This window comes from Lytechinus variegatus, chromosome 1 (genome assembly GCF_018143015.1).
Source record: "Lytechinus variegatus isolate NC3 chromosome 1, Lvar_3.0, whole genome shotgun sequence".
In the NCBI taxonomy this organism is placed as follows: Eukaryota; Metazoa; Echinodermata; class Echinoidea; order Temnopleuroida; family Toxopneustidae; genus Lytechinus; species Lytechinus variegatus.
The window spans coordinates 61745475-61867370 of NC_054740.1; the positions used below are offsets into that span (position 1 = coordinate 61745475).

At 36.8% G+C, this 121896-nt stretch overlaps 6 protein-coding genes and 1 long non-coding RNA gene across 10 annotated transcripts; 3 read left to right on the forward strand and 4 right to left on the reverse strand.

Annotated features, from left to right (window-relative positions):
- Positions 1 to 6595: 6595 nt before the first annotated feature.
- LOC121431379 lies at positions 6596 to 30372 on the reverse strand. The gene is made up of 4 exons (XM_041628928.1): positions 30160 to 30372; positions 7945 to 8002; positions 7036 to 7134; positions 6596 to 6775 (listed from the first exon to the last, which is right to left on the reverse strand). The coding sequence occupies exons 1-4, from the start codon at positions 30369 to 30371 to the stop codon at positions 6596 to 6598; spliced, it is 549 nt and encodes a 182-aa protein (XP_041484862.1). The 5' UTR covers position 30372.
- A 5415-nt stretch (positions 30373 to 35787) lies between these two features.
- On the reverse strand, positions 35788 to 43398 carry LOC121418920 (coiled-coil domain-containing protein 43-like). The gene is made up of 5 exons (XM_041613125.1): positions 43167 to 43398; positions 40684 to 40774; positions 39910 to 40063; positions 39420 to 39496; positions 35788 to 36086 (listed from the first exon to the last, which is right to left on the reverse strand). The coding sequence occupies exons 1-5, from the start codon at positions 43383 to 43385 to the stop codon at positions 35902 to 35904; spliced, it is 726 nt and encodes a 241-aa protein (XP_041469059.1). The 5' UTR covers positions 43386 to 43398; the 3' UTR covers positions 35788 to 35901.
- Positions 43399 to 43669: 271 nt separating this feature from the next.
- On the forward strand, positions 43670 to 48183 carry LOC121418925 (60S ribosomal protein L19-like). Its single transcript, XM_041613137.1, has 5 exons — positions 43670 to 43732; positions 45410 to 45639; positions 45852 to 45972; positions 46747 to 46857; positions 47706 to 48183. Exons 1-5 carry the CDS (start codon positions 43728 to 43730, stop codon positions 47833 to 47835), a joined length of 597 nt encoding a protein of 198 aa, XP_041469071.1. The 5' UTR covers positions 43670 to 43727; the 3' UTR covers positions 47836 to 48183.
- A 2762-nt stretch (positions 48184 to 50945) lies between these two features.
- LOC121418952 lies at positions 50946 to 57893 on the forward strand. The gene is made up of 2 exons (XR_005970532.1): positions 50946 to 54821; positions 54876 to 57893. It is a non-coding gene; the product is annotated as an uncharacterized LOC121418952 (long non-coding RNA).
- On the reverse strand, positions 56918 to 99276 carry LOC121418932 (protein argonaute-2-like). 4 transcript variants are annotated; one of them, XM_041613161.1, is made up of 22 exons: positions 99093 to 99276; positions 88756 to 89170; positions 86068 to 86188; positions 85051 to 85238; positions 84636 to 84772; positions 83753 to 83887; positions 82988 to 83075; positions 82364 to 82447; positions 80885 to 80948; positions 80360 to 80431; positions 79264 to 79311; positions 78804 to 78926; positions 78203 to 78342; positions 77589 to 77773; positions 76924 to 77083; positions 76188 to 76278; positions 73532 to 73726; positions 72298 to 72432; positions 71950 to 72051; positions 70178 to 70392; positions 68043 to 68066; positions 56918 to 60945 (listed from the first exon to the last, which is right to left on the reverse strand). In XM_041613161.1, exons 1-22 carry the CDS (start codon positions 99130 to 99132, stop codon positions 60834 to 60836), a joined length of 2874 nt encoding a protein of 957 aa, XP_041469095.1. In that variant the 5' UTR covers positions 99133 to 99276; the 3' UTR covers positions 56918 to 60833. The 4 variants fall into 4 exon arrangements, with proteins under 4 accessions (XP_041469095.1, XP_041469103.1, XP_041469086.1 ...); XM_041613169.1 differs by lacking the exon at positions 76188 to 76278 and adding an exon at positions 75991 to 76081 and having other exon boundaries at positions 85051 to 85235; positions 99093 to 99275; XM_041613152.1 differs by lacking the exon at positions 76188 to 76278 and adding an exon at positions 75991 to 76081 and having other exon boundaries at positions 99093 to 99275.
- A 10939-nt stretch (positions 99277 to 110215) lies between these two features.
- Positions 110216 to 118104, reverse strand: LOC121418956 (centromere protein O-like). The gene is made up of 6 exons (XM_041613197.1): positions 118013 to 118104; positions 115027 to 115196; positions 113487 to 113649; positions 112617 to 112885; positions 111629 to 111791; positions 110216 to 110464 (listed from the first exon to the last, which is right to left on the reverse strand). Exons 1-6 carry the CDS (start codon positions 118041 to 118043, stop codon positions 110373 to 110375), a joined length of 888 nt encoding a protein of 295 aa, XP_041469131.1. The 5' UTR covers positions 118044 to 118104; the 3' UTR covers positions 110216 to 110372.
- A 222-nt stretch (positions 118105 to 118326) lies between these two features.
- On the forward strand, positions 118327 to 121643 carry LOC121418964 (putative peptidyl-tRNA hydrolase PTRHD1). Its single transcript, XM_041613210.1, has 3 exons — positions 118327 to 118445; positions 120282 to 120383; positions 121087 to 121643. Exons 1-3 carry the CDS (start codon positions 118359 to 118361, stop codon positions 121255 to 121257), a joined length of 360 nt encoding a protein of 119 aa, XP_041469144.1. The 5' UTR covers positions 118327 to 118358; the 3' UTR covers positions 121258 to 121643.
- Positions 121644 to 121896: the final 253 nt, after the last annotated feature.

Genomic DNA, 121896 nt, shown 5'->3' on the forward strand with positions numbered 1-121896 from the left:
AAATTTGACACTAATCATACCCTACCCCCCCCCCCCCTCCCTCCTCCCCTGGGCCCCATTGCATAAAATGTACTATTATAGTAATTTTAGTGTAGGTGGTTTCACAGCACACCATGTATCATTCTTGGGCAAGTTTTTGTCCTGAAAAGGACCACAGAAAAAGAGACACATGGTGTACAGTGAAACTGTTTTTTTTTGCCACAGAAATTACTTTAATAGTACACAAATTATACACCTCAAGGGCATAACTAATAATTTCACACACACAAGGTACCTTTGTCAAACTGAATGTGTGTAATTATTCCAATACCCAATCAAAATGTGTAATTTTGCTATATGAGATAGTGATGTGGATCTCAAAACCTTGACTGGTCACATGATAAATTTCAGCCAATCATTTGATTAGGATCCATATCACTATTTCATATTAGCTTTTATGCAAAAGAGGGCCCAGGACTGGTTCCAGGTGGCCACTTAATTGCATTGCTTTACACGCAAGTGACCACAGCTCTTATAAAACCACTCTAGGCAAGTTTTATCCATTGGTCAAATAATTAATATATACCCTATTCAAAACCATTCCCTTTTTGCCAGATTTACCTTTTTGACATCCTCAAAGTGTGTGATAAGTAACCTTTTTATGGATTTTGTTTGTCATGCATGTGTACAGCAATACAGTTGAGTAGCCCCAGGTGACTGGTATTTTGAATATCATGTTATCTCAACAACCCCATTATCAGGTTATGGTGTTCATTGGTGGCTGGTCTTTTTTTTTGGGGGGGGGGGATTGTTTACCTTTAAAAAATGAATCTAAAATTCTAATGAATTGAAAAATCAGTTATGCTCATTTCTGCACATCTTTATACTGTGAAAATTTGTTCAGACTTGCTTGCACTTTGTCTTGTCATTTATGCAGTATAAAGCAAATATAAATAACATTTTTTTAAATATGACATTTGACACAAAGGGGTCATGCTAAAGATAACACGAGTTTCAGTACACCGGCCAGCATTTATGTTGCAGAATGTGCAGAAGGTAAACCAAATATAGAAGGCAAATATTCATTTCCCAGGCATCTTTTCCAAAATTTGGGGCCAGTCGGCCGAGATATTTTAATCAATGCTTTACTGACCGATTTGGTGACCAGTATCAATAGAAAGCAGGGGATATCCTTTTTTTCATTGACTGACCCTCACTATTTGTATTACCATTTTCTGCACTTCAGAATCGTATCCTTTTTGTAATGTACAACATCCCCCCCCCCCTTAGTCATAGTTAATTGTTGCAGAGTGGATTGAAATTGATGGCAAACTGTTCCTCCTTTCAAAAAAATGATTTATGATATTACAGCGAATACTGCTTTAACCTTTTGTTTTGAGAAGTAATTAAGTATCCATGCATCCAAAATGAAAGTAAGCTTGGTAAAAAAAAAAGATTTTTCACAATCCAAAAGAAAACTCGTAGAAAGTCAATTGTGAATACCTCAATGACAAAGTACTTTGCAACAGTCCGGGTGAAATCGTGATAGAAAATAGGGGATCGTCTTGTTTTAAAAGAGCGAACTTCACTACATGAAAATAATTTGTCAGAAATATTTTGAATCGTACAATGTACTGTTTATTTTGTCATATTTGGTTTTTATTCTGTGATATTAATCAGTGCATTTAGAGACATGAATAAAATATATGGAATAAACCAAGCAAGAATAATTATTTCAAATTTTAAATGCGAAAAGTTATTCTTCTGCGATAGGATAAAGTTAAATGTTTAACGTCTATCACGAGGTTTGGGATCTAAGGATAACTGAAAGTTTGCTAAATTCGTTTTCAAGTGATTATTGGATCAGGGTTGTTAATGTGGGCATGCAATTCATGAAGTTCACTCTATTTTCCGTGTGAAAAAAGGGTAGAGAGGATGTACATAAAGGGACTTTCAAAAATTGGTCGCTCGACCGCTTTTGAGAATGGCTATTTGGTTTTTGTTATTCTGTGCAACATATATTGTAACCAAAATGGTCGCACTACCAAGTGTAAAAGTCCCTTCAGAGGTAGATCATCATCTTTGCTAATGTGCAGAAAAGAATGGCAGAGAGAGAGGAGAGAGGGCTAGAGAGACAACGGAAGGAAGAGATGGAGGGACAGAAGAAGAGTAAGAGATGGCGGAGTGGGGGAAGAGTTCTTTACGAGAATAAATACAAGTAGACAAAAGTAGGTTAACCATAGGCGGCGATTTCATGAGAATTTTGGTCCATCTTGGGGGACGAGACCACCCCCCCCCCTCCCCCTAAATCACTGAACATAATTTGATATCGATAGGAGGGGACATGTTTTCCCGTCCCCTGAGATCGCCGCCAGTGGGTTATAACATATTCATTTAATGATCAATCATCGTAGCAAAATTAAAAATAGTAAAATTTAGCTGCATGTCATATGTAGAGGAAACTTCTATTTCTAGGTCTTGTCTGACAAAGAGTTACGATGAATCAAATCAATCTCAACTGTATGGAAATCCATCCATACCATATTTTTCTATACAGGATATGTGCACAATCTCCTGTGTAAACAAAGAGAATCACTCCGAATCTTCAAGAGAACGATGAATGTTTGAATATACATCACATCTATGAAAATATTTTGAACAGATTTGCATTTTAGATGTTGACGTTGCTGGCCATCCGTAGTTGTGGTTGATCGGATCGATCGTAACTCTTTGTAAGACAGGCCCCAGATTTATCAAGTGTACTTTAGAAAAGAGGCCTACCATAATTTATTCTTAACTAAAGTTCTGTGAGATACCAGCAATTGCAAGTATTAAGTAAAACTTTTTTTTTAATAGACAGACAAACAAGAAATACAGGCAAAGTTGACTAAATCAATTCATTACGAGTAGATTTCAGGGCCCTGTCTTACAAAGAGTTACGATTGATCCAATCAATTGTAACTATGGAAATCCATCAGTGTCATATTTTTTTCTGCATGAAGTTTGCAAAATGTCCTTTGTAAACAAAGAAGAACAAACCAAATTGTCAAGAAATCAATGAATTTATGGGTATACATTCATATCTAGATTTTTTTTTTTTACAAACATGCATTTTATATGTTGACTTTGCTGGCTTTCCACTCTTTGTAAGACGGGCCCTTGAAATCTGAATGTGCCTCTGAAAGGGGGATAGGCCTACAAAATAATATTCTACACTTCTGCATTTAACATGTGAAAACCATGTAAAAAGGCTTCGTGAATGAAGATAATAACCCTCAAATAGTTATAACATCAAGGCACTATTAGCAATTAATTCAATTTTCAACATAGGCCTATATCAGAAAACGTGTATTCGTCCACGTTAGCCATCTATTCTCTTTGCCTTTATTAATTAATTAAATTAATGTACATAATTAGTCAATGAATGAATGATGCATACATGAATCAATAAGTGAATTAATGAATCAGTACAATCATTCATTTATTCATCCATGCGTTCATTTTTCGTTCACTCATTCAACATGTTCAAGTGGGGTTTTGTTATGATCAGGGTAATCTCAAATATTCTATGGCAACGTATTGGCACTGGTAATTGTTAGAAAACGAGAAAAATATTGAGATTCACGTTTACTTCTCAAAATGGACCATATCTAGCCTTTTAGGGCCAAATTTACTGTCGCATTTTCTTAAATTTCGTCTCAGGCATCTTTATTATTATCCATCATTAAGCATTGTATTACCAATCACTGAACTTATTTTTGAAACCCCAGAAACTACAGATTTAATATTTTTTTATCGAATGTTGTAAAATCATTTTTCGTCAAAAAGTGCCCTTTTCCGAAGAATCATCATTTGACAAAACACATAACCAAAATGTACAATTAGACATTAAAACACAAAATCGGTTGTGACATCATGCCTCACAGCTTAAAAGAAATATTATTGGGTTGATTGGGTCCAATGCCAATTCGTCTAAATGCCAACTCGTCTACTACCATTTGGTCTATCATCAATTCGTCCCCTATACACATGGTCTAATTGCCATTTCCTTCTATCACCATTTTGTCCAATTGGGCGAAGTGAATGAAAAGAAAACGGGTATTAGACCAACTTTTTATTAGACGAAATGTTCATAGACGAACTGGTGATTAGATGAAGTGAATATTGGACTAAATGGTGTTAGACAAAATGTTGATAGACGGAATGGCATTAGACTAAACGAAGGTAGAGCATGTGATGAGTGGACGAGTTGGCAATAGACAAATTGGCAATCTGCCTATTATTTCACCTTGATTTTCGCCATAAAAAAGGTGAGGAATACAAAACAGCTTTTTTTTGTTCAATGAGATAGACTGGTGTACCCTGATTGTAAACCAAACCTCATTTGATTTCAGTAAGTTTTAACTTTAACAGATTACACGAGATATTCGTGACTCAAGCAACAGTAATAATAACAGGAAAGAACAGTGGAAAATATTCACCTTGTCAAATACAATTGCAAATATAATAAACAACATTTAGAGGCATAATTAAAAAAGTTAGCTATTGCCACATGCATCCAGTAAAGGAGGATAAAAAAAATCATGAAAAATATAAGGAGTACAATCAACAATATAGTGGCATTCAAATAGTTAAGACCTACATTTTAGCAAAGCGGGAGCAAGGCTTTAATGCCGTAAAATTCTGAAAGGAAAAAAAAACACTTGGTGAGGAAGCAAAACCGACTGAGCTCTAAGAAAAATGTGGAATTCAAATACTTTCTGCATTATAAAGATTTTAATTTATATTTTCTCTCCATTTCTGTTTAATGCGCCCACAAGAAGCATTTCTTTTAGATTAATTTAAATTTGTTTAAACTTGTTTAAAGGAATGTTGCAAACACTGAGCCTCAATTATGCCTATGAGGAAGCTAATAGGGGCGTGAAATTATTCCAATTTTGAGGAATTATGCGAGAAAATGAAGCGACCGAGCTTTACAAAACATTGTGGGATTCATCTTTAACAAAATTAGCATTCCTTACGGGATCACCACTAAAATCATCATGACTATGTTGTGTTTTTACCGAAATCTAAAACAAGACTTAAGCAAATTTGGAGAACAAACTAATCAACTAAATAAAGCCTCTTCCTTTAAACTATTACTAGTAGATGCTTTACATTACAGCGTTGGAATGTCCCAGAGAACACGACCTATTGCTAAAAAAAAAATCCCCGCATGCGTGGAAGTTGAACTGGTGAACCGATTTGGTTAACCTGTTTTGCGCCAACCAATCTTATTGTATAGCAATTCACGTCCTCTGGAAAATTAAAGAAAAGGTCCTCTGGCTTGGGAAGGCGGAAAACCAACTGGATCCTAGATCAATCACACACTCACCATGACGAGACTGCATTGGGTGAACTTTCAAACCATGGTATCCACATGGTACACCATCCTTCAAAAGTTTCGGAACACCTGTATTGATATAAACAAGCGGGAGATTTAAATTTATTTACCGGTATTTCCTTCCATATAATCATAAAAGTGGGTCTAAATGAAACCACGTAGGAGAATTGTTAACAAGACTGCATCAAAATTTTGCTCGTATTATCGATACGACCTTTCACCTCCAGACCTGAAAAGGTCCCAAAAGGTTTGTCAGAGGATATCCAAAGAGTTCAAAATGACAGGCCATGTATTGTTACGAGAACCCACCATGAGAGAAAAATCGCCAAAGAATTGTTTTATGAATCTATTTACAGATTATACTCCTGTTAGAGTCCTTGTTGGGGGTGAAGGAGAAAAGATGTAGCAATGATTTTTACTGTTTCAAGTATAACAAAACGGTACACTCTAAAAACAAATCAATTAAATAAGACTAATTATATTAGGTTCAGCTGGGTACAACTGTTATTCTAGTCGTATTTAATTATTTTCTAGTCGTATTTTAGTAGAATTTAGTTATTTCTGACTAGAATATATGTCAGAAATGTAACTAGACTATCATTTACACCCATGCAGCTGACTACTTGTCTAGTCAATTTGACTGATTTGTTTTAAGAGTGAAGTGTTTCCTTGAAGAACCTTTCACATCTATAACGTTCCACTTTAAATGATGCGACGTTTAATTCTCAAAACGAAAGAAAAAGTGAGTGAGGGACATCATCAATTCTCTTATTTGCATGGAACTGAAATGTGCCTTATCGGGTGAAAAATTAGCGAAACTTAAAAATTTCAAAACTTTTTTATTTGTCATCCAATTTGGATGAAATTTTCAGTGCGTTATGCTTGTGTGATTTTTCTCTATTGATTCAAATCAACTTTTTTTTTCTGGGGTCTACTTAACCTTAAACAATTACATCAGATATCATCTCACCACAAGGTAATGTAACCACATGCGGGATGCCTTTAGCAACGCCTCCGAATTAATCCACCTGATCCACCATCGCCTCCGATGAAAACCTGCTCCAGGGAAGTGGAAGTTCCTCGCCTGCTCCAGGGAAGTGGGAGTTCCTCGCCTGCTCCAGGGAAGTGGGAGTTCCTCGCCTGCTCCAGGGAAGTAGGAGTTCCTCGCCTGCTCCGATTCCGCGCCTGCTTTAGGGAAGTGGGAGTTCCGCGCCTGCTTTAGGTAAGTGGGTGTTAATTCCTCGTCTGCTCCAAGGAAGTGGGAGTTCCTCGCCTGCTCCAGGGAAGTGGGAGTTCCTCGTCTGCTCCAGGGCAGTGGGAGTTCCTCGTCTGCTCCAGGGCAGTGGGAGTTCCTCGTCTGCTCCAGGACAGTGGGAGTTCCTCGCCTGCTCCCGGACAGTGGGAGTTCCTCGCCTGCTCCAGGGAAGTGGAAGTTCCTCGCCTGCTCCAGGGAAGTGGGAGTTCCCCGCCTGTTCCTCTATTCATGACCAGGCCGCGTGGATGGGAATATGCACCGTAGGCGTTTCATCAACATTTTTGTCCGACAGGTTGTCAGACTCGACAACTTTCCTTGACTTGATTGTTACTATGGTAATTGTGGGATAAAACAGGACTTGTCAGATAAAACATCCGACAAGTCTTGTCATGAAACGCTCCCCATGTCTATTCCAAGCCAATGATTCTGAGGTGATATGATATTCATCCACGAGGCGGTAATTGATCGCATCCAATATGGGGTAGAACTCTGAGTCGACAACAGATTCATTCTTGAGCTGATGGGAAAAGCAACATAAGTGAAATAGATTTACAGACAACTTCCATTTTTCTTCTATATAGCCTCGTTCAGATTCTATTATGTATGGATTAAATTCCAATATAATAGAGTAACTCTGAAAAGGATAAACAGAAAAAGGGAGTGAGAGGGAAATGAGAAGGAGGTATGAATAAATGGAGACGAGAAAAGAATGGAAAGGGAGGGGGAATAAAGAAGAAAAGGATTTCAAGGGAAAAGGGGGAAGGAAGCGGGGAAGAAGAGATGGGTAAAAAAATAACTGAGAATAGAAAAGATTCGTAAGCTAAAGAGGAAATAACGGAAGGTGGAAAAGAAAGAGAGAAGAGAATGAAAGGGAAGTGCAAAAAGAGAGAAAAAATAAGGTATTTGGAAAAGGAAGGAAAGAGGGAGAGATGGAGGAAAGACGGAGAAAAAGAGAAGGGAAAGGGAAGAGGAATGAAGAAATGTAAAAGAGAGAGAAAGAAATGCATGGGGATTATTTATTCAAAGATGTTGTTATCCTGTAATATTCATTAATTTAAACGACGTTTGAAATTTCCCTTTCTAGTGGGTGTTTCATAACGCTGTAAGTTAGGAGAGACTTTAAAACCGACTGGTGATTCTTTTTTGTAGTGATTTTCACCATTAAATGTTCATTGGCGAGTAATTAGCACGTAAGAAAGGTTCACCAGTCGATCTTAAAGTCGCTTTTAACTTATAAAAAACTTTATGAAACACTCACCTAGAGGACTCAGTAGATCAAAAACAAAATTAACTCGCGCTTCGCATTCTCATTATTGGATATACTTACAATAGCTGCTCTGATTATTTCTCGATGACCAGACGGCATGAATGGTGTACGGTGTACACTGTGGAAAAAAATATTTGGTTAAATTTTTACCACCACGAGGGTAATTATGTGTCCAACCAATCTGGGGTAGTACTTTACACAGTTCGTGTAGCATATTGTCCAGTAAGATCAAAAAATAATCAGCAGTTACCTTAGAATGGGTAAATATTTCATCACACTGGATAAATAAAATGCCGAAAAGAAATGCCCAATGTTGGTTGTACACAATAATTATATTCATGGAGCACTTTTACCGAATAATTTTAGAGTTAATTCGAGCATCGTCCACTTCCAATTGTCGCTCAGGGTGTACTTGCACTATCCCCAATGGGGTAGATGTGTTGGTCGACGTCAATATATATTTGCGCTGATGGAAAAAAAATAGAAAAGAAATAATCTAGTTGCATCTTTCGTTTCTCTTTAATATCGTCATAAAACAGACACAGAGCCCGTTCACACAGCGCCGTTTTTCAGCTATTTCAATTGGAAAAAAAAATGTTACCTTGTGGTTGCCCCCTCCCCCATCAAAGTAGCGTATCAACGCCCCTTAAGTCAAATACTACCAGATACTTGTTTGGAACACAAAATCTAGAGGTTAAAAATGTTTTACTCTTTCACAAGCATTAATTGGCGCTTCTTTAATATAAGATGTGTACTCGAGTTACGTTTCGAGAGAACTTCTTTATCCGTCGTAGTATAATCATTTTAAAAGTTTGCATTATTTTGGTGATAACAGAAACAGATCTATGTAGATCTTCATGAATACGAACTGATGATGTCATATCCCCACTTGTTCTTTAGTATTCTATTATGTTTTTTCAAATTCTTTCCTCAAAAACTAAACAGATTGGATTAAAGATTGATTTAACGCATTAGATATTCATTGTTGCAACATTATTCACTCAAGTATGAAAATATGAAATAATTATGATTCATATAATAACATAAGAAAAGGAAAGTGGGGATGTGACATCATCAGCCCACCTAATGAATATTCATGACGACGCGGATTTATGTTTCCCAAAATATTGCTTAACTTTAAAATTAATTAAATGCGTTATTTTTTCAGATTTTGATGATATTTTCATAATTTTGCTCGGTGAATTTTACTCTATGTAATTAATTAGATATGATTATTATCAATCCGGAGTACCCCTTTAATGTTACAAAAGATCGAAATGGGACACAGTCCTAGGTTAATGCCACATGAAATTTGGAACATGTTATGTATTTTATGACTTTATACCTACGTTATATATGGCATACTTAGGTGAAAACACAAATTCTTACAGCAGTTGGTACGTATCACTATTTCAACAGTATTCCTAAAGGACTTAACTAAATCACAAAGGAAAAATACATGCATTAAATTTTGGTCACAGTAATTACAAACATCAGGCCCTTTTAATTTCCAAATAATTTGGATGGTACTGGCAATATATCATACCTAAACTTAAGATTGAATTGAATGAGTGCATTATCACAAACATATTTTGATTTGTATATCCATAGCTATTTGAACTGCCTTGAACTTGATGAATTTATATCATTTTGTAACTATAAAACAATTTTTAAAAATGGGATCTTATTTCGCACAAGACTTGGTCTGATTTGATGTTACACATTTTTTGTTAAATACTTCATACTACATTATGATTGTTCAAGACGTATTATATCTTCTAACCTTTATAGTTACATTCCATCTGCCATGAGCTAAAGTTGATACCAAACATGGTCTGCGGGGGTGGTCTTATTATTATACCATAAAGTGCTTAAAATGACAATTTTTAAGGTCGGAATGTCAAGAAAATTTGCTCGCGCTTCGCTATTGATATATATGCCATTTTCATGGGTAACTGTAAGCAGTCCTGAACAGGTCCCTTTTCGATAATGCTTGAACAGTTAATACAAAATTCTGCTCGTGCTTATTTAGCGTTCGCATTACCCATCTAGTTACTACGAATCTTGTTCAAGATCACACTTAACATTGCCCAGATTGTTTAATTTTCAGGACAAAATACATGAAATTAAAAAAAAATCGCTCGCTCTTCGCGGTCGCACTTTTTATAAGGCTTATGAGATTATTTAATGTTTATGTTGTTTTATAAGAATAAAACTAAGTAGTGACTGATCAGGGAAAGTATAGGTGAAGATAATTTTGGGCCCCGTCCCTTATTGGCGAAAGTCGGATCCGCCCTTGTGACACATACACACACACCGGAAAAAATGGCCGGTGCCCCCCCCCCCTCTAAAAAAGCAAGGATAGACCCCCGGTGCCCCCCAGAAAAAAATCCTAGCTACACCACTGGGCTGAATTGATGTTCTACCTAGCGGGGCGCCGAATTAACGTTCTACCAAGAGGCAAAGAATCGATGTTAGATACAGTCGGGAGCCGAATTAATCACCGACCAAGGGAAGGCGGGCACCGAATACTATTTCACTTAGGGGCGCCGAATTGATGCTCAACCTAGGGGCTGCCAAGTTAATGTTTGACACAGTGGGGAGCCGAGTTAATGTCCGACCAAGGGAAGGGGGCGCCGGATTGATGCTCGAAATATGGGGGGGGAGCCGAATTGATGTTCAACCTTGGGACTGCCGAATTGATGTTTGACACAGTGGGAAGCCGAATTAATGTTTAATCTAGTGGTGGGGCTGGATTGATTTTCAACCTAGTTCAGCGCCGAATTAATGTTTGACCTTGTGGCGCCGAATAGATGTTCAACACGGGCGCACCAATTTGATGTTTGTCCTGGGGAGCGATAATCATGTTCAACATAGGGGCACCGAAATTATTTTAAACTTGGGGCGCTTTGTTCCCCCTATGACCCACCTTGAGGGCGCCGAATCGATTTTCAGCCTTAAGGGGGGGGGGTTGAATTGATTTTCCAACATGGTGGCGTTAAATTGATGTTCGACATAGGGGCGCCGCACTTATCTTTAACCTCTGAGGGGGCACCGAATTGTTCTACCTAGTGGCGCCGAATTGATGTTCGACATAGGGGACGCCAAATGGTTTTTAACATTCAACAGAAATTGTCTCATACTTTCTAGATTGGACAATAATTTTCGACCTGAAGGCGACGAATTGATGTTCAACCTAGGGGCGCCGAATTGATGTTAGACATAGGGGTGAGCCGAATTTATGTCCGACCTAAGTAGGCGCCGAATTCATATTTCACTTAATGGCGCCGAATTCATATTTCACTTAATGGCGCCGAATTGATATGGGACATGGGGTGCCTAATTTACGTTCGTCTTAGGGAAGGGGGCGCCGAATTGGTGTTTGACCTAAGGGGGCGCCGAGCTGATGTTCGACCTAGAGGCGCCGAATTGATATGGGACATGGGGGTGCCTAATTTATGTTCGTCTTAGGGAAGGGGGCGCCGAATTGGTGTTTGACCTAAGGGGGCGCCGAGCTGATGTTCGACCTAGAGGCACAAAATTGATGTTCGACATAGAGACACCGAATTCATGTTCAACCTGGGGCTGAATTGATGTTCCATCGAGCGGGAACCAAAATGAGGTCCGACAGAGGGGCGCCGAATTGATCACCAACCTAAGATGGGGGCGCAGAATTAAAGCTCTACCCAGTGGCGCCGAATTGATGTTCGACATAGGGAGAGCCGAATAAATGTCCGACCAAGGGGGGGGGGGGGTGGCGCCGAAATCATATTTCACTTAGAGGAGCCAAATCGATGTTCGCAGACAATACCACATTATATGTTCACAGTACGTCTGCACAAGATATTCAATCTAAGCTTCAAGATGATATGAATTCTTTAAAACAAATTTAATAGGGACACCGCAAAAGATTCAACCTGGTGGGGTGAATTGATGTTCCACCAAGGGGGGGGGGCGCCAAAGGGGCATCGAATTGATCTTAAACCTAGATGGACTGGGGCGCCGAACGGACGTTCTACCTCGTTGCGCTAAATTGTCGTTCGACGTGGGGGGCGCCGAATAAATTTTCGACCCTTGGGCGCCGAATTAATTTTCGACCCTTGGGCGCCAAATTGATGTTCGACATAGGGGGGCGAATTGACCACAAACCGGGGGGGGGGCGAATTTACCATAAACCTGGGAGGGCGAAGGAACGTTCTACCTATTGGCGCCGAATTGATGTTTGATTTTATTTGATTTATTTATTTACTTTTCTTCTACATATCAAATCATTATAACATAAATATAGCAAATATATATATTTTTGCAATATACAGTGCGTATCAAAAAAAAGTTTACACTTAGAAAAGATCCTGTAAAATTATATATTTGTAATATCCTGACGATTTTTCCACATTTTAGCATTGGTACAGATCCATTTAAGCAAATGACGATATAACTGTCGACAAATATTTCCGCTTGAGTGAGCACCACTTACTTTTGAAAAGTTGGTGAAAAATGATTTGCGCAGAACTTTGAAATAGTTATGCGAATAAAAGTAGACCTTAATCATGAAGAACACGTGGAAATTAGCAAGTAAAATTGATATGAAGATATCTTTTACCTTTTTAAACTTGTTTCCTTGCCCAAAACACTTCGAAGAGTGCATTGCGCCCCATCTCACTCCCCCACACACCGAGTCCATCGTGACGATATTTGCTTTACACTGAGCTGTGATTTACATGAAATGGCCTAGGCTTGATTTTCATTTTGTTAATCATTGCCAAGCTTGGGAAAAGTGTGGAGAAACAAGTATTAAATGAAAATGAAATGTAAACCAACTTTAAATGATAAAACATTAGTGGAAAATGCTGGAGATGTCTGATATAAACTTTTGTTCAGATTCAGTTATGTCCTCAGATCCAGCTGGCACAAAAAGGGTAAAGGTTGTGCTTACTAAGTGTTGAAATTTCAAATTTGGGAGGCAAAATTGTTACAAAATGCTTGAATGTATCCGTTTTATTTCAATTGGCTAAAAGTGCTAGGGAAATTTATTAGAAATGCTTCGCAGGGTAAGTTTGATTTCGCCCTTTCCCCTTGACACAGCATGAAAACAAGCATTTCTGCGCAAACAGATTTCTGCGAGCTTTACAAAAATGGACAGTGCTCACTCAAGTGTAACATTCTGTCAAAACTTTTACCTTCATTGGATAGATGAGACCCAAACCCATAATTATTTGTGAAAAAATTACCCACATGTTGTATATTTATTAATTCCCAGGGCTTTTTCAAAGTGTAAACTTTTTTTGATACGCACTGTATAAGGCATATATCATTGAAACATAAATTCAGTAGCAGAAGATGATTTGCCATTGTAAGCATAAAAAATGCTTAAAAATATGACAATTCGAAACATCTATCAATTATATAACCAAATTATGAGCATAATGGCTGATAACGAATTATTAAAATTGTTAATTGTATAATGGTGGTAGTGATTGTGGTGGTGGTGATGATGATAATGGTGGTGGAAATAATGATGATAGTGATGGAGAAGGAATAGGAAACTATGACACATCAAATTTATCTTGCATATTCCGATAGTAAGATGACCTTAACTTTAGCTTTAATGAGTGTAGGGGGCAAGTAGATTTAATTGATTCTGGGAGAGGATTTCAAACGTCGGAACCATGATATCTTACAGATCTCTGGACAAGAAGTAGATTTGGATTGAGTTATTGTAAATTAGGATTAAAGGTGGGGTAGTCATGAATGGTATTATTCAAAGCATAAAAATTTCGAAATGATGGTGACAGCATCGCATTTAAATACTCAAATATAACAATAAACTTTGTAGTCAAATACTGTAAGAGTTTTTAATTAGTAAAATAATGTTCGACATAAGGGGACGCCAAATTGATGTTCAGCCTACCTAGAGGTGCCGAATCGATGTTCGACCTAAGGGGGCGCAAAATTGATGTTCGACACAGGGGCGCCGAATGTTTGACACGTTGGCTCCGAATTGATCTTAAACCTAGGGGAGGGGGGCGCCGAATTGATGTTCGACTAAGAGGTACCACATTGATGTTCGACATATGGGCGTCGAATTAATCTTAAACCTAGGGGAGGGGCGCCGAATTGATGTTCAGCATGGGGGGTGGGGCTGAATTGATATTGCAACAAGGGGGCGTCAAATCGATTTCGACATAGGGGCGTCGAATTGATCTTAAATCCTAGGGGAGGGGCGGAGAATTAATGTTCAACCTAGGGAGGAGGGAGGCACAATTGATGTTTGACATAAGGGCGCCGATTTGATGTTCAATCATGGGGGAGATATTTGATGATGCACCTAGGCGGGTGCCAAATTGATGTTTGACATAGGTGCGTCGAAATGATTTCAAACCTCGGGGAGGGGGCGCCGAACTGATGTTCAACCTGGGGGTTGAATTGATGTTGCACCAAGGGGGGCGCCAAATCGATATTCCATCTGGAGGTGCCGAATTGATATTCGACAAATGGGGAGCCGGGCGCCGAAGTATATTTTACTCAGGGGCGCCGAATCGATGTTCGACATAGGAGGGCGCCGACTTTATGTCCGACCTAGGGGTGCGCCGAGTTGATGTTTGATCTAGGGACGCCAAATTGATGTTCAACAGATTGGCGCCGAATATATGTTCAACCTGGTTGGGGGACTGAATTGATGTTCCACCATGTGGGGGGGGGGGTGCGAAATTGATGTTCGACAAAGGGGAACCGAATTTATCATAAACCTGGGTGGACGGGTCGCCGAACTGACTTTCGTCATGGTGGGGGGTGTTAAATTGTTGTTCAAGCGAGAGGGATGAAGTGCCGAATCGATGTTCGACAGAGGCAGAGGGGGCACCGCGAATTCATGTTTGACATTCGGGCGCCAATTTGACGTTTGTTTTGGGGCGCCAAATAGATTGATAGATTGACACGTAGGCTCCGAATTGATCTTAAACCTAGTAGGGGGGGCGCCAAATATTATGTTCAACCTCGGGGGCTGAATTTATGTTGCACCAAGGGGGGGGGGGTGCACCGAATAGATGTTCGACATAAGGTTGCCGATTTAGTGTTAAACCTAGGGGGCACCGAACTGATGTTCCACCTAGGTGAGCACCGAATTAATGTTCGACCTAGGGGCGCCCAATTGATGTTTCACATAGACATGATAGAGGAGCCCATTTGACGTTCGTCTTGGGGCGACAAATGGATGTTAGACATGCGGGCTCCAATGGTTTTAAACCTAGGGGAGGGGCACCGAACTGATGTTCTACCTAAGGGGTTGAATTTATGTTGAACCAAGGGGGAGGGGGCGCCAAATTGATGTTCGATTTAGAGGTGCCGAATTGATGTTCGAATGGGGGGCGCCGATTTGATGTTCGACCTAGGGGGTTGCAGAATTGATGTTCAACCTAGAGGGGGGGCTGAATTGATGTTGCAAAAAGGGGGCGCCAAATTGATGTTCGACATAGGGCCGCCAAACTGATATTCGACCTAGGTAGAGCCGAATTAATGTCCGACCTAAGTGGGCGCCGAATTCATATTTTACTCAGGGGCTCCGAATGAATGTTCGAGCTAGGGGCGCCGAAATGATGTTCGACAAACGAGCGCCAAATTGATGTTCGACATAAGGTTGCCGATTTAGTGTTAAACCAAGGGGGCACCGAATTGATGTTCCACCTAGGGGCGCCAAATCGATGTTTGACATAGGGGGCCAATTTGATGTTTGTTTTGGGGCGCCAAATTGATGTTCGACATAGGGGCGTCGAATTGATGTTCGACAAAGGGGAGGGGGCGAATTAATAACCGACCTAGGTGGGCGCCCAATTTCATGTCCAATCTAAGTGGGCGCCGAAATCATATTTTGCTCAGGAGTGCCGAATTGATGTTCGACATAGGATGGTGTCGAATTTATGTTCAACAAGGGGCGCCAAATTGATGTTCGACATAAGGTTGCCGATTTAGTGTTAAACCTAGGGGGCACCGAATTGATGTTCCACCTAGGGGAGCACCGAATTAATGTTCGACCTAGGGGCGCCCAATTGATGTTTGACACATGGGCTCCGAATTGATCTTATTCTTAGGGGGGGGTGCCGAATTGATGTTCAACCTTGGTGGGCTGAATTTATCTTGCACCAATGGGGGGGGGGGCGCCAAATCGATGTTTGACCTAGAGGTGCCGAATTGATGTTCGACCTCGGGGGGGGGGGCTGAATTGAAGTTGCACAAAGGGGGCGCCAAATTGATGTTCGACCTAGGTAGAGCCGAATTAATGACCGACCTAGGTGGGCGCCGAATTAATGTCCGATCTAAGTGGGCGCCGAATTCATATTTTGCTCAGGGGTGTCGAATTTATGTTCGACATAGGGGCGCCAAATTGATGTTCGACATAAGGTTGCTGATTTAGTGTTAAACCTGGGGGGCACCGAATTAATGTTCCACCTAGGGGTGCCAAATCGATGTTTGACATAGGGGGCCAATTTGATGTTTGTTTTGGTGAGCCAAATTGATGTTCGACATAGGGGCGTCGAATTGATATTCGACAAAGGGGGGGGGGGGCGAATTAATAACCGACCTAGGTGGGCGCCGAATTAATGTCCAATCTAAGTGGGCGCCGAATTCATATTTTGCTCAGGGGTGCCGAATTGATGTTCGACATAGGAGGGTGTCGAATTTATGTTCGACATAGGGGCGCCAAATTGATGTTCGACATGAGGTTGCCGATTTAGTGTTAAACCTGGGGGGCACCGAATTGATGTTCCACCTAGGGGAGCACCGAATTAATGTTCGACCTAGGGGCGCCCAATTGATGTTTAACACATGGGCTCCGAATTGATCTTATTCTTAGGGGGGGGTGCCGAATTGATGTTCAACCTTGGTGGGCTGAATTTATGTTGCACCAATGGGGGGAGGGCGCCAAATCGATGTTTGACCTAGAGGTGCCGAATTGATGTTCGACCTCGGGGGGGGGGGGCTGAATTGAAGTTGCACAAAGGGGGCGCCAAATTGATGTTCGACCTAGGTAGAGCCGAATTAATGTCCGACCTAGGTGACCGCGGAATTAATGTCCGATCTAAGTGGCCGCCGAATTCATATTTTGCTCAGGGGTGCCGAATTGATGTTCGACATAGGAGGGTGTCGAATTTATGTTCGACATAGGGGCGCCAAATTGATGTTCGACATAAGGTTGCTGATTTAGTGTTAAACCTGGGGGGCACCGAATTAATGTTCCACCTAGGGGTGCCAAATCGATGTTTGACATAGGGGGCCAATTTGATGTTTGTTTTGGGGAGCCAAATTGATGTTCGACATAGGGGCGTCGAATTGATGTTCGACAAAGGGGGGGGGGGGGGCGAATTAATAACCGACCTAGGTGGGCGCCGAATTAATGTCCAATCTAAGTGGGCGCCGAATTCATATTTTGCTCAGGGGTGCCGAATTGATGTTCGACATAGGAGGGTGTCGAATTTATGTTCGACATAGGGGCGGCGATTTAGTGTTAAACCTAGAGGGCACCGAATTGATGTTCCACCTAGGGGAGCACCGAATTAATGTTCGACCTAGGGGCGCCCAATTGATGTTTGACACATGGGCTCCGAATTGATCTTATTCCTAGGGGGGGGATGCCGAATTGATGTTCAACCTTGGTGGGCTGAATTTATGTTACACCAACGGGGGGGGCGCCAAATCGATGTTTGACCTAGAGGTGCCGAATTGATGTTCGACATAGGAGGGTGTCGAATTTATGTTCGACATAGGGGCGCCAAATTGATGTTCGACACAAGGTTGCCGATTTAGTGTTAAACCTAGGGGGCACCGAATTGATGTTCCACCTAGGGGGTTGCAGAATTGATGTTCAACCTAGAGGGGGGGGCTGAATTTATGTTGCAAAAAGGGGGCGCCCAATTGATGTTTGACGTAGGGGAGCCAATTTGACGTTTGTCTTGGGACGCCAAATGGATGTTAGACACATGGGCTCCGAATTGATCTTATTCCTAGGGAGGGGGGGGGGTGCCGAATTGATGTTCAACCTTTGTGGGCCGAATTTATGTTGCACTAATGGGGGGGGCGCCAAATCGATGTTTGACCTAGAGGTGCCGAATTGATGTTCGACTTAGGCTGGTTGTGCCGAATTGATGTTCGACCTCGGGGGGGGGGGGGGCTGAATTGATGTTGCACAAAGGGGGCGCCAAATTGATGTCCGACCTAGGTGGGGGCCGAATCAATGTCCGACCTAAGTTGGCGCCGAATTCATATTTTACTCAGTGGCGCCGAATTGATGTTCGAGCTAGAGGCGCCGAAGTGATGTTTGACAAACGAGTGCCAAATTGATGTTCGATATAAGATTGCCGATTTAGTGTTAAACCAAGGGGGGCACCGAATTGATGTTCCACCTAGGTGACCACCAAATTAATGTTCGACCTAGGGGCACCCAACTGATGTTCGACATAGAGGATCCAATTTGACGTTCGTCTTGGGGCGACAAATGGATGTTAGACACGTGGTCTTAAACTTAGGGTGAATATATGTTGCACGAAGGGGGAGGGGCGCCAAATCGATGTTCGACCTAGGGGTGGGGGGCGCAGAATTGATGTTCGACATAGGGGTGCCAATCTGATGTTCAACCAGGGTAATAGGGTAATTCCAGCCAAGCAAAAGTGGACATTTTCCAAAAATTTATATTGATTCTATTTCAGATCTGGATCACATTTTTATATTAAAACTCATATGGGATTCATGAATACAAAAGGGGAACATAATTAGCCACATTTTGTTTTCTTATGCATCTCCTTTTAGGAGAATCAAAACCATACAAAAAAATTCTATACATGGGACAACATGTTTTTTACTTAATTTTTTAATTTAACAAAAAACTATTGCTTGTTTTGTAAAATTTTATTTTGGATAATCTGAAGGTCATCATTTTACATCATATCAAAAGAAAATATTAAAATGTTGCCTGTGTGTGAAGATTTTAGATGTCACTCCGTAACCGGGTATGGGTTTATGTTTTTAGTTGTAATTAATGAAAAAAGAAATACACAAATTTTGAAATATTATGCAGCATTTTAAAGCTAGAACAACATAAATTCTTATCAATAACTCAACATTATGATAGCCATTTAAAGTTCACAGAGTTTGAGCAATATGTTTTCTCCTCAAATATGCATGTCCATTTTACGTCACTCCGTAACCATGATGATGAATATTCATATCTCATTAATTCAGTGGATCAAAATAACAAATATAATTCTGAAAAGTGGGTTTCAGCAACTTCAGTCAGGTACCGTTTCTTTGCAACTATTTACATATGGGTGATATCTTTGTTTGAATGCTAAAAACTTGTTTGTGAATGTCACTCCGTAACTGCCCAATAGATGAATATGAATTATTAAAATGATAGTTAAGTATCAAAAAGATAATCAAAGAAAACAAACATTTACTACATAACATAGTCAAGAATAAAAAAACAATGATGGTTAAAATGAAGATGATGAGGATGATAATGATGGAAAAAAAATCACGGGTGGGGTAATTATGAATGGTTCTATTAAAAGTATAACAATTTTGAAATTATGGTGGGAGCATCCCATTTAAATACTTGAATATGATCAATAAATTTTATAGTGTATTAATGTCGAATACTGTCAGAGTTTTTAATAGTTAAATAATGTTCGACATAAGGGGCGCCAAATTGATGTTCAACCGAGGCGAGGGTCCGCGACTTGAATTTCGACATAGGAAGTCGTTGACTGGATGTGCGACATAGGAGGGCGCCAAATTTATGTTCAACTTGATTAGGGGCTGAATTGATGTTCCACCATGGGGGCGCAAAACTGATGTCCAACAAGAGGGCACCGAATTGATCTTAAACCTAGGTGGAAGGGGCGCCGAACTGACGTTCTACTTAGTGGCGCTTAATGACGTTCGACGTTAGGGGGGGGGGGTGAGGCGCGAAATTGATGTACGACAGAGGGGGCGCCGAATTTATGTTCAAGCTAGGGGCGCCGAATTTATGTTCGACCTAGGGGGCGCAGAATATATTTTCAACGGAGAAGGGGGGCTGATTTGATGTTGCACCAAGGGGGGCGCCGAATTGATGTTGGACATAGGAGGGTGCCGAATTTATGTTCGACCTAGGGGTGCGCCCGAGTTAATGTTCAATCTAGGGGCGCCAAATTGATGTTCGACAAAGGGCATCGAATTGATCTTAAACCTAGGCGGATGAGGCACCGTATCGATATACAAAAGAGGAGGTGCCGAATTTATGTTCAGCTAGGGGCGCGCCGAATTGATGTTCGACATAAGGCTGCCGATTTAGTTTTAAACCTAGGGGGCACCGAATTGATGTTCCATCTACTAGGGGGCGCCAAACTGATGTTTGACATAAGGCTGCCGATTTAGTTTAAACCTAGGGGGCACCGAATTGACGTTCCACCTACTAGGAGGAGGGGCGCAAAATAGATGTTCGACCTAGGGACGCCAAATTGGTCTTCAACAGAGGGGCGCCATTTGACGTTTGTCTTGGGGCGCAAAATTGATGTTTGACACTTGAGCTCCGAATCATTGTTCAAAGGGGGGGGGGGACCTGAATTGATATTCTACCAAAGGGGGCGCAAAATTGATGTTCGACATAGGGGCGCCGAACTGGTGTCCAACCAGGGGGGGGGGGGCTGAATTGATGTTCAACCTGGACGGGGCGCCGAACTGACGCTCTAAATATTGGCGTTGAATGGACGTTCGACGTTGTGGGGGGGGGGGCTGAATTGATGTTGCACCAAGGGGGGCACCCAATTGATATTCGATCTAGAGGCGCCGACATGACAAAGGGGGAGCCGAATTCATATTTTACTCAGGGGTGCCGAAATGATGTTCGACATAAGAGGGTGCCGAATTTATGTTCGACCTCTGGGTGCGCCGAGTTGATGTTCGATCTAGGGGCGCCAAATTGATGTTAAACAAAGGTGCATCGAATTGATCTTATACCTAGGTGGACGGGGGCTCCGAACTGATGTTCTACCTATAGTGGCGCGGAATTGACGTTTGACAAGGGGGGGAGCGCCAATTCGATGTTCAACCGAGGGGGTGAGGTGCCTTATCGATATTCGACAGAGGTGGCGCCGAATTTATGTTCGAGCTAGGGGCGCCAAATTGATGTTCGACATAGGGGCGCCGAATTGATGTTCCACCTAGGGGCGCCAAATTGATATGTGACATAGGGAAGCCAATTTGACGTTTGTCTTGGGACGCCAAATGGATGTTTGACACATGGGCTTCGAATTGATATTTAACCTGTGGGAGGGAGGCGCCGAATTGATGTTCAACCTTGGTGGGCTGAATTTATGTTTCACGAAGTGGGGGGGGGGGGCAGAATTGATGTTAGACCTAGGGGGCGCAGAGTTAATGTTCAACCTGGGGGCTGAATTGATGTTGCACAAAGGGGGTCGCCAAGAGATGTTCGACATTGGGACGCCGAATTGATCCCAAATCTAGGGAGAGAGGGCGCCGAATCGATGTTCGACGGAGGGGGGGGGTTGGATTGATGTTGCACCAAGCACCAAGGGGGCGCCAAAAAATGATGTTATACCTAGAGGTGCCGAATTGATGTTCGACCTAGAGGGGGGGGGGCGCTGAATTGATGTTCAACGGAGGGAGGGGGGCTGGATTGATGTTGCACCGGGGGGGCGTCAAAGTGATGTTCGACATTGGGCGCGGAATTGATCTTAAACCTAGGGGAGTGGGCGCCGAATTGATATTCAACCTGGGGAGGGGGCTGAATTGATGTTGTACCAAGGGGCGCCAAACTGATATTCGACCTAGAGGCGCCGAATCTATGGTCGACAAAAGGGAAGCCGAATTAATGTCCGACCTAGGTGGGGCGCCGAATCAATGTCCGACCTAAGTGGGTGCCGAATTCATATTTTACTCAGGGGCGCCGAATTGATGTTCGACATAGGAGGGTGCCGAATTTGTGTTCGACCAAGGGGTACGCTGAGTTGATGTTCGATTTAGGGGCGTCAAATTGACAAAGGGGCATCGAATTGATCTATTGCCTATAGGTGGACTGGGGCGCCGAAATGACGTTCTATTTAGTGGCGCTGAATTGACGATCGGCATAGGGGGCAGGCGCCAAATAGATGTTCAACCGAGGTTGATTTGGCGCCGTATTAATATTCGACAGAGGGGGCGTCGAAGTGATGTTCAACATAGGAGCGCTGAATTTATGTTCGACCTACGGCTGTTGGTTTCGTTTAATCCTAGGGGCGCCGATTCGATGTTCACCTAGGGGGGCACCGAATTAGCGTTCGACCTAGGGGCGCCAAATTTATGTTCGACGTATGGGCTGCCAATTTGTTTGACGTTTGTCTTGAGGTGCCAAATTGATGTTTGACACTAGGCTCCGAATCGATGTTCAACGGGGAGGGGGGGGACCTAAATTGATGTTCCACAAAGGGAGCGAAAAATTGATGTTCGACATAGGGGCGCCAAATTGATCTCAAACATAGGGGAGGGGGCACCGAATTGACGTTCTACCTAGTGGCGCGGAATTTATATAAACAAATATATTTTGACAATATATTATGAAGATATCATTGAACATAAAATCAGTAGCAGAAGAAGGATCGCCATTGTGAGCAAAACAATGCTTGAAAATATGACAAACCGAAACATTTATTTATTATACAGTGTGTATCAAAAAAAGTTTACACTTTGAAAAAGCCCTGGGGATTAAGAATTATACAACATGTGGGTAATTTTTTAACATACAATCTTGGGTTTGGGTCTCATCTATCCAATGAAAGTAAAAGTTTTGACAGAATGTTACACTTAAGTGAGCACTGTCCTATTTTGTAAAGCTCGCAGAAATCTGTTTGCGCAGAAATGCTCGTTTTCACACTTTGTCAACGAGAAAGGGCGAAATCAAACTTACCCTGCATAGCATTTCTCATACATTTCCCTTGCAAGTTTAGTCAACTGTAATAAAACGGATACATTCAAGCATTTTGTAACAATTTTGCCACCCAAATTGAAATTTCAACACTTAGTAAGCACAACCTTCACCCTTTTTGTGCCAGCTAGATCCGAGGATATAACTGAATCTGAACAAAAGTTCATATATCGGACATCACCATTTTTTCACTATGGTTTTATCATCTAAAGTGGGTTTAAATTTTATTTCTCATTTAATACATGTTTCTCCACACTTTTTCCAAGCTTGACAATGATTAACAAAATGAAAATTTAAGCCTAAGCCATTTCATGTAAATCAGAGCTCAGTGTAAAGCAAATATCGTCACGATGGCCTCGTTGTGTGGGGGAGTGGGGTGGGGCGCAATGCACTCTTCGAACTGTTTTTGGCAAGGAAACAAGTGAAAATAGGTTAAAATTATCTTCAAATCAATTTTACTAGCTAAATTCCATGTGTTCTTCATGATTATGGTCTACTTTTATTCGCAGAACTATAACAAAGTTCTGCGCAAATCATTTTTTCACTAACTTTTCAAAAGTAAGTGGTGCTCACTCAAGCGGAAATATTTTTTGACAGTTATATCGTCATTTGCTTTAATGGATCTGTACCAATGTTAAAGTGTGGAAAAATCTTCAGAATATGACAAATGTATGATTTTACAGGATTTTTTTCTAAGTGTAAACCTTTTTTTTGATACACACTGTATAATCATATCATGAGCAGAATGGATGAATTCGAATTATTAAAGCATCAGTTAAGTATCTAAAAGAAAATAAAAGAAAGCCAACTTTTGCTATGTAATATATATAGTCAAGAAAAAAAACGATGATGGTAAAAATGAAGATGATGATGAGGATGAGGATGATGATGATGGTAATGATGATGATGATTGATGATGATTAAGAATTATGGTGGGGTAATTATGAATGGTTCTATTAAAAGTATAACAATTTTGAAATTATGGTGGGAGCATCCCATTTAAATACTTGAATATGATCAATAAATTTTATAGTGTATTAATGTCGAATACTGTCAGAGTTTTTAATAGTTAAATAATGTTCGACATAAGGGGCGCCAAATTGATGTTCAACCGAGGCGAGGGTCCGCGACTTGAATTTCGACATAGGAAGTCGTTGACTGGATGTGCGACATAGGAGGGCGCCAAATTTATGTTCAACTTGATTAGGGGCTGAATTGATGTTCCACCATGGGGGCGCAAAACTGATGTCCAACAAGAGGGCACCGAATTGATCTTAAACCTAGGTGGAAGGGGCGCCGAACTGACGTTCTACTTAGTGGCGCTTAATGACGTTCGACGTAGGGGGGGGGGTGAGGCGCGAAATTGATGTACGACAGAGGGGGGCGCCGAATTTATGTTCAAGCTAGGGGCGCCGAATTTATGTTCGACCTAGGGGGCGCAGAATATATTTTCAACGGAGAAGGGGGGCTGATTTGATGTTGCACCAAGGGGGGCCCGAATTGATGTTGGACATAGGAGGGTGCCGAATTTATGTTCGACCTAGGGGTGCGCGAGTTAATGTTCAATCTAGGGGCGCCAAATTGATGTTCGACAAGGGCATCGAATTGATCTTAAACCTAGGCGGATGAGGCACCGTATCGATATTCAAAAGAGGAGGCGCCGAATTTATGTTCCAGCTAGGGGCGCGCCGAATTGATGTTCGACATAAGGCTGCCGATTTAGTTTTAAACCTAGGGGGCACCGAATTGATGTTCCATCTACTAGGGGGCGCCAAACTGATGTTCGACATAAGGCTGCCGATTTAGTTTTAAACCTAGGGGGCACCGAATTGACGTTCCACCTACTAGGAGGAGGGGCGCAAAATAGATGTTCGACCTAGGGACGCCAAATTGCTCTTCAACAGAGGGGCGCCAATTTGACGTTTGTCTTGGGGCGCAAAATTGATGTTTGACACTTGAGCTCCGAATTATTGTTCAACAGGGGGGGGGGGACTGAATTGATATTCTACCAAAGGGGGCGCAAAATTGATGTTCGACATAGGGGCGCCGAACTGGTGTCCAACCAGGGGGGGGGGGCTGAATTGATGTTCAACCTGGACGGGGCGCCGAACTGACGCTCTAAATATTGGCGTTGAATGGACGTTCGACGTTGGGGGGGGGGGCTGAATTGATGTTGCACCAAGGGGGGCACCCAATTGATATTCGATCTAGAGGCGCCGACATGACAAAGGGGAGCCGAATTGATATTTTACTCAGGGGTGCCGAAATGATGTTCGACATAAGAGGGTGCCGAATTTATGTTCGACCTCTGGGTGCGCCGAGTTGATGTTCGATCTAGGGGCGCCAAATTGATGTTAAACAAAGGTGCATCGAATTGATCTTATACCTAGGTGGACGGGGGCTCCGAACTGATGTTCTACCTATAGTGGCGCGGAATTGACGTTTGACAAGGGGGGGAGCGCCAATTCGATGTTCAACCGAGGGGGTGAGGTGCCTTATCGATATTCGACAGAGGTGGCGCCGAATTTATGTTCGAGCTAGGGGCGCCAAATTGATGATCGACATAGGGGCGCCGAATTGATGTTCCACCTAGGGGCGCCAAATTGATATGTGACATAGGGAAGCCAATTTGACGTTTGTCTTGGGACGCCAAATGGATGTTTGACACAATGGCTTCGAATTGATATTTAACCTGTGGGGGGGAGGCGCCGAATTGATGTTCAACCTTGGTGGGCTGAATTTATGTTTCACGAAGTGGGGGGGGGGCGCAGAATTGATGTTAGACTAGGGGGCGCAGAGTTAATGTTCAACCTGGGGGCTGAATTGATGTTGCACAAAGGGGGTCGCCAAAGAGATGTTCGACATTGGGACGCCGAATTGATCCCAAATCTAGGAGAGAGGGCGCCGAATCGATGTTCGACGGAGGGGGGGGGGGGGTGGATTGATGTTGCACCAAGCACCAAGGGGGCGCCAAAAATGATGTTATACCTAGAGGTGCCGAATTGATGTTCGACCTAGAGGGGGGGGGGCGCTGAATTGATGTTCAACGGAGGGAGGGGGGCTGGATTGATGTTGCACCGGGGGGGCGTCAAAGTGATGTTCGACATTGGGCGCGGAATTGATCTTAAACCTAGGGGAGTGGGCGCCGAATTGATATTCAACCTGGGGAGGGGGCTGAATTGATGTTGTACCAAGGGGCGCCAAACTGATATTCGACCTAGAGGCGCCGAATCTATGGTCGACAAAAGGGAAGCCGAATTAATGTCCGACCTAGGTGGGCGCCGAATCAATGTCCGACCTAAGTGGGTGCCGAATTCATATTTTACTCAGGGGCGCCGAATTGATGTTCGACATAGGAGGGTGCCGAATTTGTGTTCGACCAAGGGGTACGCTGAGTTGATGTTCGATTTAGGGGCGTCAAATTGACAAAGGGGCATCGAATTGATCTATTGCCTATAGGTGGACTGGGGCGCCGAAATGACGTTCTATTTAGTGGCGCTGAATTGACGATCGGCATAGGGGGCAGGCGCCAAATAAATGTTCAACCGAGGTTGATTTGGCGCTGTATTAATATTCGACAGAGGGGGCGCCGAAGTGATGTCCGACATAGAAGCGCTAAATTGATGTTCGACCTACGGCTGCTGATTTAGTGTTAATCCTAGGGGCGCCGATTTGATGTTCCACCTAGGGGGGCACCGAATTAGCGTTCGACCTAGGGGCGCCAAATTTATGTTAAACATATGGGCTGCCAATTTGTTTGACGTTTGTCTTGAGGCGCCAAATTGATGTTTGACACTAGGGCTCCGAACTGATGTTCAACGGGGAGGGGGGGGGACCTAAATTGATGTTCCACCAAAGGGAGCGAAAAATTGATGTTCGACATAGGGGCGCCAAATTGATCTCAAACATAGGGGAGGGGGCACCGAATTGACGTTCTACCTAGTGGCGCGGAATTTATATAAACAAATATATTTTGACAATATATTATGAAGATATCATTGAACATAAAATCAGTAGCAGAAGAAGGATCGCCATTGTGAGCAAAACAATGCTTGAAAATATGACAAACCGAAACATTTATTTATTATACAGTGTGTATCAAAAAAAGTTTACACTTTGAAAAAGCCCTGGGGATTAAGAATTATACAACATGTGGGTAATTTTTTAACATACAATCTTGGGTTTGGGTCTCATCTATCCAATGAAAGTAAAAGTTTTGACAGAATGTTACACTTAAGTGAGCACTGTCCTATTTTGTAAAGCTCGCAGAAATCTGTTTGCGCAGAAATGCTCGTTTTCACACTTTGTCAACGAGAAAGGGCGAAATCAAACTTACCCTGCATAGCATTTCTCATACATTTCCCTTGCAAGTTTAGTCAACTGTAATAAAACGGATACATTCAAGCATTTTGTAACAATTTTGCCACCCAAATTGAAATTTCAACACTTAGTAAGCACAACCTTCACCCTTTTTGTGCCAGCTAGATCCGAGGATATAACTGAATCTGAACAAAAGTTCATATATCGGACATCACCATTTTTTCACTATGGTTTTATCATCTAAAGTGGGTTTAAATTTTATTTCTCATTTAATACATGTTTCTCCACACTTTTTCCAAGCTTGACAATGATTAACAAAATGAAAATTTAAGCCTAAGCCATTTCATGTAAATCAGAGCTCAGTGTAAAGCAAATATCGTCACGATGGCCTCGTTGTGTGGGGGAGTGGGGTGGGGCGCAATGCACTCTTCGAACTGTTTTTGGCAAGGAAACAAGTGAAAATAGGTTAAAATTATCTTCAAATCAATTTTACTAGCTAAATTCCATGTGTTCTTCATAATTATGGTCTACTTTTATTCGCAGAACTATAACAAAGTTCTGCGCAAATCATTTTTTCACTAACTTTTCAAAAGTAAGTGGTGCTCACTCAAGCGGAAATATTTTTTGACAGTTATATCGTCATTTGCTTTAATGGATCTGTACCAATGTTAAAGTGTGGAAAAATCTTCAGAATATGACAAATGTATGATTTTACAGGATTTTTTTCTAAGTGTAAACTTTTTTTTGATACACACTGTATAATCATATCATGAGCAGAATGGATGAATTCGAATTATTAAAGCATCAGTTAAGTATCTAAAAGAAAATAAAAGAAAGCCAACTTTTGCTATGTAATATATATAGTCAAGAAAAAAAACGATGATGGTAAAAATGAAGATGATGATGAGGATGGTGATGATGGTAATGATGATGATGATTGATGATGATTAAGAATTATGGGTGGGGTAATCACGAATGGTTCTATTTAAAGTATATGAAATTATGGTAGTAGCATCCCATTTAAATACTTAAATATGATCAATAAACTTCATAGTGTAATAATGTCAAATACTTTCAGAGTTTTTAATAAGTAAAATAATGTTCGACGCAAATTGATGTGTAACCGGGGGGGGGGCGACTTGATGTTCGACAAAGAAGTGAGTCCGACCTAAGTGAGTGCTGAATTCATATTTCACTGAGGGGTGCCAAATTGATGTTCGACATAGGAGCCGAATTAATGCCAGACCTAGGGGGCAACGAATTCATATTTTTCTCAGGGGAACCGAAGTTATGTTCGACACAGGGGCGCAGAATTTATGTTTGACCAGGGAGGGGGGGGGGTTCAACAGAGGACGGAGGTCGCCGAATTGATATTCCACCCAGAGGGGCGCCAAATTGATGTTCGACAGTGAGGTTTCGAATTGATGTTCAACCTGGGGGCGCTGACTTGATGTTTAACCTATAGATTTCCTGCTCGCGTGGAATGCTTAGCTAGATGCCTATCCTCTTCATGATGACCGAAAATACTTAGAATCTCCAAATATTAGTAAAAAAAAATCAATTTTCAGCTCGCGCTACGTGCTAGCACAATTGGTAAGATAGATAGATACCCATCCTGTTTGTGATTGCCAGTAGTGCTTAGAATGTCCAAATTTTAGGTCAGAATATCAAAAATTCTCAGTTCGTGCTTCGCGCTCGCATCTATTATTTAGATAGATATCCATCCTGCATGTTCATGGTTACAATGAGAGCTCAAAATGTCTAGTTTTGGATCAGAAATTAATAAAAAAAAAAATCAGCTCGCTCTTCGCGCTTGCATAAAATCTTGCGATAGATATTCATCCTGTTCTGGATTAAAGGTGAAAGTGCTTATAAATATTTTCAAACTAAGTCAGTATATATTTTTTTTCAGCTCGCATTTCGCGCTCGCTTTAGTTGTGGAGATATGTTCACCATTACACAACGTGCTTAGAATGTCCCTTCGGGAAATAAATAGAATTTTTCCGCCCCCCCCCCCCGTATTGGCGAAAGTTGGATACGGCCCTTGATAAAGAAATTGCAGTTCCCGCTCACTTAATTTTGTAGGGCCCCCAAAGTACTTAAAATTATATGCTTTCTGGTCGCAATTATTATTTTCAAAAAGTGGTATTACAACACATTCATGAACATAAAAAATTGGTCTTCGGTTGCCTCTTTTTCACCTGATTTTGCAATAAGATAATTTTAGGTCGGGACACCGGGGTGCAAATTCCTGGATACGCACCTGGGAATAAGGATACAAAACATGTTTTACTTTATGAAGAAGTTATTTCAAGAATATAATTTCAGTGATAAAAAGGGAAAGAAACTATTTTTTTCTTTTTTAACTGTCATGGATGTACATATATCATTTGAATTTTTTTTTATTAGTTGTTCTCTTGAAAAGTCCTTTTTATTGTTCTATGAACGTAAACACGACATAAGAAACATATTTCATGATTGATAGCTGACAAATAAATCCCAATTTACAAAGGAAGAACTTTATATGAACAAAAAAAAGTCACTGATCATATGTACATCTTCAGTTTTGGTAGAAGAGGTTGATTTAATGATCATTTCTATTTTATTATTTTTGATTAGATTAGAAGAAATGGCTGATTTCTAGTTGATTTACACTTTTATTGGCGTTTTTCAATAATCTATACTTAAAAGAATCATGTTGATTTAAATCAACTATCCCTGATGCCGTAGCAAATTGTCATCATGTCACATTAGCATAATCTTGTGACAGTAAAAAATAACTTGCAATCTTGTGAGGTTCCCATACTAGCTGTTCGCATAATAAGTGACATACTATTAATTAATCTTTGTAGACACATATACATGAATACTTCTTCTTTAATATTCTTTACGCGTCGACAGACTGGTCCATGTTCAGATACTTCTCTATGCTTTGTCTTTGATCCGTTTTAAAAAACGTTCCCCAGAATACATTTGAATATCTAGATAATAATTTCACTTACCTGTTTATCACCAAACTAATGTTTACAGTCACTTCCTGAAGTTTCCATTCTTTCCTTTCATAGGCAGTAATATCAGGAAAAGAAAATCTGTCGGATGTACGTCCTGTTACTGTGCGTGGTCCGCTGTTTAAATTCATGGCGCCATTTTTGCTGTATACATTCGATTCACTCATTCGCGACTGCCGGATGCCCCATTCAAAATTTCTTGCCATTGTGAACGCTTTCTTCGCCCCATTGCACATTTACCTTGGATTGACATTTGCCTTTTTGTTAAGGGATTCAATAGCGATTGTCTCCGTCAATGTCTTTTCAGAAGGGAATTTTCGCATCGCGACGCAATTCAAATTCAAGAACATAGAAAATGTATTGAAAAATGAATTGACAAAGAAGCGGTTTGGGTCGAAAATGGGTAAATCAAAAAGTTAAAAACAGCAGCTTCGTCGTTGGCACTACGTAAAGCCTATTTGCAATTTCACGTCAGCTCCTATAAACTTAGGACGAAACTATGTTCCGGTTCACCAAGTTTTGACAATAGACCTCCCAGCTGTTCTCTGTCATCTGACGCGCATATTCAGTACATTTACTGTGATCTTGAATCCGTTCTGCGTCTCGGTGCAAAAATTCTCTATTCATATTCGATGCACGTACGAAAAGCGTAGTGTTATGCAGAAACGGAAGAAATGAAGGTAGGGAGGGGGGGGGGTAGAAATAGAGATTGAAAAAAAAGAAGCTAAAGATTAGAAGAAAAGAAGAACTACAAAGAGAAGGAAAAGAAATGAAGGAGAGGGGAAAAGGGAAGGAGGGAGAAAGAAAAGAAGGATGGAGAGGGGAAACACAGAGAAGGGAAAAGAGAGAGGAGATAGAGAGAGAAGGGGAAAGAAAAAAATTAAAGGAAAGGGAGATATGAACGGAACAGAATAAAGGAGAAAGAGAAAAGAGAAGGGAGGTGGAGAGAGGGGTGAAATAGTAGTCACCATCACTGTTATCACCATCAGTTTAATATCATTGTCATCATCACCAACATCTTCATCATTACCATCATCATCACCATCATCATCATCGCCATCATCAACACCATCACCATCATCATCAATCATCAGTAGCAGCATCATCACCACCACCATTCTTGTCACCGCCACCACCATCACTATCACCACAGTGGCGTAGCTACGGGGGGCCTGGGGGGGGCACGTGCCCCCTTAGATTTGGTGTGCCCCCCCCAGAAAAAAATTGGCAGAGCAAAAAAAAGAAAAGAAAAAAGGGAGAAAGAAGAAAGAAAAAGGAGAGGAAAGACAGAAGAAAAAAGAAGAGGAAAATAAGAGGAGGAAGACGAGTGAATGAAATAATGTGAGGGGAAGTCTTGCAATAAAAAAAATCTTTTCATGTTACTATATAAAATTTTTGCTGGCGCTTCGCGCCATAATTACCTGTTCGATGGGATTCATATCTTGCTCAATAGGCTGATGTGGAGCAAGTTTTGAAGTCAATATGCAAAACATATTTTAGCTCGGACATCGAGCTTTCATTATTTTTTTTCTGTAAAATGTCCGTTTTATGGTCTACATATCAGCATTTTAAGCTCACGCTGCGTGGTCACATTGTTTGATTTGCCAAGTTCATATTGTCTACGTGTATTCCATGTTCCATTAAACAAATGTATTCAGAATGCCCAGATTTTAGGTCTAAATATAAAACATGCGCGATAGCCTGCATGTTCTTTATTTACATCAGAATATCAATAATTGTCTGCTCACGCTTCACGATCGCATTATTAATGATACCCAATTGACTATATCCTATTTATGACTTACAAAATAATAATAGAGTGTCCCGCTTTTAGGTCTAAAATCTCAATTTTCTTCCTCTCGCGCTTCGCGCTCGCATCAATTGTTTAGTTACATACCTATCCCATTAATTAATACAAAAAGTGCTTAGAATGACCATTTTTTTAGGTCGGAATGTCAAAAACTTTGCTCGCGCTTCGCGCTCGCATTATTGAAATATATACCGTCTTCGTGGGTAACTGTAAGCAGTCCTTAACAGGTCCCTTTTCGATAATGCTAGAACAGTTGATACAAATTTCTGTTTGCGCTTGGGGGTACATACGAATCTTGTTCAGGATCACACATAAAATTGCCCAGAAAATTAAATTTTCAGGAAAAAATACATTAAAGTAAAAAAAAAATCGCTCGGCTTCGCGCTCGCACTTTTTATAAGGCTTAAGAGATTATATTATGTTTATGTTGTTTTATAAGAATAAAACTAAGAAGTGACTGATATAGGTGAAGATAATTTCGGGCCCGTCCCCTACATTGGGGAAAGTCGGATCCGCCCTTGTGGACACATACACACACACCGGAAAAATGGCCGGTGCCCCCCCCCCCGGAAAAAAATCCTAGCTACGCCACTGTATCACCATCATCATCACCACTATGGCTATCCTACATACCATCACCTAGTCTGCTTGCACAGACCCTGATTGAAAAATTTGATCAAGTGGGTCTTCACAACACAAAACTAGCACATATAAACTTGCTGTTTTAATAATCAGGAGCGAGAGGGCCTACATTACACAAGTCTTTGTAGGCTGCACATTCAGACCCCATAACTAAAGTGAAGGGTTTGTACTGCAGACTGTCACCATCCTCAACATCAATACCAACATCATTTCTTTCCTACCAATATCCTCATTTTAATAATCACACTCATCATAAAAAATATCATCATTTATTACATCATCAACCCCCTTATCACTATCATCATCACCATCACATCAATAACACCATCATCATCATCATCATCGTCATCATCTTCATCATCTTCCATCATCATCACATCATCACTACGGCTAACCTACATATCATCATAGAATCACTATCAAGACTATATATTCATTGTCTGTCAAAATACTGGTGGAAAACAAAGAACTTGTGTTTCAGCTGTATTTAATGGAAGATCATTGCATTCAAATATTCTGAAAATTGCAATTCTAATTGAGCATTAGCAATCCAGCTTACTAAATAATATCCATGTAATAAATACACATTATTATAAAGGGGATAAGGCTTCATTGTGCTACGTCAATTAAAACACGCATTAAGGGTGCATTGAGAATAAACAAAGGAAATCTAAATGTTACAGCTCACATAAGATGCATAACATGTTGGCTTGTATTTATTAATTTTTTTTTTGCATCACCAAAGCTTTTCTCTTAAATTCATATTGATGGACACTCAAAGATGAGAACACTGATAAATAGATCAATATCAGTACTACTTTATTTTGAGTTGTGTGAAGGAGGGGAATATCAGTGTCGGTTCAACCTTGCATAACAGATAACGGTATGACAATCATTCTTTCAACCTCACATATGATCTAAACAATTAGACGAAAGAACACTTTAAAGGGATAGTCCACTCCAACAAAAAAAATAAAATGAGAAATATCAAACAAACTTCAAGCTGAAAATTTCATCAAAATTCTCTTTCTTTACAAATGAACTCTTTAGTGGAGTAGACTTAGATTTCAATGATTGAGGAAAGAGATATATAATATACAAACCATACATACGTACTTGTATGATGGGTGAAGTGGATCTACATGTAGGCATCAAGTCCTACATGGGGCCTGTTTCATAAGTATGGTAACTTTGCCAATATTGTGACTATTCATGGAAAGTTTAATTGTGATTGGCTGCTTAGCTTTGTTACCATGGTAGTCATCAGAATTACAAATTAACAATAGTAGTAAGTCCCCATGAAACAGGGCCCTAGATCGATGAATCTTTACCCCCCCCCCCCCCCCCCGACCCCATGGATTGAGGTGCTTTCATCCATGGAGGGGCCACTGTCATTACAAGGTGGACACCACAGAATCCCAAAAGCACATAAATCACAAAAAAATATTCATAACTGGAAAAATAACTAGCCACAAATCGGTATTGGGTCCACCAAAGTTGCAATATTGCTTTTAAGATGGCTTAGAGTACAGAATATAAGACTGAATACTCTAACAGAGAAATATCTCAAGATTGGCAACAAAATTCTACATGTATTGTAGGGATATGATAAGTGGGAGCTGTGTGATAGGTCTAATCCCATTAGAAGACCACACGTCCACATCTCCTTTTCAAAGACACCTGCAAATTTGACATGAAATTCCCTGGCATTGACACTAACAACATTGGGGAAGCTGGTCGTCATCTGTGAAGAGTTACTATTAATGTAGGTGACAAAACGGCAGAGATTATATGAAATGCTCAACTGGTAGACAAAACAGCTTAGAAAAAGAAGGCGAGGTCAGCATCAATATCAGTATCTGATTCAGCGCCAACCTCTTCCATCTGTACAAATTGCTCTAGAGATGGCCACTCTAGAATGGGACTCTGCAGCCACTCTAGAAAATATAACACCTATTAAATATTGGCAATAATGCCAACGAGGACTAAGACTGAATAAGTGTAAGATTGCTAGGCAGAGAGGGTAGTAGTGTAATTAACTGATTTTAAACAAAAGACACATCATAATTGTACAACAAGGCCCATATTCTGAAGTCAGGTTTAACTTAGACCATGGTCTAACTCTGTGCTAAAATTATGGGAAGCCAAAAGTGTCAAAATTTTTAAGTTGCATGTTTCTTATGTTTACTGTGCTCTTTCCTGATTCATCAATGGTGAAGACAATCATCTATTTACACTTCCTAGACAATTATGAATGATTAGAGAGCCAAATGAGCTGAAATATGATCTACTGTTAGTGATTTATGTAACAATTGGCTAGCAATACTTAAACCACAACTTTAAACCTGAGTTTCAGCTAAACCCGACTTCAGAATACGGGCCAATGTGATTTAAGTGTCTGCAGAAGCCATCAGAGGAAGAAAATACATGTACTAACTTTTGTGTTATTTTATAAATATCAAAATAATTTTTCAATGGCCGTGTGAAGTTGGCTAAGCTTGTGCATGTCATTCAAAATGAAAAGGGTGAAGACAAAGAGAGAGGTAGAGAACTGAGGAGTGACAGAGAGATGGGGGGGGGGGGAGATTGGGGCAGAAGAATCTTCACTTCAATAATACATTGAATATTCAATATGATTAATACAAGACTGACATTCAATCTACAAGTGTCTACTTTTGTTTATAGCACAGGCATTGCAGGACTTAGTATTCGCTGTATGTGATCATAGAATGGAAGCACTGCTGATAAACATAGAATGAGATGTGTTACATGATAAGTGAAAATATAATAAGGAATAAAAAAAAGAGTTCAAAGTATCATAATAGGGAGACATAACATACATAAGTTTGCAGTGTTTACAGGATTATTGTCAAAATATTATGAATGACATGTTCTGGTGCATATTACATTCCTAGAATTCATATGAATTACAAAGGGATTCACAGTTAAGACAATAAATAGATATCAACATGCACAATGTACACATCACACTGTACATCATAAAGTAGTATAATTCATGTGTGAAAATGCCCTGAAAAATTCTTGATATAAAATTACATTAATTATTAACATGAAAATGTAAATTTCTTTTTCAAGTTACTGTCAAAATATGGACAAAAACACATCCAAATGTGGGAAATGGCTACGGTCTTCATTTGGTAGTCACATGAAGATTTGAAATAATTGGCAAATCGGCAACTGCATCAGAGAATATATATGGTCAAAAAAATAAATACTATAAAACTGCATTAATTAACAAAATATCCATGACAAATTGAGGGATGCTACCTCCGTCTCTCTTGCTTCTGAGTTCGCTTCTTTTCTTTCTCTTTCCTGTCTTGTGCCTTCTGCTTCTGTTGTTCTCTCTGCAGTTTGTCCTGTTCCTTCTTCTTTGCGCTCTCCAGCTTGGCTTTCTCGCGTTTCTCCTTCTCGTGCCTATCAACGTCGACCTTGTTTGTATTGGTAAAGACTGGTTCAAGAATGTGTGGTTAAGGGAAGTTAAAGCTAAAGGAATGTAGTTACAGCAAAAAAAAAAAATTTTTTTATAATGAGAAAGTCTTTAAAATCAGTGTTTAATTGGCACTTTATCATGGTAGATTTACAGGTAGTTCTAGTACATTCCAACCGTAACCAAATTCTGTAAAATCATGAAATCTAAGCTGGAAAATAATCACAATGAAGATCACTTACACAGATAAGCATAAGTGAGATGATAGGATTCATTGATTGGGGAAATAATGAAACACAATGCGCCTCGGAATAGATTATTTCTAGACAGATGGCGCTATATTAATACCTATTATTATTATTGATTGAAAAAACACCAGACATATGGTTGGAATGGCATGATAAGTTTGCTCTTTTCTCTGCAATTAATCAATTTCTATCAGGAACATTTGGTACATATTTTGTTATGTATATAAACAAACACATTAGTAATTTTATTGGAATCTGTACAAACTCATTTTGAGACTGTTACACAACTGTTGTTTATCTTTAACATTATAAAATGTTCATGGTTTCTTTTGGATAATATGGATGAAGGCAGTATTTTACTGAGAAGGGGCTATTCAAAGGACAAGTTCACCTCAACAAAAGATTTATTTGAATAAAAAGAGAAAAATCCAACAAGCATTACACTGAAAATTTAATAAAAATAGGATGAAAAGTAAGTTATGACATTTTAAAGTTGTATTTAATTTCATAAAACAGTTATATGCACATCCTAGTCAGTAGGCAAATGAGGAGACAGATGTCATCATCCACTCGCTATTTTCATTTGTATCTTATTATATGAAAAATGGCATATTCTAATCTTCTCCTCATTGTCAAGTGAAACAACAATTAATTACTCCCTGAATATGTGGCATTAGCATTGTTTGAAACTATATGGTTCAGTCAAGTTGGTCCTTATTGTTAAATCTATCAAAAAATGAAATATTGTATAATTAAAACAATAAAAACAAAAGAAATAGTGAGTGAAGGACATCACTGACTGTCTCATTTGCATGTCACTGATTTGTACATATCACTGTTTTGTGAAAAGCGAGACTTTAAAGGGGAATCCAACCCAAATAAAAACTTGTTTTTATAAGAAAAAGAAAAATCAGACAAGTTGATAGGTGAAAGTTTGAACAATATTGGACAAACAACAAGAAAGTTATGAATTTTTAAAAGTTGTAAATATTGGTAATCACTATACTCATGGAGACTTCAAATTGGCCGCATATGGGATGTAATTGTGATGTAAGGCAAGGACTACTCTTTCATGTACTCCATTACATATTATGGCTAAAATGTCATTTTTCCCAAAAGTTTTATTTCAAATTATATTTTTCTTTCATGAGGACATTAAACAATATACTACCTGGCTTATATTTGGATTACTGCCCCAGGGGAGTAGGTACTTAGGAGAAAACCACAAATCCCTGATAATAAAGTACATGGCCTATGGGAAAGTTGTCCTTGCCCCTTGTCATAATTTTCTTACCCAGTTGCCAATTTGGAATCTACATACTATTAGTGATCCCAATTTTTAAGCAGCTATAACTTTCTTAATGCTTGTCCGATTTCTTTCAAATTTTCACCATTATGTTTGATTTATTTTTCTCCTTCCCCACACAACATTTTATGGCCAAGGCTGGATTCCCCTTTAAAATGTCATTACTTTCTTATTTTGCATCCGATTCTGATGAAATTTTCAGCGTCATACTAGTTTGATTTTTCTCTATTTATTCAAATCAACATTTTTCTGGGTTGGACTTATCCTTGTGCGCAAATTGCAATTTCGGATGAACTATGAAGTAAAATTTGATTTTTTTTTCTCTGGTATTCTTTAGTACTTAGCTGTCTGCTATCTTAATTGTTCAGTAACAATCTGCAGTTGCAATGTTATTCATTATGACAGAGTGTCAAAAAAAGAGAGGGGGGTTGAATAAATTTGCTTCCAACTGTACATGCTTCCAACTGTACATGTGAGTTTGGTAATAGCGTGCCAAGGGGGAAAGCAGACATGACCCTCAATTAGGCAAACCTAACTCAGGCATATATATATATATATATATATATATATTGAGAAAAAAAAATAATGAATGCACGCTTTTGCCACAGGGTGCTAACTTGACACTTGTTATCAAGTCCTGTATTCATAATAAGCCCATTGTTTGTGTAAATTACATCAATAACTGTATTGGCACAAGAACAGGTGGGTGTTTTATGAAGTTGTTGGTAAGTTGCAAATAACTTTATGCACGACTGGTGACCCTTTCTTTGCTTAATGATGTTATCCCTATACAGTGCGTCCCAGAATAAAAGAAACCGAGATTTAGCGATCATTTATCATAACTTAATCATAAATATAATAGACAAATGACCTACCAATTTAAAGCTTAGAATCTCCTCTTTCATCTGATATTACTTAGGTTATTTCTTATTCACGCATGAGTGAGCAAAAACAATTTGAAGAAAGGATACCAAAACCTCATTTGGCGGGGAGTATCTGGGTTTCAAAATGAAAACGACATTTCCGAAAAGTTCAATATCTGCTCTTTAATTTGGTACCTCAATTACAGAAAATGGTCAAGAAATAAAAAAGTTCTGGTCATTTGAAATAAGGCTTGTATTTCCATAATTTCATGAGATAAACGTGTTTTCACCGGTTTCCCACAGAAGTTTTCGCATGGTGAACAAAAGATTTAATGCATGGCTGATCGTCAACAAAACGGAGTGTCAAGTGAGTTTGAACGCTAGCCTGGAGAATCTCTTCATTTTATGAAATTGTTGAAATTCAAGCCTTATTTCAAAGGACCAGAACTTTGTTATTTCTTGACCATTTTCTGTCATTTAGGTATCAAATTAAAGAGGAGATATTGAATTTTTCAGAAATGTGGTTTTCTTTTTGAAACCCAGATACCCCCCGCCAAATGAGTTTTTGATATACTTTCTTCAAATTGTATTTGCTCACTCATGCGTGAATGAGAAATAATCTAAGTAATATCAGATGAAAGAGGAGATTCTAAGCTTTAAATTGGTAGGTCATTTGTCTATTTTATTTATGATTAAGTAATGATAAATGATCGCTAAATCTCGGTTTCGTTTTTTCTGGGACGCACTGTATAGCTGACTCGGCACCTGAGAACACATTCAGTCATGCATAAAGTGTTTGCAAGTTTATCAATAGCTTTATGAAACATCCATCAAGAAATCAGTGATGCGAAAAAGTTATGTGTAGCTTACAATCAGTTATTCCAACACACCACTGATCTATCCGCAAAATGCAACAATGTATGATAAGAAAGGATACACAGGTCATCCAAACCTCCTCCTCCTGCTGCACCGCCTCCTTTACCACCATCATAGTCAGGTTCGTAATCCTCATCTGTGCATTGCAGCAGTCAAGGAAAAATCATCCTTACTTTTCTAGATTTCAAAGTAAAATATAAACATAACACAAACAGCCCCATCTTAAAAAAAAAAAAATAAACTTCTTTTTTGTCTGATTTCATTTTTACACGGCCAAGAGTTTTAACTGTTTACACTAATTCAGATGTAATAGTAATAACAACAATAACAATAAATTTATAATTCTAATAATAATAACGATCATAATAATATTCAATACTAATAATACTACTACTAATAATAATAACAATAGTAATAATAATAATAAAATAATAATAATTTGATTTATATAGCACCTGTTCCTGCAAGGTTATAAGTGCTGTTTGAGACATGAAATGAGTTACGCTTTTCATCAGATGCATGCATTGCTTAGTGCATAAAATAAAGGATATTCATCTCCATCAGAAACTTCTGCAAATCGGGCCAAGAGGGCAGCTTTCTGTTTCGAGTCTGTTGGTGATTTGGTTACCTTGGTAACCTGGGTGGCAGCGTGGCGCTCCATGATGGCTGCCATCTTATCTTCAGAACTCTCTGTTAGGTGAGCATCTAAATATACAAAATGATATATTCAAGGATTTGTTAGAAAAGTCCTTATAAATACAGAGAAATACAAGTTATTATATCGAGCTTTAAAATGAGAGGCACCGGTAACAGAAGAGCGATAGAAACAAGAGGCAATTAAAGTAATGAAATTTAAGATTAATAGATCAATAGATCTTAGACTGGCAATTATCTAACATTAATTATCAATCCTGTTTCTTATTTCTTCAGTAATGGTCAAAAAGGCCAAATTTCAAGTAAATTTGATGACTACATTCAGTTGTATCTCCATCATTAATACAAAACTTAAAATCATTCTTAACAAATTAACATCATGAAAATATATTTTTAATTCATGAAGCAAAGAGAAAATGGCAAGAAGGGGGAGGGGGTTAGAAGACAATATTTTACATAATATCGTATAATCACACCTTAAATGATAAATAACTTTATAGTTTTTCTGCTCCACAATGATATTCCACTAATTAAAGATTAATCTATTAATGTGACACAAACAAGATGACTGATAAACAAGTCACACAGTGACACATCTTAATGACTGATGAAGAGGATAAATAAAAATGTGAAGTCTCTGGCTACCGGTAATTAAAAGGAGAATCTCATACCTCCATTGACTTGCTTTTCATCAGAGGCTGAATGGCTAATTTGTTTCCATTTCTGCAAGATTTCATGGCAAGTCTCCTCGACAGCATCCTCCTAATGACACACAAAGGGAAAATATAGAGTGAATACTTGTCTCTTGCTGGTGCCTGGGCTACCATGAACACCTGACAGCCCATTGCAAATAAAGCATCAGAATAAATACAGCCAGGCATCATGAGGTCGCCCACCAAAACAGGTGGTGCTGTTATATATTTTGGTTAATTTATTTTTCAAAACCAGGGGCTATTTCCAACAATCTTGGTATCACTTTAAAGTTGAACTCATTAGCTTATAGACCCTAATATAGTATTTGTGGTATTCATGGCTGAGCAGTCTATAGAATTTGAATCACGTATTCTCAATGCTCAAAGACAGAGCACAAGGGTTGGTGCCGGAAGCGGTAACGCCTGCACCTGTACAAAGTCAATGGGATTAGAGAGTCTCTATATTTTGTGCTCTTTGGGGTTAAACATTACAGAAGTCAACCCCTACAAAAAGAAGATTGAATAAAAGGGGGAAAAGCCAACAAGCAGTCACTCAAAAATGAAAATGTCATCAAAATTTGGATGTAAAATATGAAAGATTCTGATATTCTATAGTTACAACTAATTTCACAAAAACAGTTATATATATGTACATTTTGGTCTGTATGGAAATGAGGGGACTGATGACATAACCCACTCACAATTTTTTTTTGAAATTTTACTACTGAGAAATGTTTTAATTTTCTCCACATTGACATGTGAAGCAAAGATTTATTTCCCCTGAACATGTGGAATTACAACTATTTTAACATTTTGTGGTTCTGTCAAGTTGGTCACTGACAAATCTGTAATGAAATATCACATAATTCAAACAATAAAAAAAAAACAGTGAGGGACATAAATGATCAATCATCATCAACTCTCTCATTTGCATGTCACAGACTTGTAATACAACTGTTTTTTGAAAAATAAGCAAACCTTTAAAATGACAGACCTTTCTTATTTTACAACTGACTTTCATGAGAATTTCAGCGTTATGCTCATTTGATTTGTCTCTATTGATTCAAATCAACATTTTTCTTGAGTGACTTGACCTTGATATCATAACTTGTCTTGTCTTGGTTAAGTCAGCATATGCAGGCCTGTTGTACTCTGCAAACTTGTTGAAAAAGTGAGGTCACAGGGCAAGCAGGTTACTTACCTACAAGTTACAAGGCTTTTGGGTGATTTTTATTTTGAAGAAGTCGAGTGATCTCCACTATATTAACATTATTCTTTACTGTCAAATGATTGATGAATACTTTTGGCAATGCATTGGCATGTGAATATGAAACAAAAGGTCAAACCTTTCTAGGGGGCATTGGGACCCCAATCAGATCGATAAAAGCTTGTGTCGTGTAACGTTGGGGAAGAATAGGAAACAAGATGGCGCGTGAACATCGGGCAAGTCTCTTCCGTGACTCTTTTCATGCTATTTTTCTCATTTTTTTGATGAATTCTTGTTTAAAAATAAAATCAATAGCGTAGAAATGTCGGAAATGAAGTTGTTTCCATGTACATGATCTAGGGCTAGATCTTTTAGAAAGAAAGTAGAAATCTCGGGGCCGAAAGTTTCAGGGTTTTTTTGTGGTACACACAAAATGACAAATGAATACAAAGACCTGGCTTCGTACGAGAGTAACCTTACGTTAGTAAATGATTTTTACTCTCTAGAAGCCTCCTGGCTAGGTGGGTCAAAAACATGAATTCAGTTAGATACGATCCAGAAGCTTTTTTTTTTATTTTCTGCTTTTCAGTTCACATTTCTTCCATTATCAGTAGAGGCGCTGGTCCAAAAATTGGGATTGTCCCAGAAAACAAGGATATCCTCATAAACCAAGACAAATCATGTCTTGATAAATTGAGACTGTCCTTGTTTATGGGGACATTTTTTTTTCACTTCCCCCTACGGGACAAAGACAGCAATTACGGAAATTGAGAGTGCTAAAAATAGATTCAGTGACCTCAATTCCCCCCAGTTCACCGTCTATTTTTTATGACTTACCGTCTTCCAATAATCTTGTTATGAAACCTGATATGTTTACATTGACTAGCACACTTGATTGGTGTCGGCACTTGACAGGTGAATGAACATTCCTAGATTTCTTGTGTGAAGAAATCCTTATAAACTGAGACAGTCCCTGTAAACTGGGACGATCCCAATTTTCTGACCAGCGCCTCTACTGATTATTGCATTAATTTGAACTTTCAACAGTCATGACAGTTGTAACACTTTATAAATGTTTCCTTTATATGATTATCAATAAATCTACTCTATATTTGGCCAAAATAATGTGAGGAATTTGGCACTTTTACTCGACAGTTTACAAGACATTCACTTTTCAACATGAGTAACACAGAATCAGAATCTGCATGTATAATTCATAACATTATTTGATGTGCATGGGACTGAGATTAAATACCAATATTCCGCCAAGGATTCCACTTAAGGCTTCTGACTTCTCCTCCTCGTTCGAATCATCAGTTTCTACAATGCTACTTATGTAGCTTCCAAACACATCCTGATCGATTTTGAGTTGGTCTAGTTTGATGGAGAGCCATTCTCCAAAATTTTGACAAATAGCAGCCTCTGCCATCTGAAATAGTTTCCAGCAGATGGTGCAAGTATTCGCCGATCCCATTAAATTGTCGAGTCGAGTCTGTCGCTTATATATTGCATGCTCGCGGCATACGGCCATGCAGACCAGTAGCAGCGAATTTGAACAATTTGCCTCACCACGATTCAACTTTTACAAAATTAGTGCGCATTCATCATAATATGCTATTTTGAAAAAAATCCTGATAACGCATCATATTTTTTTACATTTTAAACAATAAGAATATCTCAATACACACTAGGAATTGAGATTTCAATTTCTTTTTTGAAATATTAAAAGGCAAATAATGTAATTCCGCGCAGTAACATATCATATCGAGTTGTGCATTGTTTCTCCCTTTTCCTCGTGTGATCTACGTAGGCCAAAATGAGGTACAAGACTGCCACGAAAATATGCATAAAAATCCTTAAAAGAGTATTTTCTTTCCAATTGTGTTATAGTGTCCGATTTATGAATTCCTTATAATCATTCTGATTGTCGTATTTTTGTTGTAGGCGAATGAATTCATTACTATTAAGGGTTGGGTTATCGGTGTTATTGCCAAACGAATGACTGAGCGCACGACACTAACGACTGGGTGCTACATCATGGGTAGGGGATCCGTAGGCTTAGCGCGGCACTGGCAGCCCCTCCGTCCGCCGTCGCGTTGGGGGTCGAACGTCCGGTGGAACAGGAACGGGGATCTCATTCCTTTTGGTAGGATAGGGTTCTGATGTTAAACAGTTGAAATATTCATCTTATGCTCAGGATTTTCTCAAAAGTCATGCATAAATTGCTAAAATAATTGTGAATATTTGCCACTTTTCTTTTGACTTGCTAATGTAATGGCAAATGCTACGACACTGATTCATTGCGCACATCGTAAAAAACATGAAAAAGTTAAAAAGATCTGAATGTAAATATCTTTATAAGTGTCAGGACTAGGGGTGGATCCAGGATTTTTCGCAAAGGAAGGGGGGGCACATTTTTCTTGTAGGAAAAATTTGACAGTAAAAAAAAAGGGTTTCAACCAAAAATTAAGAGAATTTGACTACCAAAAAAAGAAGGGTCTTCACTTTCGAAGGGGGGGGGGCATGCTTCTGTTTTAATGGCATTTTTACATTACAAATTTTAATTGTGCCTCTCAAAAGAGGGATGGCATGGGCGGCTGTGCCCACTCCCTTGGATCTGCCAGTGGTGAGGACTCTCCCCTTTCCAATCCTACACATTAAATGCCTGCTATTCAAATATATTTTCTGCCTTTTTGAGATGGGATATTGAAAACTTTTGCATGCTTAATTGTGGAGTTGAATATAGAAACCTACAAAAACTGGATATAGATCTATATTCTGCTGGAGTTGCATGGAGAGTAATTCGTTCAAGTGAGATTTACTCTATTAAACATCTTGGTACTGTTTTGTAATTGCGCAAATCGCACATCACCACCAACAGGTTACAAGTATAAACATGTTTTTGAAAGCCATTTCTGCCAGCAGATGGTAGATTTTTAAAAATATGATTTAGCAGGCCAAATGATCCAACATGTTTTGAAAAAAATATTGAAATCTGACTTTTCTAAATGCTAACTCAAAAAATATTTTAAAGGAATCACAAGGGAAAAAAAATTGCCGATTACCTTCTCATCTTAACTTTTGTCATTGAAAACAATTTTCATATGTGCAACCATTGGGCCAATCGCAACCAGAAACCAGGCGATGTTTTTATTGCTGAATGATCAGACCGTGATATTACATTACAGAATGGATATTGTTTTTATCTCTATTGTCGATGATCACATAGTGCCTCTGTAATGATGTGAAAGAGATTAACCCAGTCAGTTTCAGGTTGGAGCCTAACTGAAGATGTTACAAAGGGCAATCATTTTGAGCAAAATGAACAATCTACATGTCGTTTAAAGTTCATTTTCAGTAATGTTACCAATTACCATCATTTTTTTTTTAAAACATGTAGCCGTGATCCTGTTGAAACAAAGTGTATAAACTTGAGAGAATTTCATGATACTTCGTAATAGCTTTGTTTGCAAATATCTTTTCCTTTTCAAATTTCAGTAACCTACGGTTGCAGAAGCGCTTGGCCGCAAGCGTGATGAGCTGCGGCAAGAACAAGGTCTGGCTTGACCCTAATGAAATCAATGAGATCGCCAACGCTAACTCGAGGCAGAACATCCGCAAGTTGATCAAGGATGGTCTGATCATCCGCAAGCCTGTTGCTGTACATTCCAGGGCCCGTGTTCGCAAGGATGCAGAAGCCCGTAGGAAGGGACGTCACAGTGGACGTGGTAGGTGATCATACTTATGCCTATATTCTTTCTCATGGTTTAATCATCTTTATAGCTTTTTAAAAAAATATTTGTCATTCATAGAAGAGGAGCACATGTAATTTTTTATATGAACATAACTGGATTATCATCATGAAAAATTTATCTTAAAAAGCAGATAGTGAAATTATCAACATGATTTAAAGAATGATTTCCCCCTGTTATTTATCCAGGTAAGCGTAAGGGTACAGCCAATGCCCGTATGCCGTCAAAGGTGATTTGGATCAGGCGGATGCGAGTCTTGAGGAGGCTACTCAAGAAGTACAGGGAGAACAAGAAGATTGACAGGCATCTGTAAGTAGATTCAAGATTTCCCATTATTAGAGGAGAAAAAATTTTTTTACATGAGTCGGTTTGTTTATTTAAAAAAAATGTATTTGGGGAAGGGGGAGGAAATAATCTTGGTTCTCAAACTTGATTTGCCTTTTTTCTTGTAAAATAAAAGCTTTCAAATATGATTTGTACAGTCTGTAAAAAGAGAAATTACTGCACAGAAGATATTTGAGTATTCCTAAAATAATGAGCAAATTGTGATTTGATACCAGGAAAATTAGTCCCTTCCACTTTTTCATCTTCGATATGAGCCTGCTGTCCAAAATTTTATTTTGGACAGCAGGTAAGTATTTTTATTTGGTCATCAACAACCAACACAATGAAAAATATTCCCCTCGGACTGTCTTGACTACGAAAGATGAATCTCTGGAATTTCAGTTGGTGTATTTCCACTAACAAGGTGGGACAGGATCACATTTTGGGTTAATCCAATTGAAATGGCCTTGACTTACCGTAAGTTGAGCTGTTGTATTCAAGCTTCTGAGCTTGAATTTTGCAATATTTCAATCTTCTTGTATTGTGCAACTCCAAGTATCATCTAACTAGAAAAACAGTTCAGTCATTACATGTTCTCCCATTTTCAAATGTAAACAGATGAAACCAAGTCTTTTATTATTTAAATTTGTAATGTACTCCCTTTTAAGTGTTGCCTAAGCTCTTTCCCAAGTTATTGTCTCGAATCTACCTAAATAAGTTCGAGATATATTATTGATTTTGTGTGTTTCTTTGTTTCAGGTACCACTCACTATACATGAAGGTCAAGGGTAATGTCTTCAAGAACAAGCGAGTCCTCATGGAGTACATCCACAAGAAGAAGGCAGAAAACCAACGTGGCAAAATGCTTGCGTAAGTCATTTGTTACAGGGGACCTATATTGTCTAATCTGGGCCTCAGTCATCCTTTTTTTTTTGACTGGTGAAATGCTAACATAAATCAATATTTCCTATGCATATATTTTTAAAGGAAAATTCAAAATTTGTTATGATTTCCATGTAGCATAGGAAAATGCCACATTTGGTGGACACCGAGTAGCATGGTGACAATTTCTGAATTTTCTTTTAAAAAATAGGACTACGCAAAGGAACTATGAGGTTTTAGCTCCCTGACTTTACAAGTAAATGTGCATATGGTATCAAGTGTTGGTCAACCTAATTGCCATAATTTTACTTACAAGAACAAAGGAAAATATCCCGATGCTACTTGGACACCATTTCCCTGTAACAGCATCATACTGTTGTGCTCAATAACTCTCAAGAAATTAGTGTAAATAGCCCCAAATTTCAAGTAAATGTATGGTCTAAATTCAAATTTAAAGCCTTCAAATAATGTGTAGTATAATTAGTATTGAGTTATGCGAAAATGTCACAATGTGTGTCCCAACTTCATCAGTAATTCTCACATTGATTATAGACCAAACACGAATAGTGCAGTTGTGAAAAATGCATCGCTTTACTCGTTAGCAGTTTTTAAAGATGTAGTGCATCTTTCATAGCAGCTTTCCTGCATTCCCCATTGTTATGTCTATGTGACCTGTGAAAATCAGAGATAAAAATTAAAAGGACACTTGCAGGATTACTATTAGGGAAAGAACAGCCCAGACTTTTGGTTTGGGTGCCTTCGTTGAAATTGTGTATATATTATGAGTCTTCACCTACAAATTCACATTCCATCGATTGCATTTTCTTTTTGTGCAGTGAGCAAGCTGAGGCCAGGCGGACAAGGACCAAGGAGGCCCGCAAGCGCCGTGAAGAACGTATCGCTCAGAAACGCCAGGATTTACTCAAAAGCTTCAGCCGTGAAGACGAGGAGGCCCCACAAAAATAGATCCATGATTTGTAAATGACTAAAGAAAAAATGAAAATTCCGCAAGGATACAATGCCATGTGCAATTGTTTTCCTGTCGAATCCAGAGTCAATTGTCATCAGTTATTTATCAAATCCAACTGTCCTTTCACTCAACATCACAAAGAAATGATTTGTAATAATGAACTCATTATCTTTTTTCCAAGGATAGTTTGAAGATCATGTAAAAACTTATGTGTAATGGTATTATCTATAACATACATTTATGGAACCATCGTCTTTTTGTTCCAAGTATATTCTTGTACATTAATTGCACAGATTGATGATGTGATTTGGGAATAAATGCTTGGTATTGCTTCTTGCACCCAATTTCTCTTATGAATCAATTTCATTTGTTTGCTATGAATCTTTGGGTTGAACAGGTATTTTATTTACCCCGCCCAACCCCCCCCCCAAAAAAAAAAAAAAAAACACTGGTTCACTTTTTGTGCAGTTGATTAGATTTCATTGATACTTGTTGACCGATTTCTGAATTTTGTCATTTAGGTCAGCTGAACATCACTGAATGATGGACAGGCACATTCACCAAGAAAAGGAATTTGACAAAAAAAAATTTCAGCTACCTAAATTTTGAATTTCCAAATCTATTGAATGTCACACTTGTGTGCAAAATTTTTCCTTGAAAATAATGTAGGATTTGATGCAATAGACCAGTTCGTAGTTACTTCATGGGCAATTTTGGTCAAATGACCTTTCATTTCTTTCATCATGATAGGCAGATTTCAAAGCAAGATATTACGTAAGCTTGCCTTACATCGCAGGATGAAGAAATTGAATAGACCAGGTGACTAGAATAGCACACCAATGAACACTTAATGAAGGTATTTGTTGCATTCCTACTTTGAATGCATATCTTAGCATGTTGCACAATTCAGATTCAGATTTTATTTCCAACAATGTTCTTGACAAACTGAAATACCAGTCGTTAGTGGAAGCATTGTTGTTTTTTGTGGATGTAAATGAAAATGACAATTCAAAAGAATATATGAATAATCAACACATCAAAAGTTGGTGCTTATCTCAGATTTTAAAGCACCATATCACTTTAGTACAAATGACCTTCTGATCATGCGTACAATCTTTTGATCATGCGCAGAAAGGAACTACGAACTGGCTTATAGTTTGTTTTTACACAGAAGTGAGTCAACAGGTGTAGATTTCAATTGGTCTTATGCCAATCTGTCCAACTACCAACTTGTCTACTATCATTTGATCTACCATTAGTTTGTCCACTATCAACACAGACTTTTTTTCACTCAGCATTTTGTCTAACAACCAGTTGGTCTAACAGCCATTTAGTGTATACTATTTACCCGGTAGTCTAATGGGACTTTGTGTAAATTGGGTGAAATGAATGAAAATAAAATGGATATTCTTTGAACTGGTTAAATAAGATGAAATGGTCATAGACAAACTGGTGATTAGACGAAGTCATGATTGGACCAAATGGTTGTGAGGCGAAATGTTGATGAATGGATTGGCAGTAGACAAAATGAAGGTAGACAGTGTGTTGAGTAGACCATTTGCAGTAAATGAATTGGCAATTTACTGATTAAAGTAATAAACCAGAGTGGGAGGCCTATCTGTTAGCTGGAACAAATTCAATAAAGTATTTTTTTTACAGGCACAGGACAATCAAAAGTCAGGACATCTATAATTTAGTTATGCATAGTACAGCATAATTTCCTTTATTGCAGAAAAATGAGACATATTAGTTACATTGAGATATGGTTGAAATCTTGGGCATTACAGATGTGATCCTTGATATTCACTGGGAAATAAGAATAATACCAAATGCACCACATATAGTCCTTAAAAGTTTCACACAATGACATATGAAGGGATGTATTTTGCATTTAGTGATGGCCAAAACTTCATTAACCTATGGAAGAGAAGCACAATATAAACGGTAGTACTTAATTTGGTTGGAGCATATATTCTTTGTGTCAAGATTTGCACTCCACGTAATAATGTAGACTATATTGCTTCATTTACATGAAATTTTGACACTGGAAATCAATTCTGGAGATTATCATGAGTTCAAAGTAAGTGGATTTGAACGGGTCAAGAAAATTCAAACAAGCATTATGCTAAAAGTTTCATCAAACTTGAAAGTGAATTATTTGTGAAAATTCTGAGTTTTGCGTAATTTTACAAAACAGTCATATGCTCATCCTGTACTAGCTGCACAGAATGTTAGTGCAAACAGAAGACTCTTCTGCAACCAGTAATGTCGCAGCATGCATGATATCACACCTCAATCCAAAAGTACAGCAAGTAACAACACTTCTGTGCGGCCAGTACTGGTATGCAAATGAGATGTTAATTTTTGCATAAATGATCAGTTAGGTTTCATTCCACCTTAAATGTGTGGAATTTACATTGCGGCAGCAAGTTTAATTGATTTCACATACGACTGATGAAATTTTCAGCGTAATTTTCAATTTCTTAAGTATTCAAATCAACGTTTTGTTAGGGTCAATTTGCCCTTCATTGTTCGGTTTGTTCACAGTTCTTGCTGATAACTGCAGAAAAGCTGCATCCTATGCCTAAGAGGTCAAGTCCACCTCAGAAAAATGTTGATTTGAATCAATAGAGAAAAATCAGACAAGCACAATGCTGAAAATTTCATCAAAATCGGATGTGAAATAAGTTATGACATTTCAAAGTTTCGCTCATTTTTAACAAAATAGTTATGTGAACGAGCCAGTTACATCCAAATGGGAGAGTCGATGATATCACCATTTCTTTTGTTTTTTATTGTTTGAATTATACAATATTTCAATTTTACGAATTTGACGATTAGGACCTCCTTGCCTGAAGCACAAAATATTAAAATAATGGAATTCCATGTGTTCAGGGAGGAATGAAACTTCATTTCACAAGACAATGTCGAAAAATAAAAAGATTTCATATTTCATATAATAAAATACAAAAGAAATAGTGAGTGATGTCATCAGTTCCTCATTTGCATACCGACCGAGACGTGCATATAACTGTTTTGTGAAATGAAGCGAAACTTTAAAATGCCATAACTTTCTTATTTTACATCCGATTTTGATGAAATTTTCAGTGTTATGCTTGTTGAATTTTCTCTCTCTTTTTATTCAAATCAAGTTTTTGTTGGGGTGGACTTGTCCTTTAAGTTCAACTAATACACATTGAGTGTACATTGCTATTCAGAAATCGCATTACAAAGATCAGATAAAGATGTCTATACATGTACAAAAATTATACACATCAGTGGGTCAAATAAACATCTATACTACAAGTATCTGAAAGAGCATGACATTAGTGCTAAGGCAGCGTGTGATGAGAGTGACAGATGTACATGAATCTACCTGGGAATTTTCAACCTCGTCCATTCATGGTCCAAAGTTGTTTTCATCAATCTTTGGGATTTAATTTAAAAATCTATCTTTGTATTAAACACCCTCATGTTATGTTAGAGACAAAAACCAAAAGTCATTGTGGAAGTGCCTGGATATGAAATATTCTCTTCACCTTATTTGACATTATGAACCCCATGACAATTTTGCTGTCTCTCTTGGTCTTACCTAACATCACTTTTAACCCCAGAATTTTGGAGATTTATGTACTTTTATCTGCACTCCATCTCATTACAATAAAATTTAGCAACGTCCACAGTGGTACTTAAATCTCAGAAGCTCATGACATACAAACGGGCGAGAAAGTCAAGGAGCGAGTGAACGCATCTTTGATTATTTACAATGGACTTGTATGACTCCCTGATATCACCCCACAAAATATCATTAGAAAAGCCAAGTTATTATTTGGTATTGTGCAAATTAAAAAAAGCTAGGAATTAGGACATATACACAATTATATGATCAGAGAAGTACAGCAGCATATTTCAAGCAAGATGCGCAACATTTCAGCTGAATCAGTGTAAGCAGATAACAAGCTAACTTCTGCTGATTTAAAATAGAAACATTCAAATCAATGCAAGGAAATATGCAGAAATTGCAGCTGCATGAATCTTGGTATTCATTCTATAAATGCAACAAATTTCAAATACGAGATGTGCGCAATATAAATGCTGTAGATCATCATCAATCAGATGGTGCCTCACTAGCAGAAGAAAAATGAAAACATTTCATTTTTATGGAAGATCTCTATGTTTATGATTTCTCCATCATACAAAGTGAAAATTATGGTCAAAATGTGTTTAAAGGGGCTGTAACACTGATATTTTAGCCAGTGAATGCTGATTAACTTGTGGCCAGTACCAGTAATCCCATTTCTTGCAAAATGTTAACACAAATTTCTTACATGAAGAATCACATGAGTTAATAACAAGAAATTCTTGATGTCAATAATAAATAGAAGAACGCAGCTTGCCATGGCCTACCCTACATAACTTTGTCATACACTGTCTAAAACTTTATGGGTGTGACAGCCCCTTGATGAATAATGAACAACTGTTGGCGATCTTTCGCTTGGCACAGAAGAAGTAATGAAAGTCAGCTGAGAATTAATACCCATACAAGAAACACAGTAAATCAGTCATTATGAGTGAGCACATGAAAAAAAAATATATCAGGAATTAGGGTGGTAAAATTTGAACTAAGGAGTCTACTTAATACCTTGAATTGGCTAAGCCTTGATTTTGCAACATGAAGAAGATACTAATGTTAAGAAATCGTCATATTTCATGGCTTATTCAAATACAGTAAAATTATTGGAACTGTCGGTCCGGACTTGGACAGGTTTGGGTTGCGATTACACTAAGCTTCCATACTTGTCGAACCAGGACAAACCCCAAGACACTCGTGAACATCTGAGAAACAAATTAATATACATTGTATGCATATAAATGGAATATGCATGTGCAAATGTTAAAAGGAGTTCACCCTAAAGAAAAGTCTGTTGTAAAAATAGCAGAAAAAAAATAATAAAAAATATTGAAGGTTTGAGGAAACTCATTAAAGATAAAGGAAGTTATCAGAATTTTAATTTTTGGGTTTGTGACGTCATAAACGAGCAGCTGCCCCATTTATTATGTAATATAAAATGCATAAATTTTTTTTTTTTAATGGTTAGTGCCTTTATACTTATTGTTTTAGAAAGGGTGTCTGTCTATTGATAATCTGAAGGTACAGTAAAACCAATTTTTAATTTTCTGAGAAAATGACATTTCACAGATGTTTTGCCAATCAATGTGTAGGAAAGCTACCTGCATGTGACGTCACAAATCAAATAATTAATATTCTAATACCATTTTCATTCTTTGATGGATTTTCCTCAAACCTTCGGAAATATTTTTTTCATTATTTTTTCTGCCATTTTTACAGCAAACTTCTTCAGGGTTATCTTCCCCTTGAAACATTAATACACGTGACTCTACCTAAGTCAAATCTTTTAGAGACCACAGAAATCTGTTTGACTTAAAGGAAAAATTTGAAGACATGTTTGAAATAGTCTGGTCTATCAGGCAAATCTTTGACCTAACGAAGGTCGACTTAATAGGCAGTTACCTGTAGTTTCTCACAGATCCACTGAAAAATTATCTGATCTCAGATTACCATTACATCATGAAAAATACTGATTCTGAGCACCCCATTTTTACTGCAACGGGGCAGAACATCATGAATTATTGACAACTAGTAATCATTTCTTACTTAATTTGACCCATTTGATGCCTGATTGTATACATGTATGACATGTCTATCACAGACTCATCTTAAATGAAAATTCTGTAACTAATATTGGATATTTGGATATGTTACAAGTACAGAAGCAAAATTGCTTTTAACACATATCCAATTTCCTTGAGTGACATTAATTGGGGTCTTTAATCTAGAGCACTCCATAATCCCCTGTTCAATATAATAACAAATTTAAGAAAGATTAGATAAATAAAAAAGTATATACAACTCAAAAAGCACAATTTAACACTCCAATACTGATTTTGTTCTATCCTAACTCTACTAAACCAATTCTACAATACAACAAATCTCTCAAATTAAACTATGAGTAATCGATACACACTTTATTCCTACAGTAGGCACACAACATTACATATCCTATAATTTTGGAATGTGTGTGTCCAGAAGAAATATGACAAAAATCAAACAATTCATGGCCATTTTATTGCAATAATATAGCACCTTATCTACTATGTGATTTTCTTCTTTGATAATGTTGGGATTACCTTTGAATACACCATATTTTACCATTAATGGATTGTCAATAGAGACCCTTCACTAAGCTCAACAGTCATTATATTCAAAACTGAAAAAAGAGGAGTAAAGGAATCTACGAACCCCAGAGCAGACACAAGATTTCATCAAAATTATCAAGTACTTTTGGCTTTGGCCAGTTAATTTCATAATCACAATACCAGGCCCTGGACATTGTTAACTCCCCAAAATCAATGTAAAATGATTTTTTCCATTTTCAGACAGAAAAACAGTAGACAGTATTTCCACCCAACTTCATTGCATTTTGTTTTCTTCAGGGAAATTTCAGTTGCACTGAAAATTAATTTTAACACCAAAATTAAATATCAATTTGAACCTATGTAGTTCAGGAATACCAGATAGAAATAAAAAACTCACATAGGCCCCAAAATACAGACCCACTCACCAATGGCACAAGTATAGTACAAATCATTTTAGAACAGGAAACCCTGCAAAAAAAAATAGTCTGGTGTGCTTATGCAGCGTCATTGTGCTATTAAAGAGAGAAGACAACTTGGCAGGATTCAAAGGTAATCTCCAAAAACAACACTGAGCTACAATGCACAATGGGAGAAAGAAACACTAATTAAAATACCACTACTCTCAAAGATGGTGTATGCTGAGAATTGGGGAGTTGGGTATTTCACTGTTTCAATAATATTTTAAGCAGGAAAATTACTCCTGGTTATGGCATGCCATTTATTCTGTCTTGGACATGTTTTTCCAGACATTAGGCTTAAAAAGGTCGTAATTCTTTAATGTTCTCATAATGTTTTTCCAGACATTAGGCTTAAAAAGGTCGTAATTCTACAGAGTGGCCCATACTCTGCACTCTATGGTCTAATCCTCAGCCCTACGATCAAACGCTAACGGCTGTGTCTTATACAGGGCCATAAAGTCTCGTCCAAAGATTTTAACATCATGCTACACTTTGAATCAACCATTTGAAGTGCCAATTACCTTTACGAGTGACCATGATGCTATAAGATATTTAATGGTAGAAGCAAACAGTGTTTACAAATGGCTTGCCATAGTTCAGCGCAATTTCACCGAATATTATTTGTGAAAAGCAGGCATTAAATAGGATATATTAGGTCTTCACTATGAAACACAAATTTGCATGTATCACATAAATCATGGTAAAGTAGCATGAGTGACATCAACAGGTACATGTACTAAAGACAGGTATTCTCTATTCAGATTCCATATTGTGAGCATTTACATGGAATGACTTGCTTGTGGCATGTCATGTAGGTTATGCAAAAGAAAGACCTTGTGGTGGTTGATTACATAACTCTTTGGTACAATCAAAACATTGGCTATTGCTCTATCTATCTACAAATAGATGGAGGTTTGCTATACGGAGACACACTCAATTTACATGGTTTCATCCATCATTTTTACAAGCTACCATACGCAACTTTACCTCACCTTGCATCAGGGTGCTTCTCTGTCATTTGGGATAACTCACTGACATGCACCATTAGTGAATTACCGGTACCACTGAGCAGTGTCAAAAACCTAAATGAACCATGAAGTGGTGCCCATATTTCAGTGTGAGTAATGACATAACTCCCAAATTTAGAAAGCTGGTGATTTGTCACATTACATTTTATATTTCAGCATCAAGAGATGGCATTCGCACCTAATTTCTTTACAACTGACGGGGTATATGACCCCTAGATAGTGCATTATGACATTGCTGGCTTTTCACCGTTGAAATTGTTTGATTTGATTGATTGACCACAAATGTGTAAGTGTAACATCACCGGAGCACTCGACAAGTTTCATAGCTGCACCTTTTGATAATTAGCTGATAATCAACAGCTATTAGTGGACCCGTCCCCAATATGATGAATGAAAATTAACATAAACCCTTTACAAATGCAGCTGGGCTCGTAGTAGATACAGGGGTGGGAATATGCTTCCAGATCATAACAGAAAAACATCATATATATATATATATATGCCAACATTTCGGGCAAACATCTGCTTTGTAATACCCAAACTAATACTAAGTTATATCTATCTCAACAGTGTTAAATCACTCTCAGACTTGGAGTATGAATTCAATTTATTCTACAACGGTAAACACTGTAGTTTCAAATTACAGGATAAGCACTCCCTCACTTCTAATGCAGAGGCCCCATTACGCATCAAAGCACTACTTCATATCAATTCAACTCCTACTAAAACTATATCCTCTATCCTCTGTGCATTCTCCTCACAAGAGAGACTACAAATATAGGCATATGATGGTGTCAACAAAATTCCACTTCAACATGATTTACTTCCCGTGTTTATTTCATTAGAAAATAAGACTATATACAACAGCATGAAAGTGAGTTTACCATTTACATATCAAAAAAACAGCGTAAATTACAAATTGTACAATCTTTTTTTTTGTGCAGTTTCATGTAGCTACCTGTGATCTTCAAACACCCGGTTAATATCTGAAAAACAGATGTAGGTTATTCATTTGTAACTTCACTTGTGATGTACGACATATATTTCAGTATACCTCACAAAATTTCAAACACACAAAAAATGGTATAAAATATTCTGTGTTATGTACTGCTCATAATTACAGATTTGAATTAACATGTACACTAGAAATCTACACAAGGAAAGGAAGAATTAGATCAAAGCTAACCAACACCAGGAATCTCAATGTGATTTGTTAATCTAAATGATAACATGCTTGCTACTTTATAACAGCAGTGAATGCGCTCTAACCAAAATGAAAGAAAGGGAAACATGAATATCTACGCTTAAAATGTTTTTAAGTATATAGCTGAAAATCAAGGTATTGAATATTGCTTTTTCAAAAAAAAAATGCATAAATTAATATCTCTATGGCAACTTGAACTTTGTGCCCTTAGTTATTGTGAGTAGAAAAGAGCAGCCAGTTACGATTAAATAGTATCATTCTTGCCCTAGTATATGTACACAGGTGCACTAGTAGGAGTGATGTATATATAAAGCTGAATTTGCCAAAGTTACGAATATTGAATAAAGTTCTTGTTAGAACAGAAAAAACAAATAAGCATGTATTGCATAAATTATATGTGATTTGGACTCAACCATTTGATATAAGCTATGAGATACAAATGGTAAATTGCTTTGATGGCATACATAATAACTATGAAGTTGATGAAACAATAAGTTAATACCTTTAAGGTGGCTTAGACTAATAAAAGGGTTTGTGGAGTGCTACATATCACTCTCTTTACTCACAATTTTTATTATGTAACTATCAGATCAAAAGTCCTATTCTACTTGGAATTCATATGGATTATTTTGTACTTTAAAATTTGTGATACAAAATCAATGGATTGTAAAATTGGGGAGCAGAGCACTTTGCATTCCAGAGGTGGAGTAAGTTCATCTGGGGCCCTTTTCATAAAGGACTTATTACCGTTGTGACTATACCCTTAAGGTTACTACCATGGTAAAAGGGTTCAGCAGCCAAACCACAATCAAGGTTTCCATGGTAGCTGTCATGATTGCATAGTTACCAAAGTTGTAACTCATTATGAAATGGGCCCCAGAAATAAATTTCCATTCAAGATGAAGCCATAAAAGCTAGAGTCCATAACAAAATCTATTCCCATAAAAAAAATCATAAAACACGATTTTTTTAGCAAAACTCAACACTTACATTGTTTCAGTAATGTACCAAGCTGAAAGGCGAACTCCCACTCAAATTGATTTTACAATTTTCATCATCATCTAGGTAATCTCCATTCATTATTGCTACGGTCACAAATACCTTTACGAACACCATGCAAACAATTTCATACCATTTATTGCTATGAATAAAAATCGGCCGTAATGCGTTTGTAAACGTATTTGTGACCGTAGCATTAAATTGAATAAGAATAATGTTTTGGGTTATCACAGCTTCAGATTATAAGCATAGTTAGGTCAGTACCATTTGAACGCTCAACAGCTAAGGTTACATAAAGCATAGAAAAGAAGGAGAAAAAAAAGGTCACACACGTCACTATATTTTGCACTAAAGAAACTAGATTCCTTGTCAATCTATCCATGACAACAATCAAATATCCAACAGTAAAGGGAAAATGGAACAGAGATGGTTAATATTGGATAATTACAGGATATAGGCTTTATACCCAACATTTAGAAAAAGAAACTTCAAGAAAAGTTTGAGAACTATACAATTGGAAAGGATAAGATCGAACAAATGCTGATTTAGGACTTGTACACAACCATACATGTACAATACAATACTGTATATAGTGGCTGATGTGATACTGACATGTAGATAACCATTTTTAAACACAATGTAATGGCAGTCCACATACACTTGCTTTTGTTCTTTTTTCCTCATACTGTTGCAGTATGAATAGAGAAATACATGCATGTGACAAACTATTCATCAACTCTATCATATTGTACATTTGAAGGCAATGACATGAATAAGCCAGACATGGTCTATGTTGGTAAAAGCAATGTATGAACTATAGAGTGGGGTTTCTCAATAAGATTAAAGTTAAAAAAGGAAAGCTAGAGTAATTTGAGCTTGGCAAGTTCCATTTTTGTGTGATTGAACAAATATTTGTGCCATTACCCAGATATAAACATGATAAATACATTTTTACAAAATGAAATTGATCCAATATTGAAAAAGTATAATCAAGATTGATGATTGCCAACATTGCAGAAGATTAAACTGCAAAAATGTAGTATTGATCAAAATTGGTCTGATTCTTTGCATGAACCATCCTAGAAAACAATGTGATCCCTCTTGTTCAAATAGATTTATGCATATTACTTCTATGACTGGAATACACCATTTATCAAAACAATTTCAATTCAAGTTCCTGGCACTACAATCCATAATCATATCTTATTAAATATGTTACTCTGACCAATGATTACAACCAAGAGACAAATATACCTAATAAGATAAAACCTCTGCACTAGTACCATTCCAACATAAAAACACAAGTTTCACGATTAAAATGACACAATTACTTACCTAAACATAAAAATAATAATAGTTGTTTAAAAAATATGTGACTTTGAGGGTAAACATGTTTATATACAAGAGTCTCGAGCCTTAGTCAGATAAGAATAATGTTTAGATCAGAAGTGCTTCAATTATATCTTACCACGTTTAGATTAGGGACCCGTTTCATAAAACATGTTACAATAACAAATATGCAATAAAAGTTTAAGGCTACTGCAATCATTGGATATGATTGGCTTATAGCAAACTTGTTATTGAAATTGTACATTTGTTATTATAACAAGTCTGTGTGAAAACAGGCCCAAGAAGTTCATCGATTCTATCTGTTTCAGCTGCTAAGGCCACCGAATGAATGAAAGCTAATCAATGATTTATTTTTCATTTTGTCTAAAATTATAATCAATGTCTCTACTCATAGAATTTCATTGGAAGATCGTAAGTTTGTTATTTATTACAATAGTTTGTGCTTATTAGGAAATGAAAGCATTCAGTGACTGACTTGGGTACATAATCATCACACACTATACAATACTTGAGATTATATTCAAATCCCATTTCATGGAAATTTCATGGAGAATTCATCGATCCGGTTTTGGTCAGTGTTCAAAATCGTATTGAACACAAATTTGGGGCACCATAGATATTTTACAAGATACTTTAAATGGAGCTCACAGTTTTCTAAGTGCTACTTCTATCTTGAATATGATTCCTCCCTGCAACATGTAAGAACAACTTCAAATCTATAAAATGATTTGAAGTGACTGATTAGATATATATATAAATATACATGTAACCAGCCCCCAAAATGAGCAAGTGTTTGACTAGACAAGAAGTTTTTTTCTACCTTGGCATAGTTTGAATTCATTGTATTCCTTAATCTCAAAACAACCAAATGAGAAATTTAAACCTAAAGTGAGCCCAGTTTGTAAATACTTGGTTTAAATTTGAACAAACAAGTGTCAAGTAATACAGAACTTTCTTCATTTCGACAAGTCATGTCATGTTAGGGGCATTGTAGTATCTCAAACCATCATAATTCTCGTTTCTTGAACATGGAGAAATGATCGTTACAAAATTGCTACATGGGATGTCCGCAAACTTTGTTTGTGAAACCAGCCCCTGCTAGAAGATTTTAATCTTTCACAGTGTATTCAGTGGGGGGGGGGAGGTGTCACAGGAGTGAACCAATTTCAAAGGTAAAAGAGAGAGGTGGGGAAGAGTTAATAGGGAGTAAATAGACATCGGTTGAATAATCATTAAATGCATCATGAAAATGACTGGGAGGATGAAATCTATGCATTCATGGTAATGAATGTGACTCCTCTTCGGTAGGAGAAAGGCAATCCAATAAAGCTGGGTAAATGAGAAACAAATCAATAGCAAATGTGTCTTCTTCACCCGATCCTCCCTTCAGAGTACATGACAAAGGAATCAAATCATTGATCTGGCAACTTATCAGTCCATTTACTACTTGTTTTAACACCATTCAAGAGTAAATCCCTTATTACCTCTTAGATAGAAACCTGCAAATCCCAAGCTTGTTACGAAAAAAAGAAAAGAAAAACCAAGTACTTTCTCTCTTTCTTCTCAATTAGTTGCAATGAATGACAGGCTGATATCACAGCAGTTGTTGTCAGCCGTCGTTTCTCATCTCCAGCATTATTCATGTTGCTCTATCCTTGGGGTAATTCGCTGATTTTTTAACTATGGATTTTCTTTCTCTTCATCTCTCTCTTTTACTCCTGGATGACCTCTGACACCTAGGCAAAGTACATGACCTTGAGCGTGTCGTGATGAACCTTGATGGCAGCAGACATCTCCTTTGGGGTGCGTCCGAAACCATCCCGGCCGTGGTGGCTGCCGTCTCCCCCGCTGGTGAAGAAAACAGAGAGAAAAATAACTTGTTTAATTCATTGTCATCACAGATGCATGGAAAATATAAGTAGGATACTAAAAATTGTGTTATATGCTCAGGGAACAGCACTCATAATTCACATCATGGGTATTAAAATCACTTAAAGTAAAATGACTGCCTAACAGCTGACTACAGGTTTAAAAGTGGAATCTGAATAAACTCCAATTTACTGGGTTACAGGTTTTGTTTTGTTTCTTTTATTTGTGAATAGAATAAATGCACATTACATTAAACACTGACATTGTCTAGTTTGTAATATAACCCAAATGATCATGTTAAAATGCCTAAATGATGATAAATCCAACTTTCATTGTGACATAACGAGAAACAATGTTAAGAAAAATAGTGTTAAATCATACATTCACTATGATTTGCAAACTAACAAAATGAGAAAAAATTTTCTACAGCTAAATCCTAAATGAGAGTATGGACACTGTACTTGATGAAGACCTATCACAATGGTACGTAAGACTACAAGAACTAAACTAGTATGGATACAAAACGATGATGATAACATGATAAAATAGTACTTGTACATCACAGGATCTTAATATGGATTCTATTTTTAAAAAAAATTACCTTACAAAAAGTCTTAGTAATTAAGTTTATTTTGGGCTATTGATAAGCCTTTCTGAATTTGTAACTTGAATTTTGGACAAACTACTACTAGTACTACTACTACTACTACGACGACGACGACTACTACTACTACTACTACTATCACTACTACTACTACTACTACTACTACTACTACCCTACTACTGCTACTGCTGCTACTACTACTACTACTACTACTACTACTACTACTACTACTACTACTACTACTACTACTATCACTACCACTATCACTACTACTATCACTACTACTACTACTACTACTACTACTACTACTACTACTACTATCACTACTACTACTACTATAACTACTACTACTATTACTACTACTACTACTACAGTATGCTGTTAGAAATTAACAGCAGTGCACAGGCGAATGACAAAATTATGCCAACCTGCATAGGGACATTGCTAAATTTTCTGTAACACCCTAGGCTATGGGTAAACTTTCACAACAGGGTCATTATGGGTGAACATTGTTTGTTTTCTTTGCCCCAAAATAGGGACTGTCTCTATGAAATTGGGGCAGTTGGAAAGTACATATTATGAAATGGAAATATGAGAAACTGTCCTTGACAATGACGTCTTATATTAGACTAAAGTGATCAAAAATGCAGCTCCTGCTGAGGACAAGTGAAGTTAAGAACAGTTTTGGAAGTTTGGATATCACATTTTCCATCTTTCTTGTTGTGAGTCGCTGAATTTCTCAAAATGTCACATTAATATTTTTGCGATTGTTCAAAATACAGAACAAAGGGACATCCCAGAACGGAGTGGGTTGGTGCAAGATATATAATTAGAAAACAGATAATCCCTTAAAATATGACCATACAGGACATTTCATTAACCTCCAAGAATCAGCAATTCCTACTTCCAACCTGAAAGCTGAACATCTGCAGGTGAGCCAATCATACAGAATTAACCCTGCCTGAAGTTTTTGGATGCATAAACAAATCTAAAGGTAGGTAATGCTAGAAAATGATTCACACAAACATAATTTTTCTGGCCCCACAAAACTTATGATCATCAACAAATACCAAAGTAATCTATGCATACAACTCTGGCCATGCTGGCTCCAGCAGGGCAACACCATATATGGGAAATATTAGTAGTTTTACGACTGTCATGGGAAAGCTTATTTTGAACTCTGGTTTTTTTCGCACTTAGAAGATTTCAGTTGCGTGCGATAGATAATGCATCACCGCATTGTTCAGATCATGTGTGCTGGACTCGCACTACCGCGCATCTATCAATCAGATAACGTGTTAAATAACAGGTGCACGTTGGCGTTTATGCATGACAGTCACACTTTGTGAAATACCAACCTTATGAAGTTGGCTGAATATTGTACATAAGGCTCTGGGATATAGCTATCAAGAATGTCATTTTCTTTACTGTAGTGAAGTAGGCAACCAATGTTCAAGAGAACCCATTTTAGTGGTGGTCACTATATCATGGCATTACCAAGTTTTATCAGGCCGAGTTAGTGGTCTTAAAGCCAAAAGTGAGGGAGTATCAAGTAATAATAATATATTGGCAAATCTTTGAAAATAAACTAGTATTTATCAAATACAAGAATGTTTAACGTAAATTATGCAAATAAAACAAGATTGCAAAATGAATGCAAGTGCAATTATCTTTGTAAGGAGTTAGTTTTTGAAACACTTTTCGTTTGGAATCAGTGGTGGACGGAAGCTGTGTTTTTCATGACGGATGGTGGTGATAAATCTTCTGTGAGGTTGGGCCTGACCAATGCCATCCACTGTAGCTATTATACTGTAGGCAACCCTTCATTATCCCTTACACATCACCAATTGAGTAATTTACCATATCAGTATAACATCTATCTCACCAGTATTGTCTACAAAGGCAAGTTAGATCAAAAGATTGGGGAGAATTATATTTTCATTATCATTGAAGCCACAATGCTACCCAAATGACCCAATGCTAGAAAAAATAAATTATAGCATTTTTCACATTCTTTCATATTCTTTCATATTCTTTGGGACTAACTTGGCTGCAACTGTGGACATGACTACAAAATTATAACGATGAAATGGAGCTTCGAATGATTCAATTCCTGTTTACTGTCTTTTCCCCCTGCGGTTACTTTTTGAATTTGCCAGCCCAATTTTCTACACAGTATTACAGCTAATATTGGACCCTGCAGAATTTAGGGATTCATTTCAGATGATTTAGTTGGTATTTTGAGATTGCATTAAGCATCCATGCACCTTTCTTTTCTTGCTTTGAACAATGTAAATTCAACTTTAATTCGATTTTGCTTAAATACAATATCACAAAATTTAAGATTCATATAGCTTTCAATACATGTACATTATAAAGTTGCCAGGAATAGATGCATTGAAAACATTTGCTCCAGTGACGATTGCTCCAATGGAAAATCTGTACATTAAGCCAAACATAAAATGTAACCTCCAAAACTAAATAAACCCTAATTGTTATCTTAACATCATTCTGAACCCAAAACTCTAATAACCCTATGCCCCCTTAGATATTAAGACCGGAGCAATTGTCGCAGGAGCAAATGTTGTGTCAGCCTCACGGACGCCTGATGCAATATTAAATTCTACATATATAGTACAGTCTACAAAAACTACATCCAACACCATATGCTGTTCTACTAACAAACAAAAACAAGTGGAATGCCTCTGGCCGTCTCACCTGCATCACGCGGTTCAATATAGCAGCAGTGCTCACTTTGAATACTACTCTAACTCGCACAAGATGTTCAGTGATACAAGGTTACTCTTATTTCCCTTTTTTATGAACTAGACAAATAAACTTACAGAGATATGATGGTTATTCAACAAAAAACCCCAACATGGCCAAAGTTCATTAACCTTACATGACCTTTGACCTTGATCATGTGACCTGAAACTCGAACAGGATGTTCAGTGATACTTGATTACTCTAATGTCCAAGTTTAATGAACTAGACCAACAAACTTTCAAAGTTATGATGGTAATTCAACAGATACCCCCGATTCGGCCAAAGTTCATTGACCTTTGACCTTAATCATGAGACCTGAAACGTGCACAGGATGTTCTGTGATACTTGATTACTATTATGTCCAAGTTTCATGAATCAGATCCATAAACTTTCAAAGTTATGATGGGAATTCAACAGATATCCCCAATTCGGCCAAAGTTCATTGACCCTAAATGACCTTTGACCTTGGTCATGTGACGTGAAACTCATGCAGGATGTTCAGTGATACTTGATTAACCTTATGTCCAAGTTTCATGAACTAGGTCCATATATTTTCAAAGTTATGATGGGAATTCAACAGATATCCCCAATTCGGCCAAAGTTCATTGACCCTAAATGACCTTTGACCTTGGTCATGTGACGTGAAACTCATGCAGGATGTTCAGTGATACTTGATTAACCTTATGTCCAAGTTTCATGAACTAGGTCCATATATTTTCTAAGTTATGATGACATTTCAAAAACTTAACCTCAGGTTAAGATTTCGATGTTGATTCCTCCAACATGGTCTAAGTTCATTGACCCTAAATGACCTTTGACCTTGGTCATGTGACATGAAACTCTGATAGGATGTTCAGTAATACTTGATTAACCTTATGGCCAAGTTTTATTAACTAGGTCCATATACTTTATAAGTTATGACATCATTTCAAAAACTTAACCTCAGGTTAAGATTTGATGTTGACGCCGCCGCCGCCGCCGTCGCCGTCGGAAAAGCGGCGCCTATAGTCTCACTTTGCTTCGCAGGTGAGACAAAAAATTGCATAATGCTCTAATAAAATGCATGTAACTGAAAATGTTCTACAATTAGTAATGAAAAAAATCTAACTCTATGTCTATTTGTCTACCTCTAATAAATAAAAGATCAAACACAGCAAAATGAATTAAAGTAACTGAGAAAAGATCACAAACATGAAAACAAGAAAGCCAACGAGAAATCCTGAGAAGTGTTTAAAGAAAACTCAACCTGGCCTGTAAGTATAAATCCTCCACCACTATCTAAATGAATATATAAATGTGCCCTATCATAATCAGACAGTCGCTCACAAATAAACACACAATGAACTTGATTTCTAGGTTTTTGTTCAAAACCACATATAATATAATTGACTAAGCTCCATTAAACCGTAAACTATTATCAATTGAAACTTTCCATGTTTAAATTGAGTTTGAAATTTACGGGTAAATGTAATTGTAGGCCTAGTCTATTTAAAAATAAATATATAGCCAAAAAACATAATACATCCAAATAAAAAAAGAGTGGAGTGTCCCCAGTGGTCTCGCCTGCATTCAATATAACAGCAGTGTTTATCTAATCAAATTTTTGATGCTCTATTAACCCCCCTCCCCAATTGAGTTGTAAAAGAAATTGAATTTGAAACATAAATTAGTATGCGGTGCTTTATAGAAACATTTGTATTTAAAAGCGCTATATGAATATATAAATGCTGCATATTAATATTATTAATAAAGAAATGTGTCCTGTAGCATAGTGTCCCTGCCATAAAAATGTTGAAATTTAACCCTCGTTGGGACGGGCTTCTTCAACAGATAATAGAGCCGGGCCTGGGAACACCCCCCCCCCTCCCCTGAGGACCTCAGCTGCTTTCCATGCCAAAATTCAAAATTTTGCTCTTCATCAAGAAATAAGAGTCCATATGTGATATGTTTTTATCAGAAACTTGTGTGGCCCTTACATTGAAGTGAAAAGTGGCTTCTGCTATGTGGGCTAGACAAAAATGGGCTATTTAATCAGATTTGTGAAAAAAATTGCAACAACTCTAATGAGATCATCATATAGCCATATTGTATACAACATGTATCTGAACCTCTATACTTACAGCTGGCCTAATATTATCTATTTATGCTGGCCTTTTTGCAAGAACGTTTTGGTAATGCTATGTCCTGCATTTCTTACTCCTATATCATGCTATACTAATCATTTTAGGGCTGAAATAAAAATAAATGGACCCTATGTTATAAATTGTTGCAAATGGTTGAATAAATCTCAAATAATTTTGAGATTAATTTCATCAATTGCAGCGTTCACAAGATGCCCATAATTATTCTTGACTCATTGACCATTTAAATTTAAGAAGACTGGGGTACTATTCTGTAAGCTGGAAAGAGGAGAGTGGCCTATCCACAAAGATCTCAGCTGTTGCTATTGCGATATAAATGAAAATCAACACGCACTTAACCCGTAATATAATCTACATAATTGTATAGTAGACTGTTCCAAAATTATTCAAATTAATAAGAGATGCGTAGAATTGACTGCACATCATGATCAATGCAATCACCCATGAGAATCAGCTCCATGATAATTTCTTTAATGGAATTATGAACAGCCTCTTTAGCAAACAAGGACATCTTCATATTTCAGAGGTAAACCAAAGGATTTCACTACATGACACGTATCACAGGCAATGGTCTTAATACACATATAGAATAAAATATTCCCACAACTATTTTCTGTTATTTCATCAAACTCTCTCCCATATGTCCAGAGCAACTACTAAGCTCCATTTTGTACTGTGCATTTTAAATTTCATTTTCTAGAATAACTAAAGAAATACTTTCAAAATTGATTTTTGAAAAATAAAATCAAACTTGTAACACAGATTAGGGTTATAAATGTTAAAAAATGAAGACAGGCCAAAATGCAAATGATATGAAAACACATCAAAGAAACATCGATGCAATGGTAGGCAAAACAAAGTATTAAATGTCAATTGTAAGGGATATGAGATTGACATTAGCCTCAAAACACAACTAAAAAAAAAAAAGGTTGGGTTAGTTAGAATGAGTAAGAGGGTGAAGCACCATTGATCAAACATAGACCCAACGAGACAAAGACTTGGGAATGATCCAATTAATCTTAACTATGGAAAGCCATCGGTATCATGGTGTAGTGTGGTTCTGACTCCTGTTTCTTAGTGGGGGGTCATGGGTTCAAATCCTACCCCGGGCATTAATTACCCTCAGCGAGAAAGTTGTTGATATTGTGCTGCACCCAACACGAGTGAGGTGAATGGGAACCTGGTAGGAATTTATTTCTTGAAATACCAAAGGCATGACAGCAGCTCTGCTATTCAGAGCCAGGGTAATTATGGTGCATGAATTGGAGAGCACACACAGACTGCTGATTCAGAAGTGCTAAGGAGCTATGCAAGCAAGTATGAATATTATTAAAATTCTTCACCTTAAAGGAGTATAAATTGCCTTTATGTGAAGGAAAAGGAGCACATTCATTGGGCGAAACAATGACATATGCACAAGTGTTGCATAATAATAGAATGTACACTACATTCTAGGTGACAGCATCACTGGCTTTCCATAATTGAGAATGGTTGGATCAATCACAACTCTTTGTGAAACCAGGGCCCATATGATGTATGTAACAAGCGATATTTTATGCACTCACTTGCTGTTTGCACTGGATATGACACTGCAGGGAGTAAAACATAAAATTCAGTCAAAAATGAAATCATAGAATGGAGCCTCGGGAGGGAAAATTTAATCTTGGACTATGAAAAAAAAATCATAATCTTCGACAGTTTTATTTTGGAAATTCAACCTTTAAGCAAAATTTTCTCACATAGAGTGCAGAAAAATTAACGAAGCAGGATGGTGAAACTCAGTATCAAGTTGGATAGCAATTTAAAGCATTGAAGTAAAAGAATTTTGAAATGCATTGCATCACTGACCAACTTTTCAATCTGTTTTGAAATGAAAAATTAATGAATTAGTGATTTTTTTCCAAAATTACTTAAAAACCTTTCTGGTTTTCCAATAAAAAAAACATCTTTTATCAAGCTTGAGCTAGCTTCATTCACAATTTGAACTATAACATATCTCGGGACATCTCCTATATAAATGGATCATATCTGATATTATGCAACAATTCACATCCTCGTTTCTTGATGCTTTTCAATGTCAATTGAATAAATTCAAGTAAAACTTTCACCAATTTACTACTTGGAAATCTTTTCTGCACTCACTAAATTCAGCTAGTGAGAAAGGTTGCATTTATCTTTGAGATCATTTCATCACACATGCATTTCAATCAGGGAAGCAACCAAGATTCATCCACAAACAAAATATTATAACTATTCAAAAAATCTTTGGATGCCAAGGCATTTATTCACTTGTTTGGGTATTGTACCTTAGGGAATATTTACATTCCTTCCATTAACTCTATCATTAATATGTCTTTCTAGCTTATTTTGTAAGCAAAGGACGTAGGGACAAGGTTCTGGCTACAGGAGATTCACTAAAAAGTATATTTTTATGAATTCCTTCTTTTTGTTTACATCTAATATATACATACCTTTTAAACATGAGGTGATATTTGAAGTGAGATTGGATGTTTAGAGTCGAAATCATGCACATAATATATAGCTTTTGTGGTGGAAAGGGGTTAATCAATATGCAAATTACTAATGGTATCAAGTTCAATACAAATCCATGAAATCATTTGAAACAAGTATTGTCAAACATTTAGGCATTTCATTTTCCCTTAATTTTATTTATTTTTTTTTTTTTTGGGGGGAGGCAGCCTTCTTTTTGAGCAGAGATTGGGGGTTACACTATAATTTCTTCCTACCCCCCTTCCATATCCTCAAACTCAAGACCATATTTCTAAATCATTTATTTTGCTGATGTTTTCTTAAAGCTGAAGCAAGGAGCATGAAGAGGAGGAGAAACAGAGCTTTTTTTCAACTGATCAAGGAGGGGATTTTTCTTTTAATTTCACGGGAGCATTTGGTTCATGTACAAATTCCAAAATGCTTGGATTTGCATTCCTTTCATATAAGTACATATCTTTTCATAAATCACATGCAAACTTGATATGACGTCAAATGAAATCAACAAAAATTGAATTTAACATGTCATATCATATTATATCATGCATATTGATCAACTTCTTAAATTCTGCTACAAACTTTAAGATCAACTTCCTGCCACAATGGAATTATGATATTCTTTGTCTGAAATCCAAACTACCTGCTAAATCTCGTGTCCCAATTCCAAAAAAAAATATCACTTCCCTCATCTCAACCATATTACCATTAATAATAAAATTTTGAAATGCCATGTAATATTTTTATTCATTACTCTTAAATCAATTTACTTGCTTGATTAGCACAAGAATTTGGTTTCCCAGAACAATTAGCATTTCATCATAACTACAATTTGAAACAAGTTTAATTTGGTCAGCTATGCAGTAAAAGCTTAGCACAGTCCTTTAAGAGAGTTTATGGGGAGTTTTAACCAAAAGCTTTCATAAACATATCCCCATGAAATAAAGGTTAATGATAAGTAGCTAAGCTTTTAATATAGTACAGGCCCTCTTCATGTTCTTTTTTATTGTATCGTTATTTAGAATGTAACAAGTTGTAATTCATATCATATTTTGATTATTTCATTAACATATAGTTTTGGTTGGATGACCAGCATGATGATAAATTGATATTCAAACACAGACCGATGCAATAAATCCCATGCATGACTTTTTATTGTTTACATGCAACACGCCAGCAGCACCATGCAACATACCTGTCGTGGTCGTATCTGTCGTGTTCCTTCTCTACCAGATGGTATCGGGCACGGAAGGCCACCAGGTGGGCGTAGTAGGCAGGGGCGGGGATGGAGACACTACGGGTGCAGCGTACATAGGTGTGGCACAGCTGGTAGGTTAGACATTGGAGTTCGTCCGCCTTGAACCCGTTGTCGTCCCAGAGGACGTGGTAGTGGGAAGGACGACTTGTACCCTGGGAAGACCAACAAACACTAATCAGTTACGTTCAGATGTTAACACTCCGGGCGAGTAGTTAATAAAGCTGTTCACAAGTTACAAAAGGACTACACACATGACTATCACACTGTTAATCTACGGCAAGTCAATGCTAATCTGATGAAATCCTGCAGAAACTTGGGGCCCGTTTCTCAACACCTGGACAAGTTAGTCATATCTTTATCCACAAACCATAGAGTTAGTTCCAATCTTACTAAACCTGTTTCACGAAAGGCTTCCTAACTAAAATACCTTGATATCGATACTATCGGTAAAAAGAGCAGACGAGACGTAGCCTAAGTCACAAAATAGCATAATTTTCAAAAAGAAAAATTAAGACAAAATTGCAAATATTGTGATGAATTGGGAATTAAATCTTTTATAAATAATATCACAGGTAAATTATGCATCATACATACTTAGACCATGAAGACTAGGGCATTCAATTGCTGAAAAATGGAATTATGAATAATTTATTTCATGACTAAAAAATCACATGTGGACGTTGAGATGGGTACCCCCGGGATATCCAATCTTAATAGTTTACAAAAGTAAAACCATAACGGTTTTATTTGTAAAATTATGATAATTATACAATGTTTTACGATTCCAAACATCATCAAAATATAGTATAACATTTTTTTATAAATCTTTGATACCGAAACTTACGATTTGACAAATTATATGCATATTAGAGATTAGAATTTATCCAAATGTCAGGAGGGTCTGAAAACGACAAATACAAGTCCAGTTATGGATGGCCTGGCATGGTAGAATTTGTATCGATTTATTATTTTACTATTTCAAAATGAATGGTTTTGTGGCGTTTTACCAACAATTTTCATAGTCACTTTGAATTACAATGATCATTGAATGCATTATCCCACTTATTTTGGGATGTAATTTCAACCTCTATGATTGATTACGTAAGATTATAATTTTCAGATTTCTCGGCACTTTTGCATGTCATAGTCTACCCACGTGATGCCACTACGTCATTAGGAAAGAAGTTATGACAGGTACGGAGATGTCATAAATATTTAGTGAGGTTGTTGTACCCGATCTTGGTAAAGAGGGCTTCGTGAAAACAGTTAGCGGACAAGTAGCTCACTATCTCCGATTTAGTCAAGAAGTTAGACTTATGACGGTGTTGAGAAACAGGCCCCAGTATTCAAAAGCTAAAGTAACAACAAAACGTTTGTGAAGATGAAAATCTCTATTTGTAAGAACATTACCAATTTGATGAATCTATTTAAGGACTTTGCACTAAGAATATTGACCCTTTCTTGTCATAATTTATACATCCACATGTAGCCAACTTAGCACTACCAAGGCTCCTTTTATAAAGACTTGCGATTGATGATTGATGACATTTTGTTCAAGACTCACATCACCACTGGATAGAGACAGCAACGCAAAATCTTTGAAGACAACAAGTTTGAATTATAGGGACTTGTACAGTTTGCAGTAAAAAATTCTCCAATAGCTAATGGGTGATAAGAAATAGTGAATTCAGACAATGTGAGTTACATACCTGAATACCTGCATGACTGCACAGGTAAAAATCATATTCTAGAGGATGGGTGATGCCACTGTCAACGGTAGTACCTGCTGGAATATTACCACTCCTTCCAATCTACAGAAGAAAAGAGAGAGACAAGCAAAATGAAACACACTGACAGAGATGACAGACAATAAACATCCATCCATCCAATATTCCATCATTCCACTTACTTGTTCTCTTCTCTCAGCACAGAAGAGCCTGGTATGATGTCTCTTCTGAACAATAATGAAAATTATATCAACTTCCACTGATATCAGTTCTACTATCCATCTATCAAATCCTTCCTCCATTCATCCATCATTCTATCTTTCCACTCACCTGTTCTCTTCTCTCTGCACAGAAGAGCCTGGTATGATGTCTCTTCTGAACTACAATGAACGTGATACCAGGCTCATAACCTTCTTCCAGTGACCTACAGGCATCCCTGATGGCATTCATCTCATTGGCAAGAACCTAAAACATGAATAAAATTGAAATAATCACAATAATATGATACTTATTCCTGGCATTCCAAGGTTAAATGCATGATTTCAATTTTCCTCTGTAATTTTAATTTCCTCTTTTTTGTTGTGGCAATGCGTACTTGTATTATGAATGTATACATCTCCATCACAAAGTGACGGTTTCTCTTTTGTATTTTCCTATTATCTGGCCCCTCTCTTTCATTGATACAGTCACCTTTCTTTTTCATTTAAAATGCTTGTCTCTTTCCGCAAACTGTACGTCATTCCATTTAGTCAAGTATATCTTAATATTCAGCTTTCTCATGTAATGTAACTTATGTGTTAAGTTGGATAGGAACTTATGAATTGTACCTGTTCAATCAATATATTATAAACATGTATAATCAGCCTGCCTATTGCCAGTGAAGGGGAGATTGTCCCATCATCACTGGTAGAGGACCTAGGTTTATTGTACCCTCTCTATTTTGATTATGAAATAAAGATGATTTGTATATATTCACAAGGCCACCATATGATTATCAAGCTCAATCGCTCACAATTGCAGTCACCTGCATTCATTTAAATTATCATTCTGTTTAATGAATATTTTACAGTTTGTTCATTCATTGCTTGTATATTACAATTATTGTATTATTGATTCATGCATATAACATTTGAATATGTTACCTTGTATACTGTCAGATGTAAATTCAGAAATAAAATCAATGGTATTTTGTATTTCTTTTTGCCAAATTCCTACCCACTTCCAAGGGGTTATGTGGGATTATTTGCTCTAGCACCTCTAGTAATTTACAAGGTAACCTGATTGTATATTCATTTCTTACTGAAGATAATCCAGCAGTAATAATGCCTTGGCACCCACAAAACAAAGGCACAAAACGTGCCCAAGGGCCAATGTTGATTAGTGATTTGCAATAATTATCATATTATAGACATCTTTTTCTACGTAATAAGAGTTGCTCATCAATCATTTCAACTCTGAGCAGAGGAGCATAGATATTTGACATTTCTCAAGCAGAAACCATCAGATTGTCTCACACTGCATTTCTATTCACAACAAATAACAGCTATTCCAACTGAGAGCCCACCTGTAAGAACTGGCCTTCACTGACTCCATCTCTGTACATGATGATCCTTGCTGGCTTGTATCCTGTTGACCTATAGAACTCAACGAGAAGTTCCTTGACCATGGTCATTAAATCCTGGATGATCTCCACACGGTGGGTCTGAATCCGGACGCTGGCGCAGTACCGGCTAGGATGGCCGTCCATACTACCTACAACCTGTTTTGTCCAGGGGAAAAATAAAAACATTTAAACAAATATCTTAAATACATTACTTACATACAAGTAGCATAAATGAAATTCCCATGATACTATACTGGCCCTACATGCTTCCAAAGAAAATTTTGAAGTATTCCATGAATAAATGTGCCATAAATTATATTTTCATGAAACTATACTAACCCGATATGCTTCCAACGAAAATTGTAAATATTCCATGAATGAATGTGCCATAATTGATATTACCATTAAACCATACTAACACTACATGCTTCAAAAGAAAAGTTTCATTTAATTCATAGCTTATAGCAAAGTTATCATTGCAGCATGCATTCAGGAGTAACCACTTGATAGTTGTCATTTGTGTTGGATATACCAAATGAAAAAGTTAGAGAAAAAAAAGTGGGTGTTTTTTTTTTCGTAATGGGGGGGGGGGGACATCTTACTGAATTTATGCTTGGCTTGCAGTGCAATCACCGACTTTGTGTCTATGGCCCATATTCTGAAATCGGGTTCAATTTAAAAGCTATTGGCCTGTATTCTGAAGTCAGGTTTAACTTAAACCATGGTCTAACTCTGTGCTAAAATTATGGAAAGCCAAATACGTCACATTTCCCTTAAATTGTATGTTTACTGTACTCTTTCCTAGCTCGTAAATGGTGGAGAAAGCTATCTTATCTCTCCTTCTGAAGCAGTTCAAAATTATTTGAGAGAAGAATTATCTAACACATTGAAATTATACTTTTAGAGATTTATGCCATTATTGGCTCTCCATAGTTAAACCATAACTTTAAACCAGGGTTAAATTTAAACCCGACTTCAGAATACGGGCCATTGGAATTTAACTATGGAAAGTCAATTGTGACGCATATCTCTTAACAGTTAATGTTAAATTTGTCAGCACATTCAGTGCTCAGTGTATTCATAGCTGCCTGGAATCACTGAAGTATTTTTCTTCATCATAAAATCATACCATAGAAACAAGATTTTGATATTTTTTGGCTTCCCATAATTTCAGCAGAGAGTTTAACTGCACTTCAAAGTATGGATGTATATGTGCATAATATTGGTCAGCATATTCCATTTATTCTTACATAGGGCTTTGGGTTTAGAACAATGCAAAAACAATGATTATAGAGTAAATTTGATGTTAGAATTTACATGTGGCTTTTTAATAAACAAATTTTTTTCTATAAAACCAGTTGTTGCCAGACCAAATGTAATAAAACCCTGATTTGAAATGAGTAAATTGCATGTGAATTATAATTTGCTGACAGATAAAAGACCTTGTGAAAAGCATGGGAAAGGTAACAGAGCTATATCTCTGGAACATGTCCAAAAAAGTTATCCTACCACAAACAGTCATTTTACTTTGCCGGATAGGGAAAATACGATACTGACTTTACCATATAAAGTGTTTGGTAATCAAGAGAATACAATTTCATGTCAATAATGACCTCTGTGCACTTTGACCTTTTACCTTATGACCCCAAATTCTAACCAGATCGTAGTTACTCCACGTCCATATTTCAGCAAAGTTTTAAGTTGATACCTCATTAGGTTCTCATGTTATAGTGAGAACAAGAAAGCATATTACAAAGTTATCATTAAAGCATGACCTCTGAAAGGACCTCTATTTACACTGACCTTACTCCAAAAACAAATCAGATCATCGTCTAATTTGCATATAACTCAAGGTTATTGGTGATTCATCAAAAATTTGTTCAACTATGAGAACGAAAACAGGGCAGGAGGACGGACAAATAAAAAGCATAACGCCTCCAGGTTCACAATTCAAAATTACAGAATTATGAATCACCCTCAGGGAATCAGGGAGGACAGACAGTAAGGGGAGAAGAGATAGGAAAAGAGAGAGAGAGATGGGTGGAGAAGACAATTTCCACATGTAAACATTCACATATTCCACTCAAGGGGGAAGTATAGATAGCCAAGGAAAGAGTGACAAAGAGAATGTGAATTTTTTTAGTGGTGGTGAGTGAGGCATGACACATGAACACACACACACCTCAACACACCCTATCATACACATCCTATCAAAATAGAGAAAAGAATCAAAGAAAGAGAAAGAGAGAAAGGGGAAATGAACTGAACAAAGACACTCTCACAAACATGGACATACATAACACCCACATCAAGAGTAATATAACACATGACAATTGAAGAAGTGTTAATGAGAAAGGTGTCCCTCATGTGCAGCCGTGTAAGGAGGTTAGACTCATAACACACGCACACAGATGACTTACAGCCGCGATAGAAGGTTTCTTATCATCACCGGCTGGGGGATGCGTAACATCAGCTCCGCAAAAGATGACAGGCTCGCTAAATATGCGGGGTCTGAGTTTTGAGATAAAATCGGGGAGGTGTGTTGGAGGAAGGGGGTTGGAACAAACAGTAAAGGGCATGATGCAGACAAGAGAAATACCATACACCAACAACTTACAGCGGCAATAGACGGTTTTGTATTGTCGCCCGCCGGAGGGTGCGTAATGTCGGCTCCCATAAATATGACTGGTGCTCCGAAGACGCGCGGCCTGGGGAGATATTTTCACGAAAATCATTAGAGCAAACAGTTTGCCAAAAGTGGGCTGAGAATACAGTCAAACCCGTCTTTGCTGCTACAACCATTTCTCTATGAAGGTCAAATGTGTATTGTGGTTACATATTTGTTTTCTCTTGGTAAAAAGAAGCCCATTTTGCAGAAAAATATCCCTAAATGAGCATTGAAGAGAACACTTTAATTCTAAACACTTTACAGACAGGTGTAACTGTATTCCAGTCCTTATCTCAACCTTCACTTATTAGGTATAAAGAATATCTAAAGCTGTAAAGATTTACTTCATAGTCTTGAGAAATTAATACTTCTATTTTAGAAAAGAAAGATAAACTAATGGATTTTCTTTCATCATCCAAAATATTGAATATTATAACTAGCACTGAAAAACTTAAACATCAATCAATATTAAGAATCATCGCTTATTAACAAGTTAACATTATCAGTTAAAAAAATGAAGAAGCTTCAGAAGATGTTTGTTTTTACAATTTCAAACACCTTATGCCCTGAAGATCTAAAAGCTAAAATCTTTTTCTATAAAAACATATTTTTGGCTCAATATTAATACACTGTTCCTTTTCTGAAATTGCTGAAGATGATTTGAAAAGCCCTTTCGTTCACTTACCTAATGTTAGGAGCCAAGATATTGTTGACTCCACCCAGTTTGACGTTGATCTTAAGACATAGATTGGAGAGGGTTTGTGCCGTGGTTCTGTTCACATTCTTAACTTGTACACACTGTGTTGCTATACCCAACAGAGTGTCACCGACTCTCTTCACTTCAGCTGTAGAAAATATAGAGAGAATACAATCAAGAATCTATTGATGTTACAGAGGTAACATAGTGGATAAAGATACCACATATAATCAACTGGATAGCTGGGGTTATGATGACTAAACAATAGCCAAGACTGCAGGTAAGCTGTCTGGATATTGCCAGATGACAGTGATGCACTAAGCACTAACTCGGTGTGAAATTTCATTACTTTTTATCAGAGAAATTTCTAATTTGTAACAATCTGGGAATTTCAGTCATTTTAACTGAAGACATTGGTGCCGATGGTGGTAGTGATTCCTTATACAGAGGGTGTAAGTAAGAAACCAGAGGAGTTAAGGTTTTAAGTCCTCTCCAAGGGACAGGGTGGTGCGGGAACATGCCTTTCCCAAGGGAAATGATACATACAGTGGGAATTGAACTTGGGTGACTGAACTGCAAGATCATTCTCATCACATTCTCAGACACCTGGCCAAAAAGCACTCAAACAAGAGTCAAGCCAACTTTATACTCACCGTAGACGGGTGTCTTTCCCGGTAGTACAACGATGATGAGCTGGAGTTTGGGCCACATCTTCTTGAGATGTCTGAACATGGGTTCCACCTGATCGGCTCCAACTGCGTACTTGCAGAAGCATGGCTGAAACTTGATAGGCATGCCGGCATCGTTGGAGATCTTCTGGAGCTGAAGTGTGAAATTCCTACAGATGAACAATAAAATAAGATATACATACAGTATCATACAGAGTGAGAACATCCCTTATGAATACTACAGAGATTTTTATGAAGCTAGGATATGAAATTCTTACAGACAAATAAACAGATAGACAATAAAAGCATTCAGATATGAATATACAGTATCCAACAAAAATAAGTACAGCCCTCATAAATAAAATGGAGATTATTCAAAAGCTAAAGTGTGAAATTCCTACAGCCAAATACACAGACGCCAACTGAAGCATTCAGAAATGAATACACAGTATCCAACAGAAATAAAGTACATCACTTGTAGATACGATGGAGATTATTCTAAAGCTTAAGTGTAAAATTCCTACAAACAAATACAGATGGACAACAAAAGCATGAAGATATGAATATACAGTATCCAACAATATAGTAAAAGGACTTACCTGAGAGCTTCTTCCCTGCACTGGTGCTGGGGTGCAAAGCAAGCAATGGCCCAGACTTCAATCTCAACACCATAGTGGAACTGTTTGCCTCTCATGTCCCACACGCCCTGGTTAGGGACAGCTTGTTGTGGCTTGTTCAGCTGCAAAGACAAGTTTCATTGGGGTTTCAGATGAACAAATAGTTGGCTTTGAAAACATACAAACAAATGATGATAATTTGATGGTGACACGACAATTGCTCCTGGCTTTATTTTGTCTAAGATATAGGGTTAGGGTTGCACTGAGGATTTCTTTTAGGTTTGGTTTTAAATCCAGGGTTGAAGTTGGCGATTCCTTTAGTATGACTCGTTTGCCACCATTTTTGTTGGGGGGGTGGGGGAGGGGGCAAACACACGACAATCCTACATCAGAAATACAAGTAGCACACTTAAACCTTTCACCAATCTATAAACCACTTAAGGGAATTCAAAAAGAATTGTAAACAGGTGATTAGTTGATACTTTGAGAAAATGTATTCAAGGAAAATAGATGCTTTGGTCTTCATGGAAAAATGATGCCATCGAACTTTGAAGGCTAAAAGGAGGTTGAATTACTTCCTTACCTTTCCGCCATATTGGATCTTTGGAGCAGGTAGGACTCTTCCCTCTATGGTCACCATTTCATTACTTATACTCAGTCCAAACTGCCTCACATACTGGTCATTGTTGAAGTTAGCTTTATGCACCTGCAAGAAAAGTACATATAGAGAGACATTCAATATTGTATTTGGCCATGTACATGCACTCTGCCAATCAAACATGGGGAACAGTTATAACATCTATTTTGGCACACTTTAGAGAACAAAGTGAGTGTTCTCAGAAAAACTATACAAAAAACCCTCTTCTTTTTTAGCAGGAGTTCCCACATTTATTGCTACATAACAATACAAATTCACATTACAAAATAATTAATCAAATTATAAATGTGACATTGAGATAACAATGAATTATGGACAGAATTCATATACATGTTCATGTAAAAAAAAAATTAATATTACTAATCAGAATGGTCATAATACTCACCAGACTCTTGATTTCTTTTTCTCTATCTGGAGCTGATCTGGCAGTAGCCTGTGAAAATAATAAACAACAAAGATAATTCAAGCAACATGTTCTACACAATTAAAATATAAAAGAATGTCTATAAACATGATAACAATAACACACTAATCACTTTCATTGATATCGTGGAAAATACATGCGATACATCCATGACTACAGAATAACACTATAATGAATAGGCTTTAAAGACTACAGTTCTTAAACCTGGACTATTCGAAGGCCATTCTAATTTTTTTTTCCGACCATGTTTCTAAACCCCACACTATTTGCTAGCTGGGGTTCAGCCTAGCTAGGTTTAATGCCGTAACCAAGATTATTGCACAGCTTATGAATATTGATGATTTTGCCAAACATTGCATGAGTAAAGTGATAGTTTAACTTCTATTACTCTGTAACGATTAGTGCTTAGGCCCGACTAGCACCACAAAAGCCAGCTAACCCTGCTTTTTAGCAGGACCAGATAGTACTAATGTACTATTCACTGTGCTAGCTCACTTTGGTAAAATGTAGTCTGAAACCGAAGTGGAAGTTATTATATTATCCTTATTATTATCATTTAATAAATTAGCCAGAATATCTCGAATCAAATAAACAGGAAAGAAGATTTAAATTTTGCACTGTTTGGCAGATCATCACACCCTTTGACCTGACAATGAGACTATCATAAATGTCAGAGAAGATAGTTTTTCACACAGGACACTTTGCTAAATCTATTACACACTGATTCAAGGAGAGCTAGGTTAATGTTGATCCGATCAATCTCATCTGTATGGAAATCCATCAATGTCGTATTTTTTTTCTACAGGAACTTTGCACGATGTCCTTTGTAAACAAAGTGAAGCACACTTAATTTTCAAGAAAACAATGAATGTAAGAATATTCAGTATATCTAATGTATTTAAGATGTTGACGTTGCTGGCATTCCATAGTTATGATTGATTTGATAAATCATAGCCCTTGTTAAAATGGGGCCCTGAACACCCAATGGGAATATGCCAAAAGAGGGCGCTGCAGTTTTTACAAATCGCTGCTGACGATTATCATCCTATCCTATTACCTTGATCATGGTTGACGTCTGCAGGTCAGTGAGTTTCTTGATACAGCGTTGCCCAGCTACAATATTGCAAACCTGGCAAGAATAATTTCATTAAAAAAGAAAAAGAAATAATATCAATATTTTTAAAAGAATATGATAAACAATAAAACAGAAATTTTCATTAAGCAGTCAATTTCCTCTTACATAAATCTAGATCCAACTTGAGGACAAATTTTAGGCTAATCAATCTTGCATGAGGACAAATACAGACAACATTAGATGTACATAGAGGACATGCTTCTCTATCAAAAACATCATCTTTGATTGCACAAATAAGAGGGTACAGAAACATCTTTATCTTTAATTGCATAAGTGTTATATGTAAAACAAAAATCACAAGTCATTATAAATTGAAAGGGGACTTGACAACATATTATCATTATTAAATGATTTCTGCCCCCCCCCACATATTCAAAGAATCGATTCATGAAATGCAAGTAGTCAATATTTTGAATGGTCCATTGCTTTAAGAGGGGTATGACTTACCTCTAGAGGTAGGTAGGTGTGACGCTGCTCCTGTCCAACCTGCAGACAGGGGAGATGAGGGTATCTGAAAACAAATAATAATAAAAAAATTGAAAATTAGATATATTTCTATAACAAGTAGAGCAAGGGGACAATTAACAGCCACCACCCTGGTGACATTGAAACAGGCAAAAAACATTATTTTGGGGGCTTCTTTTCATAACCTACTGCTTAACCCTACTCCATTGTATAGGCTTTAACATTAAAGTGAATGCAGGTTTTCCACAGCTATTTTGAGCTTTTCAGGGGCTATATTGTCCAGAGCCCCCTGTACTTTTTCCCCTGCATTGAAACTTCAAACATTTACTCTTTTCTAAATATATGATTTAACAATTCAAAGCCACGAAGGGTCAAGGCTGTGGATTCCCTGTTGATTTATATCAACGCCAATCTTTTTGGCCTTGGGAATTTTTAGTACTCGTTTCATTTTTTTTCCTAATTGAGCTGTACTAAAGAATGTGCCTATAGCAAAAAGGCCCTACCAAAAATTAAAGAATTTTTCAAAAAGAAAGCAGGGGTAAGAAAAAATCCTAAATGACCTTTGAACTTGATTATGTGACCTGCAACTCACAATGATCAGTGATACTTGATTACCCTTACATCCAAGTTTAATGAAATAGATCCAAGACATTTAAAAAACTTAACCTTGGAAAGATTTTCATATTGACAATGGCGCTAGCGCCGGCACCTGTAGTCTCACTCTCTTAAGCAGGCAAGACAAAAATCACATTTTTTTTCTTGATATTTAAACTAAAATTCCAACAATTATGAACTCTAAATGGAACTCTGGCCAAAACAAAATACAATAAAAAAAAATACAAATATAGCTTATCTACTTTTATCTTAAACCTATCTCATGCTGTACACTATACTTTACACTTTAATCTTTGATTCAAATCTAATTAGCATAAATTGCTTGAAAATACAGCCCACTAGCATACTATCACCTATTCATGCCAGCCCCCCCCCCAAAAAAAAAGGCTGACATATATAGATAATTAACAAGGTCAGCATAAAGGTTAGCTGAGGTTATGATATGTTGTAGAGTCCTGTGCTGTACATGTTTATTGTTATGTTGATGTGGTGACATCATCATGTTATGACATCATCATCATCATCACATAATGTTATATGCGTCTCTCTTTACACTGACCTTGATTTTTTAAAGAGAGAAAGAAAAATTCAAACTCGAGTACTTACAGTACAGGCCACTAAAAAGCTCCATAGAATTTATATACAAGGATATTATATCAGTCATTATTTGAACTGATATTTGCCAGACGTCGCTTGTTTTCTAAATGTAAAAGGAATAACAAACCTATCTCGGGCTGCTCAGACCAATATCACATTTTCAGTAAAACTACTGTACACAAACCTACAAAAAGATCCTGTGGGATTATAATATTAAACAATGCAAATACTTAGGGTTTTTTTACTTACTGCAAAATGAGATTGTGCCTTTCTCTGAAGTATTTTGCTACTGTGCATTCCACTGTTTGACCATTCTCAAGTTGCCATGGAAACCTGGATGAGAAAATAAAAGCACACAATCAACCATCCATACATTTTAAGAAACCATCATTACTGATTTTCAATTACTGTTGATGCAAGCTAATGCAAATCCTTGTCTCTGATTGGCTGAGAACAAATGGGTATGAGAAAATCACTGGCAAATCTTTCATGACACCGCTCGGTCATTTGGTTTCCTTTCCATTTCAAAATATCTAAATTCAGAGATTTCCACATACACAATGTATGACAGCAATCTCTGCAAGAGTCATTTGATGTATTGTGAAAATGTAATTAGTTATAAAGGGTGTTTTCTATATAAAAAATATCAAAGTTAAAAAGTCAGTTATAAAGTTTAAAGGTCAGCTATATAAAAATACATGGTTTGTTCTTGTGATTTCTAAGCTATGACACCAGCTAACTCATCAGCTCTAATTTGACACCTTGCATGCATATCCGTTGTCACGGAACACAAAGGGAGCATCCTACGAAGGGGAAGGGTACAAAACCTACTTTTGCCAGGTTCTTTACACAACCTAACTTGCTGTTACTTACGTTTGTGTCTGTGCAGATCTCTTGGTTACATTGCACACTCTGTATTTCCTTTTCATGTTTCCACAATGAGTGATCTCAATCTTCAACCCTGGATAGAATTAACAACAATTTTTTTGTTTTAATCTTTGTCAAATACACCTAAATGTACATGTATATGAACAATTAAAGCAACAGTAAATGTATGAAAGATTGGTGCATAAAGGAAGAATGGTTGTCTTCTATCATTACATAATTAATAAAAAGTCAAAATTATTCATGTTCATCAAATACATGAAAATGAACAAACAATACTGTAAAAAGGCAGATTGGTGCAAAAAGAGAGATAAAAATTGTCTAATCAAGGGGTGTTTCACAATTTAAATGTAAACTGAAGTCCTTCTTACATGCCAACGCATTTATTATTTTAAATAAAATATTCTTTTTGTTTTATTTCATTTTCTTGTTCTTACATGGATGTCAGAATGTGTTCCAGAAATTTGATTAATTTTCCATGGTAAAGTATCAATCAAATTGCTTAGGATGCAAAATTTGCTGAGTTTTGAGCAATTTATGAAAGTCAACATTTTCCATTCTTTTTTTTCACAAACAATTCAAAATACTTTTTTTTTTTTTTGAGCCAACACATGTGTGCATTCTCACTCTGTAGAAAGATTAAATCTCTTACAACAAAAGATAGTAATAGAAGGTACATGTAACAGTATCATTTCTAGGAAGTTAAAAAAGCACATAATTTCACAGATATCTTTTCTCTGGGAAAGCACTGACCTTTAATCTCTTTGGTGAACTTGACTCTATGCGAGTCTGATAGAGGGCGACGTTGATCCGATAAATCCTGGATGTCTAAGACCTCACATAGGAAGTCAATCACTGACTGACAGCTGTAGAAGGCCGTTGCAGATACTGAAAAATAGTAACAAAATAAACAAAAAAAGTTTAAAGTGATAATCCAGTCGAGAGAGAGATGTTGAGAATTTTTGTGATCTCTCTTTTCTCTTTTTTGGGTGATAAGTCCGAAAATGGGGGTGCGGTTTAGAGTCCGCTACTAACAGTATTCAGTACAATCTATCATAGAAATCAGTCCAACGATCAAATGGTAAGATATATGTTACAGGGTCAAGATGGCCTTTCAGTCTAGATGACCAATCATGATGTCAATGACTTTCTATTACAGTGATTGATTTACATCAGAGGGGCATTCCATAATGCCATTTGTAATCTACAAATGATTCTACACATGACTGGAACTAGTTTAAGGCACCACATGTAATTTTTTTTTAATCCAATCAAATAGACATTTGATATAGCGCCTTTTCATTTCGGTTACAAAATGCTGCACACACACTACTCCATGTTTGGGCCACTAAAACAATAATTGAACATCTCAGAATGATCATCTTAGTCTAGGCAATTCATTTTAATAGCTAAAGTTGACATCCAATCTTTGTACATCAAGATTCTAAATATCAACAAGCATGTAAGTGCACAGATTATCACTCGTCTAAATCTGAACGGAAAATTCAATCTCAATATATTGCAACAATGTGGTATCATTTTCAAATACCTCCTCCAGCCCAAGAATGCTCAAGAGTAATAAATCACTTACAAAAAGCTTTATGAAATACATCCTGCCTTGTTTACACGCACTTACCATCTATATTGAGCATCATTTTCCACATGGATGGGCGGATACTCTGATGGAAACCAAACCACACCTCTCTACCGCCACCTAAAGGATGTGAGTACTCATCAGGAGGAGAGAAGAAGGATCGACCAACAGGGGTGTACCTGAAAGAGCAAAATACAGATTTAAAGTAGACACATTTGGTATACGTTGACAGGAAATGGTATGGAGAAGCAAATCAAATAGATAGAATGCTTTAAAACCAAATTAGCTTCTTCAAATTACCTGAAGGATCCCCAAATCTTTCTTTCTGATTTCAGAAATAATTATTGGTTGCACAGATACAGTGACATCACAGAAAGCAGACGATTAAGAATAAATATCATCAAGAAATTTTGAAAATCTAACTTTGGCCCTTATATAATTTTAAAATATACATTACCTCAGAGATGGTAAATGTCTCATGATAACATCCAGAGCTTGCACAGCATCGTGTGGTATATTGACTACTTCTCCTTTCAAGGCCGACTCTAGCAGGGCCAAACTCACTTTGCCTTCAAACTTAATGGAAGCTTTGAATATCCTGTCTTTCCCCTCTCCTGGTAAGGTCACTTCAAGTTCCACCTGCTGCTGGTTCAGAGAGGCAAAAATAATTAAGATTATTCTTCCTGATCAAAGCTTAGAAAACATAGTTGCAACCAAACAATTATTTCATAAGAAAGTTATTAACATCAAGGTTCATTGCTACAAAATATTTGAAGGCCTAGATCTGGCACTTTTACAAAAACATGTGATTACATTTAAGATCACCAACAAAGATAAACACATGTGGTGCAGTGTATTATCAATGCCTGGATTAGACCCTACACCTGGATTGTCCTGCTTATTTTACTAATTTAACAGGAACTACACAATTCCTACCAGAATCACTCGACATAATGTATAAATACTTTGATAGTAATTTCATTAGATTCAGTCCAAACTCATTTTGAAATCTTTACTGCAACTAGCATGTACATTTAATTCTAACATCTTAAATACTAGTAGTATACAGTTTCAAAATCTATCCTAATTTCAGTACTTTCAGGGCAGAAAATTTGACTGAGGAATGATGAAATTTTTAGAAAGAAATATAAATTTTTAATTGCCAGATACAAGATTACGATCTAATACATGTAAAAAATAAATTGTCATTAATCTGTGCTGCATCTTTCAGCAGGAATCAGGCATTAAAGTCGTTTCTTTTAGAACAAATCCAGAGCCTATAAGGCGTTACATGTCTTACTTTTGTTTTTCTTTTTCCTTAACCTTTCCTAAAGATTTCTGCATTCCAATTATTTCAGCTATGATGAATTGTGAGGATTGGTAATTGCATGATTCCTGCAGGAAGACACTGTTGAAACTTTTGAGAACCAACAAATTTGATATTGGATGAAAGTTCAATCTACTTCAATCTCACCTTTTCTCGATCCAGAGGAATCTGTTCTTTACAGTACATGTTTTTCCTGCCATCAAAGACAGGCAGGTTGTTCTGAAAATATCTCCCCTTGAAGGCTGTTACAAGTGTGTCTATCACATCTCTGAAAAGGAATTGAAATTCATTGAAATGATAATATAAAAAAATAATGAAAATGATGATGGCAATAATGATAATTAATAATGATAATAATATCAACAATAACAATATGTAACACAGCATACAAGCACTACTACATACTCGACTGCACTTTGAAAGATACTTCCATTTCTTATTCTACAAAGTAAGAAAGTTTGTAACTTAATTGCTTCCTACATGTAGATTTAAAACCAGGAAAAGACTTGGCCTTTACAATGGGAAGTTAATCTCTTTCTTTCAAGTTTCCATTCAAATTTAAATGACTTAGTTTGGTCTACAATGTTTAGACAAAATTGGGTTTAAAAAAAAATAAACCTTGTGTTTAAAAAAAAGAATACTGTGATAAAGGTATACAGTTAAGAGGGAAAAGGAGATTATTAAATGCGGTATGTGGATTATCAAATCAATGATAAAAAGACAAAATAAAATAGCAGTAAATCCAAGAATAAGCACATGGGCTATTCCACGGTTACCCATGTTACATTTGGAGACACCTTGACTCATACTTGGAGCTGTAACTCCATTATTATTATTGATAGGAACTAAACATCTCTTTATCACAACAAAGTACGCAGTCTGACTATCCTTTGTATAAAAACAAAACTTGGGAAATTTTATTATGCTCCTGGCAAATTTTTGAAATGTGTCGGTTACTCATGTTACATGATTTGGACATGCATAAAATGAAAAGTCGACATAAGTGAAAAGTGTCCTCATAAAAGGCTCTTACAGTACATACATGTATGAAAGTTGATTATATCCATTTCAATTTTCAAAGAAGTATATTAGGGAGACAAACTTTGTACATAATTAAAAAAAAAAAGAACACATGGTTTTTACTAGGGGTGCAGATAAAGTGGTTACTCATGTTACATTTTTGTCCATGTATGGTCAACAACATAAATGTCACTAAAAATTCAATAATGTGTCTAAGGTTTTTGTTTCTGTTTCGTAATAATATGAGTAGGATTTCAGATGCCAGTTTATGTTTAAAGGTAACATTCTGAATAAGTTCCTCCTCTCTTTTACTTAATTGTCAGTATATTGGTAATGTATTCACTAAATTGTACGAAATCTGGCTTGGGCTGTGTAAATAAAAATATGTAAAACAAATGTATTCCATTTCTTGCCTCAAGCCCTCAATATCAATTAAAAAACCAGCAATAAGTATAAGTAAGGCAAACACAATTAAAATGTACAGTTCAGATATGCTATACAGTGCGTCCCACAAAAAACGAAACCAAGCTTTATCGATAATTTAACATAATCACAAAAACAATAGACAAATGACCTACCATTTTAAAGCTTAGAATCTCCTCTGTCTTCTAGTTCTAGAATTACTTAGATTATTTCTCATTCACGCATGAGTGAGCAAAAACAATTTGAAAAGAGGATACCAAAAAGTCACTTGGCGGGCCGTATCTGGGTTTAAAAATATCACATTTTAAAAAAGTTCAATATCTGCTCTTTAATTTGATCCCTCAATTACAGAAAATGGTCAAGAAATTAAAAAGTTCTGGTTGTTTGAAATAAGGCTTGAAATTCAATAATTTTCAAATGAAGAGGTTTTACAGGCTAGCGTCCAAACTCATTCGACACTCTGTTTTATTAACGATCAGCCATGCATTAAGTCTTTTGTTACCGTGCAAAAGCTTCTGTGGGGAAACCGGTGAAAACATGTCTATTTGATGAAATTATGGAAATACAAGCATTATTTCGAAGGATCATAACTTCTTTACTTCTTGACCATTTTCTGTGATTCAGGTATCAAACAAAAGAGCAGAAATTGAACTTTTTAGTCATGTGATTTTTGAGTTTTTGGCATCCTTTCTTCGAATTGTTTTTGCTCACATGCATGAATGAAAAACAATATAAGTAATAACAGATGAAAGAGGAGATTCTCAGCTTTACATTGGTAGGTCATTTGTCTATTGTATTTATGATTAAGTTATGATAAATCTTTGCTAAATCTCGGTTTCATTTTTTCTGGGACGCACTGTATATTGAATTTGAATTTTTAAGCTCAAGTCCACCAACCTATGAAATTGCCCACATTGATTTCACCCACACAGCCGAGCCTACAGGTAGACACACTCATACACATTCTTCACTCCAACACGCAGCATTTTCACACTCGCAACAGACAAAAACAATACACGGGAAGTTCAAAAATTGATTTGAATAGAGACAGAGAAAATTCAAACAATCATAACACTGAAAATTTCATCAACTTTGGATATAAAATAAGCAAATATTACATGTATGTATGTAGATTGACATGTATGTGATCTACAATTGCATGAGAGGTTATGTTTAAGGGGCTTTAACTATTCTAAGGAGTAAAATTGTCAAAATCACAAGTCAATAATTTTTTTTTACAGAACAACGGTTCTGGAAATTTAGTGTCCCATTTTCATGTATAATCCTCAACATCATTGTTTACCAAGTTCAAAGTAAATGTATATACTTTATATTATGACATATATGTGACTACAATGAAACTTGGAAAAGAGCAAATCCTACTGTACACACCTGTTGATTCTCCTCGGACATTTCTCTGGCGTGATATTAACTTCATAGTGGAAAAGATCCAGGGGCGGGATCTTCACCTGGAAGTGGTTTGCACGAAGGGCAATGGGACGACCATCCTGACCAAAGCCAGGTCTTCTGGGCATGGCTACTAGGTCTGTGGACTGAGGAGGGGTACCTGGAGGCTGTCCTGGCTGCTGAGGTGGAGGCTGCTGGCCTGGTGGAGGGGTGAAGGGAGCACCACCCGGTGGACCACCAGGAGGGCCACCAGGAGGGCCGCCAGGAGGGCCGCCGGGTGGACCACCCGGTGGACCGCCAGGAGGGCCCCCACCTGGAGGACCTCCGGGCGGACCCCCAGGAGGACCTAATGGGAACTGCCCTGGGAGCCCAGGTTGGTTTGGCGGATACTGGGGCATCCCTGGAAAATAAAAAGAAAAAAATGACAGATTAAAGCATACTGTACATGTAGGTACACTCAGGCTGGATACTTTAGGGCAATTCCATAAAATGATCAACCTTTTTGTACGTCCGACAGTCTTACTTAAGTTACTGTAGTTTATAAACTGACTAATTCATGGTCCTTTGATAACATTACAGACTGTCAAAAACACAAGAAATCAAAGATAGAAAATTTTATGAAAGTCCCACATATAGGGGGTTGGACGAACATATTTTATGGAATTACTACATGTAATTATTCACTGCACAAGTGAGGCTTCACACGTAATACCATGCATGTTGGGTAAATGTAGGCCTGAAAGTAAAACTCATAACAGTCAGTGCATTAAAAAATTACATGTATATCAACAAATCACATCCGTAAACTAATTTTTACACAAATCGAATGGTCACCAGATGGTACATTTAATACTGATTTCATACATTCAACTATCAAAAGTACATGTACATGGCTATAAATGATATTTGGCAACATAAAGCCAGATACAAAATTATATTCATAAAACTTTATGAATTCAAAACATGGCAACTCTTTCACGCAAAACAATTAGGGCTGCACTAGCGAATGCATAATTCAGGTGTGTTGATGATGTGGAGCATATATGTACTGAAAATTTATGTTTTACAGGATAAATTTGAGATTTTACATGAAAAAATGTAATCTTGATCGAGTGTCCCATAAAATAAAAATTTATAGACCTGAATTTTCAAAATAAAAATCCTTTTCAAAAGCATACATGTATTGTAGACAGGGCTGAAAATTTCAGGCATAATCTTTGTCTGTTGCTTCATGATTATATCCAATTCCTAAACTTAGAAGATAAAATTGGGGCCCTAAAGAAAATTCAAAATAAAATAAAAAATAATAGGTGCTAGATTTGAATATTTAAATTTTCACAAAGAATCAACAGTTGAAAAAAAAAATATTATTTGTTTACAGGAAGATTTGAATATTAGAAAATGATCAAATTTAATTCACATAATTGACTATCTAAAGGACAAGTCCACCCCAACAAAAATGTTATTTGAATAAAAAGAGAAAAATCAAGCAAGTACAACAATGAAAAGTTCATCAAAAATAAATCGGATGTGAAATAAGAAAGTTATGAAATTTTAAAGTTTCGCTTAATTTCACATGACACATCCCGGTCAGCAGGTCAGTATGCAAATGAAGGAACTGATGACTTCACTCACTCACTATTTCTTGTGTATTTTATCATATGAAATATTCTAATTTTCTCCACATTTTCCTGTGAAACAAAGTTTTATTTCTCCCTGAAAATGTTATACCATTGATTAGCATTTTATGGTTCAGTCAAGATGGTCCTTTTTGTCAAATCTGCAAAAATTGAAATAATGTACAATTCTAACAATAAAAAACAGAAGAAATAGTGAGTGAGGGACATCGTTGATTTTCTTGTTTGCATGTGACTAAATTGTGCATATAACGACATGTATTTAGTGAAAAATAAGCGAAACTTTAAAATGTCATAATTTTCTTATTTTACATCAGATTTTGATGAAACTTTCAGCATTACGCTTGTCTGATTTTTATCTATTTATTCAAATCAGTTTTATGAGATGGACTTGAACTAAAGACAGGCTTTAAGTTAATGAGTTCTAACATGTATGTCTGAAAAACATGCAAAAATTTACAAAAATATATGCCTCAATAATAAAATCTTAATCAAAACTTTGAAAAGTTCAAAGAATGCTGCAGTTCAAAAGTCATTTTCATTTTCCTTAAATTTTCAAATACTGAATTGCCAGGGTCTTTCCACAAAATTGGGGCAGAAAATCTACCCTATATTTTGTGCCATTTAGAATAACAGTACCGGTACTCGATATTTATAAACATACATGAAATGAGAAAAACAGTGTATTCGAATGTTATATGGACATGATCTTCCTTTGGTCCTAAAAGTAAACTTTTACATTTGCTGGACACTGGTACATGTAGTCTACATGTAGACTACAAGTACAATTTTATAAATTTCTTATTATTAGCGTCCGTATCGTGGGTGAAGAACAATAGAAAACAAGATGGCGGCGTAAACATCGGGCAAGTCTCTTCCTTCTTTCATGATATTTTTCTCATTTTTTGATGAATTCTTGTCTAGAATAAAATCCATGGCGTGGAAATGTCGGAAATGAAGTTGTATCCCATGTATGGTTGGAACTACCCCTTATCGACCACCTAATCTTCTAAGCATTGTATCTACGAAAATATTCATCAATTTTACCCAGTTTTCATCTCATTTGTGCAGAAAATTGAGCAGATCAGATTCCCATGTTTCTCACGGCGACTCCGATTCAATCAGCGTATATATCGACGAACAACGAATGCGACGATTTTACATTTGCTCATTTGCACCCATCTTTTGAAACCGACCACCCCCGATACTCTAAGTTTACAGCCTATTCTTGTCGCTGTGGCGAAGTATTTTGACTCTTCCAAATCAGTTCTGTGATGTCAACATTCTAAATGATCGTCTCACTACTTCCATTGCGAGCTCCGGCGATTGACGACGATGATTCGACGATTGACGACGGATACTTGTTCTAAAGCCGTTTCCTATCGGATTTCTTGGTTTTTCAGCGGAGTTTGGGTCTGGTCAATACAATTTTGATTAATTCTACTAAATATTTACTTTTTGTTGCTTCTTTTTTTTCTCGTAAAATCGATTCTTACCGTTTCTATGGACACTGCGTCTACTCTCCCGCGCGTATCGTTTGTAATACGCAATAATTTTAACGCGCGCAAGGTGGTCGGTTTCAAAAGAGGTGGTCGATATGTAGTAGTCTCACCATACATGATTTAGGCTAGGCCTACATTGTAGTTTTAGAGAGAAAGTAGAAATCTTGGGGGCGGGGGTTTCAGGTTTTTTAATAGTGGTACACACAAACATGACAAATGTATATAAACGAAGACCTGGCTTCGTATGAGAGTAACCTTACGTTAGTAAATGATTTTTACTCTCTAGAAGCCTCCTGGCTACTTCTAACATCGGGCGGCGAATTCAAGAGGTGTTCGGAAAACAAGGTGGGATTTTTGTAAGTACAAGTACAAGTGAGTTTTGTGATATTTTTTTCTTGCTTTTAAATGATCTTTAGAATATTTGCCACAAGTTAGTGACAGATAATTTGTTCAAATATTAAAACTGGCTTAGATATAGTCCTTTCGTTTGTAAACAAAGTGCGTAGCTTTTAGGTCCCCCATCATAAATTTGTCCGGCAAAATCGTGATATAGGCCCCGCTCGAGAAACACTTGTAATCGATTATACTACCTCAATATCTAGGTTGCTAACTTCAGCTCACTATATATACTCGTGATATAGGCCCCGCTGCTGTATTGAACGGCTTGGAATGTCCGTGCGCGGGGCCTGTTTCACGAGTATAGTACTATAACCGTTATATAGGCCCCGCGCTACGGCACTGCAGACACTCCAACACAGTAGTGGGGCCTATATCACGAGTATATATTAAGCTTGCATCCTAAGATAGTCGCGAAACAGGCCCCGTCCAATGCACTTGTCCCAACATTCGCACGTGTGTGGGGCTCGGATGACGGCTATATAGTATACTCGTTATCGAGGCCCCTTACACTGTTGTGTAGTGGAAAATAACGTGGTCGTGGGGCTTGTTTCCCCGCGCGGTGGACGATGAGAATTATCACGGGCGGCGCCTCCCCCGGGGGGCTCCAATTTGTTTTCCAAATAAACAAGGAAAGAATATAATGGGCGGCGCCAGTTTAGGGGGCGGGGGGGGGCTCCAATTTCATTTTTCAGATATCTATCTGTCGATTTACTTATGTATGAATATAGTTATCAATCTATTTGTATTGATTAATTAATGTATTCATTAATCATTTAAGTTATTTGTGTTTAGTGTTTTTTCTTTTGTGATCTATTTGTATTGATTAATTAATGTATTCATTAATCATTTAATTCATTTGTGTTTAGTGTTTTTCTTTTGTGATCTATTTGTATTGATTAATTAATGTATTCATTAGTCATTTAATTTATTTGTGTTCAGTGTTTTTTTTTCTTTTATGTTATATATATGGAGAGAGTCAGAGGTCTTTTTTAATTTTTTTATTTATGCGGAAGTTCATTTATTTCAATCTATTTTTATTGATTATGTATTTATATTGATTAATAATGTATTTATATTTTTTCATTTAATCTATTATTAGGTTTCATTTTTTTCTTTTGTGATGTAGAGAATCAGAGGTATCATTCGTTTTTAATTATATCTGTGCGTGAAATTTCGTTTATTTATTTATCAATCTATTTTAATTGATTAGTATATTAATATATATTCATTAAGCATTTAATTTATTTCTTTTCATTGTTTTATTTTCTTTTGTGATATAGAGAGTCAGAGGTATCATTCATCTTTAATTATTTTATGTGCGGGAGTTTATTTATTTCAATCTATTTTAATTGATTAAGTAATGTGTTTATGTTGATTAATAAATGCATTTATATTTATCCATTATTCATTCAATTTTTTATTTATCAATCTATTTTAACTACAGTGTTTTTTTCTGTTGTGATATAGAGAGTCAGAGGTATAATTTGTTTTTAATTATTTTTATTTGTGGAAGTTCATCTAATTTATTTTTAAATATTAATAAATGTATTATTAATTATAGGATTTATTTGTTTTCATTTTTTGTGATATAGAGAGTCAGAAGTGTCATTCGTTTTTTAATTCTTTTTATTTGTGGAAGTTCATCTAATTTATTTTTAATTGATTAATTAATGTATTATTAATTATAGGATTTATTTGTTTTCAGTGTTTTTTTTTGTGATATAGCGACTCAGATGTATATCATTCGTTTTAATTCTTTTTATTTGTGGAAGTTCATTTAGATTTTTATTCAGTCTTTTTTTAATCGATTAAGAAATGTATTAAAAAAACAAATATAGTTTCTCTTATGAAAAGATTGAACACATTTTTATGAGACCAAGACAATGTACTCTGAACAGTAGATTAAGAGAATTTCAGTTTAAAATGTTACACGGCATTGCTTACACAAATCATCACTTGTTCCGTTTTAAAATCTCACAAAATAACCTTTGTTGTTATTGTAAAAAAGAGGAGGAAACATATCGCCATCTTTTTTTGGAATGTGAATATGCTTGTCTGGTTTGGGATAATTGTAAGGAGATGTTTTGTTTTATTTCTACGGGTAATTTAAGCTGGGAGGAAATTCTTGTTAGGGGTAGAATTAAAGGACGAAGGAAAAGAACGCTTAATCAATCACTTTTTAATTTTTGTTAAATTTTTAATCTTCAAAGGGAGGGAAAAGGGTGCACATATAACCATGGATGAAATTAAAAGGAAATTTAAAGAAGAAGAATGGGAAGAAAGAAGGCTGGCGCTAGGTAGAGGCAAGATGTCTCTTCATTTAAGGAAATGGGAAAATCTTAATTAAAAGAATAAATAGGGAGAGTGAGGCAAAGACGAGAGACAAAGCCACAAAACAAAATAAATAAAAACACAGAAAAAAAACAATACGGAGAATTGCAGTCCCTTCCATGTAGAGTATAGGCATAAAGGGGAGAATGCTCCTAACCTGGGGACGGAGGGGAAGGGGGGGGGTGGGAGGTGGAACAACATTTTTATCTTATTTTCTCTCTGATCATGTCATATATTTTGTTAATATTTCATTTTGTAATTGCTGAAACGCATTAGTATATTAATTTCTAGTATTTTTTAAGTTTGATAAGTTGTATAATTATATTGTAATGGATTTATTGTATAATTTATAATTATGTTTCAAATAGTTTGTACAAATTGTTTATAGAATCTGATTATGTATGTTGATTTGAGAGAATATAATAAAACATCCTTAAAAAAAAAAATTCTTAATCGGAGGTGCTCGGCCACGGAGAAGCCGTGGCCGAGTGGTCTATGCGCCTGGCTGTACATGGAAAGTCCGGGGTTCGATCCTCGGCCACTGCACCTACAATGCTCTTTTATCCTGCATTCAAATAAATGGAAATGCTATATGCATTATTGGTAACTAGGTGTGCACTTGTGTTTAAAAAAAATTATATTTATTAATTATTTACTTTTTTTTTTCTTTTTTGATATGGAATCAGGGGTATAATTCGATTTCATTTTTTTATGTGTGGAAGTTCATTGTTATCTCCCTTGTTTTGGGGAAAATAAATTGGAGGCCCCCCCCCCCGCATTTCTGGGCGTTGTGGCGTGCGCCAGTAATCCAAGCTGTGGGGAAGTTACAAATTGATGCGGAGGTTCGAGTCCTGGTCACGTCTTTCGGATGGTGACGTTAAAGGTCGGTCCCAGACGTAAATAATGATACACGTCTGACAAAACTCAAATACACGCACACACATTTCATTATGATTATTTTTTGCGGGAGGGAGGGGTTCATCAATAATCAAATTATATAATTCTTGTATAATTCCCCCAATCTTCCATTTATTCATTCATGTAATCACCTGGATGTAAGAATTCAATATTTATATATATATATTTTTTTTCAAATCGGCTTTCTTCTCTTATTCAATATTGAATCATTCATCTGGCTTCGTGTGTATTATCGATTTGTATTTTTCATTCCTTTCATAAATGCACCCCCCCCCCCCCCCCCCCCCCGCTTCCCAACTTTTCATCCATTTAAGTTCAGAAAAGAAAAGGAGTAGTCATCATTCATTCGGGGAAGATTTATTAATTTTCTTTTGGTTTGGTCAATTTTATTATTGCTTGAGGGATATCTACACTATATTTAACTTAATCTATATTTTACTGAGACTTATCCCCCCCCGCCCCACAATTGGGGATCGGCCTTTCATTATGTATATTATCTATTTTGGGTATATAGTAGGCCCTACTTTTCTACCCAAATATCAATTTATTCATCTTTTGTTTTTAAAAAGCTTACAATACCGTTCATTGATATTCCAGTACTTTCTTCAGCTAACCTATTTTCCCACCCTGCAGTCATTTTAAAACTTAAAGGGATGGTCCGTGTTGAAAGTATTTATAGCTTAATATATAGAGTAGAATTCACTGAGCAAAATTCCGAAAATTTCCTCAAAACCGGATATCAAATAAAATTATTGAATTTTAAAGTAGTAATATTTGTTAAAACAGTCGTCATGAATATTCATTAGGTAGGCTGATGTCACGACCCCACTTTCCTTTTTCCTTATGTTATTAAACAAAATCATTGCTCGATTTTTTTTTCACAATATATTTGTGAATAATGCGTCTCCTTTATAATGAAATAAGTTGCCCCAATGAATATCTAATGCACTAAATCAGTTGCCAATCCAATGTTTTAAGTTCTTCGTAGAAAAAAATTAAATCAACCTAATTTTCATAATACAAAAGAACATTAGTGGTGATATGACGTCACCAATTTGCTAATTGAATTATTATGATGACACACCCAAGACTGTTTCATCGGATTGATGCAAATTTTCAAAATGCGATAACTTTGTTATTCCTTGTCCGATTTTGATCATATTTTCAGTGTTTTGTTTATCTGAATTTTCTTTATTTGTAGGCATACAAATCATACTATTTTCTGCCCACAGTTTATTAGCCAACACGTTTATACGAGATTCTTTCCATTACCCACTTTCTAAGTCCAGTCTGTCGTTCTTATTATATTTGTGGGACTTTTTCGGGTGATCCCTCTCAATATTTAAGCAATCGTGAATTATCACTTCACTGTTCATTAATATTTTAGGGGGGGGGTGTGGATTTACGGTCACTGTTACTCATGTTGAGAGATCGATTTTCTTACTTTTTATTAGGGGTGTATTGAAGTTGATTCCAGTCTTTAAATTTTTATTTTTATGAGAATTGCCAATTATTTATCTTATTTGAAAATCGCATCTGTTGATATTGTTTTTTTTTCTAGGTTGAAAATCAATTGCTTAACCATAATTCATTGACGAAACTAGTGCCTTATATTAGGGGTGCATTGAGGTTGATCCCTGTCTTTATAGTTATATTATTTATTTTTATTAAATAAATTTGCCAATTATATATCATATTTAAAATCGCATCTGTTGATACTGTATTTTTTCTTGGTTAGAAATCAATCGCTTACCCATACATGTAAGTATTAATTGAAGAAAATAATGTAGGGTGTTTATTAATTTTTGTTTAAGAGGGAAATAGAGACATATCTATTCAGTTTCTTTCTTGGTAATTTGGTGGCTCTGAAAAGAGCCGTTGTGTTTAGAGGCGAGATTAAATCTCAAGCCAAAATGACTCCTGAGAGTCATTCGAAGTCGCTGTCATCGGCTTCGCCCCAGGTAAAGGCGATCCTTGAGTAGTTGACGACTGCTTGGACCTGCACCCTCCTCTTTCCTTCCTAATCTCGATGTAGTCAGCTGCACTGGCGTTAATCCCGGGGGTTGGGGGAATATATCCCCCCACTTTTCGAGGAGGGGGGGGGGGTGGCCAGTACAAACACCCCCCCACTTTTTACGGAAGAAATGAAAAAAAATCACAAGAGATAATTGTTTTGTTGGTGAAAATTCTTCCTAAAATACCGCTTAACAAATAAAACAATAGGCCTATCATTGGATAATAAAATGCAAATAAAGAGCCAGTTCACCATTTGCAAACGAAATACTTTTGTTCTTATTATAACATTGAATTAAATTAAATGATTAATGAATACATTAACTAATCAATACAAATACATCACAAAAGAAAAAAAAACACAAATAAATTAAATGATTAATGAATACATTAATTAATCAATATAAATAGATCACAAAAGAAAAAAAAACACCAAACACAAATAACTTTAATGATTAACGAATACATTTATTAATCAATATAAATAGATCACAAAAGAAAAAAACACCAAACACAAATAACTTAAATGATTAATGAATACATTAATTAATCAATACAAATAGATTGATAAATGAATAATGACTAATAAAAAACTATATTCATACACAAGTAAATCGACAGATAGATTTCTGCAAAATGAAATTGGAGCCCCCCCCCGCCCCCTAAACTGGCGCCGCCCATGATATTCTTTCATTGTTTATTTGGAAAACAAATTGGAGCCCCCCGGGGGAGGCGCCGCCCGTGATAATTCTCATCGTCCACCGCGCGGGGAAACAAGCCCCACGACCACGTTATTTTCCACTACACAACAGTGTAAGGGGCCTCGATAACGAGTATACTATATAGCCGTCATCCGAGCCCCACACACGTGCGAATGTTGGGACAAGTGCATTGGACGGGGCCTGTTTCGCGACTATCTTAGGATGCAAGCTTAATATATACTCGTGATATAGGCCCCACTACTGTGTTGGAGTGTCTGCAGTGCCGTAGCGCGGGGCCTATATAACGGTTATAGTACTATACTCGTGAAACAGGCCCCGCGCACGGACATTCCAAGCCGTTCAACACAGCAGCGGGGCCTATATCACGAGTATATATAGTGAGCTGAAGTTAGCAACCTAGATATTGAGGTATGATCGATTACAATTTTTTTCTCGAGCGGGGCCTATATCACGAGTATGCCATTTGTCATGCACGACATGCACGAAAATAATTCATTTGTTTTTCGTGGAGATCTGCGGCACATGTGATTGTGATGCAAAAAAAAGTTGATAAAAATCAAATAATTTTACCATATTCATAATTTTCATGAGAGTTGGAATACCGAGTGCCAAATTGTCTTGATTCCTCTAACTTTTAATTGTCCTGTTATTGTTAATTATTGTTATAACGAACCGGTACCTACCCGGCCTACCGACGTAGCACAGCCAGGCACAGGCGCAGTGCAGCGTTTGCAATGACGAATGCGGCAGATACGGTATAATTTTTCAATATCTAATGACAAATATTCGTACGGTCTTACCATATGGGAAATTGGGCGGAAAGGCAGGTGGTTGATACATCTTTCCTCTTTCAAAAATTATATAATTTGAATTTAAATAATGGCAAAATAGGCCGTAGTTGAACGTTTATTTCAGCATGTCAAGTGATCTTCCTGCTTCATTTTTGCACGTCCCGATTTGCGAAAACTCCATGACCCGGAAGTTCACTCGATGCAAGAAAAAGGCCGAGGTCGTGCTTCTTTGTCATAACTGCGGTGTTGCATGTCTTTCTTTCTTTCTTTTTTGTTTGTTTCTTTGTAAACTTATTTGTTTGCTTTTTTTCTTTCCTTTTTTGGGGGTCTGCTGAGATTTTTATTCGTCAATGCATGTATACAAAGAAATTTAGTTTAATACATAGGTACACAAAGACTATATAGGCCTATATATATATATATAAAATACAATTTTAGTTGGGGGACGGTCCCCCTAAATTTATTTTTGAATTTTGATAACCTTTTTTTTTTTTTGCTTGTCAATTTTTTTTCCTGCGTCCCCCCTAAATTCACGTGGACCCCCCCCCCCTGAAACGTGTGTTTTTTTTTATTCAATATTGCAAACTTTTGGTTTTGTAAATGGATATGTACTTTGTATAAAAAACTGAAAGCTGTGTTTTTAATGGCAGTATTTCAACAGGTTATACTTTGATATAGGGAGGGAGGGGGGGCGTTATCCGCCCCTATATCTGTCTAATTAATGTATTGAAATCTTGGCTAACAGAATAAGATTTGAACCAGAAATTCACGGAATTAAGTTTGGCAACACAGAAGTTAAGCAAATTTTATACGCAGATGATATGACAATTTTTGTAAAAGACACTCGATCGATTGAAAACCTAAATACGATGTTCGAATGCTTTTCCGAAGCGTCAGGGATGAGGATGAATAACTAAAACCTTTATCATGTTTATGTTACTGGGACACCATGAAAAAATAGATCAAATTTTACCTATTGGCATGGGTGTCGATCACGGGGGGGGGGGTTGGGGGGATATATCCCCCCAATATTTCAAGTGGGGGGATGGCCTGTATTATCATCCCCCCCCCCCCAATAATTTAGGGTAGAAAAATTATAATAATGATGATGAAAAAATGAAAAGTTTGATCATGATGATTATAGTATGCCATCAATCAGTTTGTTTCCCTCGCAATTTGTGTATATTGTTATTAAATGAAAACACTCTTTTTCAGGACTATTAAACAGATTGGTGGAGGTTCAAGATGAAAAAGAATTAAATGTTTATGTATCTGATATTTTTTAACACATGACATAAAGGACCCCAACGAAAATCAACTTTTGTTGATATGGTGTTCCATCCCACCAGTGATGAATAAATTAATTTAAATAAATCATTAACTGAAAAGGGTGGAAAAATAAACGGGAGTAAAAGGGTGGAAAGATAAATAAAGGAATGACGGTAAGCCCGATGGCGCACGAGAAGCCACACAGGTTGTAATTTGTGCTAGTCTTAATTGGTCCGAATCTGCATTTTATCATCATGCATTATAGATATTGCCAGTCAGGTTAGATTTAAGAGAGAAGTTGTATACACAGAGGCGTCGATCCTGGGTGGGGGGGGGGCAGGGGGCGATCGCCCCACCAATGAAAATATTGGGGGGCAAACATATCGTTTTGCCCCCCCCCCAATAATTCCGCATGTGCAACTAAAGAATAAAATAAGATTGTATAATGCTACACTGAAATCAGCAAGCGAGATTGAGATATATACCAACTCGATTTTGATTTAAAATCGTGCTCAAGATGTCTGCTTTTCAGATTGGAATATAAAAATTTCAGCTCGCGCTTCGCACTCGCATCATGTACCAAATCCGGCCATACTTTTCATGATTATATAGGTGAAGATAATGTCCCGTTTTCAATTCTAAACCTCAAAAGAACTTTGATTTTTGAATAATCTTTTGTTGGATATAATAATATATCTTCCATGAAAGTGTCCTTTTTTCCAGATCAAAATATAAAAATTTTCAGCTGGCGCTCGCATCTATTGTTCTTCTAGATACCCATCTTAATCAGTGGTACCAAAAATGCTTAGAATATCAAGCTTTCAGGTCAGAATATAAAGAAATTTCAGCTCGCTCTCTTGTGAGATACATGTATCGACCCTCCTCATGAGTTACTACAAACAAACCTAAACAGGTACATTTTTCCTGTTTTCACGACATACTAAAAAGATTTAGCTCGCGCTTCGCGCTCGCATTGTTAGTGAAGGTGAGATATGTGTCTCTTTCTCATGAGTTATATATATATATATATATATATATATATATATATATATATATTGTGATCGAGCGCCTTTGGAACGTTGATTCATAATTTGCCCCCCCCCCCCGTCTGAAAATGGATCGACGCCCCTGTGTATACATCATGCTCAATAAACAGATCACTATGTACATGGTCCAGTCAATTTTTGTCATTTTTTTCTCGGTATGAGTTTAAAATAGGCTTACTTGTAACACAAATTGAATTTCAAAAAAAATTATACAAGTATAGTACACTACAACAATGAAGGAATTTCCAAGAACACCATGCATATCAACCACTCCCAAATGTCCTAACTTGTGATTTTAGTGGGGGTAATGTTGAAATATCCCCATCCACAAGAACATTTGTGTCAATCATCCCCCCCAACCAAGAATACCGATCGACACCCATGCGTATTGGTAAAGTGGAGCAGATGGTTACAGATCTTAGCTATATATTTTTCAATAGATAGATCGAGAAAGTCAGGTAAGAATTAATTACAAATTAAGAATAAAGAAAATTTTGATGTGGTGGAAGCAAAGGGATTGGACATTAATGTGTAAAATCCGGTTAATTAAAACAATTTTGTACGATATAAATTGATATACATTTCTTCTTTTACCCTTGTCGCGACATAGAGGATCTTAATACATTGATCTTTGGATTTTTATGGGGTGGTAAAGACATATTGTCTATTATGATAATGCTGGTCTAAAAAATGACAGATTTTCAGTTATTCATTAAGACACGAATTCAAAATTGAAAAAATATTTCAGACACTATTACCAAACGGTATGGGAGAATTGCTATTTTTTAGTAACCTCTCAATGAATTTGATAGAATTTGAACTGCCAGAATTTATACAGAAATGTTTGATGTATGGGTTAATAAGAAATTGTTTTACTTGAAGAAGAAAGGAATAAAAGAAATGAGATTATTTTCAATAATAGGTTCATCCGTTTGAATGGACAAATTAACATATTATAATGAAAAGCTGCCTTTTAAAGAATATTTATAAACTCCATCATATTGTAGATTAAGATGGGAAGATAAAGTCTATATCGACCTTTTTAAAAATGGGTTTAGATCGTTTTGAAATAGAAGAGATACCCGAAATTTTTAATAACATTCCATACCTATGGATGGACTCGCTGAAAAAAGAGGGTCAGTATCATATAGATAGTGATTTGTATTGCATTTTCATTTAAAGGGTAGGATTTTTGACTTGCAAGACATCACATAAAAAAGAACATATGATACTTTTTTTAAGATTGAGAAAGGATAAACCAAAAGCATTTAAAAAGCTTGAGGAAAAGTACAATATAATAAAAAGATATTTCTTATATTTTCTAAGACCGAAAATCCACTCTGAACAGTAGACTCAGAGAATTTCAATATAAAACATTTTTGCTCTACAAAAAATATTTTAAATGACAACAGATGATTTATGTTCATTCTGCTGTAAAGAAGAAGAAACGTTGAAATTGAAAATGAACATAATGATCATATAGTTTTCATGTGATAAGATAAAAACTACACAGAAAGAATGAGGGAACATATGCTTCAACACAAATATAGATCAAAATTAAAAGAAGTTCACGTTGGCTTGGAAGGTTCAACTCGAGGAGAGGCCCAATTATTAAATCATATAATAATCCTAATAAAGTATATTATTTTTGAAAAATAGTAGAAGCACAAAGGATATCAACCGACCCTTAACCATATTAAGGAGAAAATACAAGAAGATAAACTAGAAGAAAGAAAACTAGCTGAACAGAGAGGTCTATTAACAAACCATTTCAGAAGGGGGGCAGACTGCCCCCGACGAGTCACAACTCATGGAGGGGGTCGACGCCCCCTGCCCCCCTGACGAGTCACAAAAGATCAAGGAGACGTGCTCCCCCCTCTTGAGAAGCAAAATTAATAATTTGTAATGTAAAAATGCAAGATCCTTTTTTTTTGGGGGGGGGGGCTTGCATGTCAATTTTTTCGCGGACGAAATATCCTCCAAAAAATTCCCCCCCCCCCTCTTGTAAAATCCTGATGGGTACGCCGCTGATGCTGGGGCAAAGTAAGTTCAAGCATAGAGTTATTAAATACTGTAAATGCGAGGGAGATGGTTTGGTCCCTATATCGCACTACAGTGCGTATCAAAAAAAAGTTTACACTTAGAAAAAATCCTGTAAAATTATATATTTGTAATATCCTAATGATTTTTCCACATTTTAGCATTGGTGCAGATCCATTTAAGCAAATGACGATATAACTGTCGAAAAATATTTCCGCTTGAGTGAGCACCACTTACTTTTGGAAAGTTGGTGAAAAATGATTTGCGCAGAACTTTGAAATAGTTATGCGAATAAAAGTAGACCTTAATCATGGAGAACACGTGGAATTTAGCTATTAAAATTGATTTGAAGATATCTTTTACCTTTTTAAACTTGTTTCCTTGCCCAAAACACTTCGAAGACTGCATTGCGCCCCACCCCACTCCCCCACACACCGAGTCCATCGTGACGATATTTGCTTTACACTGAGCTGTGATTTACATGAAATGGCTTAGGCTTGATTTTCATATTGTTAATCATTGCCAAGCTTGGGAAAAGTGTGGAGAAACAAGTATTAAATGAAAAATGAAATGTAAAGCCACTTTAAATGATAAAAACTTAGTGAAAAGTGCTGGAGATGGCTGATATAAACTTTTGTTCAGATTCAGGTATGTCCTCAGATCCAGCTGGCACAAAAAGGGTAGAGGTTGTGCTTACTAAGTGTTAAAATTTCAAATTTGGGCAGCAAAATTGTTACAAAATGCTTGAATGTATCTGTTTTATTTCAATTGGCTGAAAGTGCTAGGGAAATTTATGAGAAATGCTTCGCAGGGTAAGTTTGATTTCGCCCTTTCCCCTTGACACAGCGTGAAAACAAGCATTTCTGCGCAAACAGATTTCTGCGAGCTTTACAAAAATGGACAGTGCTCACTCAAGTGTAACATTCTGTCAAAACTTTTACTTTCATTTGATAGATGAGACCCAAACCCATAATTATATGTGAAAAAATTACCCACATGTTGCATATTTTTGAATTCCCAGGGCGTTTTCAAAGTGTAAACTTTTTTTTGATACGCACTGTATAGATCGGGGTGGTCATTTTTTGGTGGGATGTGTGTATTTGGGGTGCCTTGTGGGGCTTGTGGTTCCTTCTGGAGTGAAAATGAAAAAAAAATGATATATAAAAACATATGCTGTTCGCTCCAGAGGGAGCTGAGGTGCGCTCTCGGTGGATATGGGTCCCGCGCCGTTTCTGGAATGACTAGTACCTTTGTCTCGCTCTGGGAGGGGTGTGATTGTGGGCCGGATCGAGTGGCTCTTTTGCATTTTGAGTGAAGATTCAGGTGCGCAAGTTAGACCATGGTTGCGGTACAGAATGCAGTTTGAAAGGGAGGGATTAACCCTAAAAAGACTGGGGGGGGGGGGCTGATTCAGCCCCCCCTCGACATTTTTCGCGATAAATCCAATTTTCTGACCGCGTCGCTCGCTGACTTTTTACTTTCAAGTCTCGCGCAACTTTTGAGACCAAAATTGTGACCCCGGGTACGCAGTTCCAAAATTACGCAACATTTCGTAAGTGCATGCAGACCCAAAATTACTCAAAAACGTGAATTTGTGTACAAATCCAATGCAAATAGTGTTCTTAGCCAAAATTCATAAATGTATCATTATCTTTCCTTTTACTGCTTAAAATCAATTAATTTTATCTTTTTTATGGTAGAAATAAAGTCCCCGACAATTTCCATTGAAAAAACAATAAAAAACGAAAAGTCGAAAAACAAAGAAATACATAAGAAATTTAGAAAATAATAGAATACATAAGAAAATAAATGTGATTTTGAATTTTTTTAAGAATCAATTCGATCAGATGCCTATCTAGAGTATGTGAAACAACAATTGGCATTTCTGGGAAATTATTTTATTAATTAGAGCAAACTTATGATTTTACGCATAAATTAGCATAATTAATGAGACATGAGATTTTTTGCAGAATTTGATGTTATAGTTTTGTAGATAATGCCATGAGTAACGCATTTGCCAATTTTCGTCGCGATCGCGCGATCGACGGCCGAGATCATAAGGGGGGGGGGGGGGCGTGAATCACCCCCCCCCCCCCCCGTCTTCTTAGGCGTCGAAATAGCCCAGTCTATTTAGGGTTAAGGCTGGGGTTTAGGGGAGGGAAGTAGGCCGCGCTTCCTGGGCTTGGATGGGATGTGTGTGTGTGTGCGTGTGGGGGGGGGTAATTGGGATGGGAGGGTGTATGTTGTATGTTCCTTTAATACTCATTCAGTTCAATTGCGTCGCTATAAATTCATTTTTGTATATCTGCATTTTTTTCCTTCAGACTAAGCATATATCTTGCATGTTCTAGATGATTTGAATGTTATATTCCGTTTTTGTTATATATATATATATATATATATATATATTGATTGATAATCTCTCCTCGGTTTTAGTAAATATCAATGTGTGATTGATATCGATGAATATATCATTTAATTCTCTGTAAAATGATATCCTACATGATATGAGTATGGCTAACATGGAGGTGCCGTGCCTTGAAATGTGGGGCAAGGTCAAAATTTAAAAGTTGCAAAATGACAAAATATTGGAAGTCACTGTTCTTTTTCCGTGGTGATGAGTTTCTCCAGCGGTTTCTTTTTATTTTGATCGATAATCCCTCCTCGGTTTTAGTAAATATCAGTGTGTAATTGATATCAATGAATAGATCATTTGATTTCCTTTAAAATGATACCCAACATGATATGAGTATGGTTCACATGGAGGTGCAGTGCTTTGAAGTATGGGGCAAGGTCAAAATTCAAAAGTTGCAAAATGACAAAATATTGGAAGTCACTGTTCTTTTTTCCTTGGCGATGAGTGAGTATCCCAGCGATTTCTTTTGTTTTCATGCACCTAAACATCAACATAAACATGCGCTCAAACACACCTCTGCACAAGCAAACACATAAGAAACAAACAAACATGCATGGGTATTTCAAACAACGACTCCAACCATGTTATCTCACAGAACCATCACTACATAAACCACAACAATTATTGACACAGACAAAATAATCATGTTCTGTGTTGACCCTTCATGACTATTTCTGCTCGTTTTGCAGCTTTTCCATTCAGACCTCATCCAACAATTTTGAATCCTGCTCTTTTTGTGATGGCATGATCATAACAAATATGGTATCATTTTAAAGAAAATTAAGTGATCTTTTGAATGATGTCAAATATGCATTGTATAAAATTGGGAGTTGGGAGAAATTAATGACCAAACTCAGATTTTCAAACTTTTTTGCTCGTTTTGCAGCTTTTTAATTCAGACCCCATCCAACACTTTTGAGTCCTGCGCTTTTCATATGATCATAACAAGCATGGTATCATTTTAAAGAGAATTAAATGATCTTTTGAATGATATCAAATATGCATTGTGTAATATTGGGAGGTGGGAGAAATTAATGGCCAAACTCAGATTTCCAAACTTTGAGGGGTTTATATATATATATATATGTATATATATATTATATATCTCAATCTTTCACCATTTGGCATTTTTGCATGTTTAAATATACATTCACCAAGTGCATCAAATAAGTTTGAAGATGTTTATTTTATTGAAAATTCGTGTGAAATTCATGTTTTTATGCAAAAGGTCTAAATCCAAAACACTCTTCATGCAAAAGGGACTGAATAACCTTTGCTCAATCTTCGTAAATCATTTTTTTTTCTACATTGTACCAAAATCTTTTTACATTTAGGAAGTTTTCTATCATTATAGGTTATAAAAATGACAGTTAAAGGTCAAGTCCACCCCAGGAAAATGCTGACTTGAATAAATAGAGAAAAATCAAAGTAGCATAGTGCTGAAAATTTCATCATAATCGGATTCAAAATAAAAAAGTTGTGACATTTCAAAGTTTCGCTTATTTTTCACAAAACAGTGATATGCACAAATAGTTGAGTCAGTCGATGATGTCCATCACTCACTATTTCTTTTGCTTTTTATTGTTTTAATTATACAATATTTTATTTTTTATAGATTTGACAATAAAGACCAACTTGACCAAACCATACTATTAAACGATGATAATTCCACATGTTCAGGGAGAAATTAATCGTTGTATCACTTGACATTGAGGATAAAATTAGAATATTTCACATATCATATAATAAAATACAAAATAGTGTGGATGACGTCATAGTCTCCTCATACGCATACCAGCCAGAATGTGCATTTCACTGTTTTGTGAAATTAAGCGAAACTTTCAAATATCATAGCTTTCTTATTTTACATCCAATTTTGATGAAATTATCAGTGTTATGCTTGTTGGAGACTTTAGGATCCAAAATGTCGTCCGTCCGTCACAAACCTGTAATGACACAAAACTCCACAACCGTAAGTTGCTTTTCAACCAAACTTGGATGGTAGATGGACTTGGGGGAGCTGCATGTTATGCTGCTGTCGGAGGTCACATGATAAGGTCAAAGGTCATTCTCAGGTCAATGTTAAAGTTTACATGCAAGACTCTCTTATGACCCCTAACTCTGCAACCGTAAGTCACTTTTCAACCAAACTTGGATGTTAGATGGACTTGGGGGACCTGCATGTTTTGCTGCGGTCGGAGGTCACATGGTTAGGTCAAAGGTCATTTTGAGGTCAACGTTAAAGTTTACAAGCAAGACTCTTACGACACTTAAATCCGCAACCGTAAGTTACTTTTCAACAAAACTTGGATGGCAGATGTACTTAGGCGACCTGCATGTTATGCTGCAGTCGGAGGTCACATGGTAAGGTCAAAGGTCATTTTCAGGTCAACAATAAAGTTTACGTGCAAGGCTCTTATGACAAGTGTTATTCCATCCCAGTCATTTCACAATGAAGTTTTGATATAATTCTCTTGCATGCCCTCGCAAATCACGATATTTCTGGTTATTTTGATAAGTGGGCGAGACACAAAGTTGCTTTTGCCTTGTTATTAAAATCAACTCTTTGTTGGGGTGGACTTGTCACAAATCCTGCAAATGTCTTTCATTTTATATTAATTTTCTTTCTATATATTTTTGGATTTAGTCCCTTTTGCATGAAAATTCCAGAGGGGTAAGAGCTGAACAAAAGGTTTAACATGGACATAACAGTACTTCTGAATTCCCCTACCCTTCCTATTGTTGGTCTAGATGTTGAAATTGTTACATTACACTAGTTACATGAAGAAGCTTTGTCTGACAAAGCAACAACTTGAAATTAGTTTTCATGAAGAAGGGACAAAATCAATAATTATATTATGAATTTTAAGGTTTTTCACTCAAATATTCTGAAATTGTAATTTCCATTATATATATGGGTGTGTGTGTGTATTCTTTCTTTCTTTCTTCTCCTTCTTCTGCAGAGATTGGCACAATATTATTTTGAGTGTCTTTTTTATGTGTTATAATTATCCCACTGTCGCGGTTCTTCGATCATTCATGCTCTCTACCTGTATAATGATATGTAATTGGAAGGCTTTTTACGCCACTGCCCGTGAATGACACATATCAATGCGACGAAAAATGGCTACAGCATGATGAAAATAGCAAAGGTGATAACCATAATATCGTTTGCTACAAATGATGTATGTTCATTTTAATTGTAATATTATCATGATACATTGATCATAAATAAGCAAATATAGATTAGAAAATTAACAACAACACTTGAAAATTACAAATATATCAAGTTCCCTTTTTTTCATAAAATTCACACCAAAAATCTTCAGAAATACACAAGGACCATTGCAATGCAGGATATTTATATTTTATGCACATGGCAGGATATATCCGATATTTATATGCTTACTTTACATTTTATACAAATATAAAGAACAATGGACCTAATTACCATCAATAACTGAGCCCTTGATGATTAAGAGGCCATAAAGTTTTAAACTTGCTACAGCAAGGATTGCATGCGTGAAGCTGCATAATGTTCATCATGTGTTATCAATACATAATTCTCTATTAATAATTATATATGAAGATATTCTGGCACTCAGTGGTGAAATTGATTCCCAGAAGAAGAAAAAAAAGATTTCCAGTGACATTAAGAAGGTGTCAGCTTCCAGATAGGTGTTTCACAAGGAATTAAGTAGTGTGACTTTAGAGTTGTGCTTAAAAGCCAACACACACATGTTATTTAACATGTAATATGATTGATGGGTATGGTGTTGTGTATGATTTGAACAATGCAGTGATGCGTTACGTACCGTATGCAGCTGAAATTTGAGTCCAACTCTTTTAAATCTTTGTAAAACACACCCCCTTGTCAAATATCAAAGTTTACCAAGTAAAACCAAATCATAGCATACTAAATAAGATGCATCTATCCATGATTAAACAAATATATATTTAATACAAAAATAATGCACATCAAGATCAGGTGTGCTCATACAAATTAATTGATGATATCTAAGAACAGGTTTGGCATCTGTGAGATGGAAAACGGATATGTGCAGGGGGATATCTAACGTACATGTTTGTGCAATTACCCTTATGTCCAAGTTTCATGAATATGTACATACTTTCTTTATGATGACAGTTCAAAAAGTTGGCATTGGTTAACATTTCAGCATTGACTTCCTCGCTGTCAGAAAGAGTAGAGCTTATGTCTCGTCTCTGGCATGAAGGCGAGAAAGAAAAATCAATAACCATACTTGTCTTCCAGCTAAATCACCCGATAGGATTTTATTACTGATAAGGCTCTTGAATTTACAGTGTTCAATCCTTCAGCATTTGCACATTATCAGGATTCTAGGCATGCAATGGGATGAGCATAGTGCAAGCCATGTTATCATTTCAACCAGCGCCATCACAAACACAAACTGACAACTTCTCTTTGTGATGACAAAGCCTACTCCCCCATAGTTTGTGACCGGAACTTTATTTGCATCTGGCATTTGGGAAATGTTCTCATGAAAACGGGGCCTGCAGTATGGCGTCTGCAATCCGGTGTTCAGCGAAGAGTTCTTTGATGCTCCTGATTTTTGCTTTGGATAGTTCTCCTGCATGGGGAGAAACATAAGCAAATAACAGAAATGTGAATAATGGATTTGATTATTTCCCAGGATTGCACTAAGTCGAGTTGAGTCTTACAAGCAATAAGTGTGATAAAAATTTTCATGTACATTATTCTCCTCTCCAGATCAAATCATTATCTCCAGATTCCTGGCACGAAATTTTCTGAATCCAGCAAGGGAATGCTTGTGATCCACTTTGATGGTACATAGTAGTAACAACCTCACATTTTGTGACCTGCCACCCCACACCAGTAAGTCACACAAAGTGATTTTTTTTCTTCTTGAAGAAGCACACCAAAAGCTATAAAATGATATATAACTTACTAAATAGGTTCATTATTGCGGATTGAAATAATCGCTAGAGGGTATTCATTTGTCTCGCAATCTACTATGGTCAACAAGGAAATTCGTGATCACTCTCGCAAAAAGTGTTCACTGGCTTTCTAGGAAATTCGTGATCACTCTCGCAAAAAGTGTTCACTAGCTTACAAGTTCACGAGCTTTCGAGTGCCGCTGCAACTCTTTATCAAGTGACACGGACTTTTTGCGAGAGTGATCACGAATTTCCTTGTTGACCATAGTAGATTGCGAGACAAATGAATACCCTCTAGCAATGATATATAACTTGTCAAAATTGATAAAAATATAACCTACATAAGTAGTTAATTGAAAATAGACGGAATTCAATGAGAGATCCAAAGAATAGTGAGGGAGAAAACAAAGTCTGAAGGACAGGGATCACTGAAGCATGATGCAAGGTCTATGAAACTTAAAGAAGTAGGGAAAAACAAATGAGGTCAAAGAAACTTTTGTATCCCATCTTTTATTCAATTATAGACAAGAGTTATCGTGTTTACAAGCAAAAGATAACGGACGGACACCGAGCATGATACAATAATACGTCCCATAGGACGGGCGTATAAAAAGAAGAATTGCCTTTTCACATACATTTATTTATACATATCTCATTTAATTTTTACTTTTAAAAACCAATTAACTACTTAGGCTATTTACAGAGAACCTACTATGGCAACCTATTGTTGCTTTGGTGGTGGCTGATCATAAATGTATGTATGTAATGGGGATTTCCATTGCTTTTCACAGAGCCTATGTCCAATGAAAGGTGATAACAGTCGGCTTGAAACTCACCATTTGAATGAACGGTTACACTGGTGGGTCTATTTCCTTTGAGGTCATCATAGATAAGCTGAACATCGCAAATTGCCTGTCCGGAGTTTGATAAGGTCATTCCGATGTTGTTAAAGGCATTGCTTGAAGTCACCTCTCCTGGGATCAATTTCTTGCAATTCTCCTGAAAAATAACACAAATTGAATGAATGGAGTTATTCAAAAGCAAATGGATTTCATGCACATGTATCACTGTTAAAACAGACATTTCAGTCACATGACTCTTAAATCAAGGGTCGAGGGTTCAAATCCAACCTTTGGCAAGGCACTTATCCATGTTTGTCACCCTCCAACCAGGTGTTAAACGAGTACCGGTACCCGCTGTAGGATGTGGAAGTCAATGCGATTAGATTGGCATGTGTGCAACGATAAACGGTTGCCTGGCCAGGATACTCCAAGGGAGTGGAGATAGTGCACATAATGAGTGGAACAGTGAATGGATCCTATGAACGGGGTAATAATAATTACAAAGTTAAGCACTTAGAAACCAATGTATGAAGTGCTATAATGCAACTATTGCTATTATTAATGATAACATGAATGTTTTTAGGACCCAGAGAGAAGCCGGGCTTGTGAGAGGGGTCATATCTAAAGCAAAAACTAAGGCTCATTCATTTGAACATGTTGCCCCCCACCCCCTCATGTTGCAAGGAAATACCAGCAAAAATGAACTCATGCTTTCCAATTCCATGGACACTTGTGAAAATAAAGATTTCATAAGTGTTTGTTCAACCTACTCACTGAGTATGAAAATTATTGTTTTAAATGAAAATTTCAAGATGGCGGCCAAAAAAAGTAAAATTTTGAACCCCATGGACCCGGAACATAAGAGGTCATCAACTAGACACTTCAGGCAACACAAAAGAGTTGGTTAATAAAGTGTTCTGTGATGGGACCCCTATTTTAGACAAGTTTGGCTATTGCTCTATAAACCGGTACAAGCACTCACTTTTGCTTCTTCTACTTGGTGTCTTCTTGAAACAAATGCATTTAGGCTGTCGCTGACCACCTGTATGAAGGCCTGCATATCTGTGTTGAGATGGTCCTTCTCCAAATCCTTGATGGGTAGAAAGTACGGTAGGTTATGCTTGGCAAGGTGGAGATTCTTTGAAGCGTTGATGGATATGACTGCGTAGTATGGTTGAAAGTACTGCCCATGGTCGAAGGTGTCCCATCTTACCCGCACCCTATTTCCATCTGTTTTGTGGACAGTGCAGCCTGGAGGGAACAAATATTAAACAGACATATTAATCACAATTCAGATGTAAACTCGTGGTCTGAGGAAACATCATGGCCTGAATTTTTAGAATGCAAGAAAAAATTGGAATTGTAAACGTGTATTGTAGCTAGTCTGCAGGTACAGACCCTGACTGAAAATGTATCCTACTTGTGAGTTAATGGACAAGCCTAGCTAGCACAAATTCAACTTCACAACAAGGCATTGTGGCATGCAACTGTAATCCAAGCTAAAAAGGGGAAGTTACAAATTGATGGAGAGGTTCTAGCCCTGGGTCATGTCTTTCGGATGATGATGTTTTTTCATCCTTCTCTATCTCCAAGTGGCAACCCAATAGAAGTCCACGGACGGCTACCTGTATTTCACAACTTTGCTTCTAAACAGGGATTACAGGGTGCTTTTTTAAAATGTAATTTCAATGCATTTCCATTCACTTAGCATGTATTTACATACATGTACTTATATCGGGAAGTGAAAATCATTTGTGGTTATTTTGATGTAAAATTCATTCATGAAAATAGTACCACCCCACCTTAACAGAAGTGTATAAAAATAGACAAAACATTTTAAATTCTCTTTTACCTGTTAGTCTATATGATACAGACAACTCTCTCTGTTTTAGTTTTGTGGCTTCAGTCACAGCATCCTTAAAAGTCTTTTTGTCTGTTGTCTTGAATGTTTCCTTGACAGCCTTCATCAAGGCTTCATCACCGGAATCTGTGCTCTGCAATACAGGGCCCAGCACCTGTACAAGGAGAGAAAAGAGGCAAAATCAACCTCTTGCAATGAAACTACGATCCATACCCATCATCATTGCTAAAAGTTTGATTGAGATTTCCATGACTGATCGTTCAATGAAATAAAGTATTGTAATTTTTTTAATCCAGTAAATATGCACAAAATTTGTAATGATTTTCAAAGGAATTATTAAATCAAAATGTCTGATGACAAACAAGAGTGTTAGATATTTTTAGAAAATTCTATACATCAAGTTTATCAACACTCCTTCAACTATCCCATTAGCATGGCTTAAATTATTAAAAAATCTAACATGTAACTCATCCCAAAATATTAACATAATACTGGTAATTGTGGTAATGAAAACAAATTTTTTCAATAGAAAATGAATACCTGTAATAATAAAATAATTGAAACAAAAAATTAATTGCATTTGAAGTCTGTTGATTTACATGTACCAGTGCATAAACTGAGAGGCAAGCTATTTGAGCAAACTGATTGCTTGCTATCCAGGGAACCAATGTAAACACGAGTGGTGGTTCATCTTGGCTCTTTTAAAATTTCTTCTGCAATATCCTTCTACCTTGCCTGTATACTCAGCAAATTCACATACAGTCAAACTTGTCTATTTTTGCCACCCCCAAGGGAAACAGAAAAAAAAATGACCACTGGAGACAGATTTCCTTTATCAGGGTTCCCAGCTTTTCATGAAAACATAATTCCCTGATTTTTTCCTGATGATTATTCAAACCCATTCCCAGTTTTGCACGTTTTCTAAGTTTTTGCAGTGAATAACATGTATTTCCAGTATAAAAACAATAATGCAAAACTAACTACATGTACCACCATAACCAGTCATTCAATGGATGTTGTTTTGATAAGCAACAAAATATAACAGATTCGAAATGATTGACTACCATGCTTTCGACTTTTGGGCTGATAAAAATTCCCTTATTTTTTTCTCTCATTTGAGGCATTTTTCCCTGATTTGATGTATGATTTATGAAATTCCCTGATTTTTTTCCCTGACTGGAAAAAAGTGAACAGGTTCTACAACTTCTTGATTTTAAAAGATTTAAATGCTAAAAACAAACACTGGGCGGTTATCAATAAACAAGAATATTCTTCATTTTCTTTCTCTTTTAAAAAAATATGGAAAACAGATGAACATTTCATGGATGTAAAAATGTGAAATTTAATCAAATTTCAGGACAGTTTTTTTTTCCATATGGACAAACAGGTACCAGTATGCTTTGAATGGTAATTTTAACAGCATTTTGACTTGGCCATAGCATGCAATTATGATTGGAATGAAAAATCCAGTCTGGCTTGAAAATCCTTCCCTGCCTCTTATAATTACATGTAGGCCTGGGTATATTGGTACCTTAATTGGTGAGTTTGCAACCTGAACCTTAAGGAAGTCCCTCCTCTCCTGGAGCTGGTGCACAGCTTTCTGAAGGGCTCTCAACATCCTCTCCTGCTTGGCCCTACTCCTGGATCCATGTCTCAGGTCCTGGGCTTGCTGCTCCAACTTCTGTAGATGCTGCAAAGTTCCTGGAATTGGCGAGAAAGAAACATGGAATTGCTCTTATTTTTTAATTTTGGGTGTGGATATTTGGATTAAATTCTCATAGCTTGCCCTGATTGCATGTAGATGTATAAAATACCATAATTACTTTTTGGCATGAACTTAAGGAATATATCTTCTTAATTTTGATTTGTTGTAGATTAAGTTACACTATATATCTATAGATACTCTTTCATTTTATTTTTTTAGAGTCTGTATTGAAGACTGAATAATGTCCTTTTAAAAGATCTATTTTTCATGCCTTTTGTCTCACTGGATATGTTGCAGAGTCAGCCTACATGTACATCCTCCCCACACATTTCTCGTTGTGTGGGTGTGTGTGTGTTTTTCTTACATCTTTTATTTTATTATTTCTCACCTTCATCCTTTCTTTCATGTTTTTTATGTAAACTTGTTAATTCTAATACCCTTTATCACTTATTTATTAGAGTCAAGCAAGTGGTGTGAAGTAAAAACAAAAACTACTTGCCCAAATCAGGCAAGCAAAACTCTCACTGTGAAATGAAATTTTACAAGGTTTTCCCATATTTCCCTACAAAAATACAGAAGAGAGAGAGAGAAATCCCCCCCCCCCCCTCCCCCAAAAGTTAACAACTTCCTCAATTCAAATTGCAAGCCAGTTTGCACTATTTTATTTGATCTACATGTACATACAAATGCACAAAGTCTGTACACATACATGTAGCTGGTGGCCAAGTGGCCTCCCGCCTGCGTGGCACTGATGGCAAGCAGGAGCCTATAGATTGGTTCTCAATGCTGCTGCACCTGCACATCCTCGATCAAACTCAGAGTGAGTGAACAATCTCACATGAAAAATATTTTTCCACCAAAATTATCACAAAATCATGATATTTCAACAATTATATAGATTCTCAGATTACTCATTGGATGATTAGTGATGTGATTGGTATTGGAGGAGCAAGTTATTGAGTTTTCGAAACTACATGTAGTTGTTTCAGCCTTTGTTTTGAGTCTTGTACTCTTGTTAAGTTGTTGTGATCAGTGCAGACTTGTGGGAAGAAAATTGCATATATGCCACGATGATTCTTCTATTTTTTTATTTTAATGTTTCACTTTAATATTTTACTCATTTCTAAAACATTTCATTTTTCTTGCAATATATATTTAAAAAAACCCAACAAATATCGCTCATAATTTTAGTAGGATGAAAAAAAATCTTTGATTTTATTTTTGAAATTGAGCTTTCTTCGTCTTTCATTCTTACTTTCTTTTTTTATTCTTTAATTCTTTTTCCCCATCATTTTTTAAGTACAAGTCCACCCCAACCAAAAGTTGATTTGAATAAAAAGAGAAAAATCCCCAAAAAATATAAAACTGGAAATTTCATTAAAATCAGATTCAAAATAATAAAGTTATGTTATTTAAATGCTTTGTTTGATTTCAAAAAACAATTATATACACAGGCTGGTTGGTATGCAAATGAGGAGACTGATGACGTCATCCACTCACTATATCTCTTGCATTTTATTAAATGAAATATGAGATATTCTGATTTTTTCTTCATTGTCAAGTGAAACACTGATTAATTCCTCCCTGAACATGTGGAATTCAACTAGCAATGTACTATATATAGTATATTGGTTCATTCTAGTTGGTTTTTATTGTCAAATCTGTAAAAAATGAAATATTTTATAATTCACAAAAACAAAAGAAATAGTGAGGGACATAATGGATCGTCTCGTATTTGCATGTCACTGAGTTGTGTATATCACTGTTTGGTGAAAATAAGCCAAACTTAAAAATGTCATAATTTTCTTATTTTTTTTTTATTTTACATCCGATTTTGATGAAATTTTCAGCATTATGATAGTTTGATTTTTCTCTTTTTATTCAAAGCAACATTTTTCTGGGTGGACTTCAAGGACTTGACCTTTAATTCTTTGCCCTTTCTACTAACCTTGGCCTTCCTGCATGCCTTTTGTCCCATTCCCATCTATGCATATTTTCAATCTTCCTTTCTCTCTGGGTTCGTTTATTTTCTTAATTCTTTCGATCTTCCTCATTCTTTTTCTTACTTTCCTTTGTTTTCTATATTTCCTGATTTTCCTCCATTCTTTGTTTCCTTAGCTTCCTTCCTCTCCTTTTCATTCTTTCTTTCCTTCCTTCTCACATTCTTTTCTTTCATTCTCTACTCTAGCTCTATTCCCTTCATTTCTTTCATTGTTTATTTTCATTTTTCCTTCTGTTCTTTTCCCTTTGTTAATAAGATTTCCTTTCTTTCTCCCTTGATCGAGTCCCTTCCTGTTTTTCTTTCTTCAGTTGCAAGCCATCACCAGACAGTAGGCTTTTCATCCTCACTTTTAGTTTCTTTTTTCTTTCCTTTTTCCTTCATTTTTCTTTCCTTCTCCCATTTTTAGATCTAGATCTCAATCTCTTTTTTTTCATTCCATTTTCTCTCCTTCATTCCTTTTTTCACCCAGGGGCAGGGCCATTATATTCATCACATCAGTGTGAACATGGTGATTCAGTCAATCAGTGTGATGCCACCGGCTTTGACATGCCAACGATCAGAAAAGCATTATGATCGCCGCGCAGCTGCTGTGGAGCTCTCTATCTTATCCAGCTCATTGAATGAGTGCCGCCGCCGGCCGCCCGGCCCGGCCCTGGCCGGCTGGCGACACGGAATTCGCTGACTAGCCAGGCCGAGTCACTGATCTCTATAAATATAAAGATCAGTGGGCCGAGTCCCCCAGTCATGCCAGTCCTCGCCTCGGCAAGCCTAAATCTGATTTATAACGAGCAAAGTAATAACTGTACTCACCTCTGGATAATCCATCTGTTAAGACCTCCATGCCCAGTTTATTAATCTAACTTGGACCCTGTAAAAAGACTGAATTTAACACCGTAGATCTTGGAAAATATTGTTTGAATCCAGTCGAGCCAAATTAAATTCTACCGCCGATCGATCGCGCACATTAATTTAAATTCTGTCAAACTTTTGTTTAAAAAAATCAAAATATTTTTTCACCTTTTTAAAGTAAAAATTAAGTAAAAATTAATAAAATGAGTATTTTAACAATATATTTTATGCTGATAATATGATCTTTTTTTATATTTTGATCATCATTAAAATAAGAAATCTTGAACAAGCTTCATGAAAAATAAAAATGGCAGCCTCCATGGTGCAGTATGTTGTTGTAAGAGGCGATCTTTTACATGCCTTGAAATGGCCAACAGGTGCTGTCATAGCACAGGTAATTTCGATGAGATAACTCTACTCTCCGGAATACTATTTGATTGATTTATTGAAGATTTTGTTTGAGAAGTAGATCATTTCCTGTAAGACTTCCTTTATTTTTGAGGTGAGGCTGGTCCCACGTGTTTAAATTCGTGTCACGAAAATAGGAGTCACGAAAATAGGAGAAACGCACTTGTTCACTGCTACCACCCTGCCTGTGGGGAATCTACAGGTAGGACTATGGTATGCCAATGTTGTCCAGACCACACACTTTAAAAAGTCATTAAAACATCACTTTTGTGACCAAAATTACTAATTTCCGTACAGTTGCAATTTATGTTTTAATTAGTAACTTGGGAATAATTTTTGTATTCACCAGAGCCCTCAAAAACTTGAATTTTGGGCATATTTTAGTGTACGCCCTCTATTGGTGGAAATTAATATGGCAAGAAAATTTTCATTTTTTGATCTCTATTTTTAATTAAGAAAAAAAATGATTTAGAGTATCAAATTTAAATATTAAAGAGCCAAGTTGTATGAATAAATGGAAACTCTCAGTGTAAAAAAAAAAACATCAATCATTTGCCCCAAACAAAAAGAGAAAATTAGCCAAACATTGCCACCCTTATTTTGCCACACATGGAGATATAACTGAGAACAAGGTTATATCATAACCTTGTTCATTGAATGAGTGGAGAAACGAAATAATGGATCTCGTCTAGCATCTCAACCTCATCTTACTTTACTAGACCGCATCAAGGGGCAATTTTTGAAGGAATATTTATATTGGGTTAGGTTAATGTCTCCCAGCTTTCCCTAGCCTAGACAGCTGGCAGCCGTCTGTTTCGAGGAGTTTTCTAACATTTTTTAAAAATTTCTCCTCGTACACAGACGGCTCGCTATCGTGCAGCCACCATTAGGGGACTTGCAATGCAAAATCCCCCCGTCGGGGCTTTTCAATTTTTGTCTTTAATGAATAAAAATTTTGAAAACTAACATGACCAAAATGCAAATTTATATTCCCTCTTGGCATTAATTGCCAAAAAACAGAGAAAAATGAAGTTAAAAGGAACAAAAACAGTGACTTACCTCGGCTGTCGCACAAATTCACTTCCCCGTTTTATCCGATCTTAAGTACATAAACATATGGCCATTGAGTCCCCTGTACAGATCGCGCTAGAACTTCGGTCTCTGTATTTGGTGAGTGAAGCCAACGAAGTTCAGCTGAACAACCAACAAAACAGAGACCGAAGCTTTTGGTCTATCCCTAGCCATGCCCAGCCAAATGAAGTCGACCATGTCCAATCTTGATATTCAATTCATTACAATGATCTAGACTAAAAAACTACTGCTACTAGTAGTAGTAGTACAAGGGTGCACGATAGTACTGATACTGATAGTTGATACTTTGTATTTTAGTTAACTGAGGGTTGATTTTGATATTGATTGTCATTGTGAACTGAACATAGATTTACCTGTAACATAGTAATTGTAATTGCACTTACATAGGACCAAGATTTTTATACCTGATTTTCACAAAACCTTTGTTGAAATTCCACAAAATTACAAGAATAGTAATTGCCCGAATTACCCAAGCATTTTAAAATGATCATCTCTCAAGTCTTCCACATTATAGAATCTATTCCTCCTTTTGCTGCTTGTCTTTTTAGACGGTGTAGTTTGGTCTCTTCTCCCAACCCTCAAAATCTTTACTTTCATAACTTAATTATTTGTTAAATACTTCAGTATTTTGATGAGCTTTATGATTTCATTTCAATTTAGGTCTACTTATAGGATTTGAAAAGTCCAAAACTTCCCAGATTTTCAACTTATGTTTCTCATTTGAATATAGGCATGCCATGCTTGTACTGCTGTGATACATCTTTTCAAGGAGGATGAAAATGTAATGAAATACACATCGGATCTGGACAACATGCACAAAGTTGTTCTTGAGGTGAGTTGGTTTTGGGTTTCCTCTGATCATTGGTGCCCACAATCAAATTACTGATTACAGTGGCAGTTGTAATACTGTTCATAGTTAAAGTATGTGAGGATGTGTCAATGAATGGGCACAAGTTCCATTTTAAACAAGAAAAAGAGCGACAAAAGTAATGAAATACTACACAGTTAAAAAATACATGTTGCAACATTTCTGCATACTTACTTGGTTGATCACAATTCACTATTGAATTTAATACTTTCCTTGATTTTTGGCCTCTTTGCATCTCTTTGAATCATTGATCTTGAGTAAAGATGAGACTTTATTTTTTTTACAAGCGTTGGGATGTAGTACACTACAAGTTCCAATGAGAAATTTGATAAAAATGAATGAGAAAGATTATTCAGAGATGAAATGGTGCTGATAAGCAAAAAGGTTTTCATGTTTGAAAACACTTCTCCATCCATCTGCTGGAGAGAAAGCTGCTTCCACCCTCCAAATAGGCTAATTAAACTGAAAGTTTGTAATGTTGAATATTTCCCATAAAATCAGAGATTGATTATGAACTTTAGTTAGCCTGACTTTAGGTGTGTGTTTTTAGCCTTAACATGATTATCCCAATCCCTCCAAATGTTAATCCACAATGTTGTGGGGAATTGACCCAGTTATTAATTTTTGATTCTTTATTGGTCAAGTACTGTGTTTTCTTTTCTTCCAGGCAAAGAATGAAGCAGATGTCAGAACATTATCAGAGAAATTAAAAGAGAATAACATTGATCATAAACTGTGGATTGAACAACCTGAGGATTATGCCACCTGTCTAGCAGTGAAACCCTATCCAAAAGAGGAGGTCCAGAAGTTCTTCAAGAAATTCAAACTCTTTAAATGATATTAATTGGCTCAAGTTTTTTTGAAGAGCTGGAAAAGGACCTTGTCTTTTCATTTAAACTGATGGCAGAGGAGGGACTGTTTGCAACATGTGAGGGATGTCATGCCTACTTGATCAATTCCAGTATCATGAACTAACATTAATTAAAACCACCTTTCTTGCTTTTCCTGTTTCAAGTGGGTTTACTTATTAGCATCATGATCATAGTTTACAGACAAGTTTTCTCCTAAAAAATCATTAATTATTCCTAAGCTCTAATCTCAGGATTATCGCGTCAATACCAAATCAGAAAAGTAATAGTCTCATCCCACATGGTCTAATCCTATTTGTTACGTAATGGAAGTCATCAGCAAAAATCATGTATATGGACATGGGTATTTTAATATTGGTTCTATTGGAACCACAAACAACTGTTAACAAATAGCAAATTGAATTCACCTAGGTGATGATCAGATTTATCTGTTCTCTAAAAAGTGATAATTTTTTTTTATCAATATGTAAGGGTCAGATATGGTATACAGCTTACACAAGCTTGAAATGAACCTTTATCATTACAAGTCAGAATCTTCATGGCTGTACGCAGCGGGGGTGGGGGCAGTTGCCCCCCTAAATTTTGAAAACTTATATTTTTTTACTGAA

Coding starts and splice junctions, on each gene's coding strand:
- LOC121431379 (XM_041628928.1), bottom strand. CDS start 30,371: ATGGCAAGAAATTTTGAATGGGGCATCCGGCAGTCGCGAATGAGTGAA. Junction 7,135..7,944: donor AAATAATCAGAGCAGCTATT/GTAAGTATATCC, acceptor TTTTCCCATCAG/CTCAAGAATGAATCTGTTGT. Junction 6,776..7,035: donor ATATCACCTCAGAATCATTG/GCTTGGAATAGA, acceptor TCCCTGGAGCAG/GCGAGGAACTCCCACTGTCC.
- LOC121418920 (XM_041613125.1), bottom strand. CDS start 43,385: ATGGGATCGGCGAATACTTGCACCATCTGCTGGAAACTATTTCAGATG. Junction 40,064..40,683: donor TGAAAAGCAAGTCAATGGAG/GTATGAGATTCT, acceptor TTGTATATTTAG/ATGCTCACCTAACAGAGAGT. Junction 36,087..39,419: donor AGGAGGTTTGGATGACCTGT/GTATCCTTTCTT, acceptor TTCTTGAACCAG/TCTTTACCAATACAAACAAG.
- LOC121418925 (XM_041613137.1), top strand. Junction 45,973..46,746: donor AAGAAGATTGACAGGCATCT/GTAAGTAGATTC, acceptor TCTTTGTTTCAG/GTACCACTCACTATACATGA. Junction 46,858..47,705: donor CAACGTGGCAAAATGCTTGC/GTAAGTCATTTG, acceptor CTTTTTGTGCAG/TGAGCAAGCTGAGGCCAGGC.
- LOC121418932 (XM_041613161.1), bottom strand. CDS start 99,132: ATGTATCAACCACCTGCCTTTCCGCCCAATTTCCCATATG. Junction 86,189..88,755: donor TGTCCGAGGAGAATCAACAG/GTGTGTACAGTA, acceptor ATTCCTTTTCAG/AGATGTGATAGACACACTTG. Junction 60,946..68,042: donor ATATCCAGTGCAAACAGCAA/GTGAGTGCATAA, acceptor TTTCTTCACCAG/CGGGGGAGACGGCAGCCACC.
- LOC121418956 (XM_041613197.1), bottom strand. CDS start 118,043: ATGGAGGTCTTAACAGATGGATTATCCAGAG. Junction 111,792..112,616: donor ACCAAGTAGAAGAAGCAAAA/GTGAGTGCTTGT, acceptor GTTATTTTTCAG/GAGAATTGCAAGAAATTGAT. Junction 110,465..111,628: donor TGTAACCGTTCATTCAAATG/GTGAGTTTCAAG, acceptor CTCCCCATGCAG/GAGAACTATCCAAAGCAAAA.
- LOC121418964 (XM_041613210.1), top strand. CDS start 118,359: ATGGCAGCCTCCATGGTGCAGTATGTTGTTGTAAGAGGCGATCTTTTA. Junction 118,446..120,281: donor CAGGTGCTGTCATAGCACAG/GTAATTTCGATG, acceptor ATTTGAATATAG/GCATGCCATGCTTGTACTGC. Junction 120,384..121,086: donor TGCACAAAGTTGTTCTTGAG/GTGAGTTGGTTT, acceptor CTTTTCTTCCAG/GCAAAGAATGAAGCAGATGT.